Source organism: Leiobunum rupestre, chromosome 3 (genome assembly GCF_980474605.1).
Source record: "Leiobunum rupestre chromosome 3, qqLeiRupe1.1.hap1, whole genome shotgun sequence".
In the NCBI taxonomy this organism is placed as follows: Eukaryota; Metazoa; Arthropoda; class Arachnida; order Opiliones; family Sclerosomatidae; genus Leiobunum; species Leiobunum rupestre.
The window spans coordinates 10,865,034-11,009,212 of NC_143386.1; the positions used below are offsets into that span (position 1 = coordinate 10,865,034).

General features: G+C 35.9%; 6 protein-coding genes and 2 long non-coding RNA genes across 21 annotated transcripts; 3 read left to right on the top strand and 5 right to left on the bottom strand.

Annotated features, from left to right (window-relative positions):
• Positions 1–298: 298 nt before the first annotated feature.
• On the bottom strand, positions 299–5,723 carry LOC149949470 (SPRY domain-containing protein 7). Its single transcript, XM_090169235.1, has 5 exons — positions 5,391–5,723; positions 4,343–4,459; positions 2,574–2,734; positions 2,043–2,154; positions 299–935 (listed from the first exon to the last, which is right to left on the bottom strand). Exons 1-5 carry the CDS (start codon positions 5,497–5,499, stop codon positions 838–840), a joined length of 597 nt encoding a protein of 198 aa, XP_090025361.1. The 5' UTR covers positions 5,500–5,723; the 3' UTR covers positions 299–837.
• A 3,452-nt stretch (positions 5,724–9,175) lies between these two features.
• On the bottom strand, positions 9,176–63,850 carry l(3)07882 (Nucleolar protein 14 homolog l(3)07882). Of its 3 annotated transcripts, none has more exons than XM_090167818.1 (3): positions 63,811–63,850; positions 16,626–16,676; positions 9,176–11,701 (listed from the first exon to the last, which is right to left on the bottom strand). In XM_090167818.1, the coding sequence occupies exon 3, from the start codon at positions 11,656–11,658 to the stop codon at positions 9,220–9,222; it is 2,439 nt and encodes an 812-aa protein (XP_090023944.1). In that variant the 5' UTR covers positions 11,659–11,701; positions 16,626–16,676; positions 63,811–63,850; the 3' UTR covers positions 9,176–9,219. The 3 variants fall into 3 exon arrangements, with proteins under 3 accessions (XP_090023944.1, XP_090023945.1, XP_090023946.1); XM_090167819.1 differs by having other exon boundaries at positions 16,618–16,676; XM_090167820.1 differs by lacking the exon at positions 63,811–63,850 and adding an exon at positions 12,526–12,591 and having other exon boundaries at positions 16,626–16,853.
• LOC149949472 (uncharacterized) lies at positions 26,628–28,582 on the bottom strand. Of its 3 annotated transcripts, none has more exons than XR_016479814.1 (4): positions 28,387–28,582; positions 27,691–28,327; positions 27,437–27,600; positions 26,628–27,356 (listed from the first exon to the last, which is right to left on the bottom strand). It is a non-coding gene; the product is annotated as an uncharacterized LOC149949472 (long non-coding RNA). The 3 variants fall into 3 exon arrangements; XR_016479815.1 differs by having other exon boundaries at positions 27,437–27,721; positions 27,846–28,327; positions 28,387–28,581; XR_016479813.1 differs by having other exon boundaries at positions 27,437–28,327.
• On the bottom strand, positions 29,029–37,599 carry LOC149949473 (uncharacterized). Of its 4 annotated transcripts, none has more exons than XM_090167810.1 (3): positions 36,555–37,599; positions 31,497–31,638; positions 29,029–31,410 (listed from the first exon to the last, which is right to left on the bottom strand). In XM_090167810.1, exons 1-2 carry the CDS (start codon positions 37,523–37,525, stop codon positions 31,509–31,511), a joined length of 1,101 nt encoding a protein of 366 aa, XP_090023936.1. In that variant the 5' UTR covers positions 37,526–37,599; the 3' UTR covers positions 29,029–31,410; positions 31,497–31,508. The 4 variants fall into 4 exon arrangements, with proteins under 4 accessions (XP_090023936.1, XP_090023937.1, XP_090023935.1 ...); XM_090167811.1 differs by having other exon boundaries at positions 31,493–31,638; XM_090167809.1 differs by having other exon boundaries at positions 29,029–31,638.
• LOC149949474 (uncharacterized) lies at positions 43,128–51,698 on the top strand. 4 transcript variants are annotated; one of them, XM_090167815.1, is made up of 3 exons: positions 43,128–44,172; positions 49,089–49,234; positions 49,317–51,698. In XM_090167815.1, the coding sequence occupies exons 1-2, from the start codon at positions 43,202–43,204 to the stop codon at positions 49,216–49,218; spliced, it is 1,101 nt and encodes a 366-aa protein (XP_090023941.1). In that variant the 5' UTR covers positions 43,128–43,201; the 3' UTR covers positions 49,219–49,234; positions 49,317–51,698. The 4 variants fall into 4 exon arrangements, with proteins under 4 accessions (XP_090023941.1, XP_090023940.1, XP_090023939.1 ...); XM_090167814.1 differs by having other exon boundaries at positions 49,089–49,230; XM_090167813.1 differs by having other exon boundaries at positions 49,089–51,698.
• Positions 52,145–54,099, top strand: LOC149949475 (uncharacterized). 3 transcript variants are annotated; one of them, XR_016479817.1, is made up of 4 exons: positions 52,145–52,340; positions 52,400–53,036; positions 53,127–53,290; positions 53,371–54,099. It is a non-coding gene; the product is annotated as an uncharacterized LOC149949475 (long non-coding RNA). The 3 variants fall into 3 exon arrangements; XR_016479818.1 differs by having other exon boundaries at positions 52,146–52,340; positions 52,400–52,881; positions 53,006–53,290; XR_016479816.1 differs by having other exon boundaries at positions 52,400–53,290.
• A 7,407-nt stretch (positions 63,851–71,257) lies between the features above and the next one.
• LOC149949476 (uncharacterized) lies at positions 71,258–93,332 on the top strand. 2 transcript variants are annotated; one of them, XM_090167821.1, is made up of 16 exons: positions 71,258–71,652; positions 74,732–74,840; positions 84,579–84,898; positions 84,959–85,033; positions 85,442–85,854; positions 86,626–87,464; positions 88,206–88,419; positions 88,478–88,571; positions 88,820–89,034; positions 89,094–89,419; positions 89,509–89,824; positions 90,508–90,759; positions 90,843–91,084; positions 91,168–91,284; positions 91,773–92,119; positions 92,946–93,332. In XM_090167821.1, the coding sequence occupies exons 2-16, from the start codon at positions 74,743–74,745 to the stop codon at positions 93,239–93,241; spliced, it is 4,164 nt and encodes a 1,387-aa protein (XP_090023947.1). In that variant the 5' UTR covers positions 71,258–71,652; positions 74,732–74,742; the 3' UTR covers positions 93,242–93,332. The 2 variants fall into 2 exon arrangements, with proteins under 2 accessions (XP_090023947.1, XP_090023948.1); XM_090167822.1 differs by having other exon boundaries at positions 85,442–85,845.
• Positions 93,333–97,485: 4,153 nt separating this feature from the next.
• P58IPK (dnaJ homolog subfamily C member P58IPK) lies at positions 97,486–104,360 on the bottom strand. Its single transcript, XM_090167823.1, has 11 exons — positions 104,209–104,360; positions 103,333–103,624; positions 101,701–101,825; positions 100,518–100,592; positions 99,974–100,117; positions 99,715–99,896; positions 98,977–99,202; positions 98,790–98,907; positions 98,591–98,723; positions 98,380–98,525; positions 97,486–97,873 (listed from the first exon to the last, which is right to left on the bottom strand). Exons 2-11 carry the CDS (start codon positions 103,616–103,618, stop codon positions 97,734–97,736), a joined length of 1,575 nt encoding a protein of 524 aa, XP_090023949.1. The 5' UTR covers positions 103,619–103,624; positions 104,209–104,360; the 3' UTR covers positions 97,486–97,733.
• Positions 104,361–144,179: the final 39,819 nt, after the last annotated feature.

Genomic DNA, 144,179 nt, shown 5'->3' on the forward strand with positions numbered 1-144,179 from the left:
TCTGATTGAGGTCTTGTAACCAAGTGCTTACCCACTTCCAGCAAGAAAATAGGGCTCCATCATTTCCTGTAGGGCAATATCTATAGTTTGTTACCACGATAATTAAAGAGATAATTTTTTTAGAACTCCGGCAGGAATTGGATAAATGCTACTGAGTTGTTTCAAATATACGGTACAATGCCTATAATATCTTTGACCCCTAAGGCATCTTTATCCTGTTTTATGAAAGGTAGAGCTCCAAGAAAAGCACGACATTCAACGAGTTGCAGAATTTTTTTGATTTGGCTTTAAAATTTTATAAATTTTTTTTAGTTTACAGAAATTGCTTCAGTACTAGAATATTTCATTTAAATTTCAGATAATTTAAATATTTAATTAAAATCATTTCTATTTAACTATGGTAATAAAAGGTGGTTGGAATTATAAAATAAATAGAATACATAGAAGTAAAATTCTCTAAGACTAACGTTGATTCAACAAACACTGGTAACTCATTGAGCTAGCACATATTGGTAACTGACAGTCTCCCAACTTTGAGATTGATCACTGATATATGCAGACACCATGGAACTCATTTTTGTTAGTTTTATTTTGTTTTTCATTACATTTTTTAAAATTTATCAATTTTTATTTTTCCTCATTCATTAGGTAATAATGTTGCAGTATCTTATTCAATTGGAAATTGGTTGGTAAGATAGATCTTAAATCTTACGTCAGTAGCAGCAGAGGAAGATAGTTAACAGCAGGTTAATGAACCTTATTTGTACTGGTACATATCAGTTAAATCTGAAGGCCATAGCCAAATGCATAACTGGAAAGTTCTTTTCCAGCAAATTTCTACAACAATGACTGCTCCAACATTATGCGATCATATCCATTTGGAGGTTGTTGTTGAAATGTTGTAAAGGCTGCATCAAGTATTGCTCCATCATCAACTGCAAAAGATTGTAACGCAATTTGGTTTGTTATTAAAATGTATTGGCAAGAGATCTAAAACTAGCAGGATTTCTTCAAAGATGACATTTTAAAAAGGTTAATGGTTTTTTATCTTCGTGGATCTGTTAAGTTCGATTGGGCAATTATTATATTGCTTCTTAAGTTTGAAACTTCTTAAGCAGGTAAAAATTAAAAAATGCTCTGTCGACTTTAAAATAAGCTAGTAAACTTTATTCACGAAGAACTGATCCTGTACAACATTAAAAATAAAGATTTTGGCAGCAAAGCCAGTGCAAACCATCTGTCAGATTTAGTTTGGGTTGGGAAATAAAATTCCCAAAAAAAAATATTTTTTAAAAGGGAAAATAAATTATATTTTAAGGATATTAAGACTACTTAAATATTTTTAACTTCAAAACATTTTATTAAATATCTAACGGGGATACTCAGACATTGAATAACAGCAACTACTGAAAAGAGTGCGACAATTTTTTTGGCATTCTCTTTTTATTTCTAATAATAGGATTAAACCCGACTCTAAAATTGACCACCAAGACCACTGTAAAAATCCGGAGATCACCGACTTTCAGTGTCTCATACAATCCCTAAATTGTATAGAAGTTTAAAATGAGGCCAATTTTAGAACATAATTATCTTTTGATACTTTGATTTTTGAGTTAATAGTTTCAAAAAGATCTATCAATAACATTTGGAAGATTTCTTAAGCTATAATAGGAATCCATAATTCTGATACAAAGGTTTTTTGAACGAGTAGAGATTTGTACAGCTGTTGGCTGTAACCAATAAAAAATAAATGTAAGCTCGGAAAATGAATGTTAAGAAACCCTAATTAGTTTTTCACCAAATTGAATAAATTAAAATTTTTCTGCAAAAAATTGGTCATTAGGTTAAATAAGGTACATAACCTACCAGTTTTAGCCAAACTTAACTCATTCTGAGAGACTCAGAAGCCGTATAAGTCTCAAAAGGTCTGCACGATGGCACAGAAAATTCCATGTTGCATTAGGTATTCTTGCGTATGGAAGTTTCAAGTTCAAAATAAAACTTAATTTCTATACTCTAACAAATGGGTCTAGGAAACTTACCATATAAAACAGGATATAGATCTCCACCTTTACACGTGACATTTGTGATTGGACACTGAAGATCTTTTCCATTAAGGTAAAATTTTAGTTCAACATGGTCAAATGTGACGCCCTAAAGAAAAAGCAAAGTTTTATTAGTATAGAATTACTGCAGAAGAGAAATAATTCAAACAGTAGTGTCATTTTCTGTGATTAAAGAATTTACTCTCCACAAAAAAAGTAAATAATTTTATATTTTCTTTCATAGAACTTTTTTTTTATATAAGTAAATCCTATCCGAATTTTTTAAAATTCTGAAAATCTAATTTTTTCTCCAAACTGGCATTGGCAACACACAGATGGCGATACCAATTAAAACAACGAAACAATAGCCAAGGTTTTAAATAAAAAAGTTTTGAAGAATAGTGAAAAGGATATCTGAATAAAAAGCTTTTATTATTAATTATTATTATTAATTATTTATCAATCTTATGAATAAATTTGTCCATCTAAATTTTTCAATTAAAACTATACCATCTTTTGTATACTTACTATAACATCTCCTTCTTGGGGCATATCATTAATCTTGTGCACAACTTCATCTTTATGAACTAAAGTTCCATCACTCCTTAACACCCAAGATTCGGAATCACGACCCAAAGGTGCTCTATCCAAGTCAACTTTCAACGTGGCCAGGCCCAAACCCCAAATTCCTAAAATTACAATTTTTTACACAATGTAATATTTCATGCTGAATCATACCATGATATGGATACTTATTGTAACATTGGCATTCCTTGTAATTTGTAAATAGTACGAATACAGAAACCAACCATTAGTGACATCACTAGGCCTTATTTGGGAAATTAAAATAAGTTACCCATTAATTCCGAAGCTTTAAGACCCCATCTACCTTTGCCAACCTTTGACTTTTCTTTTGAATAATTCATTATCCATTTCTCGAAAACATTCGAAAGCTAGTGGGCATTAAGAAAAATAAGCAAATGAAATTTGATGAACAATATCACTTTTTTAAATTTTAAAATTCCCCTTAATGTTTACAAAGAACGCATATGTGCCAAAGGTACTTCATACTAAAATATTTAGAAGCAGGCAACCGAAACAAATACTACTTTGCTAGGCCTTCCCTCTATAGGTTTACACTAAATTGTGTATTATCCTCCCACAAAAGGCTTATAAATTAGGAGGTTCCTCGCAGAAAGCGGCAGTCTCAGTTGCGAGTAAAGTGGGATCTTAAGAACTTAAAAGCATTGAGTAAAAATAAATCAATGTTCTATTATTAATGGTTAATTTGAGTTTGTTTTTCTTAAATATGACCAGACCACCTGTTTAAAGGGCAACACAAGTGGTCATGCAGGGGGGGGGGGGGAACTATGTTTTCTTCAACAAGCCGTAAGTAGGTTTTCCAAGGATGATTTTATACAGCGCGAAAGCCTTATTCTCCTTGGTGTAGCCAAGTGGCGCAATTTCGCTCTCATCACGAATTTTTCGATTTTCTTCGCTGAGTTAGCTCGCAATCAACGAACCCAAGAATTTAGGCCTAGCTTAATTTACTTACTATGGAGAAAAGAACTGGGTTAGTTTCCGAGAGTTGGACTTTGATATTTTCGATTTAACAATGTTTTGGAATAAAATTATTTGTGAATTGAATATTTTTAATAATGGAAGTTGAAACATTAGGCCTTGGACGCGGTAAATCTCTGCCGCTAGCCTCACATTGGATTAAGAAAATTCAACACCACACACACTCCTATATCGTATCTCCCTTAACAATTTCCCTATCATTATACCCCGACAGAATATTTTTTTTTTATTACATTTATTTTGTAGAAGTTTAGGATACGATTTTTCGGTACGCACGGAGACTTCACTTTCCTCGGCCATTTTCGCGACTAAAGAATGCATGGATTTTGCGTAAAAACAGCGAGAGGCGCATTTATACAAAATAAATTCGGCAAATATGGTTCTGCTTTTTTTACAGAGGGAAAGGCTATGGCAGATGGCGCATGCGCAGTCGTTCTTTTTATCTATAAGATAATTTACCCCCTGCATGGTCACTTGCGTTGCCCTTTAAAGGTATTAAAAGTCACTTGATGACTTGGGCCTGAGGTGGTGCCTTGGGTATTAGCCTAGCTGATTATTATTATCATTTTGGTGCCCCTCTGTGGAACAGCTTAATTATATGTTAATTAGGGGTTAGAATTATTTAATGCCTTCAGATTATGAAGGTGATTACTCACTATTTGAATATTTCATAAAATCTATAACTCTTAAGAACTAAGTGTTCCACTTTGGCTTACCTGTTTGTTGAACTTTAACCTCGAAGTAAGCTTTATTTTGAACAATTGGAGCACTAGCTAATGCAGCACCTGTTCCGCATATCCTGTGACCACTTTTAACAATAACAACATCTTGCCCTATGAAATCAAAATAATATGTAAGCACATAGAACCAACTATAAAACTTTTAAGAATAATAATTAATAAAGTGTTTACTACAGGGAAACATGATAAGAATAATCTTAAAGGGCCAATCAAAGTGGCCAGAAATTGTTGGGAAGTTATATAAAATCCTGTTCCAGACTTCTACCCCCTCTGTACCACTTCTAATTTCCTCCGCTTCTGACAATAAAAGGTTGTGACACATTTTCAATAACACCACCCCAAACATAATAAATCTTGTATTTTTTACAATGCCAATTAGTGAACCCCCAAAACAATTTATCTAAAAAATATAGGTTTAATTAAAAAAAGTTAAACATTTGAAGCCCTATCCACTCTTAAATTAAAATAATTTTTTTTTTAAATTATGTATGTTTAAAGCTGACAATGAGTATTTATAATTACTTCTGTCATTTGTATAGAGGATCTCTAGTTTTGTAGTTAAACTAGAGGCAAAAATGTCAGCTTACAGCCCTCAGATAAATAACCATAACTTCTATAAAAATGTCTACCATTTCACCTTTTATGACTTCTAGTAAATGAATTAGGGACACAACATGTCTTCAGATATACGACAATATTACTTTTATAGAAGCTCATCAAATAGGATACAATGCACTAAGATAAATATTAAAACTAATAAGTTAATTCTTTTGGTATGCTAAATCTGAATATTATCTAATATGAAAAACAATAAAGGAGATTGTCATGGAGATTTTCCGTCTCAATTGCAGCTACTAGCATAAGGTACTACTGTGTTGCTTTTGCAAAGACCTAAATGTGTTTTCACATGAATTGTCAATCAGTACCTCACTCAATCAGGTTATTTTTTGAAGAACGACAATTTCTTATCACAGGCACTTTCCGAAATAATAAATACACCTACATAAGGGATTTCAATTCTTACCCATATGGCGTGTGTCCAAAACTATTGCAGGTTGATCTTTCAGATTAGTATATCCAACACCAAAACCCCTAATTTCAAAGCACCTTCTGAAGCAGCCCATACAAGTCATTATGTGGTATAAAATGATCAAATTCAAAAATTACTTTTGTAATTACTAATAAGGCTTATGGCACAAACAGATGGGCCCAAGTATATTTTTTAATATTAGAAAAATACGCATAACATTGGGTCAACTAAAGACTTCATAATAAGGAAACACATACAATTTCACAATTGAAAGAAATTTACGACGTAGCCTACTCAAAAATTACACGATGCATAACCCTACAAACATAAACAGATTAACTAACTGACTGACTGACTGACTGCTTAATGTTCTGCAAACTTCTTCTTAACTTCTTAAGAGTGGTCATTGTCAGATAATGACTGGTATCCTGTCTTGGAAATAAGCTTTTTTGAAAAAAATATAAACTGATCATATTTTTTTTTACTTAGCTACATGAGTTTAAAAAAGTCTCAACTTGAAAAATAAAATTTAAAAAATCAACCTTTTTACAAATCAGGAATACTCAGGGGCGGCGAAGGAAAATATTTTGTGGGGTTACAAAAGAAAAAACCCGAAGGAACCCGAAAAAATAATTTTTTCTTTTTAAGCTTTAGCTAAACCAAAAACACCAGAGAATTTTTTCATTGTTTTTAAAAAATTTTATGCATATTTGCTAGTCATTTTCAGTAAAACCAAGTAGAGTTGGGAAAACAGCACGTCTAATAGACGCTTCAATAAAACCACTTCAAAGAAATCGCCAAGAAGATATATTTCTGAGAGACAGGACCTGCATGTTACCCTGGACTTATTAATTAGTCCTAGATGTTACTGGTTATATATTGCTTGTTGAAATAATGGAAACTTTTTATCTGCAAACAGAAATTCGTGTTTTTGCTAAGTCTTAAGGCTTCCTGGTTAAAAGTAGAGCTCGACGTTTGGATAAAAATTAACCACTTATTTTATTTTTATCCATAACCTACAATTATCCGAAAATATAAATTATTTTTTGCATGTTAAATCGTGGTTTATCCATGGAAAATATCATATGTAACATAATCACTCATAAGTATGCCATAAACGTATTTTCGTTAATGAAACCTTGTTCACGGAATATGACGTAAATTACGTCACTTACAATTCCGTGACGAAATACGCGTCATCAACTTTACTGATTGGAAACGGAAGTTAGTGAGTGATAATTCCTCGCGCGTCTTTGCCAGTGGCGGCCTAAGGGGGGGCGGTCCGCCCAGGGTACCAGGGCAGCAGGGGGTGCCATCGGAGAAGCTCGAGGGGGGGGGGTGCAAATCAGAACGATTAAACTTGAAGAAGACGTGAAAACTTCTGCACGGTCCTGGGGGGTGTCACAAAACACTGCCGCCGCCCCGGGGACCCAGCCTTCTTAAGCCGCCACTGGGCTTTGCCCATGTCAAGTTAAGCTCGTGCCTCGCGATCAAATGATTTCATTTCCATGGTAACCTTTTCAATAGCGCAAGGATTATAAGCATTTTTGCATTTTTGGGTCCGCTTAATGTATGTTCCGCGTGAAAAAGGTCTCATTGAATTTTTTTAATGGAAATGTTATACAGAGGCATACTTATGAGTAATTATGTTACGATTAATCGAAATTTTGTCAGTTAATTTATCTGTAACGCAGAGTTCTGGTTAAAAGGAAACACTTGTTGTATACTGTACAGGTGAAAAGTTTCCATTATTTCAACAAGCAGTATATAATCAGTACCATGCAAGTCCGGTCTCTCGGAAATATTACTTCTTGGCGATTTCCTTAAAGATGTTTTATTGAAGCGGCTATAGATACAATACAATATGTTAAAATATAGTTTTTCTCATAGGGAAATACTTTTAATTTTGAAATTCCCGCCAAACTATCTAAATACGTATAATAACTTTTTATCGTCGATACCATAATTTCCGTTTTAAAATCTGACGGCGCTGGGTCCAAGACCATCAGAAATAATGACGTCAAACGCCGCTGACTTGCATGGATAGAATTTACGTACAATTTGGGGCAGAGGGGTTTAAAATATATACGTTGTCCTTTCATTAAAATCTAAATTGTTAATTTTTAATTTAACTATGGATAGGTAAAGGCTAAAGCGACATAAGACCCAAAAGTGTGTCAGACGGTTTATTTTTTAATGAGAGCTGGTCGCGAAGTAAAAGGAGGGAGCGAGAGAGGGCGTCAAAAACTCTATCTAAACTGAAAACGCTATTATCATGAAGGTATTCATTTCAACCATGAATATCGAATTACGTTATATCATAAATACATGTATTTCTGGTTATATCATACTCCTTTCTACAATCTGGGGCTAAGATGGACAGTGCATTTCTGTGTTTTACGTAATCAACTTAAGCCAATCAGGAGACAGGCGGTTGTAGATCTACAAAACGATTTGCGCGATTTAACCAAGGATACATTATCCTTGATTAAACCGGCAAAGAAAATGACTGGTGATTCTTAGAAAAAATATTTCTACTTTAACAAAATGACTTGATAATCATATGCAAATTAATTTATTATTAATACTCTTACCTATTTTTATTCAATCAAAAAGATGTATTAAAATTTTAGAAACTAAATTTCACGCTAAGCCTTGGCACTGAAAGCTAGTTTCAAAATGTTGCCCTTTGGTACAATTTTCGAACAGCGGCACGTGACCAAGGTCATAGCCGCGTTCAGTAACAGCAAACGGTTGGACCGTTGAATGTGCATTCCCTACTGTACGACGTTTTTCACTTCCGGGATTGACGTCACAGCACGTGGGAAGGCTAGTTGCAGACGACACGACAGACGATATTTTATAAAATTTACAACAATCGTAAAAAAGCGTTCAACAGACGTGGCGTCACGATTGCAAACGGAGATCAACGGTTAATTAAAGGGGCTCCAAAGCTCGGTGGCAAAAAAAAAAAGAAAATTGAGCATGCTTTTCCTTCCCCCCAACCCCTTACTCGGCCTTGGCAAAGGCGGGCAGAGTCAACCGTAAATTTCGCACTTTACTGACTTTACACACATTTTGCCACCGAACTTTGGAGCCCCTTTAACAATTTCCCCTCCGTTGAGCGTCACTGAACGCGGCCCTAACCACTCCCATCTTAGGGACTGAGACTAGACTACTTACATTGTTAGTGCAGTTCGTTAATCATGGTTGAAATTAATACATTTACGCAGGAATCCATACCTCTACTAGGAATGCTTATCGCGGCAGACTTTCGTCTCGATGTGGCTGACGGTTTTTTTGACGTCAACTCATGGATTAATTAACTAAGGGATGTTCCACGGGCTCAAAAATATCAAAGTTGCCTGTTCCGAACGCCACCTATCAGCGAAGTGCCAATAGTGGAAATTTAATTTTTACCGAAACAAACACACGCGGACGGGCGGTTTTTCAAACATGTTCTACGCGGGAAAAAATCATTAATTGTATCCGGTTGTATCGGTAAACTGGTGATTTGCGCATGCGCGGCTAAAATGATTTCGGAACAGTGGCTAACGCTCGATTTGGCGAGTTTTCTACGGCGGTGGAACATCCCTTAGTTAATTAATCCATGGTTAACTTAACAAACAGCGTGACAGGGGAGCGCGCGCAGAGGGCATTTTTTCTCTCGTAGGAGGGGCCAAAGCCGTCAGAGTGATCTTACCATACGAAACGGCAGGATAAGCATTCCAAGTAGAGATATGGATTTCTGAGTAATGCTTTAACCCCAAGAAAACAAATCATAAAATAATGTATTTTATTATTTCAATTATAATTTTACATTTTATTTTATCTTTTTATATTTTTTAAATTCGCCTTCTTGGGAGGCCAGATCATGATACAACCTCCTCAACTTCAGTTTTCTATCGGAATCTTTGGCGAGTTGCTCATTCAGTTTCGTTGTGGCGATGAATTGGTTGTCCCGCCGGACTTCTCGCATGGCTCCTTTCATTTCCTTCTTATATTTGTGTACGAGTTTCTGTTGCTCCAGTTTCTTCTTGTTTCCGTGATGTTGTTTCTTGCCGTCGAAGTTATCTTGAATCTTAGGTTCGAACAACTTCAGTGTCGGTGGTCTACGGTTCTCCTTTACCAAGAAGGACTTTGAATTTGCTCTACTTAAAGCACTCTTCAATGAATCTACCTTCGAAACTAATGCAGAATTGAAGTTACTAGTTTGAAGACCGGATAAGGTAGTTTTGGGATTATAAAATATCTCCAAGAAAGAGGGAACATTTTGGTAGAGGACGGAAAACTTTTCTAGTAAGGAGAGAACAGCGGATATTAATTGTCCTAGAAGATTGTCAGACACGCTGACGCCGGCTGATTGAACCAATTTAATCGATAATTTTACATGTTCCCTAAATTCTGGTAACTTTGAATTTAAACTAAGTTTCGGTGTGGTTTCACTCCCATGATTAGATATAAGTGTCAGAATATAGTTAAGAAAATTAATTGCTTCCGGTACTAAACGCTTCGAATTAGCAACGAATTCGTAATACAGCGAAGAAACGAACAAACCACGAATCAAGTCATTGTAAGTAACTACTTTACAATATGTCAAAATTTCACCCATGAACACTGCCGTTGGGGTGACTATTGGATGATGAAAATCGGATGTCGGATATAAAACTGATACAAGTTTAAGAAAAATCAACGTGCTTAAGTCGGGAAAAGGTTTCTGCTTGCTTTTCGTACTCGATAAAAACTCTTCCCGCTTCTCTGTAATTACGGCTAACAACAGCTTCGACGTGGAACGAGGGTCAAAATCGAGTAACGTTTTAAAATGAACTATTAAATGGTCCAGCAACGTAAAATCGGTGTTTTCGGAGGAACATATTTCATCAATGTATTGTAAGATTATCGTTAAGAAGTTCTCCATTTTATCTTTATTTTCCGAACCCAAGCTAGGATGATTACATTTGATAATTCGTTCCACGATGACATTGATTTCAAGCGCGGTATGACCGGACACCAACTCAAAGAAGTCCTGGAAAGAAGGTGGGCATTCCAGGATGAAAGGAATTGAATCGATTTTAGCGATAGACTTTCCATTAGCCGAAGATTTCGTTTTAATAACTTTAGTTATTCCTTGATTGTCAGCAGTTTCATTGTCGGACAAGATGTCTGCGTAGCTGTCTTCACTTTCATCACCAGAACTCTCCTCTTCAGACTCCCCAACGTCATTAGAGTTATCAGCGTCATTTTGCTCATCGTCACTACCGTGATCAACGGATGGTTCTTGGAGACGTTTTTTGCGAGGAATTTCGTGTTCCGAGTCTTCTCGTTCGTGCACATCAATTAGCGTATCGTAATCATCATCCAGTCCATCCGCCGATAAGTGTTTTCTGTTCCATTGTACCAATTCCCCTTCCGTATTGCCGTTCATCCTCCTAATTCTGTCCATTTCAAGTCGTTCCAATTTCTGTTTTTCATCGAAGGCGATTTCTTCAGCCGTTTTTAATTTGTCCGTAGCCTTCCCTTTAGATTCAAATTTAAGCTCCTGAACTTTAATATCGTAATCGTCTCTAGTTTCTTTGTGGACAGTCTCATCCATTTTCGCTTGCTTCAAATTAAGCATTAGCTTCTGCACGTCCTTCCATTCTCCATCCAATTTATCCGTCAAGTCCAGATTAGTCTCTTTTTCTCTCTGACGTTCTTGCTTCCTCATAATTCGGTCGGCGATTATTTCCTCCATGATGGCTTTGTGAGATTTCTCGGATTCCTCCGAATCCTTCTTCGTGAGAAACCCGCCAAAGTGAGCCTTCTTAACAACGTCGCCCGTCAGCCTCTCCTCGTCGTCGGACTCGCTAGATGGCTCGTCAAATTTATCCATGTCGCCGATACTTCTGCCCAAATGGGTCAATTCCTCTTCGTCGTTCAGGTTGTACATGGTCGACTTGTTTTTTTTGCGTTCGGCCGCGAATCTTAACACCGCTTTATCTTCGGGGTTCAAGTCCGCGTCGTGTTCACCGAATCTACGGTCCACGTAGCTATTGTTCTTCGCGTTCGTCTTGAATTCGTTCAATAAGGTGTCGTTCCTTTTCTTAAGAGCTTTGCTGCGCGATATTCCCGGCATTCCGCGGTCATTTTTCGTTTTGCGACCGAGTACATTGTATTTTTGTTTATTAATTCGGATTTCGAACGGGTTGATCTCCTTCTTGGCGTTCGCGATTTGTTGTTTTTTCTTGTTAACCACCTTGTTTCTCTTCTTATTTTTGGCCATCTTCTGTTAGTGACGTTTGCAATCGTCAGTGACAATGACCGATCTAAGATAAAAAACAAAATTATCAAACAGATGTAACGATTTGAGAGTATGGCTTCGTTCAGTAACTCTAAAAAAGCTAAGCTCTGAGCTCAACAGTCAGCAGTTTTTTACGGAACGGATTTTTTGACTTCCGGTTTTGACGTCACGTTGCCCGTCCGTTGAGCAACGAAGCCATCGGCTGTAAGAGCAGGTTTTTCCGTAGCTCAACGGTCACGTGACGTCGCAGCACGGAGTAAGGCTAGCTGCAGACGCCGCAACAGACGATATTTTACAAACTTTACAACAAGCGTAAAAAGCGTTCAACAAGATCCTACGTCACGTTAGCAACGGTTTCAACGAAAATAATTTTTCGGATACTTTGTTGCAAAAAAATTCAACTTTGCCTTATAATTAAAATCGTCTTCATGGTAGCAAATGTTCATAAACCTTCTGCAGTTCTTATACTTATGTATTTTAAAAATACATCATGTGTTCTCCTAACCTGAATTTAAAGGTGATGTTTCTCTGTATACCAAGTTACTTTGTGTAAATTTTCGTATAATTTGGAGCAAACCCTTTCCGTTAATTAAATGTTTATTTCCATTCCCGTAATGAGCTCCTATAATAGAGTCTTATACAAAAGTTCAAAAATGTCAAATTTCAAAAATTGCGTTACGATAGTAATAATCTCTAAGACGATACATTAAAGTTTGATGCAGTTTCGAGTGAACCCTTTTTGTAAATTCAACGATAAGAACAACCCCTAATGAGGTTCTATAAAAATTCGTTATGGTAGAAATTATTATTTCTCCAACACCAAATATAAAGTGCTAAAATTAAAGTTACATTTTAGTTCAAGGTGGACCTTTTTGTAAATTTCACGTTGAGTGTCACCTCCCACCTGAGCAGATACTGCAAGAGATTTCAAATTATGATTCAGCAGACGTTTTTAGCTAGTTCTCCTATTTTTCATATCTAAATAAATATTTCCAATAACGATATTAAAAAAAATTAAAATAAGTACCCAAAATTAAGCCAAAAGTGGTCAATTTAAAAAAATTACAACTTTTAAAATTTTTCACATGTATCCGTGGTTCTGTGGTAGAACGCTCACCTGCCGTGCAGGAGGGTTCAGGTTCGAATCCCGCCCGGTACTAACGCAAATTGAAAAATATTTATACTACACCCAATGACAAAAAGAGGGTTCTTTTGGAAAAACCTTTTCCCTAATTTTAAGAAACTGCGTACGCAGCGATTAAACTTTGCCCCGAAAATGCGTACGCGTTCGAAGCCCAGACAGACAGACCCACAGCGCTCGAGCGAAGTGAGTGCGTGGCGCCGTTAGGCGCCAATAACGGGAACGCTTGATATTCGTCGTCGTGTGTTCTGAGGCAGTTCCGTTTTAGACGGCGTTTTCGCACGTATGACAGTTTATTTTTCATACTAATACGTTCCTTCATTAGTTCTACTGAACTCGAAAAAAATTCGGATTTATAGTACAATACCCTTGCTTTATGTACATTTTAAATATCTCCGACACGGCCAACTTTGATCACGCGCTGTTCGCGCTACAGCGGCCAACCAAGGATCCTATATGTTAGAAGGATAGGTAGCCCACCGGCCAGCCCGTGTTTTCAAAACACCGGCAGCGCCGTCAATATTAAGAGAGCCTCTAAACGTGGGACGTCTTATTTCTATTCCCTCAAGGACAAATTTTGGCGGCGCTTCCTCCATGTTTTGTCCTTGACGCTCTATCGCGCATGACCCACCGACGGCGCTATTTTTCGTCCCTCGCCTCATATCCTTCTAACATATAGGATCCTTGGGCCAACACATTCGTCGAAATTCCGCGAGCAAGGGTTTTCCCCCTATAAACTGTACTATAATGTGTAGGAGGTCAGCGCCACGCTCGGTTGTTATATTGGCTTCAATATAAAAGCTATTCTGAAAATAATAATCCGCTAGGGGCGCTGACGTCATACACATCTTCTGCTCTTAGGTTAACACAGAAACGTCAACGAATGAGATGGCCGATGCGCGACAGGGTGGGAAATAAGGATTTTTTTGAAAGTGGACAAGTGAGCAGTGACCCCTCTGACCTAGAATAAATTAACTGGACCATGACCAGTGCACGTCGTCTGCTACATTAGAATAGCGTGTTTTAACTTTTAACAATTTTTAATAGGGTTAATTCTAGGGCTGTGCAAGTACTCGAACATCATCGATTACTCGGCATTTTTTGAAATCGAGTACTCGAACTGGACCTCGAATAAGTAATTGGAAAACACTTGCCGATTATCGAGTACCAAGAAATTGAATAGTTGGGTACCAGATTACTCGAATAAGCTGCTGTAAGTTCAAAGACGGGTGTTTGCAACTTTTTGGGGTGGAAATAATAAACGGTACCCAAAAGACGTACAAACAACAAATGCTTTGAATGACCTTTGGGATGGATCACGGTTTTTAATACGTAGTTTTTTTTTCTTCATGAATTCCGATTTCGGCCGGCGTTAGAACTTAGGAGTCTTAACTTCCTAAGCAATATATGGACAGATGGTACATCAATAATTTAAAAAATGTATATGGTATTGTTATTTTACTATTAATTACTATAATTAGGCTAGTAGTTTAGTATACTAGTCTTTTTATATAATACTAGTCACTATAATGTTACTAAAGTTCTGGAAACTGTGGTTCATTTAAATTTAAGGAATATTTTTCAGCATTGAAAGCTAGTTAATACTCATTTTAAATTTAATTTCCTAATTACTCGAATAAAACCAGCTCCTAATCAAGTATACTCGATAACCCTACTCGTTAAAAATTTTACTCGAAGTTTTTTCTGAATTACTTGACTCGAATGACAAAGTTTGCCCTTAATCAAGTACTCGATACTCGACTCGACTTCAATTTTACTTGACTCGAATTTTCGATACCCGACACGATTGCCTAAAACCATTACTCGCGCAGCCCTAGTGAATTCGAATTTTAGTGTACAAACATGCCACAGCCGCCGTTACACAGACCTTCAAATCCAAAGACTTATAATATAATCATTTAAAAAAATTAAAACACCTCGAATTAATTAGGTGGTCCAGTGGACCACTAACCACCCTCCGATTTAATTAATAAACTGGTCCGTGCAATTTTTAAACTGGTCATTTGCCCACTGCCACCGCCTTATTTCCCACGCTGATGAGCGAGACATCAAAGTTGGCTGTGTCTCCGTAAATACATATTTCCGCCAGAAAAAATTGGCCCCATTCAATTTCTTATTATACAAGGAATTAAAATAATAAAAAATATTTAAAAAATACGTGTGTCTGTGTACCCTATTTTTGCGCTAGTTTTAAAGGAAGGTGCGTTAAAACTGAGATTACGCAGTAGTGATTGCTCATATGATAAATTACAGTATTGTCACTTGATGACTTAGGCCTAAGGTGGTGCCTTGGGTATTAGCCTAGCTGATTATTATTATTATTATTACAGGACCTTTATCGAAGGGAATTGTCTGTCTCTATAACTTTTTATTACAGAGGTCTAATTCAATATGAACGTAGATATTAGAAAAAAAAAACATTTTAAAGAGGCCTTTTTCAAGGCATAAAATTGTTGTATACAACCAGAACTTTCGACACATTTTGTAATAAGACTAAATAAAGATGGATGCAAAACTTCAGCCCCGTTGCAATTTTTCTTAAGTTTTAGCCAAATTTTCATGACTAGTAGCCCAACGTTTGTATACGTTTAGTCTCATTACAAGTTAACTCTATAATTTCAAACTTAATTTATGTGGCCTAACTTTTATTATTATAAGTATATACAAAAAAAGCTTAATTATGCTTTGGTCTCAATTTTACATAAGGGGTCTGAATGATCACTATTTTAATGTTTTCACTTTCATCCCTGATACCCATTTACACGTATTTTGCCACTATGATAGAAGGTAAGAAGTTAAAACTGAACTTGTATTCTATTTCTAAATTATATTAAATTTAATTATAACTACTCAAAGTGATGGTTGGACTGGCCCATACAGCGAGGCGGTGATCCCCACCTGCACCCCTGCCTCAATAAGCAGTTTGGGGAACCCTATGGCACTCACAGCGCTTTAATTATGGAGTCAATTACACAATTTGATAAGTAAGAAACCACATGAAAAGCCCACATTTTTCTAACCTTCCTTTTTATTGGTCAGCGGAAGTACTGCAATTGTGTGGTACTAACTCTCAGTTTTATTTCCCGTTTTTCTAAAAGTAGTGATGAGATAAATTAATACCATACCATCGATGTAAGTAAGGGCAAAAAAGAAGAGGCTATAAAATACCAGATTTATCATCTTGTAGAGGTTAACGGTAATAGTTAGTCTAGAGAGCCGTTGGCTCGCGTGGCATGAAGGGCTGGCCACCACCCTCCTACACACTGTAACCCGGCCACCTGATTTAAAAGGCATTATAAGTCGCTAGATGACTTGGGCGTAAGGTGGTGCCATGGGTATTAGCTGATTATTATTATTATGTTGGTTTCTTACTAAATTTCCACCACTGTCATCTGATATCCCTTTAAAATAAAGGAACTGGTTAGCTTGATGCACCCCTGGGGTCGGTGATCTTTTAATGAGTGTTGAAATAGTCCTTTTGAAAGAAACAAGACTAAATTTAATGGACTACTTCCGTACGGTAGGAGCTAGAATTCTGCACTCATTCGTCTTTAAGTTTCACAATTAAATTGTTCAAATTCATAAAAGTTAATAGTGGGCAAGACCATAAACTGAGTATACTCTTTAGATTATTCACTCTAGGAACAAAGTCGGTGATAATATTCAGTCTACAGAAAAATTTGCGAAAGCATTAAATCATGGAATATGTTCCCTAATTTCCATATCACTTATAAAATTTAAGAAATTAGCAATAAACAAAATTAAATAACAAAACATACAACGCTACCTAGATTCTTCCAAAACACGTGCTTCTTAAAGATCTTAAGGCAACAGAGTACTGACTTTTTTTAGGCCGAGTCTAGATTCACACCCCGTGAACGTAGCCAACTTTCTGCGTCCACACCCCGTGAGCGTAGTCAATTTGCTGCATCCACACCCCGTGGATCTAGCTCGTATGCTACGTTCACAGTCCCAACCACGTGACCTTGCATTGACCAATGAAATAACTTCTTTCAATTCTAATTGTTTGGCCGTTTCTTTAAAAATATTTTTCCACGTTTCTGTCTTCTCTTGGAGAGTGTCTACATCCACACCCCGTGGATCTAGCCAAAATTGCTACTCTCACACCCCGTGAACGTAGCACGGCGGGCTGCTTACACGGGGTGTGAACGTAGAACGATGCTGCAGCGACATCCCGTGGATATAGCTGAAGTTCTACGTCCACCCAAACGTTACCTGCTATAACTACCAAAGGCTAGAGTACCATCGTATTTCATTGCTTTTAGTGTCAGGTGGTAACACATTTAGTGTTTTCTATAATAAAAAATAATCAACTGTAATAAAATACATTTTTAAAAGGGAATCATTTAAACATTAACTAATTTCAATACATTTTTAAAAGGGAATCATTTAAACATTAACTAATTTCAATACATTTTTAAAAGGGAATCATTTAAACATATTAACTAATTTCAATATGAAAATTTATAACGTATGCCTACATAACAAAATAGTAATCCAAACTTAGTTCGTTTTCCTAATATAATATAATTAGTTATGCCATTTCTAATTAATTATAACGTATGCCTACATAACAAAATAGTAATCCAAACTTAGTTCGTTTTCCTTAATTAGTTAAAAACTAAAATAAGCAACTGTAATAAAAATACATTTTTAAAAGGGAATCATTTAAATACTTATTTTATAACATATTAACTAATTTCAATATGAAAATTTATAACGTATGCCTACATAACAAAATTATATAGTTGAAAATCAAATAAACAACATAACTTTCACACCCCGTGAACGTAGACAAATTGCTACGTCCACACCCCGTGAAACTCCGAAATTCGGTTTTTAATGCGTGAATTTTGCCATTTAATTTGCAATTAACTGATAATTTTTGGCAATACGAAGGAACAATAAGTATCTTCCTTAATTTTAATTTCGTATTTAATGCATTTTAAGGGTTTTTAGAATTAAATTGCGGGTTGCAGTAAACGTAAAAGGGAAATTAATAACTTCACACCCCGTGAACGTAGACAAATTGCTACGTCCACACCCCGTGAAACTCCGAAATTCGGTTTTTAATGCGTGAATTTTGCCATTTAATTTGCAATTAACTGATAATTTTTGGCAATACGAAGGAACAATAAGTATCTTCCTTAATTTTAATTTCGTATTTAATGCATTTAAAGGGTTTTTGGAATTAAATTGCGCGTTGCAGTAACCGTAAAAGGGAAATTAATAACTTCACACCCCGTGAACGTAGACAAATTGCTACGTCCACACCCCGTGAAACTCCGAAATTCGGTTTTTAATGCGTGAATTTTGCCATTTAATTTGCAATTAACTGATAATTTTTGGCAATACGAAGGAACAATAAGTATCTTCCTTAATTTTAATTTCGTATTTAATGCATTTAAAGGGTTTTTGGAATTAAATTGCGCGTTGCAGTAACCGTAAAAGGGAAATTAATAACTTCACACCCCGTGAACGTAGACAAATTGCTACGTCCACACCCCGTGAAACTCCGAAATTCGGTTTTTATTGCGTGAATTTTGCCATTTAATTTGCAATTAACTGATAATTTTTGGCAATACGAAGGAACAATAAGTATCTTCCTTAATTTTAATTTCGTATTTAATGCATTTAAAGGGTTTTTGGAATTAAATTGCGCGTTGCAGTAACCGTAAAAGGGAAATTAATAACTTCACACCCCGTGAACGTAGACAAATTGCTACGTCCACACCCCGTGAAACTCCGAAATTCGGTTTTTAATGCGTGAATTTTGACATTTAATTTGCCATTAACGGATAATGTTTGGCATCACGAAATTCCAGCAACTTATGAATTACTTCTCACGATTTTTGTATGTCCATTGGATATCATAAATAAAAATCGATTTGGATGTGTTTTTTATATATGAATGGGATATTATATGAATATCCATGTATTCTGGGGTCCCTCGGACATATTTGGATATCATTAGAACATCTGAAGGGGATTAGTGTTTGCTGGGTAATTATAGTTTTTTTTACATTTCTTTTATAATTTAATTTTATATATTTAATACATTTCATAACTGTTTGTATAAACCATCACTCATTGGTTGCCTGCAAAGCTCTTACGAAATAAATATTATTATTTCCCTTGGTATATAATGCTTCCGTATTCTTCAGAATATCTTAACTTTAACTACCGAAAGGCGACTAAACAGAACTAAATATAAAACAAATTACTGCTAGCTTATAAACAAGTTATTTCAAATTCCCGCCTAATAATTCAAAATTGTAGATTTCTCTAAATGTGAATTAAAGCCTCAATTAACTTAGCTTAGCATTCATAAACGAAATTTTGAGGCGCGTTAATGAAGTAGTTAAATTTATATACAAAGAAAAGCATTTAATCGTCAAATTAAGTTTAGGCGCGATTTTAAAATTTGAAATGTCGGCGGGAAATTTGAATTCGGGAAAATGTATGTGTTTAAAAACTATGATTAACGACTTAAATTGGCTTAATTTTTCGATATATTATCTAAATTAAACTCAAACTGGGATTAGTATCGATAAAAAACCGAAGATATTTAAATAAAAATAGTCTAAGCCCGAACTCGTATTTTTAACTTTTAACAACAAACATAACAGGATTAGAGGTTTTACAAATAAATATGTTCGATCCTCAAATATTTTCATTCTTCGCGTTTTAGAATTTTTACTTATTTTTTTAAATTTCGGTTATAGTTTCATCTCAAACAAGTAGACTAGACTGATTTATTTAGTTTTACATTCAATATTATTAATTTTAAAGCGGTTTAACCATTAGAATTCAAAATTCCCGCCAAATTTTCAAAATTTTCGTTTCGCGGGTTAGCTTAAATCTGCAATTAATAGAGTCTTAGGATCTCTAATTACCATAGTTAGTTGGGTTAGTTGGATAAAATTTCTATCGTTTCCGTAAATCGTGAAATTTCACCCTTTTCGACGGTAATAAATTTCTCTGGAAAATTTACTATTCCTTTAGATTCCAGCACTAAATAATATTAACTAAATAGTTTAGAGGCTAAACACGTACTTTGAGCGAAATTTCGCGTTTTATGAAAACGATAGAGAGGCTTCAAACTAGCCCAATTAATTTACAATTGAAGAAGTAACTATTTATAGTTGTTATATTATATTGGTAAATATAAATAATTGAAAACTAATGAACTTATTAAGTTAATATATATATAACGCGTCAAGTATAATGACTACATGCACAGGGCCCCCAGAGGTCCTATATTTCCTATAAAATCCTATATTTTCAAAAATGTCCTATAACATCCTATATTTTTAGCAAAATCCCTAAAAAGTCCTATAAAATCCTATAATTTTGATATTTTGCCCATTTCAAATCCAACCACTCAGTTAAATGGCTAGATAAATTCCTATACAAAGTCACTCTAGTCTATACTTTTGTTATTGTTAACATGGTTAGCTACTAGTATATATTTGTGATGAAATGGTTCAATAGTTTCTATTTTTCAAGTGAAAATCAAAGATTTATTTCACTAAATATAGATTTTGTTTTTTAAATTCATAAAGTTAGTAAGTGAAATAACATATTTAGTCCTATAAAATCCTATAATTTGAAAAAATAGTCCTATATTTTTATAAATATAATCCTATAAAAAATTTTAATATTTGAGTGGGGGCCCTGCATGCATGCTACACGCGATTTATAGGTAATTGAAATTCGGTAAACAACAAAGTTTAATTATTACTGATTGCAAAAATAGATGCTGATTCAATGAGCTTGGTATGCATTGGAAACTGCGTGAACGTATCATTACAGCCAATTGTAATTGATGAATTAAATATTTCGGTATTATTGTAATCATTACTAATGATATGAAACGTAATCATTTTCCAAGATTAATTTTACACAATTCTTAATAAATTTAATAATCATTTTGGTTATAATTCCTTGATATTTTATAATTATAATTAAAAAATAAATTATTTCTTTAGCAATACAAATTAATAATTTATAGATGAGCTGAAATAGCCGCAGTGGTATCTATCGTTTTCCTAAAACGCGAAATTTCGCTCAAAGTACGTGTATGCCAACTTCTCCTCGAGCAGCGAAATGCGGCAAAAGTGACACTTTTACAGGGGTTCTATAGCGAAGGCACTACTAAGCTAAACACTGGTGGTAAGCTTCACTCGACACGCTTATCCAATGCGTGAAGAACGAAATTACAGGCGTTTGTCCAATTTTTAAATGCTATTTTCTAGCAGATTAATTTTTTGTTTCTACTTCTTTAGCCTCTAAACTATTTAGTTAATATTATTTAGTGCTGGAATCTAAAGGAATAGTAAATTTTTCCACAGAAATTTATTACCGTCGAAAAGGGTGAAATTTCACGATTTACGGAAACGATAGAAATTTTATCCAACTAACCCAATTAACTATGGTAATTAGAGATCCTAAGACTCTATTAATTGCAGATTTAAGCTAACCCGCGAAACGAAAATTTTGAAAATTTGACGGGAATTTTGAATTCTAATGGTTAAACCGCTTTAAAATTAATAATATTGAATGTAAAACTAAATAAATCACGTCTAGTCTACTGGTTTGAGATGAAACTATAACCGAAATCTAAAAAAACTAAGTAAAAATTCTAAAACGCGAAGAATGAAAATATTTGAGGATCGAACATTTTTAATTGTAAAACCTCTAATCCTGTTATGTTTGTTGTTAAAAGTTCAAAATACGAGTTCGGGCTTAGACTATTTTTATTTAAATATCTTCGGTTTTTTATCGATACTAATCCCAGTTTGAGTTTAATTTAGATAATATATCGAAAAATTAAGCCAATTTAAGTCGTTAATCATAGTTTTTAAACACATACATTTTCCCGAATTCAAATTTCCCGCCGACATTTCAAATTTTAAAATCGCTCCTAAACTTAATTTGACGATTAAATGCTTTTCTTTGTATATAAATTTAACTACTTCATTAACGCGCCTCAAAATTTCGTTTATGAATGCTAAGCTAAGTTAATTGAGGCTTTAATTAACATTTAGAGAAATCAACAATTTTGAATTATTAGGCGGGAATTTGAAATAACTTGTTTATAAGCTAGCAGTAATTTGTTTTATATTTAGTTCTGTTTAGTCGCCTTTCGGTAGTTAAAGTTAAGATATTCTGAAGAATACGGAAGCATTATAAACAAAAATAAACAGTAATATTATAAATGAGGATTAATTACAAATTTTAGAGATCCTTAAGCTTAAATTTAAATTATTTCATCAGGAAGAGCATACCATCGGGAAAATAATAATAAGTGTTTCTTCAAACATCATGTATATTTACATGAGCAATATGTAGTCCTTTCGGTTTTGTTCATCAACACGAACAAGCTGCTACAGTACCAGTCTTCAATATATTGAAAAACATCGATGTTTTGCCTTTATATAGGAACAAGTACTACCAGCAACTTTGACCCATATTGGGAGTAATTTCATCCATGGAAAATTCCAAGCCCTTCGTTATATATCACGGGTTAAACAAACCAAAGTTCTCTGATTTGTATTTGTCGTCATTTGTAACAGAGGCTAACGTTCTGATAGATAGTGGACTTATAATAGACGTTGTGCAAAAATGAAATGAAATATTTGGGTTTATTTGCGATACCCTGGCAAGGGCATTTATTTGTAAAGTGAAAGGCCATAATGGGTACTTTGGTTGCGACAAATGCATCCTGGCAGGGTTAAGACGTAGAAAATGGCACTGCTTCCCTTCAGTTGAATTTGAGTTACGAACTTACCTTAATTTTAGAAATAAATTTCAAGAAGGACAGCACCACGGATCTAGTATTTTGGAAAAACTAACTAACATTGAAAAAAAGGCCAACACCCGCTCCATATTGGTGCATGCTAAAACCAATTTAAATTATTTAACCTTAAGTGTAAATGTACGTATAACCGAACCTTTTGATGTTGCTGAAGCTTTTATATAACCATCCGCACGAATTAAGTAAAAATAGATGCTGCAATCTCATCAAATATGGAGTTTGTATCAATCAACGAATATCCTGTTCACCATGTTCAGTTTGACCAACGTAAACTTAATGACGACGAACCACCACCTAGAGAAATTATTTGTTGTCATTTAAATGGAAAAGAATTTTCTTTTGAAGTTGATTCTGGCTCTGAGGAGAAATACATTCGTATTCCAAACACGACAGGTATTGAGCCATTCTCAAAGACGTTAAGGTCAGTTACTGGGGAGTTTCTGGATGTATTAGGAAAAAGCACGGTCTATGTTGAATACGACAATAAAGAAGAAACATTACCACTTTTGGTTATACGCCACAATCAGGAAAATCTTTACGGAAGGACATGGTTATATTCCAAACTCGATGTGATACCATCTGTATTAAGAAAACACGAGCGTATTAACGTAGTAACAGCTCCACAACAACGTTTCTTAGTAGATATTCTTCACAAACAAACAGAATTATTCTCTGAAGTGTTAGGAGAACTAAAGGGTGTCGAAGTATGATTTTTGTTAAAAAAAGGATCTTATGCCAAAATTTTGTCACGCCAGGCCAATTTCGTATGAAGGAAGTTGTGGAAACAGAAATACGATGATTGGGATCTTTAGGTATCATCATCAAAAGTGTTTCACATTCAGCATTCGCTGCCGTTGCCAATAAGGGAGGAGGCTTCAAGTCCATTACCAGCAGAGTACGTGTTTATGGTGGAGTCTATCGACAATACGCACATACAACTTTTGGGAGAATCTACAAAAGATGATACCACATTGCAGCTGCATGACAGAAGGATGGCCTAGGAAATTCATGAATAGTAATCTTAAATTAATCCCATATCATTGCAGGCGTACTGATCTTTTCAACATCAACGAAATTAATTGTGATGGGAAACCAGGTAGTAATTCCTGACAAACATCGAAAAGAATTTATACAGGAATTACACAGCTCACATCAGGGTATAGTAGCCATGAAAGAGGTGGCTCGGTTAAAAGTATGGTGGCCAAACATAGATATTGACCTTGAAACAACTACAAAAGAATGTAAAGTATGCCAACATGTGCTTCAATGCCACCAGCAAGATACAAGGCTTGGCCGGAAGCAGAAGTTCCATGGCAGCGGGTGCATTGCGGGACCTATAGAAAATAGGTATCTATTGATTACAGTTGATTCAAATTCCAAATGGATGGAAGTTGACATAACCAGATCAACATCATCAAGCGCAGTGATTCATGTAATCACGTATTTTTATTGTTACTAATTTAATAAAGCTTCCCTTTATGATTGTAGTGCGAGTTAAATTAATTAAGACATTACACAATCCTATGGAAAGAAGCCAAATTAGTCCCTATCTTTAAGTCAATCTGGGAAAGATGAAAATCCCAACTCATATATATAGAGCTATCTCTATTCTACAATACTTATCAAAAATTCCTGAAAAAATAGCGAACGACCAACTGTTAACCTGTGATACAAAATGATATGCTTCATATGGTAATCAATCTGGTTTTATCCCTATGCTATCAACTATTTCATGTATAACCTAATTTATACGAGAACTTACAAAAAGAGTTAGATAGGAATAAATTTGTTAGTATTGTTTTTCTGGACTTATCAAAAGCTTTTGATTGTGTAAATCACAAGAAGTTTTTAAGTTTAATTAATTAATGTAATGTGTCTCCTGACGTCTCAAAATGGCTCAAATCATATTTATCAAATAGAAAGCAGGCTGTCAGTATAAACGGAATTAAATCTAATAAGATTATTATAATCTCAGGTGTCCGACAGGGAAGAATTCTTGGCCTCTTACTTTTTAATATCTATACTAAATCCTGTATAAATGTTTAAAATCCTCAACATCTTTCGAGTATGCGGATGATAATTCACTACTCGCCTCTGACGAGTTAGTTGATACTGCTCTATTGAAACTACAAGATGATTTTAAGTCTCTTGGTAAAGAACTCGATCAACTGAGTTTAAACCTAAGCTTAACAAAGACTGTATTAATTTTATTTTCTCCCTTAAAAAATACTGAAAAATTAAAAAGCATAACCCAGTTGATAAAATTAAATACTTATATATTTGGATGAAAATATGACTTGGAAACCCCATGTAGAATATACTATCGCGAAATTAAACCCAAGAAATCTGGTGCTTATACCAACTACTACACAACCTTAAACTCGAGTCAGCTATTCAAGTATATAATGTGATAATTCAACCAGTTTTTGACTATGGGTCAATCTTTTATAACATGTGTACGAATAGCCACTTAAAAAAACTTCAAACCAGTGTACCAAAATAATTCAACATAAAAGTAAATATGACTCTGCAACAACATCAATTAATGAATTGGGTTGGCTAACATTAAAACACCGTTACGACCTTAATTTACTTATAAGTATAAGGTTGACAATATTATTTTTCCAGACAATATTTTAGCTATCTTTAATGACGCTTGTTCACATATTTAGGAAAACAAATATGGAATAAATTACCAACCAAACTAAAAATTATTACTAGTCTGAACTATTGAAACTGAAATAACTAAATATGTAAAAAGTACTTGATTGCCCATTTCAGGTAATTTATATAGTAATTTAATGTGTACGGGACCTCATTGTAAAATAGTTTTAAACTGAACTGAGATTTCCTTTTTGCCAAGGCAAATAAAGACATTATTATTATTATTTCGTAAGAGCTTTGCAGGCAACCAATAAGTCATAGTTTATACAAACAGTTATGAAATGTATTAAATATGTAAAATTAAATTATAAAATAAACGTAAAAAATAAAAACTATAATACTAATCCCCTTCAGATGTTCTAATAATATCCAAATATGTCCAAGGGACCCCAGAATATATGGATATTCAAAGAATATCCCGAACATATCTAAAAAACACTTCCAAATCCATTTTTATTTATGATATCATAAGGTCCTTATGATAGACTTATGATGATATCCAAAAATCGTGAGAAGTAATTCATTAGCTGCTGGAATTTAATCTGCTAAGTAGGCAATAAATTAAATTTACACTTGACTATAAACCTGATGAAGGTTACCAGCAGTCTGCCGTGAATGATGTAAAGAAAACAATATCAGAAAAAATGTATGATTTAAGGCCTTTAAAAAAAGTTTTAAAAGAAAAAAAATAAATACATGACTTTATAAATTTTAAATACAATTCATTTACAGGAACTAAGCAAAATGCACGTTCAAACATGAATTTCTGGTATTAATGAATTGGTAGGGATAGTTAGAGGATATTGTAAGGATAGGGGAAAGTAAGATAAAACCTTTAAGAGCGTGTACCAGTGAATATAATACCATTAGAGGTAGTCAATATAAAAAAAAAAAACATATGGCACCATGTGGGAAAAAACTACTGTTATTTTTGTAAGGGGGATCCAATATAATTTAGTGATAGGCTGGGAACCGTGTAAATACCTTAAAGAATAAGTGACTCAGGAATGTCATCAAGAGGTGTAATGTCTCCAGTTAAAATGGCATTCCACAACTGACGATTATCTATTGACATGTGTTTCCCCACCAATGTAATTGTAAAAGTAGCGTATTACAGTTTTTAGGAAAAATTGAGGATCTCTGCAGATCCGCATAAAAAATAAACCAATTTGAAATCCTCAAAAAGTATATTACTAAATATTTTTACTTTAAACTTAATAAATAAAGACCAATTTGAAGTAAAGCATAGGGTTCATAATAAAACATAAGATTTAACCAGAGAGATTAAGATTTATTCATTGGTATAAGGTATATTTACAACTGTGCCAAATATATATATAAACAATTGTAAAAAACTAGTCCAAGTTTTTTATTATACCATACACATTTATTTTTTGGGATTTTAATTCCTTATCCAATAGTAGAAAGTTGTTGGTTGCAATCTCAGTGTCTGGAAATTCATCATGGGGAAAAAACTTGGACATCACCTGCTTGAACACCTCAGAAGTTGTGCAGATACCGTATGGCCAAATGGGGTAGTAAAAGTACATAAGTATGAGCTAGCATTGGTTATAAGTCATTCTACTTGCCAGAAGGCGTTTTTGGCCGAGGGGTAAGACAGTCTCAGATAATCTGTACACTGAGTTCGTGCATTTAACACTGTTAGAGGTACATATTTTCAAGAGTTCGCGAGTTCCATTTAGCACTGTCAAAGGTACGGCAGTGTACACCGAGTTCGCAGAGTGTCTTACCCCTCGTTTTTGGTATCCAAGACAGAAAAAAATTACCTTCCATGTAAATGTGTGAAGATCAGTTGGGCAGTGTTGATTAGCCAGGTATGTTGTCTTATGGCCGGATTCAATTTTTGTCGATCAAGGCCAATGCCTATGCCTCCCTTCGGATGTACCCAGTCGGTTGGGCCTTGCACTGAGGTAATTATGCCTTCGGTGAACATCCTTTGAAGTTCATTGTACACCAGTTGTTGTTAAGTGTATGGGAGTTTATGAGGTGTGGCTACAAAAGGTAGTATTGCATTAGATATTAGTTCAATGTTATATCTTACTGGGAGTTTTCCGATTCGATCAAAAACTTACGGGTATAATTGGTGTATAATTTCCGTTAGGTCTTCCTGCATTGATGCGTCTTTGGTAATTGTTTCATGTAGATGGAGGGATATACAGTCGTAATAGTGATTTCTTTATCAGCTGTACTAGTTTGAGAATTTCCCAGTGATATGGCACCCAGTATCAGGGTCATACTGCTTGTAGTAACATAAAAGTATTAAACACTTAGTTTTCGCAAAGGAGGCACACTGAATCTCTGCTGCACATAGTATTGGAACACTGACCGGTAAATGCTATAATTCTGCATGTTGGCTGCTTAAGAGTTGGTTTGACAGTGATGTAATTTATTATTTTACCTTTTATTCTAGTTACTTAATTTAACTGTGCTTGATAGCTTAAATACATTATACTTTAATAATAACATAGATTATTCTTTTACCTTCTCTTCTGGTTACAATTACATGTCTGTTCTTTTTTCATACTTCTTTCGCCCCATCTGGTGGCTTAATATACAACAGCCGGGTAAAGCAACATAGGGATGAGAGTTAAATTGTTAACTTGTGAGCCTGAATCCAATTTAAATGAAATTTTCTCGTTATAAATATAAATTGGTTCATAACACTCATCAGAGATGACTAAAGATGCATTTCCTGGTAATTTGTGTGGAGAGCCATTATAGTATGCAGTGATAGGTCTGAGTATTCTATATCCTGTACTACAGAAGGGGTTTCCCAAAAATTAGAGTACCCATATCGGTGATCCTAGTTGTAGGGTGGAGGTTGGCAAAGGTTGTTCCACATCCAGGTTGGTGACAGACAAACGGTGTTCCGTATCCTCTGCGGTATATGTGGAAAAATAAGTTCAGTATCATACTTCAAATAATGCGATGATAATTCTTCGGCATTCCTTCAGTCTGAAGAGCTGCAAGAAATTGTGATGAATTAGATCGACACAGGCTTGCCCAGTGCCCTCGTTTTTACCGTTGTGACAGATGGAATCCGTGGCTGGGCATCTAGTCTGGCGAAAGTGCAGCAGTCCAGTTTGGGCAATGGTTGTGACGATTAGCTGGAGGGAGATATCTTGAAGGTCTTGATGGAGGAATGGTCTTCGTGAGTGTTGAAAACCGTGTCTAGTTCTGTAAGGATGGCACTATCCTCGCCCAGAGACAGAAGCTGGACCACACAGATGAACATTAGCTGGAGCTTGAGGGGTGTATTGTTGTCAAATGTGGTGTCCTCGGTTTAAAGCATTGACAGTGTCTGGAATAGAACTATGTGAAATAAAGTTATCTTAATTGTGTACGAGATCAGCGTGTGCAATAGCCGTTTCATCCTGTTAGCACATAGTTATTGCTTGAGCAAGGGCTAAATTCTGCTTGGCCCAAAGAGTTTTCCAAAGTTCAGAATGGTTAATGCCTGCAAGGATTTGGTAACGTACTAGTGAATCAAACAGTTGGGCGAAACCACAGTTCTTTGCTTGAGAATGTATATCAGCCAGGAAATCCCCAAATGGTTGGTGTTCAATTTGCTTTGTATGAAAAAATTTATATCGATAGTTATCAGCGTTGTTATATGGAGCATAATGGTAATCAAATAATAATAATAATAATAATAATAATAATATTAATAATAATAATGTCTTTATTTTGGATATCCCCTTCAGCGAACTGATTTCCAAGGGGGTCCAGAGCTATTTTACATTTACATTTATACATAAATAAAAAAAAATATTATTAAATTAAATGTTTTACAAAGTATACACACATTCAATTTGTGATAGTTGCGTTAATTCTTTTTTTAAACAAATTAGTTCCCTTGATCTCTTGTATAAATGAAGGAAGCTTTTTCCATAGTGTTATGCCTCTGCTCTTGAGGGAAATATTACGAAGTTTCGTATCTAGTTCTTCAACATAAAAAAATTACGCTGGCTACCGCTGGTTTTGTGATGATGAATTGAATTTGGTTTGTGAAAAAGTTCAGAAATATAGTCTGGGACCAGATCATTAAATATTAGGTACATAAAGACCGTAAGATGTAGATACCTTTGCTGATCAAGAGGAAGAATTGATAATTGGTTTCAGGCCGTAGTAGTGGAAGATCGTCGAGGCTAACCGTTAATAATTTTACATATATTATTTTGTTGTATTTGTAGTTTTTCTAGTTTATTTGATGAGGCAGAACCATACAGCACATCACCATAGTCATAAATTGGTTGTATAATAGAATTAAATAGCATTTTTAACGTTGCTACATCACGGCTTGGTCGTAAAGATCGAATAATCCAAGACCTTTTATTTACTTTTTCATAAGTATTAATTATGTGTTGACCCCAAGTTAAATGTTCATCAAATTCTAAGCCGAGGTATTTAAATGTTGTCACCCTTTTTAGTGTAGAATTAGGGAGAGTCAGAAAACCGTCCAAGTCAAAAGAATTTTTCTTATGAAAGAGCATAAAGAATGATTTGGTAGAATTAAGTACTCGTTTTCTCTGGAACGGGTTTTCCTGTAGCTTAAGAAAATTATCATCGAGATTGTTAATTAAAAGTTGAGGGTCCGGGTAGAGGCACTAAGAGTCTGATCATCGGCGTAGAGTAGTAAGGTGCAATCCTGGGATATGGCCAAATGTAACCCATTAATATATATCGAGAAAAGTATTGGTCCCAGATACTTCCCTGAGGGACCCCATGGTTAATTGGAAGAAAAGTGGACGAGTGTTCTCCTATAGGTCTACTCTTTGCATTCTGCCCTTTAAGTATGATTCAATCCAGTTTAGCGATTCCTCAGAGAAACCAAGGTTTTTTAGTTCCGAAAGAAGTATTATGTGATTAACTGTATCGAAAGCCTTGAGGGGATAACGCTTGGGCGATAATTATCTGGATCCATAGAATCTCCTCCCTTATGAAGTGGAATCACCCGTCCAAGCTTCCATTCCTCAGGGTAGCTTGAGGTTTTAAAAGAATTGTTTATTATAGAAAGAAGAAAAGGGGCTAATATCGGACCCATTGCCTTCAATAATCTTGGGGGAATCAAATCACGACCAGTTGCTTTATTAGGGGCGATACGCTTCAGTAGTTTAATCACTGTCTGCATGTCAATTTCATTAAAGGTAAATGTTACATTGTTGCTTAGAATTGTGGTTGGGATACTTGTAGTAATTGTCAAGACTTGGTTTAACAGACATCTTTCCGCAACCGTAGTAAAATGTAAGAGGAGAGTATTTGTTATTTGTACGGGTGAAGTGTATAAGTTGCCACTTTGGTCCTTGATTTCAGTTTTGTTACTCTTTGATCTAGGCTTGGTGTGCCGATTCAAGATTTTCCAAGTTTTAGCATTATTTCCTTTGCTTTTATTAATTTCATTTTTAAAATATGATTTTTTAGCAGAACGTAGTTGGTTAGTCACTTGGTTTCGAAAGATTTTATAAAGATCATTATGTTGATTATTATCATTAGGATTTCTTCTGTGGCCATGGTGATTTCTTAGGTGCATTAGTTGCTTTATTTCGTCGTTGATCCACGGTGGGAGACCGACGTGCACCCGAATAGATCTTTGTGGAGCGCAAATATCTAAGGTGTCAGTTACTGCGGATTGAAGATTCCAACAGAGAGATTTAGATTTATCTTTGTTTTTTAGTTGACTTTGTAAGGTGACAACAAAGTTTTCAGGATTTATCAGCGATAAGTGCCGGGTCTTGACAAATTTAGTTGGTTGTTTAGATAGGGTAATTTTTCGAACGCAGTATACAGGTAAATGATCAGAGGCGCAGAAAGGAAGCACGCCACTATCAATGATTCGAGACGGGTGACTTATATAAATATGGTCGATTAATGTTCCGGATATTGGTCGTGTAACTTCTTTAATTACTTGTTTTAAAGTTGCAGTGGCTACTTAATTGGAGAACTTTAGTGTTGTTGGACTTAGATCGCGGTCTAAGGTCGCAATTGAAGTCTCCCAACAGGACAATTTCACCAGGAGCATTAGTTAAAAATGCAGCGTAGTTATCGTCTAAAGTAACAGGTTGCGGGTTGGTTAGATTGCCATAAGCCGTACGGCCAGCTGGGGCCAACAATATATAAAAATGTGCTACTTGCGTTCCTGGATCCTTAGTAGATAACCTTGAAACAGTCGCTTGTAGTCTTCCCATGCTGCTGCTGGATTCTTTGTCCCCAGGTTGAAGTATTCTGGGCCTCAGAATGTAGCAGACATAGCCATGTCAAAAGGCGGAGCTCCACGCTTGGTCAAGGTACAGAAAATGGAAAATGTTATTTGAGTGGAAAGTTTGGGAATTACTTCTGACAACATGAAGTTAAGTATAGGGTTCCTAATAAAAGATAGGATTTAATCTAGGAGCAGATCGCCAAGCTTTAGAGTGGCCTAGTAATCATGATTAAATCATTTCAATCACGATTTTATCTTTTCAATCTCGATTTCATATTCTAATTTTTAATATCAATGAACTTAATGAAATACCCCGTAAAATACTAAGACAAGTGTTTTTCTAAGGGTTTAATAATAATTTTTCAGGTAAATATCGAGTAAATATACAATTTTTATCACAGCAAGACCCTAAATACATGTATCAATTATTGTATATAGATTTTAAATCGAAATTTAATCATTCCAATCGATATATAATCATTCTAATCGAGATTTAATTTTAATATATATATAAATATAATTATTTTAATATACTGTTAGAGTATTAATTTTTTACTTCGCAGTTGTTTGTAAACTTTTATACAAATACTTTAATTCAATATTAGGTATAGTTTTTAAATAAAACATCGTTATTAATTTCATTAAGTGCCATTAGCCACTCACAATAGAGTAATGTCAACTTAACTGAAAAAAGAATAAAAAATTTTCCCTGTACTCTATAGTGAGTGTTACCACTCTTCGCCACGGGGAGGCTGCACTTGGGAGAGCATAATACGAAGATTAATTAATCTCAAATCCTACTTTTTAAGTGAAGTAAAAACTGGGGTAAAAATAATCTCCTTTTATAATAAATTTAAGCAACTAAATAAATAAGCATTGAAATATAAAACCATTCCCAATGGATATAGAACTAAATTTACTGTACATAATCAAAATCATTGGCTAACTGTCACCAGAGTTACGAAAACCTAGCTCTAACATTTAAGATTAATTTGACCGTGATACACTTTAGGCTAATTATTTGCGACATATCACACTACAAAAATACTGGGTATCTTTCTTATCATATAAATGCATATCTTTACGTTTAACTCCAGTGCATTTAAGATGAAACCATTTTTTACACTTATTACATTCTACTAGTTTTTCCAGATATTCATAATGTTTGACAGTTGATTTAACTGATGGAATAAAAATTTGTCTACAATTATCAGTACAATAAAGCTCATATACGATGGGGTTAATCAATTGATTTTTACGTGGCCTAGTGTTTTTAATAATTTCTTCGGGTTTCTTTACTAACCTTCCTTCTAATAGACAATCTTTAACGAAAGCTCTTATGTCTTTTGGCTCAATAAATTTTGAGGACTTAGGGTCCAAACCAGCTGCTAAGCAATAAGCAAATGCCAATGAAAATGGGCCACAACCAGTGGCGTAGATAAGGCCCCCGCAGACCCCGCAGTGCGGGGGGGCCCCGGAGCTTTAGGGGCCCCCTAATTTCATATCAAAGTATATACTAGATACCGGATAAAATTCCGAATATAGTTTTGCGTGGGGGCCTCGCAGGTCTTAGCTACGCCACTGGCCACAACTATGTCCATCAGATTGACGATCAACTTGGACCACTTCCATAGATAAAGTTTCCTTTGGGCATTTTAAAATATTACATATTTGTTGCAAAAACTCGATTGGAAATATACTAGGTAATGAATTGTAAATCTTTATCTCCCCAATATCACACCCTATGGTGGAAACAGTTAGCCAATGTTGTTTTGAGCCACAATGTAAAACTTGGATCATATCCTTAGGAACAGTTTCGAAGCTTAAACCAAAACCATTCATAGTATCCTGAAAACAATTTTTGTCTGGGTAAGCTTCCTTTAATAATAAACTAAATGCATAAATAATCCTATTAGTATACCACTGTGTTTCACTATGTAATATTTCTATATCCTCTACCGTAAACTGAACTCCTTTTACAATTAAACTATCTATGTTGGTTTCACTGTCATCTAATAATCTAGGTTTCTTACCAATAGATCTGCTTATAGTTGAAACTGCCCGACGTTTATTTACATTAATTATTTCCTGAATAGGCTTTGGTTTAGCTGTATTTCTGCTTCTGGTCGAACCTTTTTTTGGTCTCCCCCTGGGGTTTTGAACTATAGGTATTTTTAATTAATCTCTCTTGGATTGTAAGTGTGCGGCATTTGCTAAACCCAGAGGACAGTCTTAAGACTGTCCTCTGGGATTATAAAATCTGATTGTGAAACTTCATTCCTCTGACTTTCTACTACTATGTTACCAATTGTCTGTTGGGTTTCTAAACGGTTATCTACCATATTGTGGGGTTCTAAAATGTTATCTACCATATTGTGGGGTTCTAAAAGGTTATCTACCATATTGTGGGGTTCTAAAAGGTTATCTACCATATTGTGGGGTTCTAAAAGGTTATCTACCATATTGTGGGGTTCTAAAAGGTTATCTACCATATTGTGGGGTTCTAAAAGGTTATTAACTGTAGATAGGGTTTCTAAAAGGTTATCAACTGTAGATAGGGTTTCTAAAAGGTTATCAACTGTAGATAGGGTCTCTAATTCAACTGTAGTTTGGGGTTATCAAGTGTATAGTTATCTAGTCTATGCTGTTTTTCTTATGTACTACCTATTGCTTGTCCTGTTCCATAGTCAATTGAACTATATTCCTCGAGTAAATAACTATCTACATTCCAAACTACATGGTTGTCAAAACCCCCCTGATAGCATTCATCGTGCTCTATTACAGAATTCTCTTCGCTCTCTAAATCCTTACCCTCCTCATCACAATCACTCCCACCATTATCTAAAGCTAGGTATGGTATGTCCTTATTTAGTTCTAAAGCTGTTTTAAGTTTCAAAAGTAGATCGAAAGTTTCAGAGTATTGTTTCATACCAGATCGAGAAGCTAAATTATGTATTTCATTAATAATAGGTTTTAATTTACTGAATTTTTCATTTTGTCCAAGTACTATATTCTTTCTAATTTTAGCAGGTTTCTTTGAAACGGAATAGATTGGGAAACTACTGTTATTTAATGCACTGCTAGTATTACTGTTATTGTTTTGCCATCTCTTACCAATGAGGTTTTCAGTAAACTCGGCCATTCCTAAATGTTTCCGAGCAAAAAATATATGCCTACATGGTAGCTGATTTTGATTATTAAATGAGCATGAGCATTCGTCTATCTGATTGGTCAATGTATATTCAACCCCCTTTTTACTTTTAACTGTAATTGGTTCATTGTTTTCGTGTAATGTGTAAGAATCAGCTGAATTTCCTGACTCTAACTGTTTAAAAACCATTCGCGCAACTTCAGCTGAACAGCATGCCGCAATTTGTTTGTGAACAGTACTCTGTATATACCTAACATCTATAAATTTCTTAGTCTCCCTATAATTTTGATAACTTATGTCATCCTCAATGGCTTTGGTAAATTTAATTAAATCTTTAACTGTCTGTTCTAGCTTATTAGTGGACTTAAGAATTAGTTTTAATTTTTGATTATGACTCTCTAACCTATTATTAGTGTTATTACCCAAGTTTGGTTTGTCTTGACGAAATGCGTGAGCCCAATTTTCCTTGCAACTATCCCAATTCCTTAAAAAATATGAAAAAAAATCTTCGCTGGCAATCTCTTTTAAGCTACTTTTATGTTTGTCATAATTTTCTTTTTCACGTGCCATTAACGTACCCTCAAGATGTGTGATTAAGTTTTTCCTATCTTTATGATTACCTTGACTAACCCTTTCCTTAAAGACCTTTTTGAAATGCCAAGAACAAAGATTAATTGTGGCTGCAGGAAAATGTTCTAAAACTACAGCTTTTTCTATTTGACATTTATCTAAAACTACTATTTTCGTGCCTGTTGCAGTAAATGGGTTATTTTTCACAAAAATTGATATACATTCCCCAATAAACTCTGTATTTTCCTGCCTAACAAAAAAATAGGCGACTGGCCTGCCTTTTGTAGATTGATCTTCACATAGTAAGACATACAGGGGATATCCTTCTACATTAACTTTATACGTGCCATCCATAAATAGAATATCATGAGACTGTTCACACAAATCGCGCATGCTTTTAGTCTGAATTATTAAACTTCTAAAATTCCCATCATCGTCCATATTTACTTCCCTCAAATCATTTTCTCCCAAGTCTTTCCCAAGTATGTCTATTAATATTTGGCCCTTACTTCTACCATTATTTTCTATGTTAGTTTTTAACTGTTTATGATTATAAATATCTTTCCTAAGTATATGTTTTCCACTATCTTTATTTAAACGCTCTTGAATAACTCTAACGGGAACCTTTGATTCTAACATATCATTTACTTTTTCTACTTCCTCTGCATTTAATTTTCTTTGCTTAGGGTTAAACTTAAACGATGTTTCATCTACAACGTGATTATGTTCTAAGCAAGCTGTATTAATGTAATATTTTTTATCTGCTCTGTGAGAAATGTTTATTTTCATAGGACAACCAGTGGAATTAAAGGTTTGATGCGGTCTAACACCGGTACTTTTACTAACAAGATTCTTCTCATCTCTCCAGTTGACGCATTTATAAGTTACTTTATCACACTCTCCCCCTTTCATAGTACTACGTACTTTTGATATTGAATGATAATTCTTTTTAGCCCACTCATCTAGCACAGTTTTAAGGCTATCTATTGTTTCAAAACAGGCACCCCTATATATAACCGAATCTTCAACACCACCTCCCCCATATAATGTAAAATTATTCTCTAAACTACAAGATCTCACTGTTTCACTAACTATGCAATCTGACGAAAACACTGGATAAGCTAAACTATCTGATGGAAACATAAAGCAACCCCGGCACTGAGAATAGAAGTAATAACAAATTACTGGCAGAAGAAAACCCACAACCGAAAGGTAGCTGAAAGAGATTAAAACCAAAAATATTAGTAAACCCAAAAGTGTAAGTACTTGCCAAAAAGAAGCAAAATCCAATCCGCAGGAAGGCGTTGATGCAGGGACTGTCCCACTGGCAGGCAACGGCTGAGGAGGTGCTGTGGCAGCGACTGTCCCTCTCTGAGAACCACTGGCAGGCACCGAACGGGGAGGTGCTGTGGCAGCGACTAACCTACTACAGGGACCACTGGCAGGCAACGAAAGAGAAGGTGCTGTTAAAGGGACTGACCTTTTACAGAGACCGCTGGAAGGCAACAGACGAGGAGGTGCTGTGGCAGCGACTATCCCTCTCTGAGAACCACTGGCAGGCAACGACCGAGGAGGTGCTGTGGCAGCGACTAACCTTCTACGGGGACCACTGGCAGGCAAAGAACGAGGAGGTGCTGTTGCAGGGACTGTCCCTCTCTGAGAACCACTGGCAGGCAACGAACGAGGAGGTACTGTTGCCGACACTTGACCTTGAGGAGAAAGTGCTAAAAGAGGAAAAAAACGGGAGCCATAAGGGCTCGCTAGGGGAAGAGAACTGGACACACCACGGGGCTTGGACGAACGAACAGGTACAACTGACCAAGAGTCAGCGTACTTAGGAGAGAACTGACACGGAGGCTTAGGTTTAGGAGCAAGGGATACAGAAGCAGATGCTACCCGCTTAGAACGAGTAGACCTACTTGGGGGAGACGACACAAGACGTGGAAAGGGAGACAAAATTGACATGGGCAGGGGCCCATGCCAAGGAGAACAAGCAACGCCAGGAACGACCAGAGACTCCGCAACGCCAGGAACGACCAGAGACTCCGCAACGCCAGGAACGACCAGAGACTCCGCAACGCTACAAGAAATACATGACTCGGCAATAGCCGGTACAGGATTACGTAGAATGGGTCCAAGGATGGCAGGTCCCATGTACCTAAAGGTAATATTAAGCCGTGGAAGCTCAACATTCTCCCTACGCACACAGTGCTGCCAAGCTTGTTGGCATGTTCCCTCCATTACCAGGAGAGAACCCGCATTCAGCAATACATTGACACCAGAAGCACTTTTACCAATAGAACGTAGTTGAAAGGTTCTACTTACCTCAAAGGAGAGTGATGCAATGGTACTGTGGACACCACGCTCGTCGTCTGAATGCCATCCTACCGAGTCACCTCCATTCCTGTAGAGGTTGATGACAGCAGCATTGAATGAGACGCCAAGGCATTTTTCAACCAGAACCTTAAGGGAAAGCAATCCTTCTGGCCAAGAGTTATCAGCTTCATGATGAACCTTCCCATACCCATAGGGAAAGGAACCCCTATAGGCAACTCGACGAGGAACAGGCAAATGCAGCGAAAAATCTGCATTGAATTCTATAGACAACAGTCTAAAAAAAGAAGAAGCTTCATTAGTCTCCATGAAATCAGGGTCCCATAGGACTGATGCTGGGGACATTCCTTTGGGAACGACCAAGGAAGTCCTACCAGGAACCAGCCCCCTGGGAGCAAGATGAGGACCAAGACAAAAAGCAGGCATATCTAATAAAAGCTAACTCCTACGCTCAAAATCCCAAACTAAACTCCTACGCTCAAAATCCCAAACTAAACTCCTACGCTCAAAATCCCAAACTAAACTCCTACGCTCAAAATCCCAAACTAAACTCCTACGCTCAAAATCCCAAACTAAACTCCTACGCTCAAAATCCCAAACTACACTCCTACACTCAAAATCCCAAACTACACTCCTACGCTCAAAATCCCAAACTACACTCCTACGCTCAAAATCCCAAACTACACTCCTACGCTCAAAATCCCAAACTACACTCCTACGCTCAAAATCACTAACTACACTCCTACGCTCAAAATCACTAACTACACTCCTACGCTCAAAATCACTAACTACACTCCTACGCTCAAAATCACTAACTAAACTTCTACACTACTATAAACGCAGTGCAAAAAAGCTCCAAAAACGCAGTGCAAAAAAGCACCAAAAAACTCCTTAGGCCAAAGTTGGAATAAATCTGAAAGATAAAAATTTGAATCATTAGAAACTACAGATGTTACAAGAATTATTTATTAAATAAAAGTTTTCAAAAACATAAATTTTAGGAAATTACTTAAGTTTTATAAGAAATGGTATTAAGCAATACGTTTTAAAACCAGTAAAAAATTATATATAGACAATATTTTAACTATAAATGAAGGAAGCATGAAATACTCTTTCGAAAATCGCGAAAATGAAGTAGAGTTACCGAGTTTTGGAACTACGGTAACGACTGGTCGTTAATGAGACCGATTTCAATGTTTTAAAAGGCAGAGTAACTAACCTAACTAGCCAAATCAGTTGAAAATTGGCTTAACAATCACGAAAGAAGGAAAACAAAACTGTTAAGGGGAAGAATGCTATTAAAACGGAGCGATTTACAAGAGGATTTAAAACGACCAAGTTGTTCGGTTCAAGGAAGAAAAAATTGCGGAGTGAAAATTAGCCTAAGTTGTAACTAGGAGTAGTAAACACAACACCCCTACCACTGTTTACTACTCCTAGGTTGTAAAGGGGACGGATATATTTGTTGTAAAACGTAGTACGTAAAGGACCTAGGGAGAGTAAATTATAATTAAATGCCGTTTTAATTTGACTACACGTGTCATGGGTGAAAGTGAACATTTGTCGTTCGAATAACGGGTTTCATTTGGTATTGTAGCGAGTTTATACGGATTTAAAAGGAATAAATAACATCCAAGTTAAAAATCACAATTCTGATTACGCAATAAAACATTCGAGAGTAAATTATAATTAAATGGCCGAATTAAAAGTTGAAGGGTTGAATTTATTAATTTTAAAACAAAAGAGATTAAAGGGTGTAAAAGGGCATATAGTATTATATAGAATTATAATTAAATACCCTAGTTTTAATTCGAATACACGTGGCGTGGGTTCCGCGCAAAGTAAACATTTGAATAAGCCGTTAGAAGAACGAGTTTTTAGCTTTGATACCGTAGCGAATTTAATGGATTTAAAGTACCGTAAATTAGAATTTAAATTTCTTTGTTTCGATTCAACTACACTGCGCCTCCTTACGCGATTGGTTAGACTTATTAATAATTATTAATCATGTAAAAGGGCATAGGCATAATAAAGGATGTAATTAGTAAATCAGAATTAAACGTCCTTTGTTTAATTCGAATACACGTGGCGTGGGTTCTGCGGAAATTAATAGTTTGGATTTATTCATTTTAAAACTACAAGGAGTTTTAAATATAAATAATTAAGGATGTAAAATGGCATAGACATAATAAAGGATGAAATTAGTAAATTATAATTAAACGTCTTTTGTTTAATTCGAATATATTACACGTGGCGTGAGTTCCGCGGAAATTAATCGTTTGGATTTATTCATTTTAAAACTACAAGGAGTTTTAAATATAAATAATTAAGGATGTAAAAAGGCATAGACATAATAAAGGATGAATTTAGTAAATTATAATTAAACGTCCTTTGTTTAATTCGAATATATTACACGTGGCGTGAGTTCCGCGGAAATTAATCGTTTGGATTTAATTATTTTTAACTCCTTGTGAGTTAAAATAATACCTACATTATACAACCTAAGCTTACAGGCTATTTTAAAGTACTTATAAAAATTTAAAAGGGAATGGTATTAAAATATACATAGTTAAAAAAACCATTGTTAGAGAAGATTAAAAAATATACGTCTAACTTACTCAAATTCGGTCAAGAGAAGACAGAAACGTGGAAAAATATTTTTAAAGAAACGGCCAAACAATTAGAATTGAAAGAAGTTATTTCATTGGTCAATGCAAGGTCACGTGGTTGGGACTGTGAACGTAGCATACGAGCTAGATCCACGGGGTGTGGATGCAGCAAATTGACTACGCTCACGGGGTGTGGACGCAGAAAGTTGGCTACGTTCACGGGGTGTGAATCTAGACTCGGCCCTTCTCTTGACCGAATTTGAGTAAGTTAGACGTATATTTTTTAATCTTCTCTAACAATGGTTTTTTTAACTATGTATATTTTAATACCATTCCCTTTTAAATTTTTATAAGTACTTTAAAATAGCCTGTAAGCTTAGGTTGTATAATGTAGGTATTATTTTAACTCACAAGGAGTTAAAAATAATTAAATCCAAACGATTAATTTCCGCGGAACTCACGCCACGTGTAATATATTCGAATTAAACAAAGGACGTTTAATTATAATTTACTAAATTCATCCTTTATTATGTCTATGCCTTTTTACATCCTTAATTATTTATATTTAAAACTCCTTGTAGTTTTAAAATGAATAAATCCAAACGATTAATTTCCGCGGAACTCACGCCACGTGTAATATATTCGAATTAAACAAAAGACGTTTAATTATAATTTACTAATTTCATCCTTTATTATGTCTATGCCATTTTACATCCTTAATTATTTATATTTAAAACTCCTTGTAGTTTTAAAATGAATAAATCCAAACTATTAATTTCCGCAGAACCCACGCCACGTGTATTCGAATTAAACAAAGGACGTTTAATTCTGATTTACTAATTACATCCTTTATTATGCCTATGCCCTTTTACATGATTAATAATTATTAATAAGTCTAACCAATCGCGTAAGGAGGCGCAGTGTAGTTGAATCGAAACAAAGAAATTTAAATTCTAATTTACGGTACTTTAAATCCATTAAATTCGCTACGGTATCAAAGCTAAAAACTCGTTCTTCTAACGGCTTATTCAAATGTTTACTTTGCGCGGAACCCACGCCACGTGTATTCGAATTAAAACTAGGGTATTTAATTATAATTCTATATAATACTATATGCCCTTTTACACCCTTTAATCTCTTTTGTTTTAAAATTAATAAATTCAACCCTTCAACTTTTAATTCGGCCATTTAATTATAATTTACTCTCGAATGTTTTATTGCGTAATCAGAATTGTGATTTTTAACTTGGATGTTATTTATTCCTTTTAAATCCGTATAAACTCGCTACAATACCAAATGAAACCCGTTATTCGAACGACAAATGTTCACTTTCACCCATGACACGTGTAGTCAAATTAAAACGGCATTTAATTATAATTTACTCTCCCTAGGTCCTTTACGTACTACGTTTTACAACAAATATATCCGTCCCCTTTACAACCTAGGAGTAGTAAACAGTGGTAGGGGTGTTGTGTTTACTACTCCTAGTTACAACTTAGGCTAATTTTCACTCCGCAATTTTTTCTTCCTTGAACCGAACAACTTGGTCGTTTTAAATCCTCTTGTAAATCGCTCCGTTTTAATAGCATTCTTCCCCTTAACAGTTTTGTTTTCCTTCTTTCGTGATTGTTAAGCCAATTTTCAACTGATTTGGCTAGTTAGGTTAGTTACTCTGCCTTTTAAAACATTGAAATCGGTCTCATTAACGACCAGTCGTTACCGTAGTTCCAAAACTCGGTAACTCTACTTCATTTTCGCGATTTTCGAAAGAGTATTTCATGCTTCCTTCATTTATAGTTAAAATATTGTCTATATATAATTTTTTACTGGTTTTAAAACGTATTGCTTAATACCATTTCTTATAAAACTTAAGTAATTTCCTAAAATTTATGTTTTTGAAAACTTTTATTTAATAAATAATTCTTGTAACATCTGTAGTTTCTAATGATTCAAATTTTTATCTTTCAGATTTATTCCAACTTTGGCCTAAGGAGTTTTTTGGTGCTTTTTTGCACTGCGTTTTTGGAGCTTTTTTGCACTGCGTTTATAGTAGTGTAGAAGTTTAGTTAGTGATTTTGAGCGTAGGAGTGTAGTTAGTGATTTTGAGCGTAGGAGTGTAGTTAGTGATTTTGAGCGTAGGAGTGTAGTTAGTGATTTTGAGCGTAGGAGTGTAGTTTGGGATTTTGAGCGTAGGAGTGTAGTTTGGGATTTTGAGCGTAGGAGTGTAGTTTGGGATTTTGAGCGTAGGAGTGTAGTTTGGGATTTTGAGTGTAGGAGTGTAGTTTGGGATTTTGAGCGTAGGAGTTTAGTTTGGGATTTTGAGCGTAGGAGTTTAGTTTGGGATTTTGAGCGTAGGAGTTTAGTTTGGGATTTTGAGCGTAGGAGTTTAGTTTGGGATTTTGAGCGTAGGAGTTTAGTTTGGGATTTTGAGCGTAGGAGTTAGCTTTTATTAGATATGCCTGCTTTTTGTCTTGGTCCTCATCTTGCTCCCAGGGGGCTGGTTCCTGGTAGGACTTCCTTGGTCGTTCCCAAAGGAATGTCCCCAGCATCAGTCCTATGGGACCCTGATTTCATGGAGACTAATGAAGCTTCTTCTTTTTTTAGACTGTTGTCTATAGAATTCAATGCAGATTTTTCGCTGCATTTGCCTGTTCCTCGTCGAGTTGCCTATAGGGGTTCCTTTCCCTATGGGTATGGGAAGGTTCATCATGAAGCTGATAACTCTTGGCCAGAAGGATTGCTTTCCCTTAAGGTTCTGGTTGAAAAATGCCTTGGCGTCTCATTCAATGCTGCTGTCATCAACCTCTACAGGAATGGAGGTGACTCGGTAGGATGGCATTCAGACGACGAGCGTGGTGTCCACAGTACCATTGCATCACTCTCCTTTGAGGTAAGTAGAACCTTTCAACTACGTTCTATTGGTAAAAGTGCTTCTGGTGTCAATGTATTGCTGAATGCGGGTTCTCTCCTGGTAATGGAGGGAACATGCCAACAAGCTTGGCAGCACTGTGTGCGTAGGGAGAATGTTGAGCTTCCACGGCTTAATATTACCTTTAGGTACATGGGACCTGCCATCCTTGGACCCATTCTACGTAATCCTGTACCGGCTATTGCCGAGTCATGTATTTCTTGTAGCGTTGCGGAGTCTCTGGTCGTTCCTGGCGTTGCGGAGTCTCTGGTCGTTCCTGGCGTTGCGGAGTCTCTGGTCGTTCCTGGCGTTGCTTGTTCTCCTTGGCATGGGCCCCTGCCCATGTCAATTTTGTCTCCCTTTCCACGTCTTGTGTCGTCTCCCCCAAGTAGGTCTACTCGTTCTAAGCGGGTAGCATCTGCTTCTGTATCCCTTGCTCCTAAACCTAAGCCTCCGTGTCAGTTCTCTCCTAAGTACGCTGACTCTTGGTCAGTTGTACCTGTTCGTTCGTCCAAGCCCCGTGGTGTGTCCAGTTCTCTTCCCCTAGCGAGCCCTTATGGCTCCCGTTTTTTTCCTCTTTTAGCACTTTCTCCTCAAGGTCAAGTGTCGGCAACAGTACCTCCTCGTTCGTTGCCTGCCAGTGGTTCTCAGAGAGGGACAGTCCCTGCAACAGCACCTCCTCGTTCTTTGCCTGCCAGTGGTCCCCGTAGAAGGTTAGTCGCTGCCACAGCACCTCCTCGGTCGTTGCCTGCCAGTGGTTCTCAGAGAGGGATAGTCGCTGCCACAGCACCTCCTCGTCTGTTGCCTTCCAGCGGTCTCTGTAAAAGGTCAGTCCCTTTAACAGCACCTTCTCTTTCGTTGCCTGCCAGTGGTCCCTGTAGTAGGTTAGTCGCTGCCACAGCACCTCCCCGTTCGGTGCCTGCCAGTGGTTCTCAGAGAGGGACAGTCGCTGCCACAGCACCTCCTCAGCCGTTGCCTGCCAGTGGGACAGTCCCTGCATCAACGCCTTCCTGCGGATTGGATTTTGCTTCTTTTTGGCAAGTACTTACACTTTTGGGTTTACTAATATTTTTGGTTTTAATCTCTTTCAGCTACCTTTCGGTTGTGGGTTTTCTTCTGCCAGTAATTTGTTATTACTTCTATTCTCAGTGCCGGGGTTGCTTTATGTTTCCATCAGATAGTTTAGCTTATCCAGTGTTTTCGTCAGATTGCATAGTTAGTGAAACAGTGAGATCTTGTAGTTTAGAGAATAATTTTACATTATATGGGGGAGGTGGTGTTGAAGATTCGGTTATATATAGGGGTGCCTGTTTTGAAACAATAGATAGCCTTAAAACTGTGCTAGATGAGTGGGCTAAAAAGAATTATCATTCAATATCAAAAGTACGTAGTACTATGAAAGGGGGAGAGTGTGATAAAGTAACTTATAAATGCGTCAACTGGAGAGATGAGAAGAATCTTGTTAGTAAAAGTACCGGTGTTAGACCGCATCAAACCTTTAATTCCACTGGTTGTCCTATGAAAATAAACATTTCTCACAGAGCAGATAAAAAATATTACATTAATACAGCTTGCTTAGAACATAATCACGTTGTAGATGAAACATCGTTTAAGTTTAACCCTAAGCAAAGAAAATTAAATGCAGAGGAAGTAGAAAAAGTAAATGATATGTTAGAATCAAAGGTTCCCGTTAGAGTTATTCAAGAGCGTTTAAATAAAGATAGTGGAAAACATATACTTAGGAAAGATATTTATAATCATAAACAGTTAAAAACTAACATAGAAAATAATGGTAGAAGTAAGGGCCAAATATTAATAGACATACTTGGGAAAGACTTGGGAGAAAATGATTTGAGGGAAGTAAATATGGACGATGATGGGAATTTTAGAAGTTTAATAATTCAGACTAAAAGCATGCGCGATTTGTGTGAACAGTCTCATGATATTCTATTTATGGATGGCACGTATAAAGTTAATGTAGAAGGATATCCCCTGTATGTCTTACTATGTGAAGATCAATCTACAAAAGGCAGGCCAGTCGCCTATTTTTTTGTTAGGCAGGAAAATACAGAGTTTATTGGGGAATGTATATCAATTTTTGTGAAAAATAACCCATTTACTGCAACAGGCACGAAAATAGTAGTTTTAGATAAATGTCAAATAGAAAAAGCTGTAGTTTTAGAACATTTTCCTGCAGCCACAATTAATCTTTGTTCTTGGCATTTCAAAAAGGTCTTTAAGGAAAGGGTTAGTCAAGGTAATCATAAAGATAGGAAAAACTTAATCACACATCTTGAGGGTACGTTAATGGCACGTGAAAAAGAAAATTATGACAAACATAAAAGTAGCTTAAAAGAGATTGCCAGCGAAGATTTTTTTTCATATTTTTTAAGGAATTGGGATAGTTGCAAGGAAAATTGGGCTCACGCATTTCGTCAAGACAAACCAAACTTGGGTAATAACACTAATAATAGGTTAGAGAGTCATAATCAAAAATTAAAACTAATTCTTAAGTCCACTAATAAGCTAGAACAGACAGTTAAAGATTTAATTAAATTTACCAAAGCCATTGAGGATGACATAAGTTATCAAAATTATAGGGAGACTAAGAAATTTATAGATGTTAGGTATATACAGAGTACTGTTCACAAACAAATTGCGGCATGCTGTTCAGCTGAAGTTGCGCGAATGGTTTTTAAACAGTTAGAGTCAGGAAATTCAGCTGATTCTTACACATTACACGAAAACAATGAACCAATTACAGTTAAAAGTAAAAAGGGGGTTGAATATACATTGACCAATCAGATAGACGAATGCTCATGCTCATTTAATAATCAAAATCAGCTACCATGTAGGCATATATTTTTTGCTCGGAAACATTTAGGAATGGCCGAGTTTACTGAAAACCTCATTGGTAAGAGATGGCAAAACAATAACAGTAATACTAGCAGTGCATTAAATAACAGTAGTTTCCCAATCTATTCCGTTTCAAAGAAACCTGCTAAAATTAGAAAGAATATAGTACTTGGACAAAATGAAAAATTCAGTAAATTAAAACCTATTATTAATGAAATACATAATTTAGCTTCTCGATCTGGTATGAAACAATACTCTGAAACTTTCGATCTACTTTTGAAACTTAAAACAGCTTTAGAACTAAATAAGGACATACCATACCTAGCTTTAGATAATGGTGGGAGTGATTGTGATGAGGAGGGTAAGGATTTAGAGAGCGAAGAGAATTCTGTAATAGAGCACGATGAATGCTATCAGGGGGGTTTTGACAACCATGTAGTTTGGAATGTAGATAGTTATTTACTCGAGGAATATAGTTCAATTGACTATGGAACAGGACAAGCAATAGGTAGTACATAAGAAAAACAGCATAGACTAGATAACTATACACTTGATAACCCCAAACTACAGTTGAATTAGAGACCCTATCTACAGTTGATAACCTTTTAGAAACCCTATCTACAGTTGATAACCTTTTAGAAACCCTATCTACAGTTAATAACCTTTTAGAACCCCACAATATGGTAGATAACCTTTTAGAACCCCACAATATGGTAGATAACCTTTTAGAACCCCACAATATGGTAGATAACCTTTTAGAACCCCACAATATGGTAGATAACCTTTTAGAACCCCACAATATGGTAGATAACATTTTAGAACCCCACAATATGGTAGATAACCGTTTAGAAACCCAACAGACAATTGGTAACATAGTAGTAGAAAGTCAGAGGAATGAAGTTTCACAATCAGATTTTATAATCCCAGAGGACAGTCTTAAGACTGTCCTCTGGGTTTAGCAAATGCCGCACACTTACAATCCAAGAGAGATTAATTAAAAATACCTATAGTTCAAAACCCCAGGGGGAGACCAAAAAAAGGTTCGACCAGAAGCAGAAATACAGCTAAACCAAAGCCTATTCAGGAAATAATTAATGTAAATAAACGTCGGGCAGTTTCAACTATAAGCAGATCTATTGGTAAGAAACCTAGATTATTAGATGACAGTGAAACCAACATAGATAGTTTAATTGTAAAAGGAGTTCAGTTTACGGTAGAGGATATAGAAATATTACATAGTGAAACACAGTGGTATACTAATAGGATTATTTATGCATTTAGTTTATTATTAAAGGAAGCTTACCCAGACAAAAATTGTTTTCAGGATACTATGAATGGTTTTGGTTTAAGCTTCGAAACTGTTCCTAAGGATATGATCCAAGTTTTACATTGTGGCTCAAAACAACATTGGCTAACTGTTTCCACCATAGGGTGTGATATTGGGGAGATAAAGATTTACAATTCATTACCTAGTATATTTCCAATCGAGTTTTTGCAACAAATATGTAATATTTTAAAATGCCCAAAGGAAACTTTATCTATGGAAGTGGTCCAAGTTGATCGTCAATCTGATGGACATAGTTGTGGCCAGTGGCGTAGCTAAGACCTGCGAGGCCCCCACGCAAAACTATATTCGGAATTTTATCCGGTATCTAGTATATACTTTGATATGAAATTAGGGGGCCCCTAAAGCTCCGGGGCCCCCCCGCACTGCGGGGTCTGCGGGGGCCTTATCTACGCCACTGGTTGTGGCCCATTTTCATTGGCATTTGCTTATTGCTTAGCAGCTGGTTTGGACCCTAAGTCCTCAAAATTTATTGAGCCAAAAGACATAAGAGCTTTCGTTAAAGATTGTCTATTAGAAGGAAGGTTAGTAAAGAAACCCGAAGAAATTATTAAAAACACTAGGCCACGTAAAAATCAATTGATTAACCCCATCGTATATGAGCTTTATTGTACTGATAATTGTAGACAAATTTTTATTCCATCAGTTAAATCAACTGTCAAACATTATGAATATCTGGAAAAACTAGTAGAATGTAATAAGTGTAAAAAATGGTTTCATCTTAAATGCACTGGAGTTAAACGTAAAGATATGCATTTATATGATAAGAAAGATACCCAGTATTTTTGTAGTGTGATATGTCGCAAATAATTAGCCTAAAGTGTATCACGGTCAAATTAATCTTAAATGTTAGAGCTAGGTTTTCGTAACTCTGGTGACAGTTAGCCAATGATTTTGATTATGTACAGTAAATTTAGTTCTATATCCATTGGGAATGGTTTTATATTTCAATGCTTATTTATTTAGTTGCTTAAATTTATTATAAAAGGAGATTATTTTTACCCCAGTTTTTACTTCACTTAAAAAGTAGGATTTGAGATTAATTAATCTTCGTATTATGCTCTCCCAAGTGCAGCCTCCCCGTGGCGAAGAGTGGTAACACTCACTATAGAGTACAGGGAAAATTTTTTATTCTTTTTTCAGTTAAGTTGACATTACTCTATTGTGAGTGGCTAATGGCACTTAATGAAATTAATAACGATGTTTTATTTAAAAACTATACCTAATATTGAATTAAAGTATTTGTATAAAAGTTTACAAACAACTGCGAAGTAAAAAATTAATACTCTAACAGTATATTAAAATAATTATATTTATATATATATTAAAATTAAATCTCGATTAGAATGATTATATATCGATTGGAATGATTAAATTTCGATTTAAAATCTATATACAATAATTGATACATGTATTTAGGGTCTTGCTGTGATAAAAATTGTATATTTACTCGATATTTACCTGAAAAATTATTATTAAACCCTTAGAAAAACACTTGTCTTAGTATTTTACGGGGTATTTCATTAAGTTCATTGATATTAAAAATTAGAATATGAAATCGAGATTGAAAAGATAAAATCGTGATTGAAATGATTTAATCATGATTACTAGGCCACTCTAAAGCTTGGCGATCTGCTCCTAGATTAAATCCTATCTTTTATTAGGAACCCTATACTTAACTTCATGTTGTCAGAAGTAATTCCCAAACTTTCCACTCAAATAACATTTTCCATTTTCTGTACCTTGACCAAGCGTGGAGCTCCGCCTTTTGACATGGCTATGTCTGCTACATTCTGAGGCCCAGAATACTTCAACCTGGGGACAAAGAATCCAGCAGCAGCATGGGAAGACTACAAGCGACTGTTTCAAGGTTATCTACTAAGGATCCAGGAACGCAAGTAGCACATTTTTATATATTGTTGGCCCCAGCTGGCCGTACGGCTTATGGCAATCTAACCAACCCGCAACCTGTTACTTTAGACGATAACTACGCTGCATTTTTAACTAATGCTCCTGGTGAAATTGTCCTGTTGGGAGACTTCAATTGCGACCTTAGACCGCGATCTAAGTCCAACAACACTAAAGTTCTCCAATTAAGTAGCCACTGCAACTTTAAAACAAGTAATTAAAGAAGTTACACGACCAATATCCGGAACATTAATCGACCATATTTATATAAGTCACCCGTCTCGAATCATTGATAGTGGCGTGCTTCCTTTCTGCGCCTCTGATCATTTACCTGTATACTGCGTTCGAAAAATTACCCTATCTAAACAACCAACTAAATTTGTCAAGACCCGGCACTTATCGCTGATAAATCCTGAAAACTTTGTTGTCACCTTACAAAGTCAACTAAAAAACAAAGATAAATCTAAATCTCTCTGTTGGAATCTTCAATCCGCAGTAACTGACACCTTAGATATTTGCGCTCCACAAAGATCTATTCGGGTGCACGTCGGTCTCCCACCGTGGATCAACGACGAAATAAAGCAACTAATGCACCTAAGAAATCACCATGGCCACAGAAGAAATCCTAATGATAATAATCAACATAATGATCTTTATAAAATCTTTCGAAACCAAGTGACTAACCAACTACGTTCTGCTAAAAAATCATATTTTAAAAATGAAATTAATAAAAGCAAAGGAAATAATGCTAAAACTTGGAAAATCTTGAATCGGCACACCAAGCCTAGATCAAAGAGTAACAAAACTGAAATCAAGGACCAAAGTGGCAACTTATACACTTCACCCGTACAAATAACAAATACTCTCCTCTTACATTTTACTACGGTTGCGGAAAGATGTCTGTTAAACCAAGTCTTGACAATTACTACAAGTATCCCAACCACAATTCTAAGCAACAATGTAACATTTACCTTTAATGAAATTGACATGCAGACAGTGATTAAACTACTGAAGCGTATCGCCCCTAATAAAGCAACTGGTCGTGATTTGATTCCCCCAAGATTATTGAAGGCAATGGGTCCGATATTAGCCCCTTTTCTTCTTTCTATAATAAACAATTCTTTTAAAACCTCAAGCTACCCTGAGGAATGGAAGCTTGGACGGGTGATTCCACTTCATAAGGGAGGAGATTCTATGGATCCAGATAATTATCGCCCAAGCGTTATCCCCTCAAGGCTTTCGATACAGTTAATCACATAATACTTCTTTCGGAACTAAAAAACCTTGGTTTCTCTGAGGAATCGCTAAACTGGATTGAATCATACTTAAAGGGCAGAATGCAAAGAGTAGACCTATAGGAGAACACTCGTCCACTTTTCTTCCAATTAACCATGGGGTCCCTCAGGGAAGTATCTGGGACCAATACTTTTCTCGATATATATTAATGGGTTACATTTGGCCATATCCCAGGATTGCACCTTACTACTCTACGCCGATGATCAGACTCTTAGTGCCTCTACCCGGACCCTCAACTTTTAATTAACAATCTCGATGATAATTTTCTTAAGCTACAGGAAAACCCGTTCCAGAGAAAACGAGTACTTAATTCTACCAAATCATTCTTTATGCTCTTTCATAAGAAAAATTCTTTTGACTTGGACGGTTTTCTGACTCTCCCTAATTCTACACTAAAAAGGGTGACAACATTTAAATACCTCGGCTTAGAATTTGATGAACATTTAACTTGGGGTCAACACATAATTAATACTTATGAAAAAGTAAATAAAAGGTCTTGGATTATTCGATCTTTACGACCAAGCCGTGATGTAGCAACGTTAAAAATGCTATTTAATTCTATTATACAACCAATTTATGACTATGGTGATGTGCTGTATGGTTCTGCCTCATCAAATAAACTAGAAAAACTACAAATACAACAAAATAATATATGTAAAATTATTAACGGTTAGCCTCGACGATCTTCCACTACTACGGCCTGAAACCAATTATCAATTCTTCCTCTTGATCAGCAAAGGTATCTACATCTTACGGTCTTTATGTACCTAATATTTAATGATCTGGTCCCAGACTATATTTCTGAACTTTTTCACAAACCAAATTCAATTCATCATCACAAAACCAGCGGTAGCCAGCGTAATTTTTTTATGTTGAAGAACTAGATACGAAACTTCGTAATATTTCCCTCAAGAGCAGAGGCATAACACTATGGAAAAAGCTTCCTTCATTTATACAAGAGATCAAGGGAACTAATTTGTTTAAAAAAAGAATTAACGCAACTATCACAAATTGAATGTGTGTATACTTTGTAAAACATTTAATTTAATAATATTTTTTTTTATTTATGTATAAATGTAAATGTAAAATAGCTCTGGACCCCCTTGGAAATCAGTTCGCTGAAGGGGATATCCAAAATAAAGACATTATTATTATTAATATTATTATTATTATTATTATTATTATTATTTGATTACCATTATGCTCCATATAACAACGCTGATAACTATCGATATAAATTTTTTCATACAAAGCAAATTGAACACCAACCATTTGGGGATTTCCTGGCTGATATACATTCTCAAGCAAAGAACTGTGGTTTCGCCCAACTGTTTGATTCACTAGTACGTTACCAAATCCTTGCAGGCATTAACCATTCTGAACTTTGGAAAACTCTTTGGGCCAAGCAGAATTTAGCCCTTGCTCAAGCAATAACTATGTGCTAACAGGATGAAACGGCTATTGCACACGCTGATCTCGTACACAATTAAGATAACTTTATTTCACATAGTTCTATTCCAGACACTGTCAATGCTTTAAACCGAGGACACCACATTTGACAACAATACACCCCTCAAGCTCCAGCTAATGTTCATCTGTGTGGTCCAGCTTCTGTCTCTGGGCGAGGATAGTGCCATCCTTACAGAACTAGACACGGTTTTCAACACTCACGAAGACCATTCCTCCATCAAGACCTTCAAGATATCTCCCTCCAGCTAATCGTCACAACCATTGCCCAAACTGGACTGCTGCACTTTCGCCAGACTAGATGCCCAGCCACGGATTCCATCTGTCACAACGGTAAAAACGAGGGCACTGGGCAAGCCTGTGTCGATCTAATTCATCACAATTTCTTGCAGCTCTTCAGACTGAAGGAATGCCGAAGAATTATCATCGCATTATTTGAAGTATGATACTGAACTTATTTTTCCACATATACCGCAGAGGATACGGAACACCGTTTGTCTGTCACCAACCTGGATGTGGAACAACCTTTGCCAACCTCCACCCTACAACTAGGATCACCGATATGGGTACTCTAATTTTTGGGAAACCCCTTCTGTAGTACAGGATATAGAATACTCAGACCTATCACTGCATACTATAATGGCTCTCCACACAAATTACCAGGAAATGCATCTTTAGTCATCTCTGATGAGTGTTATGAACCAATTTATATTTATAACGAGAAAATTTCATTTAAATTGGATTCAGGCTCACAAGTTAACAATTTAACTCTCATCCCTATGTTGCTTTACCCGGCTGTTGTATATTAAGCCACCAGATGGGGCGAAAGAAGTATGAAAAAAGAACAGACATGTAATTGTAACCAGAAGAGAAGGTAAAAGAATAATCTATGTTATTATTAAAGTATAATGTATTTAAGCTATCAAGCACAGTTAAATTAAGTAACTAGAATAAAAGGTAAAATAATAAATTACATCACTGTCAAACCAACTCTTAAGCAGCCAACATGCAGAATTATAGCATTTACCGGTCAGTGTTCCAATACTATGTGCAGCAGAGATTCAGTGTGCCTCCTTTGCGAAAACTAAGTGTTTAATACTTTTATGTTACTACAAGCAGTATGACCCTGATACTGGGTGCCATATCACTGGGAAATTCTCAAACTAGTACAGCTGATAAAGAAATCACTATTACGACTGTATATCCCTCCATCTACATGAAACAATTACCAAAGACGCATCAATGCAGGAAGACCTAACGGAAATTATACACCAATTATACCCGTAAGTTTTTGATCGAATCGGAAAACTCCCAGTAAGATATAACATTGAACTAATATCTAATGCAATACTACCTTTTGTAGCCACACCTCATAAACTCCCATACACTTAACAACAACTGGTGTACAATGAACTTCAAAGGATGTTCACCGAAGGCATAATTACCTCAGTGCAAGGCCCAACCGACTGGGTACATCCGAAGGGAGGCATAGGCATTGGCCTTGATCGACAAAAATTGAATCCGGCCATAAGACAACATACCTGGCTAATCAACACTGCCCAACTGATCTTCACACATTTACATGGAAGGTAATTTTTTTCTGTCTTGGATACCAAAAACGAGGGGTAAGACACTCTGCGAACTCGGTGTACACTGCCGTACCTTTGACAGTGCTAAATGGAACTCGCGAACTCTTGAAAATATGTACCTCTAACAGTGTTAAATGCACGAACTCAGTGTACAGATTATCTGAGACTGTCTTACCCCTCGGCCAAAAACGCCTTCTGGCAAGTAGAATGACTTATAACCAATGCTAGCTCATACTTATGTACTTTTACTACCCCATTTGGCCATACGGTATCTGCACAACTTCTGAGGTGTTCAAGCAGGTGATGTCCAAGTTTTTTCCCCATGATGAATTTCCAGACACTGAGATTGCAACCAACAACTTTCTACTATTGGATAAGGAATTAAAATCCCAAAAAATAAATGTGTATGGTATAATAAAAAACTTGGACTAGTTTTTTACAATTGTTTATATATATATTTGGCACAGTTGTAAATATACCTTATACCAATGAATAAATCTTAATCTCTCTGGTTAAATCTTATGTTTTATTATGAACCCTATGCTTTACTTCAAATTGGTCTTTATTTATTAAGTTTAAAGTAAAAATATTTAGTAATATACTTTTTGAGGATTTCAAATTGGTTTATTTTTTATGCGGATCTGCAGAGATCCTCAATTTTTCCTAAAAACTGTAATACGCTACTTTTACAATTACATTGGTGGGGAAACACATGTCAATAGATAATCGTCAGTTGTGGAATGCCATTTTAACTGGAGACATTACACCTCTTGATGACATTCCTGAGTCACTTATTCTTTAAGGTATTTACACGGTTCCCAGCCTATCACTAAATTATATTGGATCCCCCTTACAAAAATAACAGTAGTTTTTTCCCACATGGTGCCATATGTTTTTTTTTTTTATATTGACTACCTCTAATGGTATTATATTCACTGGTACACGCTCTTAAAGGTTTTATCTTACTTTCCCCTATCCTTACAATATCCTCTAACTATCCCTACCAATTCATTAATACCAGAAATTCATGTTTGAACGTGCATTTTGCTTAGTTCCTGTAAATGAATTGTATTTAAAATTTATAAAGTCATGTATTTATTTTTTTTCTTTTAAAACTTTTTTTAAAGGCCTTAAATCATACATTTTTTCTGATATTGTTTTCTTTACATCATTCACGGCAGACTGCTGGTAACCTTCATCAGGTTTATAGTCAAGTGTAAATTTAATTTATTGCCTACTTAGCAGATTAAATTCCAGCAGCTAATGAATTACTTCTCACGATTTTTGGATATCATCATAAGTCTATCATAAGGACCTTATGATATCATAAATAAAAATGGATTTGGAAGTGTTTTTTAGATATGTTCGGGATATTCTTTGAATATCCATATATTCTGGGGTCCCTTGGACATATTTGGATATTATTAGAACATCTGAAGGGGATTAGTATTATAGTTTTTATTTTTTACGTTTATTTTATAATTTAATTTTACATATTTAATACATTTCATAACTGTTTGTATAAACTATGACTTATTGGTTGCCTGCAAAGCTCTTACGAAATAATAATAATAATGTCTTTATTTGCCTTGGCAAAAAGGAAATCTCAGTTCAGTTTAAAACTATTTTACAATGAGGTCCCGTACACATTAAATTACTATATAAATTACCTGAAATGGGCAATCAAGTACTTTTTACATATTTAGTTATTTCAGTTTCAATAGTTCAGACTAGTAATAATTTTTAGTTTGGTTGGTAATTTATTCCATATTTGTTTTCCTAAATATGTGAACAAGCGTCATTAAAGATAGCTAAAATATTGTCTGGAAAAATAATATTGTCAACCTTATACTTATAAGTAAATTAAGGTCGTAACGGTGTTTTAATGTTAGCCAACCCAATTCATTAATTGATGTTGTTGCAGAGTCATATTTACTTTTATGTTGAATTATTTTGGTACACTGGTTTGAAGTTTTTTTAAGTGGCTATTCGTACACATGTTATAAAAGATTGACCCATAGTCAAAAACTGGTTGAATTATCACATTATATACTTGAATAGCTGACTCGAGTTTAAGGTTGTGTAGTAGTTGGTATAAGCACCAGATTTCTTGGGTTTAATTTCGCGATAGTATATTCTACATGGGGTTTCCAAGTCATATTTTCATCCAAATATATAAGTATTTAATTTTATCAACTGGGTTATGCTTTTTAATTTTTCAGTATTTTTTAAGGGAGAAAATAAAATTAATACAGTCTTTGTTAAGCTTAGGTTTAAACTCAGTTGATCGAGTTCTTTACCAAGAGACTTAAAATCATCTTGTAGTTTCAATAGAGCAGTATCAACTAACTCGTCAGAGGCGAGTAGTGAATTATCATCCGCATACTCGAAAGATGTTGAGGATTTTAAACATTTATACAGGATTTAGTATAGATATTAAAAAGTAAGAGGCCAAGAATTCTTCCCTGTCGGACACCTGAGATTATAATAATCTTATTAGATTTAATTCCGTTTATACTGACAGCCTGCTTTCTATTTGATAAATATGATTTGAGCCATTTTGAGACGTCAGGAGACACATTACATTAATTAATTAAACTTAAAAACTTCTTGTGATTTACACAATCAAAAGCTTTTGATAAGTCCAGAAAAACAATACTAACAAATTTATTCCTATCTAACTCTTTTTGTAAGTTCTCGTATAAATTAGGTTATACATGAAATAGTTGATAGCATAGGGATAAAACCAGATTGATTACCATATGAAGCATATCATTTTGTATCACAGGTTAACAGTTGGTCGTTCGCTATTTTTTCAGGAATTTTTGATAAGTATTGTAGAATAGAGATAGCTCTATATATATGAGTTGGGATTTTCATCTTTCCCAGATTGACTTAAAGATAGGGACTAATTTGGCTTCTTTCCATAGGATTGTGTAATGTCTTAATTAATTTAACTCGCACTACAATCATAAAGGGAAGCTTTATTAAATTAGTAACAATAAAAATACGTGATTACATGAATCACTGCGCTTGATGATGTTGATCTGGTTATGTCAACTTCCATCCATTTGGAATTTGAATCAACTGTAATCAATAGATACCTATTTTCTATAGGTCCCGCAATGCACCCGCTGCCATGGAACTTCTGCTTCCGGCCAAGCCTTGTATCTTGCTGGTGGCATTGAAGCACATGTTGGCATACTTTACATTCTTTTGTAGTTGTTTCAAGGTCAATATCTATGTTTGGCCACCATACTTTTAACCGAGCCACCTCTTTCATGGCTACTATACCCTGATGTGAGCTGTGTAATTCCTGTATAAATTCTTTTCGATGTTTGTCAGGAATTACTACCTGGTTTCCCATCACAATTAATTTCGTTGATGTTGAAAAGATCAGTACGCCTGCAATGATATGGGATTAATTTAAGATTACTATTCATGAATTTCCTAGGCCATCCTTCTGTCATGCAGCTGCAATGTGGTATCATCTTTTGTAGATTCTCCCAAAAGTTGTATGTGCGTATTGTCGATAGACTCCACCATAAACACGTACTCTGCTGGTAATGGACTTGAAGCCTCCTCCCTTATTGGCAACGGCAGCGAATGCTGAATGTGAAACACTTTTGATGATGATACCTAAAGATCCCAATCATCGTATTTCTGTTTCCACAACTTCCTTCATACGAAATTGGCCTGGCGTGACAAAATTTTGGCATAAGATCCTTTTTTTAACAAAAATCATACTTCGACACCCTTTAGTTCTCCTAACACTTCAGAGAATAATTCTGTTTGTTTGTGAAGAATATCTACTAAGAAACGTTGTTGTGGAGCTGTTACTACGTTAATACGCTCGTGTTTTCTTAATACAGATGGTATCACATCGAGTTTGGAATATAACCATGTCCTTCCGTAAAGATTTTCCTGATTGTGGCGTATAACCAAAAGTGGTAATGTTTCTTCTTTATTGTCGTATTCAACATAGACCGTGCTTTTTCCTAATACATCCAGAAACTCCCCAGTAACTGACCTTAACGTCTTTGAGAATGGCTCAATACCTGTCGTGTTTGGAATACGAATGTATTTCTCCTCAGAGCCAGAATCAACTTCAAAAGAAAATTCTTTTCCATTTAAATGACAACAAATAATTTCTCTAGGTGGTGGTTCGTCGTCATTAAGTTTACGTTGGTCAAACTGAACATGGTGAACAGGATATTCGTTGATTGATACAAACTCCATATTTGATGAGATTGCAGCATCTATTTTTACTTAATTCGTGCGGATGGTTATATAAAAGCTTCAGCAACATCAAAAGGTTCGGTTATACGTACATTTACACTTAAGGTTAAATAATTTAAATTGGTTTTAGCATGCACCAATATGGAGCGGGTGTTGGCCTTTTTTTCAATGTTAGTTAGTTTTTCCAAAATACTAGATCCGTGGTGCTGTCCTTCTTGAAATTTATTTCTAAAATTAAGGTAAGTTCGTAACTCAAATTCAACTGAAGGGAAGCAGTGCCATTTTCTACGTCTTAACCCTGCCAGGATGCATTTGTCGCAACCAAAGTACCCATTATGGCCTTTCACTTTACAAATAAATGCCCTTGCCAGGGTATCGCAAATAAACCCAAATATTTCATTTCATTTTTGCACAACGTCTATTATAAGTCCACTATCTATCAGAACGTTAGCCTCTGTTACAAATGACGACAAATACAAATCAGAGAACTTTGGTTTGTTTAACCCGTGATATATAACGAAGGGCTTGGAATTTTCCATGGATGAAATTACTCCCAATATGGGTCAAAGTTGCTGGTAGTACTTGTTCCTATATAAAGGCAAAACATCGATGTTTTTCAATATATTGAAGACTGGTACTGTAGCAGCTTGTTCGTGTTGATGAACAAAACCGAAAGGACTACATATTGCTCATGTAAATATACATGATGTTTGAAGAAACACTTATTATTATTTTCCCGATGGTATGCTCTTCCTGATGAAATAATTTAAATTTAAGCTTAAGGATCTCTAAAATTTGTAATTAATCCTCATTTATAATATTACTGTTTATTTTTGTTTATAATGCTTCCGTATTCTTCAGAATATCTTAACTTTAACTACCGAAAGGCGACTAAACAGAACTAAATATAAAACAAATTACTGCTAGCTTATAAACAAGTTATTTCAAATTCCCGCCTAATAATTCAAAATTGTTGATTTCTCTAAATGTTAATTAAAGCCTCAATTAACTTAGCTTAGCATTCATAAACGAAATTTTGAGGCGCGTTAATGAAGTAGTTAAATTTATATACAAAGAAAAGCATTTAATCGTCAAATTAAGTTTAGGAGCGATTTTAAAATTTGAAATGTCGGCGGGAAATTTGAATTCGGGAAAATGTATGTGTTTAAAAACTATGATTAACGACTTAAATTGGCTTAATTTTTCGATATATTATCTAAATTAAACTCAAACTGGGATTAGTATCGATAAAAAACCGAAGATATTTAAATAAAAATAGTCTAAGCCCGAACTCGTATTTTGAACTTTTAACAACAAACATAACAGGATTAGAGGTTTTACAATTAAAAATGTTCGATCCTCAAATATTTTCATTCTTCGCGTTTTAGAATTTTTACTTAGTTTTTTTAGATTTCGGTTATAGTTTCATCTCAAACCAGTAGACTAGACGTGATTTATTTAGTTTTACATTCAATATTATTAATTTTAAAGCGGTTTAACCATTAGAATTCAAAATTCCCGTCAAATTTTCAAAATTTTCGTTTCGCGGGTTAGCTTAAATCTGCAATTAATAGAGTCTTAGGATCTCTAATTACCATAGTTAATTGGGTTAGTTGGATAAAATTTCTATCGTTTCCGTAAATCGTGAAATTTCACCCTTTTCGACGGTAATAAATTTCTGTGGAAAAATTTACTATTCCTTTAGATTCCAGCACTAAATAATATTAACTAAATAGTTTAGAGGCTAAAGAAGTAGAAACAAAAAATTAATCTGCTAGAAAATAGCATTTAAAAATTGGACAAACGCCTGTAATTTCGTTCTTCACGCATTGGATAAGCGTGTCGAGTGAAGCTTACCACCAGTGTTTAGCTTAGTAGTGCCTTCGCTATAGAACCCCTGTAAAAGTGTCACTTTTGCCGCATTTCGCTGCTCGAGGAGAAGTTGGCATACACGTACTTTGAGCGAAATTTCGCGTTTTAGGAAAACGATAGATACCACTGCGGCTATTTCAGCTCATCTATAAATTATTAATTTGTATTGCTAAAGAAATAATTTATTTTTTAATTATAATTATAAAATATCAAGGAATTATAACCAAAATGATTATTAAATTTATTAAGAATTGTGTAAAATTAATCTTGGAAAATGATTACGTTTCATATCATTAGTAATGATTACAATAATACCGAAATATTTAATTCATCAATTACAATTGGCTGTAATGATACGTTCACGCAGTTTCCAATGCATACCAAGCTCATTGAATCAGCATCTATTTTTGCAATCAGTAATAATTAAACTTTGTTGTTTACCGAATTTCAATTACCTATAAATCGCGTGTAGCATGCATGCAGGGCCCCCACTCAAATATTAAAATTTTTTATAGGATTATATTTATAAAAATATAGGACTATTTTTTCAAATTATAGGATTTTATAGGACTAAATATGTTATTTCACTTACTAACTTTATGAATTTAAAAAACAAAATCTATATTTAGTGAAATAAATCTTTGATTTTCACTTGAAAAATAGAAACTATTGAACCATTTCATCACAAATATATACTAGTAGCTAACCATGTTAACAATAACAAAAGTATAGACTAGAGTGACTTTGTATAGGAATTTATCTAGCCATTTAACTGAGTGGTTGGATTTGAAATGGGCAAAATATCAAAATTATAGGATTTTATAGGACTTTTTAGGGATTTTGCTAAAAATATAGGATGTTATAGGACATTTTTGAAAATATAGGATTTTATAGGAAATATAGGACCTCTGGGGGCCCTGTGCATGTAGTCATTATACTTGACGCGTTATATATATATTAACTTAATAAGTTCATTAGTTTTCAATTATTTATATTTACCAATATAATATAACAACTATAAATAGTTACTTCTTCAATTGTAAATTAATTGGGCTAGTTTGAAGCCTCTCTATCGTTTTCATAAAACGCGAAATTTCGCTCAAAGTACGTGTTTAGCCTCTAAACTATTTAGTTAATATTATTTAGTGCTGGAATCTAAAGGAATAGTAAATTTTCCAGAGAAATTTATTACCGTCGAAAAGGGTGAAATTTCACGATTTACGGAAACGATAGAAATTTTATCCAACTAACCCAACTAACTATGGTAATTAGAGATCCTAAGACTCTATTAATTGCAGATTTAAGCTAACCCGCGAAACGAAAATTTTGAAAATTTGGCGGGAATTTTGAATTCTAATGGTTAAACCGCTTTAAAATTAATAATATTGAATGTAAAACTAAATAAATCAGTCTAGTCTACTTGTTTGAGATGAAACTATAACCGAAATTTAAAAAAATAAGTAAAAATTCTAAAACGCGAAGAATGAAAATATTTGAGGATCGAACATATTTATTTGTAAAACCTCTAATCCTGTTATGTTTGTTGTTAAAAGTTAAAAATACGAGTTCGGGCTTAGACTATTTTTATTTAAATATCTTCGGTTTTTTATCGATACTAATCCCAGTTTGAGTTTAATTTAGATAATATATCGAAAAATTAAGCCAATTTAAGTCGTTAATCATAGTTTTTAAACACATACATTTTCCCGAATTCAAATTTCCCGCCGACATTTCAAATTTTAAAATCGCGCCTAAACTTAATTTGACGATTAAATGCTTTTCTTTGTATATAAATTTAACTACTTCATTAACGCGCCTCAAAATTTCGTTTATGAATGCTAAGCTAAGTTAATTGAGGCTTTAATTCACATTTAGAGAAATCTACAATTTTGAATTATTAGGCGGGAATTTGAAATAACTTGTTTATAAGCTAGCAGTAATTTGTTTTATATTTAGTTCTGTTTAGTCGCCTTTCGGTAGTTAAAGTTAAGATATTCTGAAGAATACGGAAGCATTATATACCAAGGGAAATAATAATATTTATTTCGTAAGAGCTTTGCAGGCAACCAATGAGTGATGGTTTATACAAACAGTTATGAAATGTATTAAATATATAAAATTAAATTATAAAAGAAATGTAAAAAAAACTATAATTACCCAGCAAACACTAATCCCCTTCAGATGTTCTAATGATATCCAAATATGTCCGAGGGACCCCAGAATACATGGATATTCATATAATATCCCATTCATATATAAAAAACACATCCAAATCGATTTTTATTTATGATATCCAATGGACATACAAAAATCGTGAGAAGTAATTCATAAGTTGCTGGAATTTCGTGATGCCAAACATTATCCGTTAATGGCAAATTAAATGTCAAAATTCACGCATTAAAAACCGAATTTCGGAGTTTCACGGGGTGTGGACGTAGCAATTTGTCTACGTTCACGGGGTGTGAAGTTATTAATTTCCCTTTTACGGTTACTGCAACGCGCAATTTAATTCCAAAAACCCTTTAAATGCATTAAATACGAAATTAAAATTAAGGAAGATACTTATTGTTCCTTCGTATTGCCAAAAATTATCAGTTAATTGCAAATTAAATGGCAAAATTCACGCAATAAAAACCGAATTTCGGAGTTTCACGGGGTGTGGACGTAGCAATTTGTCTACGTTCACGGGGTGTGAAGTTATTAATTTCCCTTTTACGGTTACTGCAACGCGCAATTTAATTCCAAAAACCCTTTAAATGCATTAAATACGAAATTAAAATTAAGGAAGATACTTATTGTTCCTTCGTATTGCCAAAAATTATCAGTTAATTGCAAATTAAATGGCAAAATTCACGCATTAAAAACCGAATTTCGGAGTTTCACGGGGTGTGGACGTAGCAATTTGTCTACGTTCACGGGGTGTGAAGTTATTAATTTCCCTTTTACGGTTACTGCAACGCGCAATTTAATTCCAAAAACCCTTTAAATGCATTAAATACGAAATTAAAATTAAGGAAGATACTTATTGTTCCTTCGTATTGCCAAAAATTATCAGTTAATTGCAAATTAAATGGCAAAATTCACGCATTAAAAACCGAATTTCGGAGTTTCACGGGGTGTGGACGTAGCAATTTGTCTACGTTCACGGGGTGTGAAGTTATTAATTTCCCTTTTACGTTTACTGCAACCCGCAATTTAATTCTAAAAACCCTTAAAATGCATTAAATACGAAATTAAAATTAAGGAAGATACTTATTGTTCCTTCGTATTGCCAAAAATTATCAGTTAATTGCAAATTAAATGGCAAAATTCACGCATTAAAAACCGAATTTCGGAGTTTCACGGGGTGTGGACGTAGCAATTTGTCTACGTTCACGGGGTGTGAAAGTTATGTTGTTTATTTGATTTTCAACTATATAATTTTGTTATGTAGGCATACGTTATAAATTTTCATATTGAAATTAGTTAATATGTTATAAAATAAGTATTTAAATGATTCCCTTTTAAAAATGTATTTTTATTACAGTTGCTTATTTTAGTTTTTAACTAATTAAGGAAAACGAACTAAGTTTGGATTACTATTTTGTTATGTAGGCATACGTTATAATTAATTAGAAATGGCATAACTAATTATATTATATTAGGAAAACGAACTAAGTTTGGATTACTATTTTGTTATGTAGGCATACGTTATAAATTTTCATATTGAAATTAGTTAATATGTTTAAATGATTCCCTTTTAAAAATGTATTGAAATTAGTTAATGTTTAAATGATTCCCTTTTAAAAATGTATTGAAATTAGTTAATGTTTAAATGATTCCCTTTTAAAAATGTATTTTATTACAGTTGATTATTTTTTATTATAGAAAACACTAAATGTGTTACCACCTGACACTAAAAGCAATGAAATACGATGGTACTCTAGCCTTTGGTAGTTATAGCAGGTAACGTTTGGGTGGACGTAGAACTTCAGCTATATCCACGGGATGTCGCTGCAGCATCGTTCTACGTTCACACCCCGTGTAAGCAGCCCGCCGTGCTACGTTCACGGGGTGTGAGAGTAGCAATTTTGGCTAGATCCACGGGGTGTGGATGTAGACACTCTCCTTTTTTTATTTGTTTGAGAAAACTTATGGTGCCAGCCATAGAGATAGAAAAGAAATAGAGGGATGATTACCGCGTTAAGGCACCCCTGTTTTTGACCGGGAAAATTCATCCTCCCCCGCGCATGTATGAAAGCGGAGATGGGCAGAATTTGCAACGCCATCTATCCTTCCTTTGTTGGATTTTCTAAAAGGAATAATGTATTTCATTTCACCGCGCGTCGATGGCGCCACGTAAACTGCCCATCTCATGGCTTCCTACATTGGCGAAAAGAGGGTCGGCACTCGCGGTCCACTTCGCCAGATACAATAGGGCCTCTATTTCTTTTCTATCTCTATGGTGCCAACAAAGAAAGGCTACTGACTAAAAAAGTAACGGATTAGACTGTTACAGTGCTACCAGTTTTAAGAGTCTAGTATCCAAAGTGTCAGAAATTACCCTAAGACGGCTCAGTAATTGAAGTGGTCCATGGATTGATCTCAAAATAAATTACGAATTCATAATTATCATAAACAGTATTCGCGACCGAAACGAGGTGGCGTAACGGCACTAGCTTCTCCCAGGTAGCGCGGCCATGCACGGCTAGCGCCTATGATCTAGCGTCTGATACAGACTAATTAAAAGGTCGTAATAACGTTTTTCTTAATAATGATGACCCCCTCTATAATTTGAATAATTATAATACTGGTATTATCTAAGATCGCGTGAAAAGCTGATTTCATTTTGATTTGAAACTCCAGCCATAAAGCAGACGCTAATAGTTTTTCTTCATCGTTATTCGTAAATTTGACTTGATTAATAATGATACTTACAGACTCTAAACGCGCCTTCCCAATCGACCACCATTACCTTACAGTCTACGGGGAGGGTGATGAAAAAACCGGTTTTGGGGGGATGAAATTTCTGCGATAGAGGGCTGGCTCGTTGGTTGTCTGTACGATAATGGCGGCGCCATAGAAACCTCATAGGTAACTAGAAATCTAGAATGCTGCCGTGTAACTGGCAAATGGACCAAACGCCGTGGCAGACGATAGCCAAATCTCAGCCAATCAGAGGTCAAAGAGTGGTTCTGCCTAGAGTTTAACGTCACCAGAGATAATGACATAACTTTTTTAATTATTTTTAATATTTTATTTAGAAAAATGACTTCGCGGTGTTTTATTCCGTCGTGTAAAAATCGTCGATATTCCGGTCGCGAAAATATGTAATTTTCTGGTATTAAACATTAGGCATCGGCTAAGAAACGGCGGGAAATTTAGATGTTTAGGCTTAACGTTTATGAAGCGCACCTGCATATGAAACGGAGCTATCTTCTTCCAAATAGGTTTACAGATTCCTTATTACAAATATATTTAAGAAAACAAATATTAAATTTAATACTTTTACGATTATATTTAAGTTATTACCCGCAAGCTGTTACGATCTCAAAATCGAAAAAAACCCAGCGAAATCCTACAGGAATTTCCCAAGCTTGGCTGTCGATTGCATCGTCTGCAATTGACTCCCGCGAGAGTAGCGGAAACACTCTACGGCCTCTCATTGGCTGAAGGTTCAAAACGAACTGGCAGCAAGCTCGGCCGTAGGCGGCAGCATTCTAGTTACCTATGAGATTTCTATGGGCGGCGCCCAGTAAACGTTTCTAAAAGAGTGTATAATTTTATATAATTTTTGAATCGTTTCCTTATATTTTGACAAGTTTATTTAAGAAAAAATGTTCTTACGACCAGGGCCGTGCAGAGGTATCCTGGGGTGGGCCTGGGGACAAGCTTACTCGCGGGCCCCTTCGATTTGCACCCCCCCCCTTGAGCTTCTCCGATGGGCCCTTTTCGCCCGGGCCCCGGGGAATTTCCCCCCCCCCCCTGCACGGCCCTGCTTACGACTCTTTTATATGTCTGTAGCAGACGCTACCTAGACTCGTTTCGGTCGCGAATAAGAAACAATAATACATAATGATGTTACCATTAGTCTATAATATTGTTCTAATATATATATAAAATAAATTTTGGGTCTAAATTCTAAAAGTACGATATATCGTACTTTTAGAATTTAGACCCAAAATTTATATTGGATGGCTTTGTTGAAATCATGAAATCATGTACGAGCCAAAACAGTTATCATTAGTCGGTGGTGTCATCTACCGCAAGTTAGCGATGAGAATAATTTAAATAGTGGCGCTATCTACCAATAGCGTAAAACGAGTATAAGCAGACAACATTTAAAAAATATAAGTTCTTTGAAAAATAGGTGACGCTACCGACTTATGATAATTGATTAGGTTCGTATTTGATTTCATGAAATCAACCACAGAAGATATAAATTGTGGCTCTAGAAGTACTATATTCCCAACTCAATGGATGGAGGAGGTTCATACATAGAAACTCATAGGTAACTAGAATGCTGCCGCCTACGGCCGAGCTTGACGCCAGTTCGCCTTGAACCTTCAGCCAATGAGAGGCCGTAGAGTGGTTCCGCCAAGGAGGATAATAATCCTCCTTGGATCCGCTACTATAGCGGGAGATGGGTTACGTCATTCTCTCTGGTGACATTAAATTCTTGGCAGTTGGCAGAACCACTCTTTGAGCTCTGATTGGCTGAGATCTGGCTATCGTCTGCCACGGCGCTTGGCCCATTTTCCAGTTACACGGCAGCATTCTAGTCAGGGCATGAAATAAGCACAGGACACTGGACATTGTCCGATAACTTTTCAAAATCTTAGGGGGGTCATTGGACATTTGTCCGATAACTTTTTAATAAACTGGGAATGTTCTTTTCTACAAAACAAAAATATTAACAATTATTTTACAAAAAATATGAGGAAGTACAGAGTTACTGAAACTGATACTTGATAGTCTATTCTGTAACTGTGACTCTGTGCTGTGGCTGTGCTAAAGAGATAGGGTATTGGCAGCCCGGCGATCCGGGGACCGGGGAAGCTGTGTTGGAGCCTCAAGTGCAGAAGCAGAAATAGGCTTCAGTATTATGAATAATATAAAAACCAAAAAACGCGCTAGTATAACTAATGAACATTTAAGTCAATGTATGACTATTATTTTGCATGGTCCTTCCATGACAGATTTTCAGTTAGAAAAATCTATTACAAAGAAAAAGGAAGAAGACTTGCCTGTAAAAATTAGTTCCTATAGTTATCAAAACTAACTTTGGATAGATCTTATTTTAAATAAATATTGAACTGGTTTTTGAAGTGTTTTCACTCTTTTGTTTAAGGGGGGGGGGGTCATTGGACAATGTCCGATAACATTTTTGAAATGATGGGGGGGGGGGGGTGTCACTGGACAAATGTCCGATAACTTTAATTACTTATTTCCTGCCTGTTCATATCTCTGAAACTGCCGGATCCATAGACATAGGAACTATACTTATACCTAGACGGAGTATTGCAGATTCTGAAGGCACTAGCTTTTTGTGCCCGGTTTTCAGTCCCACGCGCGTCTCATGTGTGATATGGACAAAATTCCGTGGCGCCACCAAATCGTTTGGTGGAGAATGGAGAAACTATAAAAAGCGGAAAATTCTAATGCTGGACGCAAAAACGTATTTGCTTACCGAGACTTGTAAAAATGGTTTAATTTTCGAAAATAAAGTTAGTTTTTGGTAAAATACAACGCGAAATAAAATATTTTACGTAAATTTAAACTTCAAACAATTGAAAATGGTACAAAATTGTGTGGCTACCAATCGTCAAAGTCGGTCACCAAAGGAAAAAATACCATTTCACAAGTATTTCTTGTTTTTATCATAACAATTTCAGGTCTTTGTTTAAAACCTTGTATTGTCCATTTTTCACAATAAAGATTACCTCAATCTAACTTAAACTTGTGCTCAAAATATCTTAAGGCAATAAATCGATGGAACTTAGTACCCGGAAAGTATCACTTTGTTTGTGGAAAACACTTTAAAGAATCAGATTATCATATTGGCAAAAACGCGAAAGATCTCACGCGGAAAATTCTTAAGGAAGACTCAATTCCTTCGGTTTTTGCGAGGGGAAAAACTGATCTAACATTCACCTTAAAAAGTTATCAAGAAATTGAACAACATTTAATGTAAATATTTAGAAATTCGAATGGGCATATATTGCCATTATTATTATTATTATTATTGATGAAGGGGTGAAGGGCTTTGGAAATGCCCGTTCGCGCACGTCGACCAGAGGTCCATTGTGCAAAACCCGAACCTTAAGACTTAAAAAGTCCAATATCCGACACAAAACGGAGAATCCTCTTGGCCGGCATATTATAGAAATCAGAAGTTTCCAGTTGATGCATACCAAGATGCTCGAATCTTTGGGCCGCGTAGTAATCGCACCTACAAAGCACATGAGAGGCGGTTTCCTCCTCAGCCTGACATGCCCTACAGATTGGATCATCACTGATTCCAATCAGGTGAAGATGTCTGTTAAGGAGACAGTGACCTGTTAGTAGGCCAATGACCAACCTGATATTAGATTTGGAAAGCGAGAGCAGCTCCTTAGCTCTCTGCCTAGAGGGGCCCGAGATAAACTCTTTAGCCTGCCTTTGGCCATCCATCTCAAGCCAAAGCTTGAGTTGACGGTCAGTCATGGAGTTAGAGATAAGGCCGCGAACTATGCTAGAGGGGATAGGAACGGCAGGTTCAGGACCAAAGAACCCAGCCTCTGCCCCCTTCTTGGCTAAGACATCGGCCTTCTCATTACCATAGTACCCCCGATGGCCAGGAACCCAATAGAGCTGAACTTTATTATTGGTGCCTAGCTCCGAGAGGAGGTTCAAACAGCTGTAAACCAGTTTTGAATAGACCTGAAACTGGTTGAGAGCCTTGAGGGCTGCTTGACTATCCGAATAAATTTGGATAACCTTGCCATGAAGCTTCTTCTTAAGACAAAAATCAACACAGAAGCAGATAGCGGATATATTGCCATCCTTCAGAGGTATCAAGAATATGAAGGATTAACGTTGGCTAACAAATTATCAAAATTTCATATACAGTTTAAAACTCAAAAAAATGAAAGTCAACTTGGCCGCACAAACAGTTAGCAGTTCTGTGGCAAAAAGCATAGAATTTTTGAAAGAGGCTGGTGATCCAGTGTTTCAAGGAAGCGGGCCAACATCTAAATTTATATCAAAAATTGATCGGTATCTACAAAAAAACAATTTTTAAGCAACTTTTCTCCACAATTTTGACACCGTATCTTACCTCACTGTCCCTTGCAGTTTGTTTGAGGTATTGAACTCTCGAAATCCATGGGCTAAAGGTTACAAGGCACCAATTCGGCTTTCCAACCTTGAAATAACCAAATGTTACATAATGAAGACTAAAGAACTTCTATTCAATTTAACAGACCTGGAAGGCAACTTGATTTTTTAAAGCCAAAGAAAGACAGCCATTATTGGTTTTGGTGTCACAATTCACAGTGTTTTGGACATTGGAGAGAAGTACATTGTTCCCCCTGATGGACCACTGAAGTATATTTTTTAAAATACCAGATTTTGCAAACAATTGTTTATTTTTTAAGGTACCTTTTAACTTAAAAACTTTCGCAGGACCATTTAGAGTTATATTTTAAGTTTTTAACACAATTCGTCAGCGAGGAGGTTGGAACAACAATCCTACTTGTAGAAACTTCACTGCTGCATACAAAAACACGTTGGTTACTAAAATTGAAAATCAAAAAAGTGGCCACTTAATTGCTTTGGACAACACTCACGTTCCAAATTTGTGCATGGTGCCAGTTCTAGAGGAAGAAATGGATGACTTTATTATGTTTCTTACTGATGAAACATCAACATCCAACATCTTACGAGAAAACATAATCCGTTATATGGCTGGTTTTGTTGTAAAGAAATTACAAAAAGAATTAAAATCCGAAACATGTTTACACGCTTTAGACGAAAGGCATTCCTCACTATCAAGTCATAGCTATGTAAAGGGGGATCCAACCAAACTTCTTCTCCTTTTAAAGGACAATGGTGGATTATGTCATCCGACAGCTAGTGTTCTCAAGATTTGTAGCTTGACCGAGAAGGCAGTGAGATACTTTGGATCAATTCAAACTGTGGCTAAAAACATTGACTTAAAAATAGAATGTTTGGTTCTGCGCCAGTTAGTAACGGACAATATTTTTCCAACTCTTACTGAACACATGTTTGATGACGAACTTGGATCACAACACCACGTTAATGTTTTGATGAAAAAGATTATCGAAATGTACGTTAACATAAGGCTGAGGAAAATAAGCAGAGACATAAACAATCAAATGAAGAAAGAAGCTATTCGAAAAAGACTCACCAAGCTAATACTTTTTCAAGGGCAATAAGAGTTCTTTAATCCTTTATCAGTGTGTACAATTATACCTCCCTTTTACATAATTTGATTGCAATGTCAATAGCCAAATACTCAGACACTGTTTATTTTTATTCCTATTATCATGTATTTCTGCTATTATTTATATTAATATTGAAACTAATATATTCATAAGTATTACATTAACAGATAAATATCATTAATATTTACTCACATTTCATTATATAATTTGGAAATTTATTGGTACATTCCTCCATACTTCCTTTGTTTACATCTTACAGCTGACTTACTTTTTTTAGTATAGTCAAGGCTATAGCCTAGGTATAGTTAGCCGCGCGTAGACGCCGTAGGCGGCGCCACGTAATTTTGTCCATATCACGCATAAGAAAGCGCCATTGCTCAAAACCGGCCTCAATTTCGTAGATCCAGCAGTTTGTCTAGGTATAAGTATAGTTCCTATGTCTATGGCCGGATCTCTTTATCGAGGGCTCCTGGGCTCAGGACGAGATCGAGAATCATCTTTCGTTAGTTTGTTCACGGCCAACTTGGATTTCTCGCGCATCTCTCGCTCTACAGCGGCCATCTCATTCGTTGACGTCATAGAAATCTCATAGGTAACTAGAATGCTGCCGTGAAACTGGCAAATGGGCCAAACGCCGTGGCAGACGATAGCCAGATCTCAGCCAATCAGAGCTCAAAGAGTGGTTCTGCCAAGAATTTAATGTCACCAGAGAGAATGACGTCATCTATCTCCCGCTATAGTAGTGGATCCAAGGAGGATTATTATCCTCCTTGGCGGAACCACTCTACGGCCTCTCATTGGCTGAAGGTTCAAGGCGAACTGGCGTCAAGCTCGGCCGTAGGCGGCAGCATTCTAGTTACCTATGAGATTTCTATGGTTGACGTTCCTGTGTTAACCTATGAGCAAAAGATGTGTATGACGTCAGCGCCCCTAGCGGATTATTATTTTTATTATAGTTTTTACATTGGGGACAATATAACCACCGAACGTGGCGCTGAACTCCTACACATTATAGTACAGTTTATAGGGGGAAAATCCTTGCTCGCGGAATTTCGACGAATGTGTTGGCCGTAGTAGCGCGAACAGCACGTGATCAAAGTTGGCCGTGGTTTGTTCAAAGGGTGAATGTTCCTCTTCGACGAAGTCCTGACAATGTCACGGACTCAGTGATGACTTATTATAAATATTTAATATTTATTTATTAACTGATACTAGATTTATTTCTTATATATTTTTATTTGGAATACGTGGTGATTAGTTAAAGTACGAAAGTTTTATCGGAGTGTAAACCTATAATTTCCTTAAATACGTTTATAATCATAGGCCTTGGTTTGACAATATTATTGAAGTTCTGAACTTTTTCACTCATTTGAGAAGTTATAATCTTAAACTGAACATTTCAACTTCAATAGTTGTGTTTCTTCCGTGGTAGAATAGTTAATATTTCTATAAATTAATTGACACGAAATGAAGAGCAGAATATTGTTTGAAAGCACTAAGCTGATTGCTACCTAAGTAGTAAGTTTTTATTAATCCTTTATTCATTTCACTAATATTAAAATAGATCAGACGATATAAAACTTGCAGCTAATATTCCAATTGTTTTATTAGTATGGTATTGCAATTGTATTTGTTTGGGTAGAATACAATTTACAAAGTAGTATGATGTAGATCTAATCGCCTATGCAAAGGTAAAAGTAATTATAGGCATTTTGGTCTTAGAATATTTCCCAAAATTTAAGTAATTTTTAGTAAAAATTGTTATTTCATAGAAGAAATAAAAATCTTATTTTAGTACTTTAATATCAAAATATAACTTGTTTTTTTTTAACCTGTCTCAAGCCTTAATTTTCCTCTTTTTGTAATTCATAATTAGTTTAGTTTATTAATAGCAACTTGTTGGTAAATATCAACTAGATTGTAATAATTTGAAATTCTTTAATTCTAACTGGCCCCTTAGAATGGTCAACTTTAATTGTGTGTTTATTCTATTTTTAGGAAGGGGAAAAACAAACTCTAAAATTAAAGTTTTAAATGGATAGTGGTTCAAAAAATATTCATATAGAGTAGTGTCAGTGCTACCTCACCAAACGTCACCCATGCTTTTTCCTATAGATAAAAAAATGCGCCTAAAATGGCGGCCATGTCCAAAGCTACGAGGTGATACTACTCTATTAGGCAAAACAAACTAGATCGGGAAGTAGCACCAGTCTGAAATTGATTTTTATTTGTTAAAGTGAAAAATGGCTTTTCTTTAATAAATTTGACAATAATCTTACAAAGAAATTAGGTTAGATATTTGAAAACACACTAATTTAACACCACTATTGAAGTATGAAGACATTATTTCACTTTTGCAATTTTTCTCTGAGTTTGTTATGTAGAAGAAATTATAAAATTATGTGATTTCTTAACTCCCAAACAAAACCTAAGTTTTTAACATCAAAGGGTGTTTTACTCTATTTTAAATTTGCTGAATTGTTTAGTGGTGAGGAGGGAAATAATTAAAACTTTACTTTTTAAATGAAAAATCTGCTTTAACATAAATAACAATGAGCTTAACAATGTCTCTTTTGCGTAGTATAAAGTTATATAATCAGAATCATTATAGTGATTAATAATTTCATATGTAGCATAATATCTTGTGAGTATGCTATTAAGATATGCTTAAATGAAATAAGAAACCTAGTTGATGGGATATGATGTAAACTACAAATGCTTTGATAATCTTGTGCGTTGATCACGAGATTGTGTTTTAAGGTATGGGAATATTTAAGGGTTTTGACTTTTTCTTTGTTAAAGAAAATGATAAAATAACATACATTAGTATTTTCAGCCTATTGCCTTGGGATAGCCAACCCATGGGCTAAATTAATTATTATGCAGAAATTACTATAAAAATGGTAAAAATTCCATTTCAAGTCATTAATTTTATAAATGGTATTAGATTATGCATACATGCTTACCTCTGACAAAATTTGTTTCTACTTGTACTCAGTACTCTAGCATTATATGTTGAAATTGATTCAGGGGTGTATATTTTAGAAATGCTAAAATTCCGTGCCATGGTTAGTTTACAAATTTAAAATATTAATGAATCATGGATTTTTTTTTTTTTAATAGTGGTCCTTCCTCAGCCAAATCCTGAATATTTTCATTTTTTTACATATTAAAACTTATACCCCTTTGATTTCTTTTTGTTTTTTGTTTAAATTTTAACTTAAACCACCCCAGCCAAATACATTTATCATTCTGTAGTCTAAATTCAAACCTCTATCCATAATACATACAGTTTCTTAAAAACACCTTCTATACCATACGGTCTCTTCCAATTAATTTCGTGTTCATTCTCCTTTATATGCACCAATTTTTGTTCATTTTGGCGTGTTTTTACTTTTCAGTTTGGTTGTCCTACATATTTCTTATCACATTTAAATTTTATTTCAGAAACTACCCTTCTTTTATTTAATTAATCTATCTTTAGGTCTAATTTTTTAATTAATTCAGATTTTAATGTATTTGTGGTAATGTAATGATAATATTATGTGCTAAATGTACGTACGCAAGGACCTTTTTGAATTTCCAATCCTCCCACACTAAAAAAATTAAAATGGGTATATTAAAATCAAAAATAAAATAGAACGGTTATCGGATGTTCCATTAATAGATAAAATTATTTTGAAGAACAGTTTGTAAATAGTGGATACCCTAAACATCTAGTTACTCAAATTTTTAATAACCAAGAAATAAATAATATTAAAAAGGAAAAACCCAAACATTTAAAAAAGGTAATGAAAATAACTGTTTGGCAGTACATATAAAGGAGGAGAATGAACAAATGGGTTTTGCTCTGAGTTATTTGGTTTCTCCTTTCCTTTAAAACTTGTTGAGGTTTTAACTGATCCAGCTGACAAGGGGCAAACTGAATAGGTTAAAAATAAAAGGATGTTATAAATAAAGACTTACAAGAATGTTTAACTTTACCAGAGTGGAGAGAGCCATGTTTGTTTGCAAAAGATCAGGCGCTTCTTAAACTTGTTGCTGCGAATACAGCCAACTGCAAACTAATTCACCAAATGGTTAAGTGCTACCATAGAATAGTCTAGCTAGCCACTCCAGAACAAACTTCACTACATAAACATCCATCCAAAAACTCCACCACCTTCTGGTGTGACTAGAGTTTATGTAATCTAAAAAAAATTATCCTTAGACTAATTAAACTATTGGAGATTATAGCATGACTCTCTGCCCCACTGGCGCCATCTATTTAGAAAGAACTAAACTAAATAAAAATAATAGTAATAATATAGGTGTAGGAGTGTCAGGTGTGTCCAGTGGCGTAGACAAGGGGGTTTCCGGGTCCAGACCCCTCTTCGGCCTACTTTTGACTGTACTAAATTTCCACCTCCCTCTGGACCCCCTCTTAACATTCACACATCTTGACCCCCCTTAGAAAATCTGTTGCAAGATTAGTTTTGCCAAAAATGACATCTATCGTACCATCCCGGTACCGTACTAGAGCTCTCCACTTGTTTTAGTTTCCCATTGATACTAGTTCTAATTAATATGCTTAATATTAAAGCTTAGATTTTTATAGGCCAGCTTTATATGGATTTATTTTCTGATGCCCAAGAACTTGCATTGTTGGATAATATTACTGATCATAAAGATACTGCATCTGATAAATCTTCACCTCCAGGGAATATGTGAGTATTTCTTTAGTTTCTAGTGGAATAACGTACTTGAACTATTAGTTAAAACACTTTATGGTCCCCTTTCGTTAGTCTTATGTTATCCAATTGGCCCTTAATTCACTTCCTTTGGCTTAGCTGAATAATTATAACTGCTATATTGAACTTGAATGTATTACATAATGTATGAACTTTCATATTAATAATATGATCTTTCATATTAATTTTTTATCAAAGAATTCCAAATTTCAGCCATTAAGTTAGACAGATAGCTGTAGGTGTGATTGGCATAAAAAACCAGTTGTAGCACATGTTATCAAACAATTTTTTTATTTTGATCATACTCCGTTCAAGAATATGTGACACTTTTTGATATTAACGGAGATTGGTTCGGTAATACGAAGCAGCTCCTAGAAAACTGCGCAACTGTTTTAAAGTTTTAGGGGGGAGTTTTTCTCTAATTGCCGCGGTTTTAGCGGGATCAACAGAGACGCCATTTTCATTAACCACATGTCCTAATATGAGGGCCTCTTTCTGACAAAAATTAGTTTTGCTGGCTTTAATAGTTAAGCCTGCGTTACTCATGGAGGTAAAAACCCGTCGAAGGGTGGCCATGTGCCCATCAAAAGTAGGTGAAATAATGATTATGTCATCGAGATAGGCAAAAACACCTTCTCGACGCAAGGGGGAGAGCAGCTGGTCAACCATTCGCTGGAATGTTGCTGGGGCTGAAGTAAGACCAAACATGAGCACCTTAGGGCGAAATAGGCCGCGGTGGGTGACGAAGGAGGCTTTATCACGACTCTGTTCATCCAGCGGTATTTGCCAATAGCCGCTTTTCATGTCCAGGGTGGTGATATATTGAGGATTGTAAGATCTATCTATATTGAATTGGCAAGACAGTTTGTTATTTATAAATCTCTATTTAATTATAGTTAAATCTAATATACAAAAATAGGTATGGTCTCTACTGACCTTAAAAACACAAAAAAGAGAAAGTGAAAGTAAAAACAAAAAAAAAGTATAAGCAGACGACAGATAAATATAGTTTCAGTTTAGAACAGGGCTAGACATAAGTACTTTTCCTATGCAAAGTAATAACTATTTCTAACAAACTCCCCCTTACTTTGACATAGGTAAAATTAATATACAAATATACATATATATCAACTTATTCCCCCTTTTTTTTTTTTTATTTTGTTAACTTTAACATCATACAAAATTCACTATGTTTTCTCTTAGGAAGAATTTTAGTAAAAATATCTGCCATATTTTCATTGGTATTTACATAACTAAGTTTGAATAAGTTGTTGTCAATACACTCTCGTACATAGTGATATTTCATCTGAATATGCCGCGATCTATTATTTTCTATCTTATTTTCAGAAAATTGTATTGCCGCTTGGTTATCACAATAAACAATCGGCTGTCCAAAAGTTTCTTCTAATTTGGCTAATTCTAACAGTTCTTTAACAATACTAGTTAACCATGCAATCTCTTTTGATGATTCTGCTAAGGCAATGTACTCAGATTCCATTGATGATAGGGCAATGTTCTGCTGTTTCACACTTCTCCAGCTTATTGGACTGTCACAGATATTAATCACAAAACCGCTAGTAGATTTTCTATCGTCTAAATCCGATCCCCATGATGCATCGGTAAACACACTGAGATCAACTTTGCTGAATCCATGATAATGAAGACCGTAATGGCTGGTCTGACACACGTACTCCAACACTTGTAATAAGTAATTCCAATGTTTCTGACCAGGATTTGACGAATAACGTGCTAAACTTGCTACTACAAATGCTATATCTGGTCTAGTACGCTGCGATAAATACAATAAACTACCAATGAGTTGTCTGTATGGGTAATTATTATTCGGTTCTGGTGTACAGTCTCTATTTGACAATGATATCCCAACGGGTAATGGTGTCTCCCTTTTCTTCTCAGTTTTGATCTTGAATGTTTCCTGTAATTTCTTCACGTAGCTATTTTGATGAATATATACTTGTCCTTTTGAGGGAAATTCAAATTCAATCCCCAAAAAGTAACTTAATTCTCCTAAATCAGTCATTTCGAATGTTGCTTGTAGTTGTGTCTTTAATTTCTTCATAACGTGTGTATTTGATGCAAGTACAATTATGTCATCAACATACACTATCAATAGTCCAGTCAATCCAAATCTGTAGATACAGTTGCATCCAAAAAGTCTTTTATATCCAAGCTGAAGTAACTGATTATCTAATTCAGAATACCACTGCTTTCCACTCTGCTTTAATCCGTAAAGAGCCTTCTTTAGCTTCCACACATAATCTTCTTTTCCCTTTTGAATATATCCAGCTGGCTGTCTTAAATAAAGTTCTTCTTCTAATGATCCATATAAATATGCACACTTCACGTCCATGTGGGAGTGTAGCCATCCGAGACATGCAATAAATATCATTATACATGCTCTGATCAGGGTAAAATTTACGACTGGAGAATAAGTCTGATTAAAGTCTCTTTCAGGAACTTGAGAAAAACCTTGGGCAACTAGTCTGGCTTTGTATCTATTGATTTCTCCGTTAGAATTCTTCTTAAGATCGTACACCCATTTTGCTCCAATTATCTTCTTATTAATTGGTTTTGGAACAATCTCAAACACTTCTCTATCTTGAATGATATTAATCTCTGTTGTCATGGCTTCTTGCCATTTTTCACTATTTGGACTTCCAATTGCTTCGTCGTATGTTGAAGGTATTACTACACATCGGGCTTCAACATTTCCAGTAGATTTGAAAGTAAATTCTTTGGGGTTGTATTGTTCTCCTCTATCTGCTAAGTATCGCTTCATTTCAGGTTCTGATCTGATTTTCTGATTTGTAATGTTATCATAGTGATAAACGTCAATTCGATCACCCTTTTTTCTGAGTATTTCTTCTCGTCTCCAACGGGGTATTATGGGTTGTGGAGGTGGTGGCTCTGGTTGTGCTCCTACTTCATCTCCTTCATCAGTATTCTCATCGTCCGATGAGTTGTCCGACTCTTGCGATTTATCATCATCTGACGATTCGTCTTCATTATCTTCTGACCATATTTGCTTCACTGGCTCATATGTTTCTTCTCTGGTTTCTTTAAGTATTTTAATACCTAACTTGCTCTCGTCGAAAGAAACATGTTTGGTTTCTAGAACTTTTCCTTCTGCTGGAAACCATATGCGATATCCTTTAGTATTCATAGCATAGCCTACCATGATACCAATCTTCGCTCTCTTCTCAAATTTATTACGGTGAGGTTGTGGTACAAATGCGTAAGCTACGCATCCATATCGCTTAAGATGTCGTAATGAAGGTGACGTGTTTCTCCATCTCCCTTCTGGTGTGATATTTGGTAGTTTCGAATGAGGTAATCTGTTTGATAAATACACTACTGTATATAATACTTCTCCCCACATATAATGCGGTAGTCTTGCATCTTCAAGCATTGCTCTAATTCCTTCTAATACTGTTCGATTATATCGCTCTGCAATGCCGTTCATTTGAGGACTATATGTGTTCGTCCTTTGACACACAACTCCGTCCTTTTTACAACCTTCCTTGAAATAATTTGCACAGTATTCTAAGCCATTATCTGTGCGTATTTTCTTGAGTTTCAAACCAGTTTGTCTTTCTGACATAGCCTTATATTCTTTATATTTATCATATGCTTCGCTTTTATTCTTCATAATATAAACTATTGCCTTTCTAGTATAATCGTCTATGAAACTGATAAAATATCGTGACCCACCTTGAGATATAACAGGTGAAGGTCCCCAAACGTCACTGTGGACAAGTTCTAATGGTTGTTTTGTAGATATATCAGGTATAGATTTTGAGGCGGCCTTTGTTGCTTTTGCTACTTTACATGGTATGCAGTGGTCAATTTCTCCTTTAAATTCTGGTAATCCGTGAGCCATATCTTTTCTCTGCAATTCCTTCATCCGTTTGATTGAAGGATGTCCTAATCTTTGGTGCCATCTTGCTGTATCAATTGTTAGACTCGTGTTACATCCACCCTTCACTGAGAGTTCCTTCCTGGGTTCTTCTCTACTTGGAATGTATGCATCAACAACATAAAGATTGTTTCCGGTTAAGGTGGAAGATAAAACCAACGTCTTGTTCACACCGTATACTTTAATCGAGCCATTAACTATTATAATCTTACATCCTTTATTATCAAATCTTCTGGCTGATAATAAATTTCTATTATACTGCGGAACATAGAATACATCTGTCAAATGAATGAGATTATCTCCATAAGGTGTTTTTACCACCATATTTACGACCCCAGTTCCAAAAGCTTTTGCTTCACCTTGAGCAATATCAATGGGTACTTCTATTTCCTGATATTCAACGAACCAGTCTCTTCTATGACAAAAATGGTGTGTAGCACCACAATCAAAAATCCAAGAATCTTTATCCGATGTTGAAATCATTGTAGTAGCTAAATATGCATTTCCATATGAATTTCCATTATCCCAATCGCTGCTACTGCTTGCATAACTGTTTCTAGTTTGATTAGCTGACCTTTGATTGCTCGGATAATTTGATCTATTTCCTTTCTGATTTACAGTGCGGCCTCCAGTTTGAATATTTGCATGACAATTTCTTGCTATATGACCAGTTTTTCCACATCTATAGCATTCAAAACTTTGACTAGTATTCTGATTCCCTTGATAGCCTTTGAAATTTCCACGCTTTTGTTGTGCACCTCTATTTTTCTGTTGATTATTCTGATTGGGTTGAATGGACATAAGTCCAGTCTTCATATCTGTTCTTTCTTCCTCTTGGTGTACTAGTTTCTGTCTTTCATATTCGGCTATAAGGAGGTTTTTGACTTTATCTGGAGTAAACTCTTCATCATTGAGTTGATAAGCTCTTTGAATCGTGTTCTCATATTGGGCGGGTAATTTACAAATCATCTGGTATGCTATTTCGTCTGGAGCTAAAATACGTCCTGCTAATTCCAATTGTTCCGCTGCAGCACTGATTCTCCCAAGATATCCTGACATGCTTTCAGGTACATTATATTTCAGACTCAGAAAATTCAATCGTAATGAAGCTATTCGTGCTCGTGACTTTGGTTCATAAAGGTCTTTAAGTGCGTTCCATACTTCTACGGCTGTTTCATATTGTGATACTAAATTCTTATGCTGGTCATCTACTGCCAGAGCTAATTTTGATAGAGCTTTTTGTTTTCTGGTTTCATATCTCTCTTTTACTTTAGAATCTGCTTCTTCATTTGGTTCTTCATCTGTTTCATCTATGATCCCCCATAGCCCAAAATCTAGCAGAGCCATTTTCATATTAAACTTCCAGTTTACATAATTCTCATCATTTAATTTATTAAATGAAAATGATGTTCCAAGGGATGTCAAGGAATTATTCTGTTTTTCCATTTTTAACTTTAATCTGTTTTGTTCATTTCCATTCTGCACTTTCACTAAGCTAAGCCTAACTCAAACACTGCCAATTCACAAATAAATCTTTTCTATTTTATTTATTCCATATTAACCACGCTTTCTGCTACCAATTGTAAGATCTATCTATATTGAATTGGCAAGACAGTTTGTTATTTATAAATCTCTATTTAATTATAGTTAAATCTAATATACAAAAATAGGTATGGTCTCTACTGACCTTAAAAACACAAAAAAGAGAAAGTGAAAGTAAAAACAAAAAAAAAGTATAAGCAGACGACAGATAAATATAGTTTCAGTTTAGAACAGGGCTAGACATAAGTACTTTTCCTATGCAAAGTAATAACTATTTCTAACAAGGATTTTTCAACGCATCCAGAATATCGTCGATGCGAGGAAGAGGGTAGGAATCTTTACGAGTTAATTTGTTAAGTTCCGAATAGTCAATACAAAGGTGAAAACCGCCACCTTTTTTAGTAACTAGTACGCAAGGGGAACACCATGGAGAGTTTCTTGGTTCAATTAGGTCGTCTTCCAACATCTGGTCTATAATATTGTCGATTTGTTCGCGCTTATAGGGAGAGTAACGTTACGGGGCGCAAGAAATGGGGGTGGCATCGCCTGTATTAATAAAATGGGTAGCAGCGTTAGTGATGCCGGGGGTTTTCGCAAACAGGTGTTTAAATTCGTATACCAGGGGATCGAGAACACACGCGCGTTCGTCAGGGGATACCTTGGCTAAGAAAAGCGCTTTCTTGAGATCATCCTCGTTGATTTCACAATCGAGCGCGGCTGAAGCGATAATAATAGGAGAGAGATCATTCACAAAATTACGAAGGAAAAAATATTTTTCCGAAGGGGAACTACGCCACGTATAACTCATGTCTGAGCAATTTAAAATAAGACCCATGGATTGTAAGATATCCATACCCAAAATACACGGAAAAATTAAGTTCTTAACGAAATGAACCGTATTAAGTGACTCCTTCCCAGGGAGACTAAATCTTAGCTTCCCCACAACCAGTTGAAGTTACCCTGGTTTTATTGCCTAATTTTATACCTAATTTTACTCGTTTACTTTTATTATGAATATTATTTAAGACAACATTTCGAAATTTATCATTGACTAGGGTATAGGAGGAACCGGGGTCTATAAGGGCAAGGCAAGGTTTAGAATCATTTAGAGAAATTTTTAATTTGGCCAAAGAAGGCAATTTAGAATTTTGAATATTTCCACTTATAGACCCTACGCTACAAACTGGCGCATTTAGTTTCGGGGAGGACGGTAAATTCCGTTGGGAGGATGAACGCTCGGAATCATTGGGGAGGGAGTACCTCCCACAGCCCCGTTTCCCGAAGGCTGAGGATGAGCGTGCGTAGCTGGAACTGGAGTACGGTCCTGGCGAGGGACGTTTAATAGGGGGCATTGAGGGCGGATATGATTGGGTTCATTACAGTGGTGACAAACAATACCACCAGCACGGGGACGACTAAAATTAGTGGTAGCGCGACCTTGAAAACTATTACTATTCGCAGTAGAAATAGAGGGGAGTTGATAGGACCCACGATTTTGAAAAGTACGACTAGGACCGCGATACTGAGAATTATCAGCGGTTTGGCGCAGAGGGTGGGACTGAAGGGTGGGGCAATGGCTTAGGTAATGGCCCCGATCGCCACATCGCAAACAAACGATATTGCCATAGGTAGATTGGTCATTTACTTTAGGAGCGTGAGATTTGACAGCGTCGTCGCCTCTTCGGGAGACTTTGGCCTGTTCCACTAAATCAGCGGTGGCGACCAAGTCGCGAACCGTATGAAACTGAGCCGTAGCTAAAGCCACTCGAATTTCAGAGGTCAAATTCCTACGTATGCAACGAATCTGGGGGTCTACGGGCATTGGGGTAGATAATTTCCGAATGACTGAAATCATTCCCTCGACGTATTTCGCAACCGCCTCGCCTGGTTTTTAAAATTGGTTATCCAATTTATCTAAAAGACGGTCGTCGGAATTTAGAGCTTGAAACTCCGCTTTTAAGGCGGCGGAAAAATCCGCGAAGCTGGCAAAATCGGGTTGAGAGCAAAACCACTCAAGGGCTGCACCCGTTACCATAGTTGGCACCCAATGTTTTAAAAAATAGGGTTCAGGACAATTACGCGAGATTAAAATTTGGCGCGCTTGGAGGAGGAATTATTTCGCATTGCTATCGGTAAAACTGCCCGAAAAGCTCGGAAGAGTTACCGGGGGGGCCCATGCAGCCGGCGTATTGACAGCGGGGGTCATAGGATTATTTTGGTTCCGTTGCTGCTGTAGCAAGGCAGTGAGTTGGGTTACTTGAGCCTGAAGGGCCGCGATCGCCGCCGCATTGGCGTCAGTGACGGGGTCACTTACCGGCATATTGGCGGACAATGGGGGGGCGGTAATAGGCTGAGAACTACACTGGATAACAAAATGAGTGTCGTAGCACTCCTGACAACTATACAATTTTCCCAAATCAGGGGCACAACCACGTGTATGTAAGATTCTAAACTCACTCATGAACCAACAAAAGCCGTATAAGACCCCAAAAAAAAACTACTCCAAAAACAGATAATTAAAAAAAGGTAAAATACAGGGGACGATGTAACCAACCTTCCAAAAACATTAAACACTCCTAACATGTACGAAAATACCTAAAACCGCAAAAAAAAATATGAAACTGTTAAACACCGAACCCCAACAAATTACGGCTACCAAATTGAACAATTCCAATAAACACACTAGCGTTCTAACACAATTTTAAAAGTACTGGCCAAAGGAAAAGGCATTGAAATCCAAAAATAGAAAATACCAGGGTTTGAAACATTTAAAACAGAGTTCAAATCACGGAAACGGGCCCCCAAAATGTGACACTTTTTGATATTAACGGAGATTGGTTCAGTAATTCGTTGTCTAGGGGTACTTTAGTTACGTAAAGTGTCAACATTAATTACACTACATAAATAAGAAGTCGTAATGTAGGCACTAAAAATCATTTAATTATGCATTGAAAGAGTTATATATGGAATAATGGACATACGTAAGATAATACAACAATGGAATTTGGCTCTGGTCTCCCCACCATATATTAAGTGCACTTATGAGTTAAAATTGGTTTCTTACGAGTACGTTGAAGAAGGCCATAGGAACGAGAGTCTTGACGGATTCCGCTGGTTTAGACGCTAAAGACCCGATGAACGCGGGTCAACGCTGGCGTGGGTCCGTACCGAACATTTTTTTTCGGCGGATCTTGAAAACAAGAAAACACATCGCGCACAAGCGGCACAACTCCTTCAGCGGCGAACCGGGCTGGCGAGAGAGTTAGGGTTTCATCATGTGGCGCATCGTCAGAAAAGAGAGAGAGCGTTTTGAGTCTGTGTCCCTTTTTATACCCCGTGGTCAGCCGATCTACGGGGTCGATTTAGTCGTTCCAAGTATGGAAAGTTTTTCTTGTATAAAATCGTTCGATTGGGAAAACCCGATGGGTAAGACCAGAGCAACGTTTTAGTCCTATTGTAGGAGCCAGAGCCATGAAAATTATCTTACCTAGGGGAACATTCATAAAAGGAGAAATACTCGATATATATTATAGTGTTTGTTATGGGATATCGGCTTAGAATACCTTTATCGCTATAAATCTCACTGAAAATTATACAAACAAAATTAGATAAATAACTGGAAAATCAGAGGTATGAAATTTATTTCAAGTGACTACCCCTCCTCCAGCCCAGCTAAAGGGGTCACATACCAAACCACCTGATTTTATGAGCTCTTATATGTTATTTTGTGTAAAGATTTGAGAAAGATTGAGTCTGTCAAAAATTGGATTTCAAAAGTTCCACCACTTGGTAACTGAAAGGACCATTCATGTAAGAATGAAGCCTTAACTAGTTAGTAATTTCAAATGTCACCTTTTAATTGAACATTACATTTTTAGTAATATTCAGAAGTAAATCACATGAAGTTTCATGTTACAGAACATAAAAAAATTTTTATTTGTATGAAATTTAATTTAAGTGTCAATAATTATGAATGCCAATAATTTAAGTTCTGTAAGTTTTGAGTAATATTTTTAATTTATTAGTGTTCAATTAACCTTTTCATAGAAATTTAAAAAGCTGGGTTATCTGATCATTATGGACAGAAAAAAACCAATTACACTAAGAAGAATCAGTTATTTATAGTAATAATGGCTATCTCGCGGGCTGTAATCAAAATATTTTTCCCACACTCGGTCTAGCTTCTTCCTTTGCTTTTTAAAGATTTATTCCTCATTTGATTTCCGTTACATTTATAGAATCACTACATCATCCTACTCAGTAGTTACCCAGACTACAATGCCGGAAATTAATACTAGCCGTGGACATCTTTTGCATACTCAGCATCAAAATAATAGGCGTGCTTCTGTGACGTCATTAGTTGCGAGTTCTGGACTTGGTTCATCAGCCGGGCAGTTGGGAGATTTAAACAGCATAGGAATTCCAAACACTTGGACAGACGAAGAGCCTGTAGTTTTTCCATCTTCAGTTACTGGGCCGAGCGTTTTGGACAACTGCATTCTACAAGATCCACCATGCTTTTGGGAGATGTCTGATTTAGACTCTCAAAGTGAAGCTGGTAAGAATATCATAATATTTAAGTTAATCTATTACTTGATTAAATAAAATCATTTTACAGTTCACAATAACAGCCCCCTTCATGGAACACTTTTCACTGGCGATACTGAGTCTGCAAGATTGGATGACCATTGCAGTAAGTTATATGGACCAAGACATTAGAGGCTCTTTTATACCAATTCTGGGCTCTAGTCTCCGTGTGATTATGGGCAAAATTTGCATCCCACTCAAGATCTATACCAAGACCTTTTTTTAACCCCAAAATGGGGCCCTAGTGCACCTAGCTGTAAAATCATGCATAAATGAAGTTGATTTTAGTTGTTTTAAGTCCTGATTCTTCCCTGAGATAAAACTACTAGAGCTAAATTGCGTTGTAAATATCTTTTAAAATTTACAAACTTCATCTTCACTACTATAGTATTTTAAATAATTGAAATGGTTTTAACATATTTTGGTGGTCTAGATATAGTAAAAAACCATGTGTAACAGACTTCTCCAATATTTCACTTTAAAATTTGAGTAATGGTGCGTTATTATCTTCCAGATAAATCTGGTGTTTGTGGTTTACGCAACCTCGGAAATACTTGCTTTATGAATTCTGGTCTGCAGTGCCTTTTAAACAATTCAAAAATTGTTCGCTTTTTCTTGGAATCTTATGATCTTGATGATAATTCTAAAGAAAGCTTAACAGGGAGATTTGCTCAGTTAGTTTCGAAAGTTTGGAGTGGGCAACATGCATTCATTAAGCCTGTTGATTTCAAGGAAGCGCTAGGGCGCTGTCATCCCCAATTTCGTGACTACCGTCAACATGATTGCCAAGAGTTCTTAGCCTTACTTCTCGACACTTTACACGAGCAACTAAATATTGGAAATGAGACTAAAAGCTTGCAGGATGTGGGTAAAGACGTTGGCACGGATTTGTCATCTCAAATGGATGCTGATGATATAGTAATACCAGTAAGAATCTTCATTTGGATATTTTTATGTATTTCTTTCTATTGTTGTGGAATGTCGATTATCTCTTTTGAAATTAGTAGGTGATATACGCAACACTCTTCTTCCAAAAATTGCAATTAAACTTGTAAAATCATTTTCAATATGTGTTTCTATGAAATACAGGAGGTCACGCGTAAATATCTTTTCAATGTCGCTCAAGCTTGTGACGTGAAGAAAAATATTTTATACTTTAAATTTTTTGTTGTTTTATTTTATGGAAACACCTATTGAAGAATACTAAATTTATTTTTAATAAAATTTATGGTGATGTTGGTGTGAAAAAAGTATGGGAATTAGTGATGTGCTAGGACAAGTGACAATCGAACAAAATACATAATAGGTTATGGTCTATTTTCGGTAGTTCTAAATTGATCTTTCCTGTAGAATTCAATTTCCACTAAAGCATTTTGTAGAATTCTAAAACATTATTCAAAAATGCTCTGACACTAGTTTTATAAAAAGATAATTTATTTTAAATTTGCATTGAAACTTAACGTTCTCTACCCAGGATTGTTACTTTTAATAATGTAATTTACAATTAATAATGTTAGGTTTTGTTTATAGTAAATATTCCTAAGCAATTTTAGCACTCTGGTAGTATAAATTATTTCCATACAACCTTTTTCACCTAAAAAAATCATTGTATTGGTAGTGTACAATAAGAAATGTGGTATTGCCATTTTGTATTTGTTTGGTTCTAATCTAGGATATAACTTCGTTTTTTTCCTGTAGGATGCAGATGTCGATTCAAAATGCTCACATGTTGCCAGCAAAACAGGAAAAATATTTCCTTTAGCTGCTGAAGTGAAAGATAGCTGTAGTTTAACGAGTGGTCATGCGACTTCTGATAATAGTACATCCACATCACCCCGAAGTACTGATTCCTTTGGATCCTGGGATACTAATCCATCCTTTCGTATGTATCCAGTGCCTGAGGATGTCAAGCCATTTCAAGATGTTACTGTTTCAAATCCTAGCCTGTCATTAATGACACAGTTAAATGCTTCAGTTAAAACGGTTAAAGTACAAAGTACTCTGAACCCAAATGTTATTAAAAAGTCAACAGCTGAATTATGTTTTTCTAAAAATGATATTAAAAATAGTGATCTGGATAACCAATGTAATAGCAACCTAATCTCCATAGAATCGCTCAGGAGAACATCTGGTGTTCCTAATAGCGAATCTTTTGTCAAAAAACCAGAAAAAAACGAGTTAGCAGTTTGTTTAATTAACAGTGGAATAGTGCTGCGCAAGATACCAACTATGGAAGATTTTGCCAAAGAAACCAAAACTCTGAATACGAATGTACTGGTATCAGAGGAAATAAACAATGCTTTAAAATTTGATAGTGAGAAATTTCCCAAAAAGGATCCACCATTTCGACCAAGAGAAACATTGGATAATTTACATGTGGGCACTGTGGGATTAGAATCTGATGAAGCTAGCTGCTCTTTGGTGTCAAATGCCTCCTTCAAATTGGGGAGTAGTGCGTTAAAAAGAGTAAAAGACACTAACATACAACAAGAAGAAGCTTCGAAAGAACTTAATAATTCAGATAATGTTCCTAAAAGGTAAGGGCTGTATCCCAATAAAAGATAAGGCATATAAAGACATCAAAATATTATATTTCCTAACTTAGACTTGCCCCTTGTTGAATTTGTGAAATGATTAAAATGCATACTATAATTTTAAGTCAGACTTGGCTAGGCCATAACTATTGAGTTATTTATTTTTGCATCACTTGTATAGTAATAGCAGAGCAAGGCCCATGCAAGCCAACGGACCCTTTTGAAATATGTTCTTCAGATTTTTAGATTTGTAATGTTTTCATTAACTCAGTGGTACCACTTGCAAGGAGGCAACCCGAGGTGTAACCCACCGATTTTGCTCAAACTCTGTGAATTAGTAGACCTTAACGTAACTTCAAAATTCCCAAAGGGAAAACTTACGCTGGGCTTTCGTTTTGCCATGGCAACTGAAAAGGTTTTTGACAACACCAAATCCAAATTTCTCTGAGATTTAACATGGGAAAATCACATATTTATCCTTACCTCTACTTGGGATGCTTATCCTGCCATATCGCGTATGGTGAGATCACACTGACAGAGTTGGCCCCGGCTACGAGAGAAAAATCCCCTCTGCGCGCCTCCCTCTCACTTAGTTTTTTGTTAAGTTAACATAGTGACGTAAATCTGCTGCGATAAGCATTCCCAGTAGAGGTATGTATTCCTTATGATAGAAGGGGCACAAAAAACTAGTAGACCTGCGTTACGCCACTGTTTTGTATTTAATCATTTTTTTATATTTCTCAGAATGAAAATTGAGACAGGTGGTTTAATTCAAAATGATGTTAAGTCTGAAGGAGGCGGTTTGTGTAAAAAGAAAGTTGAAAGAGATGATGCTGAAGAGGTGGATGTGATAAAATCTAATGAGGATAATATCGCAGCTGACTGTGAATGGGCTAGTTACAGGTCTAAGAACCAGTCTGTTGTAGTGGATACTTTTCAGGGACAGTTTAGGAGCACGGTGAGGAATTTACTTATCTATTTGAAAAACAATAGTTTTCTTTGGATTTAAATTGCAGGTAATTTGCTCTGAATGTGGTTATGTCTCTGTTACATTTGAGCCATTCATGTACTTGGCTGTTCCTTTACCACATGCTCTTGAGCGACAGATTAGTGAGTATCTGTATATTTGTTAAATAGACATAATCAAATGTATAATTGCTTTATTTTTAGTTTTGTTTTTAAATATTGTTAGTATAAGATTGAAGAGATTAAATTTTCTAGAAATTACCCACTTGGAGTGCTATAATATTTGCTTTAAAATAATAAAACTGGCAGCCTCTTAATACATTTTATATGGTTGTTATTTCAATGGTGATAATTTAAGATGACGTTAATTTAATTGTTAACTTTCTTTTCAGCCATCACTTTTGTACCTCTAGAATCTAGATGTTTGGTCCGTTATCTAGTAACTGTACATAAGAATGATAAGTTGTACAAAGTTAAAGAAGCACTTATGGCAGTGTTGGCAACATCAAAAGCTAAGAGTAATGAAGCTTCCAAAACTAACTGTACTATTCTACCTCAAGAGTTAGTACTAACAGAAGTGTTTGATAATCACATCTCAAAGATTTTGGTAAGTTTGGGTTTTTAATTTAAAAGATGTGCATTGGTATTGTTTAATTTTTTTCATAGGAGGACAATATCTTAGTTCGACACATAAATGACAGTAATCGTGAGGTTTATGCCTTTGAAATATCAAATACTCCAAAAATAGCCTTGTCCACAAATTCTGGTTATTTTAATGAAAGTGGTAAAGGTGATCTATCTTTACTGAACAATCAACATACTGATGTTCAAAATGAGAGCTCCAGTATTATCCCTCACTCTTTGGTTCTCAGTGATAGTGGCCTTCAGTTTAATTGCTTATCAGCTACAGAAACACTTGACTCATCTGCTGTAGCTCCGTCTCTTTCGTCCTTTGCTCTTGTTCAAGAAGGATCTAAACTCGGTGATGGAAAGTATGTTTCAAATATTTACAAACCATGTACCAATTTCATAATGTAAACTTTTTTATACTAATATAATACTTAAATCTTTCTCTTAAAAGAACTCATAAGTTTATGCCAGAAATAGATCTTAGTAAGGTGTCAGATATCCCTTCTACATCTGGAATCTCTGGAAATGCCTTTCCATTGCCGTCCATGCCTTCTGCTTCCTCCACTTTCCTTGGTTGTGCTGAATCTGATGATTTGTCACCAAAAGTGGAAGGACCAAAATGGGAATCTTGGCATACATGTGCAATTTGTCTTGAAGATATACCTGATGAACAATTGAAAACACATCCTCCATGTCAATGTATTTTGTGTCACAACTGCATTACTATGTCTTGTCGTCATTATGGAACCACTTCTCTTCTATGTCCAGTAAGTAATCACATGATTTCCAAATGAATTATGGTATTCCGAAAATCCTTAGATCCTTGCAGAAGATAATTGGGGTGAAGTAGGGTACACAGACACACAAGGTTTTCGACCATCGTGATAGCAAGAATGGGGTTGAGGTGGTGCTGCGCACCCCCAGCGCTCGAGCGAAGTGAGTGGGTGGCGCCGCCAGGCGCCAATAAGGGTAACACTTGATATTCGTCGCGCATTCATGCCATTTAAGGCCTTTGGGCACATGTTAAAGAGCAATTCCCTCGGCCGGCAGGAGGAAGCGCTTTATTCCGGGTTATTTGGCAACAGCTATGTTCAAGAGTAGGGCAAAAAATCAAGGAAAAAACCTCTTTTTGGCTTTTTTAGAAGCTGCTGCAACTTTGCATTCCAGAACGCCGTAAGCACACAAAGAGGCGTATGACCGTTTATTTTTCATATTAATACGTTCCTTCATTAGTTCTACTGCACTCAAAAAACCCCTAATATTTCGGATTTATTGTAAAATACCCTTGCTTTATGTACATTTTCAATGTTAAATATCTCCATAAATACATATTTCCGACAAAAAATTAGTGCCATTCAATTTCTTATCATGCAAGGAATTAAAATAAAAAAAAAATAAAAAAATAAGTGTACCCTATTTTTGCCAATAATTGTATAATTTTTTTAAATAGGTATGTAGCGTACCTGTAAAACCAGATGAAGAGTTTGTTCCATTTTTGAATATGGAAGATTATAAAACAAAAGTGAGATTGATAGCTATTCCCATAGTGTTTCGTACTCTTGAGCTTGGCCAGATGAAACTGATTGGACATCCTGGCTTATTACGCCTGCCTGATAATGTCTCTGCTGGATTTCTTTATGAGAATGTAGATAAATGTGTTCCTTATCCATCGCCGTACTCTCTTCACTTTGTTGATGGTCAGGTTGGTGATGACTCTTTTTATGCTATTAAGGATTTTAGTCGGAAGTTATGTTTTCCATCAATTGAACCCCAATTTATTTTTAGGGTAAGAACTGTTCCCGTTGTGTTTATACCAGCAAATGTAATGGTTGTGAAGTAGCTCGTGTTGGTGATATAACACTACTTCCTGGAGACAATCTTGCAGTAACTTTTGAACCTCTTTCAATGGACTACCCCGTGGAAGATTCTACCAATATATTTGTTGAAGATGATTATTCGATGAGTCTTAAACGTCTTGAAACTGAGACACTTACATTGTATGATTGTCTTAAGGCCTTTAGTGAAAGGTAATTTCTATAATTTTATCTCAGTTTATGGCAATGATAGTAAATTTATAAATATTAAGTTTCTAATTTATTATTTTTTATAGTGAAACATTGGATGAACAAAATCCTTGGTACTGTCCAATGTGCCGAAGAAATCGTCAAGCGATAAAATCCTTGTCCGTTTGGAGGTGTCCTGACACATTAATGGTTTACTTAAAAAGGTAATTATTAATTTTATTGAAAAACAACATACCACAATTTCAAGTGCAGCTTTTTAAAAGTATTTATTTAGTTTATGGAATGTGTTCTAAAACAGGTTTAACATTGCCAAAAATTTAATATTTTAATGTGTTTAAGATGGATTTTAGTAAATTTCCTGTATAATTTAATGAAAACCAATATTTAAACTGAAAATCTTGCGGGTAAATTTGTTTCTTTAACCATTTTATGAATTTATTAGCTGGTCAATTTTAAGTCTTGAACTGCCCAAAAGGTTAAAATTAAATACCCATTCAATTAAAATTTTTACTACTACTGAAATGATATTACTTGTCTATTTTTACAAGTAATGCTCTATTTCTCAAAAACGTGTTGAATTCTTTCATTTCGAATTTTATCTATTCATACTCTTGGCTTAGGAAAATGCTTAATTTAAAACTTTTTTTTGTTTTGACTTTCGATCACTGTTTCGTGACTATTTTCATTTCAGATTTATGTTTCATGAATTCTCAAGTACTAAAGTTGATGACAAGGTTTTATTTCCCTTGGAAGGGTTAGATTTGTCACCCTTTGTTACTGGATTATCAAAAAGCAAAAGCAACTTGAATAACAAGGGTCCTGATGTTGGTGCATTAAGTTCTGACTATAGTGATTGTCAATATGATTTGCAAGCTTGTGTATGCCATTTTGGAGGTGTCAGCTCTGGTCATTATACAGCATATTCAAAGCATTGTGTTACTGGAGAATGGCATTACTACAATGATGATGCTACTAGAGAACAAAAACCACAAGATGATGATCATGTACATGCCTATATTCTCTTTTACCAAAGACCAGGTATTTATATATTAGGGGTACAAAGTCCCATGTTCAATAACCTAAATGTTTTTTTTTTAATTTTGGCATTCAAATCTCTTAAATTGAATGATAGCAGGTGTTACAATAAAGAAAAATGGACTTCTTGTTGATATGTTCTGGAAATTATTAACTATTAGTTAAATTAAGTCTAAATTTCAGGAGGAAAAAGAGGATATTCCAGGAATAGAATAAAAAAACTTTTGTATGAACTCTAATTAGTTTTTAATTGCATTGAAACTGTTAAACTGGTTAAAAAACAAGTGTTATTATAATCTAAAGTGAACTTATTTTAACTCTATGCTTCCATTAGCTCTGCCACTAAAGGGCTTATGATTTTATCCAAAGACGATAGTAGAGCTAAGTACATTGTAAATTTACAATGCGCAGGAATCCAATATGCCTATTGGTTGCCTATTGGTTTTCTATAAATATATTTCAGTTTTCCCAAATGTGGTTGGTCTTTTTCATCTTTTTGTTGTTGTTTAATGTTGTCTTTATATAGACTAATGGTGGTTCTCATTTTCTTGCATTTATTATAATTTCCCACATATGTTACCAATTAACTTTATAACACTAAAATTTATGGGTTGGTCAATGGGTTCTTTAAATTGACAACTCATTTGATCTGGGATTTTCATCCAAAACTATGTAGTTGTTGAAAGTAGGTTTATGTACCCTCAAACAAATAGTTTGAATGTAATGGAGTGCCAAACATTAAAAAAAAAGAAATTGCAAAAATATTCAAAAGAAATTTTCATATTTTCTTACTGATGAGTAACTAATTCTTGGAATTTTTATTATTTAGGTACTGGTACATGTTCAATTCCATTTATTGCTGAAAGCAGTATAAAAACTGAACCAAGTAGCGTAAAAGCAAATGAAACTAAGATTAACCCTCAATCAGAAACTACAAAGTCTGAGGGAATTCAATCTGGAAAACCTGCAGACTTGTCCCCGGATGATGGGTCATGTAGCTCATTGTGCCTGAAACCAGATACAATAACTCACATTTTGAAGCAGTTGGAAGATTGTGGTGAGTCTGAGGATCCAGATCAACAATTTTCAGAAGCTGTTTCAAGCAAAAAGCAATCAAATATATGAAATATTATTGGTGAAATGTATAAAAATTTGTAAAAGGTATTGTTTAGGTGGGATTTTGGGGGAGTATTAAATTAAAGTTTTCTTACATATCTTTTGTGAAGAAGAATATTAAATTTTGTCTTGTCACTGCCACTTTTTTTAGGCATTAATAAAGTGCTCTTGTACAGTCCTCTTGGTATTAGTTGTTTCATCTACTTCTATCCCTAAATAATTGTATCCATATACAATGTAAAGTTATTATAATTTTTGTTCCTTCCTTTACCAGCTTTTATTTTTCTCTGCCTTTAGCCTAAGAAATGGTTTTGATATTAATAGAACAAAGGGCGTATAAATTATTTACAAAATTTGGGGGTAGTTATTGTGTTACACAATCTTAACTTCAGCCAACTAGATTTGACATAAATGTTATAGATGCTAGGTTTGCTTTATTTCTGGCATTGCTTTAAGCACGAAATATTAAGGACGTTATAAAGAGTAGATTGCATGTCTGGACTATGTATTAATACTTCATAGCAAATTGTTTTATTGAAGTGCCTATTGCAATTTGTTAGTATTTGGTGCATGGTTTAATCAAGGCTACTAAGGGCCACACCGGCGTTTCAAAAAATTCGGCCCAGATTTACCACGAGGTAGCAGATACGATCAATCTTATTCTGGAAACAAGAGCATGAAACTGGTTAAATTCAAACGGCTGTGTGTCCCTTTAATATCTAAAAAGGCTAGAGCTCAAGTGAATATGAGTAATATAAATTTGTGTGCCTCTTAATTGCGTATGCAGCTAAATATATAATACAATGGCAGGCGTTAGCACCATCTCTTATTATTTTTAATTAATTTGCATTTTAATATTTGTAACCATCTTTTTCAGATTTAATATTGTTATATTTTAGATTGTATTTCAACAGCTTTATGTAATTTTGCTTTTTTTGGCGGATAATGTAGCACTTGACGCGTAGATTACGAAACTTTTTTGGGCCGCAAATGATTATTTTTTTAATTAACTTAATTTCTAAAAAGTAGTAATTTTAGGGGATTACCGTTTTTTGGGTTTTTTTTGGCGGAGAATGTAGCACTTGACGCGTAGATTACGAAACTTTTTTGGGCCGCAAATGATTATTTTTTTAATTAACTTAATTTCTAAAAAGTAGTAATTTTAGGGGATTACCGTTTTTTGGGGTTTTTTTGGAGGAGAATGTAGCGCTTGACGCGTAGATTACGAAGTTTTTTTAATTAACTTAATTTTAAAAAAGTAGTCATTTTAGGGGATAAGTAAAGTTTTTCTAAAAAATAGTTCCGTCGTGTATCCGTCGAAACCACTTTTTGGACACGCCCCAGCCCCATTACAAGCATTGACGGTAATCGTACCTAGTTGCATCTTGGTTATCCAAGGTGGCATCTTAATTAGTGAAATCGTATCAACTTAAATAGTAACATCAATGAGAACAGGTTTGCTTCCAAAACACGTAAAAGACGTTACTAAATTCCCCGTATTGGCGCCTGACGGCGACGCGCACTCACTTCGCTCAAGCGCTGGTGCCGCGCGGCGCCTCCCCAACCCCATCCTAAAAAAAGCGATGGGACATCTATAACGCGACCTAGAGGACAGTACCAAGACTTACGCATCAAGTATATACTTTTAATATCAACCAGAAAAAAGCGTTTGTGGCCCAAAAGTACAAAAAACCTAGAAAATGAACAAAACCTGTAATTGATTTTATAAAGTACGGTAATATCACTTTGTGGCCCAAAAACACAAAAGACCTATAAAATGAACAAAAACTGTAATTGATTTTATAAAGTACGGGAATATCACGTGGAAATTATTAGGACACCGAAACTGTGGTGTCGGCGAATACACGACGGAAATAAGTACAACGAAACACGTGAAAATGCCCGAAAATGAGAAATTTTTAAAATTACTTTAAAAAATTAAATAATAATTTGCGGCCAAAATAAAAAATACCCTCGGCATCTACGTGACAAGGTCTATCAGGCGCAACCAAAATTAATATAAAATTCAATGAGGCCGCTGTAGTTCACTTCACCCTTTAATTCTATTACAGTTAGTTCAAATTTAAAAGTTTATGAAACATTTAATGTCGACTTGAAAACGTTTTAAAGTGTAATTACTAAAGTTTTTGACAAGTTTATTTGCTTATTTTCTCTAAATTTTGAGGCGAGGCATGTTGAAACATACAAAAGTTTCTGTTTTAATGTATATGCAATTGTCAAATGAATTAGAGGTGCAGTCAAAACCACTAAGTTGTTAATTTTTTAATTTTATCATGGATGAGTAGGAAACGCTCAAAAGCCCGGATTTATAACCTTTCTAAGTATTGATAAACCTTAATTTTATTGAAAACATTCTTAACACTCTTGTTCCTTGATGCTCTCTGCCCAATTGTCTCCAGTGTGACAATGACCAACGAAATGGAAGACGCCTCTCAATGTTAAGAAAATTGTTCATCTTAGAGCACCTTATGCGACTACATCTACTTTCTCTGGGATATACAAATCCCTGGGGTGTCAGAAATGACCTACTTGGGGGTTTAAATTACTTCTACTCTCTGTGGGAATCGCCATACAATCTCTGCAAAGGCTACTGATGTTCTAGGCACGCTTGGTACATGACTTTATGGCTGTTCTGTATTGATTAAGTCTGGCCTATTGCTCCATGGTTCACCTTATTGTGGAGCGCTTTCTGGTGCCGTCCATCATTCTGGGGTATAACTACTCTTTAGTTGGTACAACGCTGAGCTGCTAGTTTTGTGCACAAAATTCCCTTCTACCACTGCACCCAGAGTATTTCCAAGGAATTTAGCTTGCTTAAGTGGCCATTGCTAAAACTGCGTCAGAAGTCTGATCACACTTTCACATCTAGTTTACTCCTATATCCAGCCTCAAAGATCTTGAAGTTTCTCTTGTTTAATTGAAACCTCTCTCGTGCGCACTTGTTTCTTCCTTACAGCCAAACCAATTCTTGCCAATACTCATTCCTCCCTACAGATTATCAAGGCCTGGAATGCTATAAATATGGATCACAAAAAGGCTCGTCAGTTAAATTATTTCCTTTATAAATTTAACTCCATTTATATATTTTCATTCGCTTTCTTGTAATTAAGTAAAAACTATAATGAAAATAGTCATGGTACAGGAACAAAGCTTGCAAAACTGACAGGAAATTAATTTATTTAGGGAAACCATTAGGGCAATCCCTAACCCCTAAAAAATTCGAAACACAAGTGTTGCAAAGATATGAATTGAATAAACCATTGCTGAATGAAATAGGAAGAACCATCAATAGGCCATTACTTTCAGTCAGACGAATTCTTGGCCGCACATACTGACACCAAGCATGTGTTATGCGCCATTATTAAATGGAAGCCTGAAAGCTCCCTAATGTTTTGCTAGGAGTAACAAACACAGTACCCCACACAAGGAGAACACAGCTAGCCTTTAAACATGCTAATGCAGTGTTGTGTACAAATTTCATTAGATGAGCAGGTGCTAAAGCATAGACTAAGAAAGGTTTCACAAGGACATTTCGCGCGCGAATTTAGGACCATGTAAAGTCTCAGCACGGGAGGGCGCCACGTATATCAAAATGCTGGCGCGAACCAAATTCGAAGGACTCAAATATTATTCTTATTAGCACGTGTTTTAGAAATCAGATGTGATACACGTGAGGTACTATATGGGTTTGAAAATAATATTCACGTGATCACCACTTTCTTAAAAATCCGCTGGGCGCGCGACCGTTCGCACCATTAACGAAGTCGGGGGTCTCGCGCCGCCGGTTATACAGGAAAAAGCTAAGGGGGGTCACACGCGAAAGGTCCTTGTGAAACCTTTCTTAGTCTATGGCTAAAGCATATAAACAATGAAAACTTTACACAAGAAAATAGACAACTTTTGACGAGTTACGTTCTCCTTGTGTGGCGTGCTGTTTGTTGCTCCTAGATGTTTTGTAACGCCATTTTCAGCATAGGCAAGAGTAAAAACTTTCATTTAATAACAGCTTTGGAAAAGTGATGGAATCAAATTTGATAACCATGAGGAAAATAATTTTAATGTTTTAAAGAATTGTTACTAGGCCTAAACTGGAATTAGGGCCCTGTTTTACTTTCCTTCATCATTCTGCTTAAGACAACCCTGAGAGCAGTTAAATTATTTTTTTCTTTGAGTATATGGCCAAATACAGATCATATTGATATTGTATTTTTTAATAAATTACATACAATAACTCAGTAAAAACATTCTTGTAATATTTTAATTTTCTATACAATCAAGGATTCAATCCCACACAATGAATTGGCGTATGAAGTGTTGCTTGGCACAAAGTCTTTGCTTGATAGCCAGGCAAATGTTTTTAATCAAAGGAAATCCGATAAATTCCTTTTTTTTAGAAGTTCAAACATCGCAAAAACCATTTTCATTGAGAGTTCATGTTTTTATATTACATACACACTTAAATAATAAAACTTTGAACTTTTCAATTGAAGTGAAATTTAAAGGTAAATGGACCACCATTGTCAAACGGATGGAAGCCATGAGCAAAAGGGTTGAAATTTTGACCAGCTTGTGACTCTGGATCAAGTGGATCTTCACCATTGTCAAATTGTTGTCGTTTTTCTAAACAAAAAGATGAATTCAATTTGAAGTTGATAAGTATTAGCCCTCAGTTTTCAAATTAACAACTAAAGTTCATATCAATTACCATATATTGTTAAGACAACAAAGATTAAAGACTTTGTAGTATATTAAAGAAATTTTTCACATAAAAGCCTCAAGACAATTTTTCCCACCCAATTAAACATCATTAAATCAGCTAATGAAAGAAATTCCTTTTAAAAGCCATGGGCTTTTACTCCATAAGTATTTGAAACCTTTGTTTTTCACTTATCTCATCACTCTTATATTTTCCATAACAATATCTCGCATAAAATCCTTTAAATTTATTTTTTTTACTTTCTATTTTTGAGTTTGATTGTGGTTGCCCCGATAATTTAAATATAACTTGGGTCTGAAATCCATTGTTGTCTGTCTTAGTCTTAAACTAATTTTATCTAAATAAATATCATCTCTACTAGTTTATACACTAACATTGCAGCTAAAAAAGGAATTAATTTTTCATCTACCTGGATCAGTCAGCACTTCTTTAGCAGCTGCAATGTCTATGAACTTTTTCTCAGCAGCTTTCTTTTCTTCACCACTAAAATTGTCAGGATGCCATTTTGCGGCAACTTTCCTGTAAGCTTTCATTATTTCCTTTTTACTTGCCGATCTAAAAAAAGATTTTAAAATTTGTAAGATGACAACACAAATGAGAATAGAAAATTAGAAGGTCACCTTGGTACACCCAATATTTGATAATAATTTCTTTTCTTTGACTGTTTTTGAAGTTTTTGTGATTTTTTTACTCCATCTCTTGCTCTTTGGGAGTGTTCGTCAATGTTTGCCGCTCTTTGAAAATCATCAAGTGCTGAAATTTAAAATAGTATTAGCTTAAAAAATACAAGAACAGTACCTGTGAGAAACTAAAACTAACCTTCGTCATATTGTTCCAAATTTAAATACGCCTCTGCTCTGTCGCATAAAACATTCACATCCTCCGGTTCATTTTTTAAAAATTCGGAACAAAAATTAATGGCTTCTGAACTACCAGCCTTAAGAAGAAGAGTGGAATATATTAAAAACTAATTTAAAGCGTTTAAATTGTTTTAAAACCAACTTACTTTACTTAAACAATGACAAATTCTTGCTTTTATATCTAAAGTTAACCGATGGGAGTCCTTGATTAAATTTAAAATGTGATGACCTTTTTCCGCACATTCATTGTACTGTGAATCACTTCGAAATTGTTGCATCGTTCTAATTCCAGCTGCAACTTTCTTTATATTTTTATAGTGGCTGAAACAGTTTTTGTGATCTGGATCGAGTTTTAAACACTCCCTAATTGAACTACGAAAAAAATTCCATTTGAGTAAATGATAAAGTTTTCTTGGTATGGGAGGGGGGGGGGCGAGTGAGAAACTGTGCAGTATGATGGTAAAATTGGTAATCCCAAAAGTAGAGGCTAAACACCTTTAACAGTTTAAGGAGAGTTGAAATGCTAACTTTCATTTCACTTTGCTTTAAATTACTTTTGCTACATTGACTTAACTCGGTTATTGCAGCACATTTTGAAATTTTAGCAAGTCATTTTAAAGCACAGCTATGTTGTACTTTCATTCGTATTTGCTTTACAGTGAAAAGCAGTAGCGTAGCCAGGATTTTGTATCGGGGGGGGGGGCACCCCATTGGTTAAAAGGCATACGATCAGAAATTGCAATTTTAGCATCTCTGCGGCCTTTGTGCAGATTGAAACTACAAGAATTTTCATCACCTTTTATCACTAGTTATTAGGTTATCTACCAAAAAACTGCCTCATTCTACACCTTTTCACCAAGGTTGTCTATAAATTTATGGCTTACTTTAATGATTCTTCAGCATCTCCAGCTTTATACAACAGTTTACTAAGCTTAAGCCACCCAGCTGTATTATCTGATGTTTGTTTTACTGTTGACCTTAAGTCTGCCACAGCTCCTCCCAAATCTCCAATTGCCTCTAGACTCTCCGCCCTCTTCTCTCTTAAAATTGGGCTCCAGGGACATTCCTACACAAAAAGTGTGTTATAAAAATGGTTACTAAACAGTTTAATAACACTAAATACCATATTAAGCAAAATCCTACCTGAATAATTTTGGAATATATTTCAATGGCAGCAACAAAATTTTTATCGTGATATAATATATCTGCCATCATTAAATCTTGCTTTAAAGGTTCTATTATACTGTAATGATGGTTTGCTTCTTCATTGTAAGGATCATACCTAAGCTGCAATTTAATTGTATAAATATTTGTAAAAATGTTTACAACTGCCATCACTAAGACTGTCTATCCCACCTTGGATTAATAAAGAAGCTCCTCGGAATATGCAATAATGCGCCAAACAAGCAGTGAACTTTGTGTTGGTGGTACAAAACTAATACTTAACAGTTGCGATTTTGATAACATCATAGCCAAAGGTCATATTCGGTATTCGCGGGGCAAGTGCTATAAATTTGTACCTCCTTTTCTCGCTTCAGCGCCTTTTAACGGGCAAACTGGAAAGTGTTGGGGAAAGTACGAGTGGCATATCCATGAAGTGAAGCTTCTTTATTACACCAAGATCCCACCAACACACAAGCATAAAAACCAATAACAATGTTTATTATTTAATTTAAAAAAAACTTACCACCCATTCAAAATCAATGTGTGCTTGATCAAGTTCACCTTGCTTAAGTAATATGTTTCCTCTTTGTAAACGAGCCTAAGCAAATGGTTTCATACATAACAATTAAAAACATTTACTTTAATGGCTTGTAGTTTCCTACAAGCAATGCAGTAGTAGAAAAACTTATTAAATGTGGTGTGGCAAACAGTCACACATCCCACAATACATTCCCATGGGAAACTCACTTAAATAAATCATTGAATTTTTTTAAATATTTCGATTAAGAACAGGAGTAATACACCCTTGGTTTAAATTAACTTAAATCTGTCACAATGAAAAGTTTGAGTACAATAGAAAAATATATAATTTTACAAAAACAAGTTCATTCTTTTAAATAGTACGGCTATCAAGGGACAGATATTAAAATTATTATGCTAGACTTACTTTACAAAGCAACCATCTCAATTAAATAAAAAAATTAATTATTTCTTTGAGTATTTATGTGGAATTTTCTTGGCTAATAAATCAAAATTAATAAAATGGGCCTTACCCCTTCAGATATTTATACAAATTTAAATCAATTAATTTTAATAAATTGGTCCAATATATAAAAATCTGTAAGTTGTAACCCTACTATTTTTGAAGCATAAAAGCAAGAGACATAGAAGAAGAGTCTGCCTCGACGCTGTGTCAGTGTGCCATGAAAATTTCCAACTTCTCCGTCATGTTCTTTCCCCCCTTGGGCATGATTACACTTGACGGGCGTAGCACTTTGAAAATGCGTTATTCGCGAGTTCGCCGGAATTCCTACTAGGGTTGCAAGTACAACTTAAAAAAAATGAATTAAATTTGAACCATATGATTGGCTCTCTGGTATTAGCGGTAAGAGGGAGATTGGCGAAGTTCGAAGTTTTTCAGGAAACCTATGGTAGAAACTAGGGGAGAGCTCTCGAGGCAGACTCTTTTACTTCCATGTCTCTAGATAAAAGTACATGGAATTTTTTAAAGTTCAAGTGTGACTAAATGTAGCAACAGTTCAAAATTTTCATTGGTCAAAAGTCCTCTCACAGCACTGATGTTTTCAAGCAATAGCTAAATTTTTGATATAATCTGCACTTAATATATTTGGGAACTTGTTGCCACATTTAGTAGCTACTTAAAAATCTACAGTTCTAATTCAAGTTTAAAGTAAAATAGAGCTTACTGCTATAAAGTCTGGTTTTAAATCCACTACTCTATCCAAGTCATTTAGAGCAGGTTTCGATCTCCCCAGTGCTAAATAGACTGTAGCTCTTTTAAATATTGTAAGGTAATTTTCGGGGTCTCGCTCTGAAAAAAATTTAGAACATAAATGAAGTATCATAATAACAATATTAAACTAATTCATACAAGGTGCTGCACACCCCTTTTAAAGGAGCTCCAAAGTTCGGAGGCAAAATGTGTGTAAAGTCAGTAATGTGAGAAATTTACGGTTGACTCTGCCCGCCTCTGCCAAGGCCGAGTGAGGGGTTGGGGGGAATGAAAAGCATGCTCAATTTTCTTTTTTTTTGCCACCGAGCTTTGGAGCCAGTTTAACATTGTGTACTTCCATAAAAGACATGTGAATACTTTGTGTTGGTTAGATAACATCTGTAAAACTGAAGCGAGCAACGAGAAAAAATGTAAATGTCAACCAAATGTACTTCTATTTGTATAGTAAACAATGATCTTCTGTTTTAAATTAAAATAGCTGCAGGCACATAAACGGGGGGGGGGGGGGGGGCGATAGGGGATGCTCAGCGATCCCAAATGAATACTTGAGCATCTCCAGCCCGACCAACCCAAAAAAATATATATTACCCAACTACCAACTAATATCATATAACATTGGTTACATGTTTTTTTAATCAAATATTCTGTTTTAACGAAGTCGAAATTAATAATTTAAAAAATAACAAAATAAAGCCAATTTTGGTATATTTACTAATTTTAAATTTCAGGAATGGGAGTTAAAAATTACGATTTTTTAGTATCAAGGCATTGGCGCCCCCCAAAAATTTTAAGTGCCCCAGAGTTTTGGCGGCTGGTTACGGGCCTGAATAGCTGCACAAGGCCAGGGGAAGGAAAATTTTAAGATAAGTAAAACTGCAAGTTTTTGTGGTAAATTCTTAATTTGTGTTATTTTATATATTACTGTACTCTCTTTTGATCACTTCTATGCTAAATAATAGCGTGTAGTTTACTCATTGGTCTTCTTGAAATACTAACATGTTATGCAGAACCTCAGTGTTGGATAGTTACAGAACACTATTTAATATAGTAGAGGGCATTTTCCTTCTAAAACTTCTCTCTAATTCCAATTTATGCCTTTTTTCTCTAATATATGGTGCCAACAAAGACAGTGACATTTTTTACAGGTAAGGAAAAGGTTAGTTGTCACTTGTCAGCTTTGATTTTAATGGTTTTGTGTCCGAATAATGGCTTCCAGATTTAGACCTCATTTTCATAAATTAGGTTAAACATAATAGTTTGCATCATTTTCCCTTGGAGTTGTTAGTACGTTATTTGAAAATTGATTACTACGTTATTGTTTCAATTTTTGGGAATTAAATATCTGGATTACATTATGACATCACTTGTACCTTTTTGTTGCTAATACTGACATCATCATAAGCCATGTTTTGTTGAATGGAAAAAATGGGGAAAGCACTGAACGGGTGGGTTAGTTAAGAAGTGAAAGTTACATATTTCGTTAAAAGGCATTTAAGCCAATTGGAATTGATTTTTGACAATGCCTCCCTTACAGCACCAAAATCAAAGGCACCATAACAAATATTTAAGTTTAACTGAGTATTACCAACTGCAGCATGATATTGGGAAAGAGCATCACTGTATTGTCCTCTCGCTAGAAATTCACGACCCAGCAGTAGGTGATTTTCAACTTCAGCAGCTTCTTCTGGGCTTATGGCTCGTACTCCAAGAAAATTATGGCTTAGTGTTCCAACAAAAATGAACACGCAGAGCCCCACAGAAGTAAAGATGTGAAATCCGCAGCTAGTCATTCCAACCATTAAATCAATATCAGGCAACCAAGAAAAAGGAGGAGGTGTAGAAAGCACAATGAGAGGTGACATCAAAGCCATATTACCCTGAAAAAATGGCAAGTGAACAAACATGCATATTTTTATTTTCGCAAAATACAAAAATTACTCATTTCTAAAGCACAGAAAAGTTACTTAGTTCTAGTTTCATATACAAGAGGATACATATCGAGTCTATCAGCATTCACTTATTACCCATGCCCATGGAAAAGATTGTGTTCTGGATTTATATCTTCATCTACCCAAATATTGCTTGATATCCAGAACCTTTGATATCATTATCTTTAGATACAAATGTAAACTATTAGTTCCGACTAACATGGATTGAGTTATTAAATCTTATGTTTTCCTAAGTTTTCCCCAGTGCAATTTACACTCACAAATCCCTCACTAATTACCAAAATTGCTATACGCCAGCTCAAAACAATAGGGCCCACAAAGAACGTCAAGATATGGTTGATTATAGACCAAGTCACCAAGGTCATCAAACTCTACTCTACTCTACTCTACTCACCACTGGCACTGGGGACCCATTGCATTTCCCAATGGGCCCTTAAATTTATACTGCATATATTAAAATATTCCGAAAGTCTACGATTTATTTTAAATTAATATGCATCATTGTTTCTTACCTTTCCAAAAATTACAAAATAATTTGTGCCATGAATGATTATGAAGTCAGTTTTTATTCAGCTCTTCAAACCCTCCACACAAAATACTGGAATATCACAGACGATCTTTACAACAAACGTCTGCTAAACTGAAGAGTTTTCGTGTGGAGTTCTCATTGGTTATCGTCATCATAACACTAGCAGCCTTGGAAATAACGGTGGTCAGGTGGTCAAAGACCAATTAATTAATTTCTCAGACCAGTTTATTTATTAAACATTTGGGGGGTCACTGGTCACCGTGTCCAGTTTATTAATTCGAAATAATAACAAAAAACAGAAGGTGACCAGTTTAATAATTCCAAATAATAGGAGATGACCTTTTAATTCAAGGTTTATGTCAATTTTGATTTCCCTATTCACTGGATTTCTATGTACAGTGACTCTGCTTACTACCGCCGCGTCCGCACGCCGAGGTTTTATGTAGAGTCCCTTCGCTCGCATCCCTCAAACGAGTGGAACTGTCTAACCCCCCTCCGGCCTCAAACCCTCAATCCTCTAGTCTCGCTTTCCCCCAAGTACGGTAGGCTACCCTGGTTACGCGGTAACGGACCGGGGACTTTGGAGTTACGGGGCCTTGAGAAAGAGAGATAATACGGTAAATTACGAGGGTCTTCTAGGCTATGGTAGAAGTGAGGGGCTAACCACTCTCAGAAAATCTGTACACCGGATTACGCTTAGATTAGCACTGCCAAAGGCAGGGACTTCAAAGATTACGCGTAATCCCATTAGTACAGTCAAAGGTACGGCTCTGTACACCGATTACGCGGAGTGATCAGCCCCTCGGGTAGAAGTCTTAGGTGAGATAGTACTATATTGTACTATTCTTGTGGTACTCATAAAATAAAGTTTACTATTTTGAATACGTGTAAAGATAATGTTACCAACATAAACTAACTTCTAAACATGTAATATAGGTTTTTTATGCTTATAAATGACATTAGAACATTTTATATGAGACCAATTAAATAATTCATAAGCTAGGGGGTCACTGGTCATAAGGACCAGTTTAATAATTTATATTCTAGGGGTAATTGGTCAGAAGGACCAATTTTTAAAAAAAACTTATTTCCAAGGCTGAACACTAGTGTCAAATTTCCTCATTGTAACAGCGTTGCCAGAAAATCAAATTATAGTAAATTATCGTTCACTTGAAAATTGGCGGTACATTTGAATTTTGACGGAACGGCTACAGTAGCGAACGGGTAAGGATTTCGGTTTCACCTATTATAACCATGGAGGAAGAAAGTACTTCTGGAGAGGTAAATACGATACCTCTAGCACAGGCCGATTGCTCGAAGTACGGCACGAAAACCCGCTAGAGGCGCCAGGCGTTACGCCTGGTTCGTAGGCTTTTAGCGCCTCCTATTTAAGGACAGCCATTACGTATTTTTTATAAAGTTATAGTTATTCCGTTCATTGATAGGTGGAGACACTCTACTAGGCACAAAGGCCAATTGAGCCAGTGTTCGCTAGCCTTCTTTTCCTATCCAGGATAGTAGTTTCTTCCTCCATGTTATAACCAGGCGACGGTTTACAGGCGACTTTTAACATTAAACTCGATGCCTTCACGCTATGGGAAAGTTAAGGGGAAAAAATAGACATTTAGGGTGCTGAGATGCAGTTTCATTAGTAATTTTTCCACGTGGGTACAGGTAACACGGATTGTTGTATAGTGCTAATTTTTTTAAAGGAACTGCGATTATAGTTTAAATTAATTTCCTGGCCATATTATTTTTATTAAATTTGAAAAGAAAGGTTATAAATAATTTTTCAAGAAAGTTGCTGATTTTCAATGTAGATAGGTTACACCAGGTGGCGATAGCGTCTAGGGTCAGAAAATTGGACGTTGTTGCTCCAGCCTCTTTTGCATTGACTTTGGTCCATGAAAAATGAAATAAAATGCCTCCATGCGATGTGTTAGCTCGAGTTTCTTAAGCGTTGGTTTTCTAGGATACTCCCTAAAATGCATAAGTGGCATAGTTGGCATAGTTCCGGCATAGGTCGATTTCCTATCGTAAACATTGCTACTATAGCAAGTAAACCAAGGAGCGGAATCACTATTTATAAGGCTTTGTTGGTTTGTATCAGGCATAGCTCTTTTTGCAGCTCTCTGGCATAGCTCCCTAAAATCAACCGACGCAACATCGGCTTGGGCATTGAACTTAGCGCGCGATTCCAAGGGGGGATCGAAGTATTCGCCGAGTAATGTCGCCTGACGGCGACGCGCACTCACCTCGCTCCAGCGCCGGGGGCGCACGGCGCACCCTAACCCCATACTAAAAAATGCTATGGGCCATCTATAACGCAACCTAGAGGACAGCACCAAGCCTTACGCACCAGGTAAAGTCGGGCGTGGAATGTATTCTATCCCTACGAATCTTGACAAAAAGAGCTATGCCTGATACAAAACAACAAGGCCTTATAAATAGTGATTCCGCTCCTTGGTTTACTTGCTATAGTAGCAACGTTTACGGTAGAAAATCGACCTATGCCGGAACTATGCCAACTATGCCACCTATGCATTTTAGGGAGTCGCGTTTTCGATAAAAGAAATGTGTCATAAAGAAGGCTGTCAGCCTGTCAGCGCGGTGAAGTGTCAGTGGTGTAGTGGTTATAGGCGTTAATATCCCTTAGCCATTGCGTCCTAACGAGGTGGATTCAAATTTAGAATTTGTTTCGGATGGATTTCATTTTGATAACGTTTGTGTTATAATTGAACCTTAATTTACTTACTTTATTATTTAAACTAAATATTAATATAGAAAAGATTTTGGATTTATTAAATATTCCCCCTGAGAATAACTTTGATCAATACCCCACTGGTGATTTCGGAAAATACTCGGAAAGACCTTTTCTCAGTTGACTGAAGCAAATTTTCGTCTTCGGAGGATATTAAATAAGGATATAAGCAGAGAGGGTAAAGTCGCTTCGCTACTGAGAGGCGTCTCTCGTTCAAAAATCAGTGTTTATTTTTTTCCGCGAAAATGCCCATAGGATCCCAACGTTTGATGGCGCTGCAAGAGTATGCGCCAGTCCTAGCGCGCGATTCAATATTCAGTTTAGGACGACGCAAAAATTGATTAGCTTGTAATTTAGATTTTTTAAGTAGTTTTTAAATGTTTTAAACATGCCTGGACCATTTTTTTACGCCGTAAATTGTTCTAATACGAAAAATAAGAATTATCGATTATCATTTTTCAAGTTTCCAAGGGAAAAAGAACGGTGAATACGCGTTTTTTACATAGGTTTATTCTTACTTTAACTTTCTTATTGAAATTTCAGTTCCCTATCATGGTTGAATAATGTAAAAAACGAGAAACTGACAAATAGAACAACGGAATACCTACACTTTAACCATAGGCTTTTCTCTAATCATTTCACTGACGATAGTCTTATGAATATTAAAACTAAAATTAGTCTAATACCATCAGCTGTGCCAACAATATTTTATGAACACTACTCATTTTCCAGTACAGTTAGTGAAGGTAAAGAAAAACATCTAAGGGATCCTAATGTGGTTTAAAAAATTTACTGACAATTAATATACTAAAATGTATATCATATCCATACGCGACATATGAACATGTTTTGGAAGAAAGCGCGTTGGTCACAAACGCATCACAACCAATTTCAGAGGAAAACACATTGAATGTTCTAGATGAACATAATTACACTTTGTCCAACAGTATTTCATGCGAAAATTCAGAAAATGGTAATTGAAATTTGAAACTGTCTATCTCAATAATAAATAATTTTAATAAATTACATTACTTTAGTTTGCTAATCACAATGGTAAAAGAACCTTAGATTTAAACACGCAATTTTCATCATCTTCTAAACACATTCGAACAGAGCATATGCAATTCAATCGAGAGTCCAAATCTATTTAAACAAAATGTCCTTAGCTATATATCAGGATATTTAATCCATAGCTGTTTTTCAAACCACCAATGCTCCTCTTGCCTCAGCCAACTCAAAAAGAACGATCCAATTATTGATCCAACAAATGTGCTCTCCTTATTCAAGTCTTTCAAAACAACAAAGCACTCTTCTTTTGGTAGCCTTATAGTACCTACTGACAATTTTTTAAAGTTTATTACAGAAACAAATGAGGTATTTGATACTAGCTTTAAACTACTATCTCTCATGACAAATGTCAAAGAGCGTATGGAAAGATTTATTACACGTCTAATTGACAAGACTTGGTTCAACATGTCCGACTGTATTTCAAAACATGATAAGTTTCTTCGTTGAGTTTTGCATACACAGTGCCCTGAAAAAACAAAATCTCGATCATGATTACAAAAAGTCACGGAAAAGACTGGACAAGAAATTGATGAAGATACAGCACTAAACACATACCTCATATTCGTCTTTTTTGAGCTACTTCGAAGCTTTATCTTATATATTTATTTCTTATTTATTTTCATCAAGTTATTTGATATTATTTCATTTCAAATATATTAATTTCTATTATTATTGTTATTAGGCCTTGGCTATTTATGTTTCCCATTAATTTAGGCTGTTAAAAAGAATTGACACTTCAATATTCAAATATAATAATATTTAAAAATGATTAGTTGTACTTACTTGCGTCATAAATTCACATGAAACAACCATTTCACATTTTATTTAAATTTCTTAGTAACAGAAATAAGAAAATAATTGGTGCCATATTCCGGATGTAACAAAAATCTTCTAAAAATATTTAACTAACGCAGGGCCGGCGCTAGGATTTTCGGGCCCCAGGTAATTTTTACTCCAAAATTTGGTTTTTTGGAAATAGTCAGAAAATTTAAGTTAGGCACCCGTTCCGGCGGGCCCCTTTCGGAGGCCCGGGCCCGGGGTACTTTTGCCCCGCTTACCCCCCCCCCCCCCCTAACGCCGGCCCTGAGCTAACGACACCCTGTAGTGGGATCCTGAACTTAATATGTAATTTCTTCTATTCGCGCGTGCGTCAAAAACTGGTAACGAAATTTTAACATTGCGGGAATAGGAAGAGACGCCTCTCAGTAGCGAAGCGACTTTACCCTCTCTGATATAAGGTTATCTAAAAATGAACAATACCTTTTTCACCTTCTTTAATTTGATTCGCCCAATTTATATTAGTATCGGTTGAACACTACAGAGTTAATAGAGCCGATGCTCAGGACTGTTGGAAAATTACTTTTAGGGTCGAACAAATATGGATGCGTGTATTATTTGAGATGGTTGTTTAAAGGATTCCAAAAAAAAATGTTGTAACAGTTATAGCCTAGCTTGTAATATTGTTTAACTCTCTAAAATCTTTCGATTTAAATTACGCGCCATATGTATGGCCAAGTAGCTAGATGGCGCTATTAACATAATCTGAACAATATATGTCACGTGAACTATAGTAGATCATAAATGTGTATATAAGCAAGTTACCCAAAAGGGAAGACTCACAATCATGTAAATAACTGTTTCAATAAAGTACTTTTAGTTGATAACCAAATAGTTGACTCTCTAGAACCCTACAACATGGTGTCAGAAGTTTTTACCCTACTGCCTCTGAATTACTTACCAAAACCCCGGATATCCAAGAAGCAATCTTCCTCCACTCGATTGGCGAAGATGCACCAAAGTCAGCTCAACCTGAATATCATGAGGGCTACTTCTTTGAACCAGGGCCATCGACCAGTAGTGTGGACTCCTTGGACTTCTCTCTAAACTCTTTAACGACCCTCGACAGTGTCACTGGTACGGCTAGGTACCCCTCCCTGGACGATGAATGGTATGAAAAAAGTTATATCGATAATACTCCTATATCGTTCAAGCTCGATACGGGCTCACAAGTAAATGTTTTGCCTCAACACATCTACGAGACCTTATTGGTTAAACCACCACTTGGTCCCCCTGCCCGCAAGATTGTGGCATATACCGGTCACTACGTTCCTATACTTGGTGTCGTACACTTGCATGGTAAATCCTTTGCTGCAACCACAAAGTTGGAATTCTACATCACTAAAGCCCAAACCACACCTATATTGGGCGCTCAAGCATCTGTTGATCTTGGATTAATTCTCAGGACACGGAGAGACAAACAACAACCACACCTCCAGACATCTGCACTGAGCCTCCAGTCTTCAGAAAACCCCGCGACCATAATACAACACTTCTCGGACATCTTCGATTGCGTCGGAAAACTACCTATCAAATATAATATAATTAAAACCAAACGTGATTCCGTATATTTCAGTTGCACACAAGCTTCCGCATGCTCTCCGTCAACCAGTATATGAAGAACTCCAACAGATGCTCGAGAATGGAATCATCGCTCCAGTTCATGGTCTGACGGTGAGGGTACATCCCATGGTTGTCGAAAGGAAGCCTGGTGGAGGTTTGCGAATTTGCCTGGATCCTCGAAAATAGAACCCGGCGATAAAACGGAAACATTTTCTATTACCAACTGCACAAGAGATATTCTCGAACTTACACGGTTGAAAAATCTTCTCTGTGCTAGATGCCAAGAGTGCCTTTTGGCAGGTGCAATTAACTGAGTCTAGTTCACTTCTGTGTACCTTTGCCACTCCCTTCGGGCCTTTCCGCTTCTGCCGTATGCCATATGGCATATGTTCGGCCTCAGAAGTTTTTCAGGAGGTGTTGCACCAGATCTTTCCCAGGGAACAATTTAGAGGTACCTACATCTCAACAGATGACTTCCTCTTCACAGCCATGGACATCCCGCAACACAATCACCTGCTTACTCTTGTCTTGCAAAGGGCTAAGGAAGCGAATCTAACGTTCAACAAGAAGAAGCTACAACTTGCTGACTCTACGATAAAATATCTGGGTCACATTATTTCCCCAGACCAAATATTAGCAATGGGCCCTGAGCGAATTAAGGCTATAACTGAGCTCCAACCGACACAGGACAGACGGGCTCTACAGCGTTTCCTTGGAATGATGAATTATGTCACGAAGTTCCTCCCTTCATATTCGGAGAAAGCTGCACCCTTAAGGGAATTACTTAAAAAGGGAACTGACTTCGTATGGACACCAAATGCTCAAGTAATATATGAGTCTCTAAAATCTTTAATATCCAAAGTTCCTGTTCTCACAATTTTCAATCCTGGGAAACAATGCACGATCACTGTTGATGCCAGTGCACATGGCGTTGGTGCGGCTCTCTTACAAAATGAACAACCTATAGAATACGCGTCGACGACTTTCAACCAGACTCAGAGGTGGTATGCCCAAATTGAACGTGAGTTACTTGGTATAGTTTACGCATACGAAAAGTTTCATTACTACATTGTAGGCATGCACATTAACATTGAAACTGACCATAAACCGTTAACCGCAATAGTTCACAAACCAATGCATCTACTTTCACCTCGTTTACAGAGAATGGTTATGCGTTTAATACGGTACCACTTTACTTTGAATTACATTCCAGGCACAAAATTGAAAATTGCGGATGCCCTTTCTAGAGCACCGATGTCTCACACAACTCTTAACACTTCAGAGATGGAGGGTCCATATGCTGCAGTCCATACCGTTACCTTGATCTCTGATAGGAAACGTAAAGCTCTCCAGGAAGCAATAAAGACTGATTCCACCTACCAAACACTACTGACTTACATTTACGAAGGTTGGACAACGTCCCAAAAACGCATTCCTGCCGATATCAAGCCATACTGGCCATACCAAGAGGAACTACATGAGGCAATGGCCTACTATACAGGGGAACTCAACTGATAATACCCCCAATCATGCGCACTGACGTGATGAGCCAGTTACATTCTGTTCACCAAGGCATTACTGCTTGCCTTGCGAAAGCTAAAATACACGTTTTCTGGCCCCAGATCACGATGGACATTACCAATTACATAAGGAGCTGTAAGATATGCAGATCTCGAGACCCACAGAACCTGAGGATGCCTTTTCACCCACATCAGGTTCCATCTCTTCCATGGGAGACTGTAGCCACAGACCTATTTCAGGTAGATCAGTCCAAAATGATAATCTTAGTTGATTACTTTTCTATGTTTATAGAGGCCCAGGAATTACGAAATACCACTGCTGAATCTGTCATAAATTTCTTAAAACCGCATTTTGCACGCTTTGGCCCTCCCCAACGTCTGGTGTCTGACAATGGCCCACCATTTAGCTCATTCAGGTTCAAAACATTTCTAGATTTATGGGGTGTACGCCACATCACTAGCAGTCCATACCACCCCCAGTCCAATGGTCTAGCTGAAAGGTCAATTCAAACCATTAAGAACCTTCTAGCAAAAGCAAAACAAGATGGACATGATCTTCACTACAGAACAACTCCGATTGGAAAACTTCCTGCTCCATCACAAATGCTAATGGGTCGCCGTCTAAGAACCCAACATACCACGACTCACGATGCACTGGTTCCTCAATTTCCGACCCACCAGATCCAACAAGCTTTACGACACCGGCAGCAACTTATGGTACAGTCACAGCAGGGACATCTGTATACGACCCCTACTGAATTTAAACCGGGGGAACCAGTCTACTACTATCATGGGCATCGTCGATGGAAACCTGGAACGATTATATCTCCGGCAGCTGACCCACATTCATACAACGTTGCTCTGCCTAAAGGTAACATCTTACGAAAAACAAGAATTCATTTAAAATAATATCCTACAGAACTGGCCACCTCCTTTCAAGAAACTTTGGATACAATACCTTTACCAAATCCTACTCGGTCCTCTGGATATTACGAGTGGCCCGACACAGAAAGAACATGGTTCCGCGTATCACCTACCTATGAAAGGGAGGGGAGGAGACAGGAAGAAAACATAGGAAATGAAGATCCATCACGACAACTACAACCTCAGACCGACAGCGCAGAGTTGGAACGACCCAAACAACTGGAGTCCCAGACAGACAAGGAGAAAGGTTCCTGTTGTGTTGGTCGGTGTTCTAGGATATATGACACGATTAAACAGAATCGACTAAGGTCGCAGCCGACAATAACCTCAAACATACAACAGCCACAGAATCAATTACACCAATCCACTTCTCCAAGGCCAGTTGTGATACATCTAAAGCCACAGTCTGGATGCTTAAACATCGTATCTCCAGCACGGGCCCAAGTTCCTCCATCACCATTTCCAACAAAGTGTCCTCCGTTTCCACGACAACTTCAAGCCCAGAGAACTGAAAATTTAACAGCGATCCAGAGCAAAAACATCGAAGAGGTTATTACGCGCTCGGGCCGTGTGATCAAGAAACCACGGCTATTTAACATTTGAGTTGCCTTCAGTTAGGTTCGAAAACAAAGTTGTAATATTGTTTAACTCTCTAAAATCTTTCGATTTAAATTACGCGCCATATGTATGGCCAAGTAGCTAGATGGCGCTATTAACGTAATCTAAACAATATATGTCACGTGAACTATACTAGATCATAAATGTGTATATAAGCAAGTGACCCAAAAGGCAAGACTCACAATCATGTAAATAACTGTTTCAATAAAGTACATTTATTTGATAACCAAATAGTTGACTCTCTAGAACCTTACAACAAAGCTAAGGGACTGGAGACTATTAAATCTGCTAGTGCTGCTTCAGGCGTCATGTCGTTTAAAATACATTTCAAAGCGAGATATTGCAGCTAGTAATAAAAGAATAGACGAATCGAATAAAATGTTGCGGATAAATCAACAACTAGAAATGTGGTACCGAAATTCCAATTTAAACAACACTGTTTATTTTGTGCAAAACCATGCAAATTAGTGAAAAAAAAAGGTCTAAAAACCCTCATGTACGACTTGTCGGAACAATTGAAATGAAAGATTCGAAATGAAAGAAGTGTCACGAGCGAGAGGACGGTACGGGATGCACGATTTTTAAAAACCTTGGGTACGGGAGGCGATATTCTTCGAGGAATCGGGTCATGCATCGATTTATGATCGATTTGGTTGCTAAAGAAGCACAATATCATACGACTTGTCATGCTGCGTTTACAAAAATACCGAAATCAAAATTGAAGCTTCAGAAGATTCCTTTAAAAACTTTGCCAATTTCTAGTGGATAACGATGAACACTGTCAGTATTCTCATAGAAATCGGATAACAAACTAGAACGCTTAATCGAATGGCTGACAAGGCACCGATTAGATTCTTAGCTAAAACGACAGTAACGCCATCTGCACTGCCTCTAGAGGCGCGCTCGCGCGTAACTTGAATAAAAGTTTTTCCCCGCCCCATTGAAATTAATGTAGTTGGCGATTATTAAACGGTAATTTACCTACCAAATGATATAAGAAATATTCCACTGACAATTTTTCCCGTTTATATGAACTTAAATGTAATAGAAAATCGTCTTGAAAAATCGTTTATCGCTTTATAACATTCAAAAATAATATTTTTCCCGCACCATGTAGATAACCGAACATCTGCTCGTCTAGGTAAAGTTTGTGTTGTCAACGCGCGTATTAGAAAGCAAAATGAGATTTTAGAAAGTAGGTTGTAATTCGGAACGATATTAATACTTTTCACGAATTTTGTCATCAGTGAATTATAAATATGACTTGAATAAAGTTTCTAGGTTTATTTAAAAGTTAGTTTCATCACTTTTCATCCATTGGTTCGTTCACAATGTATCTTTGAAGTAGACGAAAATTTTAAGGCGGTGAATCTTGCCTAGTCTTAAGCCTCGGTTTAATCTACTGCGTATTTTGAAACGGAAAAACCCGATTACTATCGTTAAATCTTGGTTAAATGATGGCGAACCAGCAATAGGCACAAGTAGGCACGTGCCTACGTTGAAAAAGTGTAGGCCTACTTGGGGGCCTCGAAATTTTTAAAAAAGGTGCCTATGATTGGGCCTCCAAAATCGAAATAAACTTTCGGTTCGTAAGATTTTTACATTTGGGCCTTCTAAAAATGCTTATTTAGAAAGCAGGTTTCTTTGCCAATTTCAAGAGGGTTAGAATGAATGAATTCCAGATTTTTCCCTTAAAAACTTGATCTTTTGAATCGACTGAAATACTTACTACATGCTAGGCAGAAAGGTGCACCTGACAACTGTTTGCCGTGGTGTCAGTGAGAAGCTACAACACACTGTGTTGAAGGATAAACCGGAATTTTTTGCCAAGATTCAACTTTAGAGAGATCCTGTTGTAACTCGGCGTTAGATGTGTTTGTACTAAGAATTTTGATAGGTTTTGTGTCATCTGCAAAGAGACTGGGGAAAGAATGGTCGACTGCTGAAGGTAAACTATTAATGTATATTGCAAATAAGAATGGTTAACATTAGGAGCGCACAGCTATGATGATAACACCACCAATACCATCCGAGTATGTCTTCGCAATTAGCCAACTCAATCAAGGACCTCTCGACTCGATACAAGTAGCTGAAGAAACAGCAAAAGACCATATTTTGAAGCAAATCTACAAATTTGTTCAACAAGGATGGCCAAACAAATTAGAAGAACATTTCAAGCCATACTGGAAGAGAAGATATGACTTGACTATTCATGATGGATTCTTATTAGCTACCGATCGGGTGGTCATACCGAAAACTTGCCAAGAAGTTATTCTGGATGAACTGCATAGTTCACACCAGGGAATGGTGCAAACAAAGCGATTAGCCAGGAACAAAGTTTGGTGGCCAGAATTGAACACCAACATTGAGGACAGAATTGGAGCATGTTCAAGTTGTCAGCAAAATCCAACCATGCCAAAGGCTGAATACTTGAAGTGGCCCGAGGAGATCCAACCGTGGACTCGTGTCCATATAGACTTTGCCGGACCGGTAAATGGGAAATATTTATTAATATTAGTGGACTCTACCTCGAAATGGATGGAAATCGGAGTCACTTCAACAACCAGTTCAGCCGTAGTCATCACATTCTTACGACAAAATTTGGTACGTTATGGAATTATGAAGACCCTGGTGAGTGATAATGCCACTTGTTTCACAAGTAACGAGTTCCAAATCTTCACGCAGAATAACGGCTTCAAGCATTTGACCATTGCACCGTATCACCCTGCTTCAAATGGTCAGGCTGAAAGGGTGGTGCGTACCGTGAAGACATCATTAAAAAAAATTGACGAAGGTTTAAAAAAATTCTCAAATGGATCTCTCGACGTAAGACTAGCAAGATTTCTCGTAAACTATCGCCGCACTCCGCAAATTAGTGGTAAATCTCCAGCGGAAATCATGTTTGGAAGAGAAATCCGCACCAAACTTGACATGGTCCATCCAACGAACTTTAAAGAGGAGAGAGGTAATGAGAATATCAACATCTATAAACCTATAATTGAAATGCTAGAAGTAAATAATAATAGCGATAAAACCATTAGTAAAAATTAGTGATGTTACCTATAAATTTCATCCTAATCAAAAAGTCTTTGTAAAAAACTATGGTAAGGGAGAAAATTGGATAGAGGGAACTGTAAAAAATCTATCGGAAATATGATGTATGGGATTGATATTGGGATAGGTATTATTAGAAAACATCAGAACCAATTGAGACTAAGGAGTGAGAAGTTATTAAAACCAACCGTGTCTGAGACATCAACAACTGGAGCCAGTAAAATGAATCCAAATCCAGATGCAGGGTACAGATCAGTATTACAACCACTGATCCAGAGTCATCAACAACCACCGATCCAGAGTCATCAACAACCACCGATCCAGAGTCAAAAGCAACCACCAATCCTGAGTCCTGACAATGAATCTCCAAGCTGGAGTAGCAAATCATCACCAAGTCGATCACCGAGTCGCAATCCTATCTTATTACCACGACAAGACTCGAGACCAGAGCAACAGCCTACCACAAGCATCTCTATTCCTAGTGTAGCCACATCATCAGAAGGAGCCCGATCAAGGATACTTATTAGACAAGATTTTGACAAAGAGCCTCAGTCGAGTAGACACAGACCACACGTACGAAGATTCAGTCGAAGACGTAAATCAATTAAAAGACTTAATTTACGAACTGAAATGTTTAATCGTTAATGTAGTTAAAATACACTATAATCAGTCTATTTAAAAAAGAGGTGATGTTATGAACTATAATAGCCAGGGGGCGCCACTGGGTGGGGAAGCTGAGGGAGCTCTAGTTTTATGACCACCTAAACAGTGGGCTACCGGCTGCCGACATGTTCGGTACTCTGACTTAAAACTTCATATGTAAAAATCATCATCATCATGGAAATAAATCTTATAGCTTCAATAGAGAGTGTTTAATTAACAAGAACAAACACATCAGATTGATTAAATCTAGATTAGATTTTTTGGTACATACAATACTAACGTAGATATTCGCGATAAACCATTACTGTGCACCGGTTTCCCCCATAACCATTGCTCGTAAAACAACTATTTCTAACAGTAACCTGTGAAAAGATATGTTTTTGTTTGAGTAATTACTCCTAAAATATTTAATTACGGAATTTTGAACCATTCTTCATTTTTTATTTAAAAAAACTTACTTTCTATGATTTGAAAGAGACGCGTTTCCTAGTGCGTTCTTAGCGATTGGAAATTATGGTAAAAAGAAAACTATTTCTAACACTAACCTGTGAAAAGATATGTTTTCTTTTGAGTATGTACTAGTGTTGTAAGTCGGAAAATTTTCCGGAAAATTACCGAGGCCTTTTTTCCGGAAAATTTTCCGTATTTTTCCGAAAAATATTAAAAACGTTTTCATTCCATGATTTGTCTAATATATTGTTTGCAAATTTAAATAAAGCGGCATTTTCAGCTCATTTTTTCTAATCTAAAAGTAAAACTAAACCTACAGACTAGTTTATACTGGTTGAAATGTAACACTATTAATGTTTTGCAGTATGGTTACTGATATTAGTCATTTTAAATCGATACAAAGTTTAAAACATTAAAAACCCTTGCAAAGTAATTTATGTTTAAATTTTTTATTTTTCCGATTTGCGTATTCAACTGAACGATCGCGCTTACCAACAGAACGCGTCGCCGCGGTGACTGATAAATTCATCTCAGATAAAGACTATAGATGGCAGACACGGGCTTACATTTTGGAGGATCGAATGGTACTTGTACCGTTGCGGTGGTATTTATTATCTGAAGTCTTTATCCTTTAATATGTGTGACGTAATCCATAAGGTCATAGATAAGTCTGCAAATTAACTGAAATCTTTGAAGCAACCCGCGGCTTGATTAAGGTACTTTAATATCGAATAAAGAATGTTGGTTTTTAGTGTTGTTTAAACTTAAAATTAGCTATTTTTTGGTTGGCAACTTGGCATATACCCATTTTACCAATTTCTTGCTTGGATTAATCACTTAGTTTCTAGCCTCCGACATTTGCCAAAATCCCGTACACATCGCAAAAAGTTGATTTTAGAAATCTTGAAATCAACGTCAAAATCTCAAAATCATCAAATCGTTTAGAATGATTTTGAAAATCGACACAAAAACTCGAAACCACGTTGAAAATTCAGAAATCGCTTTCAAAATCCCGAAATAACTCTGAAAATCGCTAAATACAACAACGGAAACGCGTCTCATTCCATTGAATATATTATCACCCCTTGTAATAAAAGTAGACCAATCTACTTTCTATCCTCTCTACCTTACGACCTTGAATTTTCGTTCCGTTTCGATCTCGATAGACTGACGGGTTTCTCTCAATTTAAACTTTACTCATTGGGTTGTTTTATGGCCACATATTTGTTTTCGTAAAACATACTAAAATAGAAATATCTAAACGTGTTTTACTCGTGTTTTTAGCTCGCGAATTTAACAATTGAATAAAGTTGGTTTTGCCTTCTTCGTTTTCACTAGGCGCAGGCCTATCATCAGGGCTAATCTCAATCAAAATGGCGAATAGCACTGTTTGTTACCTTTCTTTGAGTAGGTACATTTAATTCACCCTCCAGAAAAAAGCTTTTTAAGGGTGAAATTAAGAACCTTTAATGGTGCCTTTAGAGTAACGTTTTCATCATTAATTTTAAAGTTCATAAAAATCATGGCTATATATAACTTAAAAGTTACAATTTACAAATGTATAGTTTTGGCGACAAGATACTTCACGACTAAAATTAAATTAATAGAATTAAAATGTTAAAATTCCATTTGATAAATGGCGAGCTTTCGAACCGAGGTTCATTTTTAAGCAGTTGCTATATTACATTGAGTTTGTAATGTAACAACATGTTTTATTCGATATTAAAGTACCCTTAATCAAGCCGCGGGTTGCTTCAAAGATTTCAGCTAATTCTTAGACTTATCTATGACCTTATGGATTACGTCACACCTATTAAGGGTTAAAGACTTCAGATAATAAATACCACCGCAACGGTACAAGTACTATTCGATCCTAACCCTAAAATACATAGAAAACGTCGCGTAAAATACCTAGAGAGATTCGTAAAATACCTAGAGAGATTCGTAAAATATCCAGAGAGAACGTCGCGTAAAATACCTAGAATTAGGAGCTTCGTAAAATGTGTCTAGAAAACTGAAATGTGTCTAGAAAACTGAAATGTGTCTAGTAAACTGAAATGTGTCTAGAAAACTGAAATGTGTCTAGTAAACTGAAATGTGTCTAGAAAACTGAAATGTGTCTAGAAAACTGAAATGTGTCTAGTAAACTGAAATGTGTCTAGAAAACTGAAATGTGTCTAGTAAACTGAAATGTGTCTAGAAAACTGAAATGTGTCTAGAAAACTGAAATGTGTCTAGTAAACTGAAATGTGTCTAGAAAACTGAAATGTGTCTAGTAAACTGAAATGTGTCTAGAAAACTGAAATGTGTCTAGAAAACTGAAATGTGTCTAGAAAACTGAAATGTGTCAAGAAAACTGAAATGTGTCTAGAAAACTGAAATGTGTCTAGAAAACTGAAATGTGTCTAGAAAACTGAAATGTGTCTAGAAAACTGAAATGTGTCTAGAAAACTGAAATGTGTCTAGAAAACTGAAATGTGTCTAGAAAACTGAAATGTGTCTAGAAAACTGAAATGGGTCTAGAAAACTGAAATGGGTCTAGAAAACTGAAATGGGTGTAGAAAAATGAAATGGGTCTAGAAAACTGAAATGGGTCTAGAAAACTGAAATGGGTCTAGAAAACTGAAATGGGTGTAGAAAAATGAAATGGGTCTAGAAAACTGAAATGGGTCTAGAAAACTGAAATGGGTCTAGAAAACTGAAATGGGTGTAGAAAAATGAAATGGGTCTAGAAAACTGAAATGTGTCTAGAACGCTTGAAATATTCCTAGAAAACTAAAATATATCTAGAACTATCTTGTTTAGTTTTTTCCGGTTTGGCGCCCCTTAGTATCCCCAATTTTAAGTAGTCTATCTATCATAGAAAATATGGATCTAAAGAACTAATTTAAATTTAGTCAAAGTTAGGATTCTGTAGCTCATATAAGGAAGCTATTAAATTTTAATCATCTTTCATTGCTAATTCGAGAGTAGAATATAAAAATAACGCTTTCGTTCAATTTGTTTTCGATAATGCGTATTTTAATATAAAATAATTAGATGGACATGGAACATTCCACTCTATGGGCGGGATAGTTTGCGTAACACCGGAAAACTCCGCAAAAATTTCCCAACATATACCTACATGTAGACCCAAAAGCATTCTTGGTGCCGTTGATATTGGAAAATTTCGAAATATTCCCTTGACGTATTTTCAGAAAAAGAAAGAAAATACTATAGGTGAGCTAAAAGCGGAACAGTTTGATTATGGAGTAGAGGGTTCCGAGTTGTTAAAATGTATTAGTCTCTTAAACATCCTATGGCTTTCCGGTCGTTTCTACCAAATACTACGACCGTATACTGGAACGGTTATATGTCGGTTACTGTTTCTAACTACAATCATGTAAAAACCAAATTATGGCTGTTCCCTTTACAATCTTAGACCCTGGAAACCTAAGCACAATATACACGGCACTTCAATTTGCAAAAAAAATCTGAAAATCATAATCAGCAACACTGCGTAGTGACGTTTGACCAGTCTTTATTTTTGAAAGCCGTAGAGATGGTTGAATCGGTTAGTGTCAAAGATCCAGTTAGCAAAGTATCCATCCGTTTAGGCGGATTTCACACTTTGATGTCTTATTTAGGTTCCATCGGTTATATTATGAGTGGAAGCGGAATCGATGAACTTTGGGAGACAGTGTACGCTAAGAATTCTGTTAAATGGCCATGACTATACTAGCTCATTAAGGGCTCACCTTCTTACGCAACGAGCGATAACTTTGTTAAATATCAAGGAAATGGATACGAGTCAAGTTGATTTAAGTGAGATAGAGTTGATTTACAACTGAAGGTTAACCTAAAGGCTCCGGTAGTCCCTCAAAAATCCGCTAGGACTTCAAAAATCGTGAAATGGGAATACGTAGGCGTAGCTTATACGACGCGAGGAGAAACACTTTCGCCACCGCATTCCCAAAACCCCAGAGGGCCCAGACCCGTTTCTTAGCCTTATTCATTTAGTTTTAGTATAGTTTTATCATCTTGGCTGCTAACAATTACAAATCGTACCATCCAACAATTTTATAAGTAATTATTCCTTCATGAGTTTATAACGTGAGCAAACAATAGATAATATACCTAAAATTGCAGACTTATAAATAAATAACGATAAAATAAAAATAAAAACCAAGTCCACTGTATGTATAATAAAAACTAATTTTAATTACTAAAAATGACGACAAGTTTCGCCAACTCATTCGGGAGCTTCAGTTCAGTTCGGGAGCGGGAGTTAGACCTAATAGAGCCCCCGAATCGATTGGCGAAACTAGTCTGTAATTTTTAATAATTAAAATAGCGTTTTTATTATACTTAGTTTTTATTTTTATTAATTTTATTTTTTTGGCGAACATTAGAAAAAGCGCGATACATTCTTCATCCTGCAAATACCGATGGTATTTTACTAGTAGGACTGAAGTGTATTATAGAAGAATCAGAGCTCAGTATAACTTGATTATGATGATTATTATCAAAAATATTATTACTTATAATTATAATATTATATAATATTATAATTATCATACAAATTTAGAAATAGAACGTTGAAGATTCGATAATAGATGGAACTGATAACGTGGTAAATAATTCCGTCGCAAATGAATCGATAACTGATAATCTAAATGTATTGGAAAATTGAAATTGCAGTTTAACATTCAGATTCCTAAGGAACATAGTTGTAAGTCATATTTACTTGACAAGATTCAAAAGGAGAATATCGACTAGTCAATACGTTACCTAAATTACGGTGTCAACTGCATGTTTGATATTTTGCGCGAACGTTTACTTCTCTCACGTAGGACGTAGGAACGGTGCAAAATGCAGCTTCGCTAAATTCTGGGAAGGGCGTCAAATCGGTTCAAACAGGGGCGCCAAAACGCTAGATAAAAAACATTACAAGAACTAGCTTCTGAAGAGAGCGGCAATATTGTAAATATTGCATAATTGGTTATTAGTGTGGACAAAATTGCAGATTCCAAATATTATATCCAAATAGTTCATATAGGTCAATGAAATGAAAGCTCGCTACCTGAGAGCCAAGGTGAAGCAAATCTAAAACACCTTTTTGTATCTTTATATTTTTAATAAAAAAATTGATTTTTTTTCTCGGGCCTTTTTGTGAAAAAAAAGTTATATTTTATTTTACATTTAGCTTTATTACAATAGTAAACTAAAAGTGAAAATAAACAATAAGTTTTAAAAAGACATAGAAAAAATTAACTAATGTAAAGAAAAACACCCCAAGATTCTTGTTTCGAGTTCCATTCAAAAAAGTCAATAAATTTACTTCATCTTGGCTGGCTCGCGATACTTTTTTTATTTTTCGCAAAACCAAAGATGTTTACAAACCTTGGCCATGGCCGTCTCATTTGGGCAAGGGTGCATATTGTAGCCGACTGGGAATAGGGACGAATGAAATATTTAAAAGGTTATAATTAATATTTTTCTAGAAATAGCAAATAATAGTAATAATAATCAGTAAATAAAGAATATGGTTTTTCACTTGCACTATACTGGATATAAATGTAGCTAATTTCTAAACGTGTTGTATTATTAAATAAGAAAAAAAAAATATATATATATACGAAATTCTTTATTTAATGCTTTTAAACATTTCCAAAAATAATTTTTTTTTTCTTGGATGGAGCTGCCTGCTGGTTTTCTTGGCCGACGCTTATTTTTTTTTGGGCATTGACGCACCAAATGGTCAGTCGCCCCACATGTAAAACATCTCCGCAATGCTTTGTTTTTTTTTGGCCCCCACTGCTACCGCTCTGTATTCCTTGGCTGCTCCATCGGCGGGGGCACCGTCGGTGGTGGTGGCTCCATAGGCGGGGGCACCGTCAGTCAGTGTTGGGCACCGCTCATCTCATTGTGAGCGGATTTGTTATTATGAGCGAAAATGAGCGGTAAAATATCTTTTTAAAAGAGCGCAAAACAAAAATGAGAGGAGTGAAAATTTTACAGCTCAAAAAAGAGCGGAAAATTAGAGCGAAAATTTTACCGCTCAAAAAAGAGCGGAAAAAGAAGAGCGAAAATTTTGCCGCTCAAAAAAAGAGCGGAAAGAGAGGAGTGAAAAATTTTCCGCTTAAGCTTCTGTCTTCTGGGTGTCCGATTTCAAAATAATTAGCAATGGCGACGAGGGTTTTCAATACGTGAAAGTAGTACACGACAATCGCTACACTGCCGTCGGTGGTGATGGCGGCTCCCTCGGCGGGGGCACCGTCGGTGGTGGTGGTTTCATTGGCGGGGGCACCGTCGTTCGGAGTGGCTCCATCGGCGGGGACGAGAGCTGTAACTTTCCATTCGGCCGCGCTGGCCCAGCTTTCGTTGTCGGCCCTGGAGTCTCCTGGAGAAACGGCGATGATGGCCCAGTTGGAATTTGCTTTCTTCATCATCTTAGCATCTAATTCTATCAATTACAATTAGTTTCTGATGGCCAACTTGGCGCTCCGACGACGTTTTATACAACATTCACTTCCCCTTATGTTCGTTCTTATCCCCCCGCTCGCTATATTTTATCCAATTGCAAGAGTGACCACCTGTGCAACTGCCATCTTACCCCCCCCCCCCATTTGTAAAAACCCTATTTTTAGGCATACTGTCGGGATTGTATCCGCATTGTATTGTTATTGTAAAGCGCCCCTTATTTTACTTTGGAAATACCAGTGCCTCACTAAAGTTATTGGCAACGGCCCTTATATTCTCCTTATCTGCATGATACTGGGTAGTAGTTTTTCCCCTTTGTCGTCGACTTGGGGGCGCGGTGTATTTAGGGTATTATTGGTAATTAATTTATAATTTAAAAATTAACATTTTGAGAATTTGCTCAATATCAACAACGTATAGTAATTGCAATAAAAATAAAGCATATTGTTCTTTAAGTTTTTAATAAAGGTTTCAGATGAAACTTGCGCGTTTCTGAGAAATACCCTTCTGAAATGGCAGAAATCTGGTTTTTTCACTAGTTTTTCGTCTGTGCAGACAGTTTGAATATAGCTAAGAAGCTGAAAATTTCCAGTTAGACTATCCATTTCCGTTGGAAGTTCTTCGATATCCCTTCACGGAAGCTAGTTTCGCCGCCGTTTTTATGTTTTATAATATCGTATAGTGTACTGAACCAGTGGCGGCGCTAGGGGGTAGGCCAGGTAGGCCACTGCCTACCTTAAAATTTTGAGGGGCCCCAAAATCACCCTATAAGGGGCCTCAAATTGATCTAGAAAGGGTCTCAAAAGTGTCCCAAGAGATAAAATTATTTATAAATAACAATGAAACAATTGTTGATAATGTATTTAGAAATTTTTGGGGTATCTCCTAGTAAATAAAACCAGTCCTGTTATATTTGGACTCGTTTTATCGTTGTTAGAACTTTTTTGTTCGTCATGTGCATCACTACTTTATTTTATTGAAGCATTTCGTTGAGAAAAGGGTCGGGGCCCATTTATTTGGTTTGCCTACCCTCGCGAAAATTCCTGGCGCCGCCACTGTACTGAACAAGAATATGTAAAAATATTTCCACATTATCTTTCGTGGAATTTATTCCAAAATTCGGGCTCTCTGGAACACTGTGCATAGGCGCATTTAGAAACATTCCCAAAATAAACTAAACTAAAACGGCGATATAAAGTAAAATATAGCTCTCCCAAGAACCAGCAAAATAAAGTTATAAAATAGATTGAAACCCCAAAAGCGCATTTTCTACCGTCTACACCCTCTGTTGTGTAAATAAATATTTCTTACGAAGTTCAGAGAGATAGTAGGGGCGGCTTTTAATGACAAAAATAAGAGGGTTATTAATATCAAAATTAAAGTTATTCTATTTCCACACCACCCTTGAAGTAAGAATATGGCGCTTTGACTTTTATTTGTTTATAGATAGGAGGTTCGATTTCATTTCTTTTCTCTACGTCGACAGAAATATTTTCGACGAACTTGAGTGTAGCTTTATGATAGGCATCTTCGTCCATATCAGGTTGCTGGGCGTTCGGACCATAGTCCACAGATTCTTTTGGCGTTGAAGTTAATTTGTTATGTTTCCTTTGTTTCTTCACTTCGGGAATAGAAAGGAGTCTACGAGCCTTCATTCGGCTTCTGTCAATCCTCGAGGCGTACCGTTTCAAAACCATCGAGGGACTTTTTTTCAACACCTTTCTCCACGTAGACTCTTGCCATTTTGCGCCATACTGGTAGCTTAGGCCCAAGGGGTGATTATTCCTCGTTTCGGTTTGTCCGTCAGAAAATCGAGAGCTCCTCTAGTCGCGTGTGACGTAGTTGGATCTCTTCTTCGAAGCGCCTACGATCTAGACACAATAATGAGGCGGCTTACAATCTCAAAACCATGTATAAACTATGTCTGTCATTTTAAAAACTTCAATCGTTTCTATAAGAATTTAGGACTATAAAGGAACTTATGGTACACCGTTCAGGACAAAATTCAACCAAAAATATTTATATATTTTTTGTAAATATAAAGGTGTTTTTAAAATATAAAGGCGTTTTTAAAATATAAAGGCGTTTTTGAAATATAAATTACTTTTCAAAATATAAGGCGAATTCATCTAAGACATTCGAGGCCAGTTTAAGAAATGTACTACCTACCTGGAAGGTACAAACGCACTATAGTAACACATACCTCACAGGCAGTGGCGTAGACAAGGGGGATTTCCGTGTCACCGCCCCCATTAGGCCTACGTTTGACTGTACTAAATTGTCACCCCTCCTCGACCCCTTTGACGAATTTCTGATCAAGATAGTTTTTTTATGTTTATTTCCTGCAACTATGTATTAGGAGACAGCAAATAAACCAAAACTTTCTCTTACAATGCAGGAAAAATGGAGTACACCCTAAATCATTTCTCCTAAGCATACCAATGGAAAAAGGACAAAACCAGAGACCCTATATTTTAAAACACCTTTATATTTTAAAAACTGCTTTATATTTTAAAAACAGCTTTATATTTAAAAAAATACCCCCATATTTACAAAAAAATCTATTTTTTTATTGAGTTTTGTCCTGAACAGCGTGCCATAGGAACTCTTATTTATTTACATCTAAATAATCCAAAGTTATATTTTCATAAAAACACTTTAATATAGACTAAATCCAAAAATAGTTCTCAAGTACAGAAATATTTATCACACAGGCATGTAAAATGATAAAACAACTTTCAATTAAATTATTAATACTAGTTAAGTGACACCTTTCAATATATTAACGCTTTTAATATTTTATACATTCAGTAACTATATAACGTAATGTGATGCCTTTAGATACAGTTGTTAACAATAGCAGTAATTAATCAAATTATAGATTTTTTCTTTTAAGTATTTTAAAGTATATTAATTATACATATTCAAAATTTACATTAACAATCAACTAGAACTTTAATTACCAATTTTAAAATATAACACCTTAAATTTAAAATTTTAACATTAGCAGAAATCTATACATTCCTGTTACTTTAGTAAATTTTAAATTTGTACATATTTAAACTTTAAATAACACGCTACTAATACTTTATCACTTTCTTTATACTATATTTCATTTCTTGTTCTTTTTTGAAGGAATGGCAGTGGGTATTCAGAGCCTCTTTGTATTGGGTTCATCAATTCTACTCTCAGATCTCTTGGATAATCTTCTTCATAGAAATGTTCTGAGCAAATCCTTGCATATTTCACATTTATTTTGTCTTGGGAACGTCCGCAAGCGGTTATTCATTTTTGCCCTATAATTATTTGAGATGGGAATCCAGCACCGTAACCAGGATTGGATTTCAGGGTGGGCACGCAATGAAAAAAAAAAATAAAATTGTACATACGTACAACCATACGGTTCAGGGTGGGCACGGCCCGACCGCCCCCCCCCCTGGTTACGGCCCTGTGGGAATCGATGGTATGACAAATTCTTCTTTCGGGTGCCAATAAAGGAAATATTGCACCCGAGAACCGAACATTTTAATCCGTGCATTACTGTATTATGTTGAGTTCATGACAACTTGACAAGCCTTTATTAACAAAATTCAAAATAACCGCCTTTAAAAAATTAAAAGTTAAGCCTCGGCTATAAAATTAATGGTTTAAAATAGTCAAAAATACTATTATTATATAACTATACCATTTAACACTAGTAAAAATGTAATACTATAATGGACCTAATTTATGGGTAAACGATTAATGCTTACCTGAATTTTAATCCACAAAGGAATTTTATAAAAAGGCAGACGCGGCCTGCCAGCCGAAGAGGAATGTTTACAGTCAGCTCTCCCGCTCGGCTGTCTTCGCACCTCGGAGTTTCTGAGGTACGCGACGCCTGTTTATTTTCGTTGTAGATCGTTCGCTGGGATCCAGTTACGTCACACACCGGGAAAACACCGTGTTTTCCCCCCGTTTTCTTCTCAGCAGATATCTCTATTCCCGACCCCGCGTTATACGCTAACCTTATAATACACAGTATTTTTACCAACCTTGGCTTAGGCCCGCGCCATTGACCCTAACGTTGTAGGATCCTCGGCGAGACCTGCAAAACTGCTTGTGGCCAACGAATTTGGAAACAATATTCATATAAGTCTCCGCGCCATTGCTGGTCTCGTCAGTTAGGAGCTTTCCAGCCTTTTTTACCAAATTGCCAACGGCCGATTGAATTTTTAAAATTAAACTCGCTGGTAGGTCTTTGAACTGGTTGACGCTTGTGGCCTTTTTACCGTCTTTAGCGGGGCTGCAGAAGTATTCTTTGCATTTGGAGTGATCTCCGTAAACATGGTGAGGCCCTTTTCTGAGGTCGTAAACCAAATCTTGCTCAGATTGGTTATTTACCGAATTATATCTAATAGCTGCGCGGGCGCAAATGGATAAACGTTTAATTCGGGCTTTACTCAAATGCTTAGCCATCTGAGCTCCCTCCTTGTTTATGCCGTGTAGAGTGACTCCGTACCGTCGGATAGCGTGATTGGCGCACTCAATTTTTTTAACTTGATGTCCATAGGGTATCTTTTCTCTAATTTTAAAAAGGGTACTAGAGTCGCCGTCACCTACCAGTTCGATGAACCTGAGATTATGCAGTTCGACGCTTTTACAAAAGCCTTCTACTATAATGTCCGCTTCCATCGCACACGACGATCCATTCCAATTACGGAAACATTCGTGCTGTATTTCAACGCCTTTTTTCTCGGCCATGAAACAAATACTGCAATATTTGTTTCTGACTCCGAGAAAAAGCAATTTCTTGGTTTCGGCTCCTATTATCGCGGCAACTCCCGAGTTCGCCAAGTACCTCCCGTTATATGCCCGCTGAACCCAGCCTCCGTCCGCGATAACTTTGATCCGCGCCGCGGAATCGGCGTCTACGTGACATTTACCGCGAGCTATCTCGTATTCCAAAACACCAGCGGCTAAAATTTCCGCGTTAAGATGTTCAGCCCAGTCCCAAGGAAAGAAAACGGATGAGTTTGTGAAATTACTTTGATCACAATCACTGATATCCCGTAATTCATTTTCGCTAAATAAATGAAATTGTAACAGCTAATATTGTTTGCCATTTTGTATATCAGTTACACTATGCTCCAGTGACGTAGACAAGGGGGAGTTCCCCCTTAGACCTACCTTTGGCTGATTTTTACCCCCTTCTCACGACCCCCTCTTAACATTCACCTACTTCGCCCCCCTCCTTTGACGAATTTCTGGCTACGCCACTGGTATGCTCTCTATTAAATTATAGTATGTTTAAATAATAGTTTGAATAAAGGACAGATTAAATATATAAAAGTTTAGTTAAACTATAATATAAAAATACTAGTTATAACCTATCAAAACCAGGTTTTATCAAACTATATATAGTATATAAAAACTACAGATAAAATGAACTTATAGGTATAATCAACCTGTTTTATCAAACTATATATAGTATATAAAAACTACCGATAAAATGAACTTATAGGTATAATCAACCTGTTTTATTACGTCGTATTTTATATATTTTAAAGCTAAGGCTGCTTGGTTTTTGTTAGTGAAATTTCGAAATTTTCTGTTTGGCAGGCGAAATGGAAAACGTTGAAATTACACTTTCTATTTCGCGTTTTTTTTTAAATTTCCGTTAGTAAAAGTTATATTCTTTGTAAGAGAAATGTTTCAGTGGGGACGGAAGACTATGGACTACAGAGCGTTTCATCAAATATAACTTTGACAACAAAGTAAGCTTGGCAAAGCGAGGGGGAGTCCCAACTTTTCCATCGATTTTGCAAAAACTAAAGAAATCAAACTATGCAAAACGTTGATATATTTATAAAAGCTACGTATCTAAGATATCAAAAAAATATTCGTACCTTTCCTACTTGGTTTTCAAGTTTCGAATACGTAGGAAAGCTCATGGAAGGCACATTTAGCACGGATAACACTTCATCCTGCTGGGCGTGACCCGCTCCAATTGATGTCAAGGCCCACGCTCCGACGTAGTTCACGCTTTTATCATTTTCAGTTTCTTTGTTTGTTGAAATTTTTTTGGTGGCTGAACACGAATTGCATTGAAAAAAGAGATGGCTCTGGAGTCCAAGAACCAATTCTTTTTCAAACTGAAAATCGCCTTGTTTTTTGCATTCGTATCGATGCTTCTCTGATGCGCTAATCTCCTCTAAAAAAAACCAATATCAACAATTCTGCGCCCTTCAAGCTTTTTCATATTTGGAGATGAAAACCCATATCCCATTTGTTCCGATGACAAATTGAATGATAGAAGTTCCGGTCGCTCCGGGAACCCTTCAGCTATCCTACATGGTAAATATCATTATAATATGCAAAAACAAAATACCAGATAATTATACTATCGTGAAAGTAAGATGGGGAATACTTACGTCTGAAAACTTTCATCCGCAGACCTTTTATCGGCATGATGCACTATATAACCAAATCCTTCCGGAGATGATTGAGAAATCGGTAAAGGAGGGCGCGCTAACGGCGAAAAATTGGCCAAATCCGTTGATGAACTACCTAATTCGGACGACGAATTTGCCCGCGATGACTCTTTTTCGCTACAACGCTTGCGTAAATGAATCCCTCGGTTGTTCACCTTTTTCTTATAATATTTTTGAGATTTCGGTGCCATCTCTTTACAAACTTAATTTCAAAGTAAATGTAGTGTGGACAATTTTGTCGGGCTGAATCGATAAAAATTGTAAATTTTTAAACTGCTATAACACACGTCTTAGACTTTCACTTACAAGAAATCTAAAGTGACACAACCCTCGCTGCCTCGCACAAACCGGACAGAGGTCAAAACTATTTTTGGGAAACCCTTCGCTCCCTCCCCAAATTTGAGCCTCAACGTCGACTTTGGAACATTTCGCGCGAAGGCCGGCGTATTCTTCTATTTGGACAATAGAACAATACGCCGCTCTTATCCCTTGACAGTGAAGGGTTGGGAAAGCTCTTTTATCTAAATTTTTTAAATAAGTATTTACCGCCATCTATCGGAGAAATGGTGAACTAAGACTATAAACAAAATGCATAGTGGAAGCTACAGCTTTTAGCGTTTTAAAGATTACGACTTCACTTTTGATGTTAAAAATTTAAAAATCATGGTTGAAACAGCCAAGTTATTCATTTACGCCGAAAGATGTGGACTATGGGCTCTACACTTTTACTGTTACAACAAAATGCTACCATTTTTCTTCGCTAGTGGGCACCTTAATTACGCAAAATCGTCTTTGTTGTACTTAAATCAAATGAAATGAATTAGTATGGATAATAATAATAATAATTGTAAATATCATTCTGGAAACAATAATTATTGCGCTTTGTTAAATTAAAAAAAATTATTAAAATATTCGGGTGAAGTTAACTACAGCAACCTCATCTTGTTTTATAATTATATAAACGATAGAGTTTGTCACGTAGATAGCGTGGGTATTTTTTAATGCCGCAAATGATTATTTAATTTTTTATTTTAATTTAAAAATTTTGCATTTTTGTTGTTTTTTCAGATTTATTGTTATTATTTTCGTCGTGTGTTAGCCGACACCACGTGTTTTTCAGCCCTAATAATTTCCACGTGGTATTCTGGTAGTTTGTAAAAAAAACTACTCTCCACGTGGTATTCCGGTTACATAAATTACAAGTTTTCTAAATTTGGGAATTATCTAGCTGTGCTGCCTTTTTTGGCCGCAACCGTTTATTTCATTTTTTTATTTCATTTTATTATTTTTGCTTATTTGGGCGTTTTCACGATTTTTTTTTACTTTCGTCGTGTGTTCGCCGACACTTGCAGTTTCGGTAGCCGTGTTGTTCACTACAAATAATTACCACGTGATATTGCGCTACGTTCTGGCATGGACTAATTAACAACAGGGACGGTCCAGATCTATAACATTTCCCTATAAAGACCCAAAAAAAAAGTGTTAACGCGTTCAGCAGCGTTGCCAGGCAAATATTTTTTATCCTGGTGATTCAAACGTCATAAACAGGAAACAGATTTTTAACGGTTTTAGCGGTTGGGATTTGAATTTTCAGATTGTTGTTTACAAAGGAAACCCCAAACGTCTCTCATAACGTTAAATAACTATAATTATAGTTATTATTTTAGTATAATTGGTATAGTTAAATGATATTTTTCCACCTCCGATTCTAAGATAGATTCGAAATTATCTCGGAAATTATTCATCATCAAAAAAAGGTAAACAACTATTAAGCCTTGGTACAATCATTTATATTTATGAATAATATTATATTATGATGATAATAATTACCGAAACAAATTTGGGAATTGCTTTCAGACGGTAAGCAGAATATTTTACTATATGTACTATCGGAAAAGCTCGACATTCTAAATTTTTACGACGATTAATTTAAAAGACTAATATATTAGCACCGCATGGTAATCTCATGGTTCAACTTTTAAATTCCAAAGGCCCAAGCATTCCAAGGAAGCTTCTTTCCCTATTTTCTCCCCCCCCCCCCCCCGGTTATTTGAATCACCAGCCTATACAAGCATTTCCTTTTATGCCCGCGAGTACCGCTAGAGTGCGTCGATGCTTGTTCTTTTTACCTTTTTCCCGGGCCGGACCGTCCCTGTTGTTAATTAGTCCATGGTTCTGGTTGTTATTTGCGTTGTTGATTCGAATAATCTCAACGTGATATTTCTAGCTGTGCTGCCTTTTATTGGCCGCAACCCCTTATTTTATTTTTTTATTTTATTATTTTCCCTTTTTTGGGCCTTTTCACGATTTGTTCATTTTTCGGCATATTAAAGGCTTTTTTTTTAAATATTTGAGCTCAGTTTAATCCAACAATTACTATAATTATTCCAGTCGCGTACCCCACTTTGCCCTTGGCCGTGCGATATACGGGCAAATTTTTCACACGCCCGACAATACTTGGAAGGGTATGCCTAGCTCAAGGGGAGCGCATTCGCGTATATGCCCGGCGTTCCTTTTGAGAAAACTCGCTAGCTCTCTTTCTACCGCGCGAGTGACGTAGCTGGTTGACGGTTTTCCCGTAGACACGGAGAGTAGGGTGTCTTATAAGTACCGTGTAGTTTGTCTGTCATGGGTAAAAAATCTTGGCAAAAATGTGGTGAAATTGCATAATCTTGGGAGAATGTGAAAGAATATAAATACGTTGAAATTATTTTTGAGATTTTCAATTATTAAGGTCGGACGTGGTCAGAAGAAAGAACTATATTTTTTAATAAAACTTTTATTAAAATAAAAAATAGGAACATTTTAATATTGAAAAGGCACATTTTGAAATTCATTAAAAAAAACAACATTTTGTTCCGTTTAAATCTGTTAACTGAACAAAAAGGCAGCTTATTTTTAAAACTAACTACTTAATTTTTTAGTTTTTCCTGTCTTGGGCCTTAATATTTAATTCTAGTTCTCATTTTTAAATAACAAAAAACAATCTCTCTTGGATATTTGGAAAATAATGGCATAAGTTCATTAGTTAGGTTATAGATAAAAATTTAAATCTTAATTTACTTTCCAATTTTACCTTAAAATTATAACTTTTACAATTTAACTATTAATTTAAAATAATATTAGGCCTAGGCCCTATGCTAAGGCTTATGGAATCGAACTTATTAAATAAGCTTATAAAAGTTCTGGGTTTAATGTCAACTAATACTGGAAGTTATTATAATTTAGAGAATATAATACTTACTTAAAATTGAAGCGAAAACGACCACACGTATTTATTTTCTATACCGCATTTTTTCTGGTTTCTTTTATTAGGAATTCGACTGATTTCTCTAGTCTCTCTCTCTTCGCGCTCTTCTACCCTCCCCGCGGCTTGTTTCTGGTTTCCTGTCAACCAGCGACGTCACTGAAGGTGGGCTGGTAGTTGCCTAGCCTCCCAACGTACCCGCTGAAGCGCTTCTCTACAGACCCCGTCGAAAGAGCTAACCTTATCATACGCAGTATTTTACCAACCTTGTGCCTAGCTACTGTCCTCTAGGTCGCGTTATAGAAGGCCCATCGCGTTTTTTAGTATGGGGCTGGGGCGGTGCCGCGCCCCCAGCACGAGAGCGTAGCGAACGTGCGGCGCCGTTAGCCGCCAATACTTATACTATGACGAAAAACTGTTCTTTAGCAATTTTTTAAAACAGCCTGGTGTCGGCGAACACACGGCAAAAATAATAACCAAATCAAAATTTTAAAATACACAAAGAAGTTCAATTAATTAAATTAAATTAATAAATAAAATAACCATTTGTGGACAAAATAAAAAATACCCACGCTATCTACGTGACAAGGTCTATCGCACGACAAAATAATAACAACAAAAAACGTGAAAATTACATAAAAAGTTAAAATTTTTAAATTAAAATAAAAAATAAATAATCATTTGCGCCAAAAATATCGTATCCGCCTAAAAAAATTATAAAACGAGATGAGGTTGCTGTAGTTACCTTTTGCCAAATATTCAAATGAAAAATAAACAAATTTTATGCATAAACTCTAATCATTTTATTGAATACTTTTTATACATAAACAAATTTTATACATAATCCAATTTTATACATAAACAAATTTTATTCATAATCCAATTTTATACATAATCCAATTTTATACATAAACCCCAATCATTTTATTGAAAACCTTTTATACATAAACCCCAATCATTTTATTGAAAACCTTTTATACATAAACTCCAATCATTTTATTGAATAATTTTATACATAAACTCCAATCATTTTATTGAATACTTTTTTACATAAACTCCAATCATTTTATTGAATACATTGTTTGCACCGAAGGGAGGGCCTGTGGTCTCCAAGGAAACTGGGAGGGCGATCAAAAATTCAAACCATTTCGCGCGTAGCTACTAAATAGGTAGCCATTTTGTTGGTAATCTCGTCAAAGCTACAAAACGTATTAGATTTATGCTTTAAAATTTTAAATGGGCCCTAAACAAAGCTTGATAAGATTCTAAGGCCGGGTTATTTAAATAAAATATCAAATTACGACAGAAATATCTACGAAAAGAAGTTGACAAAGCTTATCAAAGTTAGGCCTTTGCGGTCATCCTTTTTACAATTACCTTCGCTATCGAATAAAATAAACAATTTTCGCTCTCCCTTGGTAATTGAACTACTCGAACAATTTTTAACCAGGCAGATAACCATTTTTAACGTGAAACTAATTTCTTAATCATTTGAAAATAATTAAAATCCGCAAACAGACGATTGAAACTGTTAACCCTCCCGTTTTACTAAGAAATCTACACCGGCAAAATGGCGGCATAGTACCGTTCATTCTTGCTCAAACTAAATATTTATTCTTGGTTCTTATATCTATACTTGGAACTGCGTCATTGATGACGTAGGGATGCAAACTATGTATACTTTTTATACATAAACTCCAATAATTTTATTGAAAACTTTCAGGAATCCATAACGCTACTTGGAATGAGTATCTCCCCATATCCCCTGTGGTATTTTGTGGCGGAACATTGTGGGAGGGGCTAAAAACGCTTACACCGCCTTAAATGACGTCAAATTCAGTGACAAACAAAGGCTTATTAGCTCCGCCTACTATGTTCCGCCACAACATCGGGGAATCGAAGCCGTTATTCATTCCAAGTAGCGTTATGGATTCCTGATCCTTTTTATACATAAACTCCAATCATTTATTGAATACTTTTTATACATAAACTCTTTAATCATTTTATGGTTCACATTTTTATCTTTCTTAAACCTAGACACAATGTTATACATTTCTATTCCTTTACACCTGTTTACAGCAAAATAGCATTTTATTGTATACTTTTTATACATTAACTCCAATCATTTTTATGAATATTTTTTATACATAAACTCTTTAATCATTTTATCGTTCACATTTTTATCTTTCTTAAACCTAGACACAATGTTATACATTTCTATTCCTTTTCAGATGTTTATAGCAAAATAGATACAGAATTCTCCACAAGTGTTACTAGAATTACTCTGTAATTGATTAGAATTAAAAGTAACAGTTTTACTGTTTCGTTCAATAAAGTCATTAAATTTAAAATAATCTGGCGGGTTTCCAGAGGAATCCATGAATTCATTATTTCTATTTATTGAAGAATGTTATATTATAAACAGTTACACATAAATATAATAAATTTGTTTACCTATGTTTAGAAAAATATATTAGAGCCCAGTGTAATCCAGGACCATCACTAGTATCAGTGTTCACGATAAATAGAGAAGGGAATGTTTTAACATATTTAGGTAGTTTATCAGTCGCGAACACACCTCGGAATATACTTTTAGTATTTAAATCTTTTTCAAGAATTTTGGTTATTTGTAGCGAATTCATTAATTACTGTAATTGAAAATCACGGTTCGATTCTTATCAATTTCAACCATACTTTGAAATTCAGCATAAATTATAACGGAAACCGTCTCCGGTAACGGTTTTGCAAATCTTAATTCTAATCTCAGGTTACTGTTTTTCACAAGATGCAGGTGATTGGCATTGTTATTAAGATCAGAGGTCAAATTGTACGCTAATTAACATTTTCCGTTTGGGTAATCTTCCCGACTTATCTGGTTCCCTTCATCCACTGATTAGTTTGAATGAAAAGATTACAATACGCTTGCATATATCGCTTTTCCTCAAAGTTTAAAGATAACGCTTTATGCGGGGCACTGCTGCCCTTAATGTACAATCCAATGCTCGATAATTCAAAATGTTGAAATGTTCAAATCCCCTAGAAACACTTTTTGTTCCACAAACCCGATAAAAACTTTCTTAGTTGCTTGTCCAGTAAATAAATGGTCTTGTACACTAGCCATGAGTCCAGCAGATATAGAAAATGAGGTGCACAGCGAACGAGTTATAGGATCTGTCGCAGTTCCATATTGTAATGCCTTGGCTTGAGCGAGCGATAGTTCTGGTATAACTTTAACTTTCCTCAGATAAAGTGAAGCTGATAAAATTTTTATCGAATTTAAATTTCAAATCAACCATATTTAATAAGAAACGTGGTTGTTGACATAAATCAGTATGGACTACACCTAACAGGTCAATCGCCCCCTTTTTGCGCTAAACTCCCTCGTTTAGAGAAACCAGAAAAGTGAACTTGTTAAATAACTTTTTTTCGCGGAATCTCCGAACGTTAATAGAGTTTGTATCATACTGTTATAAGCGTAATTTTGACTGGAAGGTGTTACTGATCTGTCATTAAGAAATACGTGAACGTCGCTAAAAAGCGAATGAAGAAACCAATTCTTGGGGGCGATATTGTCGGCTGGAGTTCCGGCGGCCCCACCCGCAACACCTGGAACCGCGGGTTGCGGTAGTTACCTTAACTCGAACGTGCAACAAAGTTTGTGAAAGGTCGATATACGTTTCAGAGTTACCGTTGATAGAAAATGTAATTGATGCATTATCAACTATATTTGATATTGGATTATATTCAACCCATTCACCACCAATAATCGAAGATTGTGTCATAGGCACTTGAAACAAATCTAGCTCGGAATTTATACATTCAACTGAGTGTGGGTGCAAAAGGGGCATTATGAGAATATATCGGAACGTTTAGGGAACCGTCCTTTCACTATCCCACCTGCTGTTGAAATGCCGCTTTTCGACTGAGTTCGTTTCCATTTATTTCCGGAACCTGTCATTCTTTTAATATGATCCGTAGTTGAAGATGTTAGTCTCATGGCTTCATCAGCTGCTGAAGCTAAAGTTTCCTTTCCGGCGTTAATAGAATGCGATTTAAGCGCAGTTTTAATTGGGACTCCGCTAACAACATCAGTAGCTACTTTCGCTCCCGTACTTAAAAGTTTTTTCCCCAAGTATGAAGCGCCTTTTAATAATAATAATAATAATAATAATAATCAGCTAGGCTAATACCCAAGGCACCACCTTAGGCCTAAGTCATCAAGCGACTTTTGAAGCCTTTAATTCAGGTGGCCGGGTTACAATGCGTAGGAGGGTGGTGGCAAGCCCTGCATGCCACACGATCGAGCCAACAGCTCCCTACACTAACTATTACCGTTAACCTTGACAAGTTTTTATGTAAAGGTACCGCGAATCTAAACGCTGAAGATAATATATTTCCTAGACCATGTCCTCTTTGCACAGCTAAACTTCTATATACAGGTATTCCACCGAAACCAACCTGGTTTAAATAGTAACTTTCATAATCAGTTTTGGAAGGTGAATATTCAGATCTCATGATGTTAACTGTTCGCTCTCTTAAGCTAGAATGAGGGTGTGTTTTAAATGATAAAGAGGTTTATAGTGAAGTCCACATATTACGGGGTCTAAAATGTAATACAACGTGAGCTTTTCCACAATGAAACTGTATTGGTTCACCTAAATCATCTGTAATATTAATCTCTATAGTCTTAATATTGTTACACACGACTAGTAGGTAATGAGGTTGTGAAAATATTTTTGTAGCCGTTTTCCCGTTAGACCCAGCTTTCCCTTCGACGCTTATGATTCTTAATAGAGGTGCTAAACTATCTCCGACCACGCTATTTTCAACCAGATCAGAATAAACGAATAAGGAATGTAATCCAGCGTCCATATCAACTGGGTAGGGGTATATCATTGAATTTAAAATGGTGAAATCATTATCTCTTCTATCCTTAAAACCTAGTAAAATCTATAGATCGGAATCAATTATAGCTCTGATATTCGGTTGCAATTTAACTTTAATTTGATTAGAATAATTTAAATAAGCGAATGTAACTTTATCGTCTTGGTTGTGGACGATCGAGAGGGTTATCGGACATTTTATCATATTCGAGAGGGTCTTTAAAACCCAATAGATTAGGTTTTCGAACGTTATGTCAAGTCCGAGGGTATCTTATTTCCGCTAACCCCACTTCGTACGGTCCCTCAAATCTTAACGGTTCAGCTAAATACGTTCGAAATTTACCAACGCTATTATCTTTGTAATATAATGACGAGGAATCTGAAGGTAGTAGACACAGGTAGGCAAACTAATACAAAAGCTGTTGAGGCTACGTGATTTTTTATCCTTTGATATATAAATTTCCATCCTAAGTTAAAGAGTGGATGCCGCCCACCATCGGGAGACCGGGTGGGCAAACTAATATAAAAGCTGTTGAGCCCACGGTATTTCCTATTGTTTGATATATAATTTACCATCCTATGTTAAAGAGTGGGCACCGCCCACCCTCAGGATACGTGGGTGGGCAAACCAATACCAAAGCTGTTGAGGCCATGTGATTTCCTATCATTTGATATATAATTTACCATCCTATGTTAAAGAGTGGCCACCGCCCACCCTCAGGATACCCGGGTGGGCAAACCAATACAAAAGCTGTTGAGGCCATGTGATTTACTATCGTTTGATAAATAATTTACCATCCTATGTTAAAGAGTGGCCACCGCCCACCCTCAGGATACCCGGGTGGGCAAACCAATACAAAAGCTGTTGAGGCCATGTGATTTCCTATCGTTTGATAAATAATTTACCATCCTATGTTAAAGAGTGGCCACCGCCCACCCTCAGGATACCCGGGTGGGCAAACCAATACAAAAGCTGTTCAGGCCATGTGATTTTATATTATATCGGTGATTAAATTGGTATTTTCTTAGAGCAGATATTTAATATGGATTATTATTATTATTTATGTACTAAGAATATGGCAAGACGGAGATTCTGTCTCCATGGTCGCATACTTTGCAGCTTAAGGGCTTGTTGCAAAAGCCCTACCCAAAGTGCTAACCCATTGAATTGAATATGTGTGATTCTATCAAAGCAGACTTTTGCAACACGCCCTAAGTTCGACTGCTTTGGATTTTTGGTCTCACTCTTTCAAGTAGACGCGAGCGTAGACGATTCCAATCTTTTACTTTTATTGTTCTATCGAATGCGACCAACTTTTTTTCCTTCTTTCTAATTCACTCTGCACTTCTTTGAATTCTTTTCGGTTGACGACCTTTTTCCAAAACTTTACGTATCGCTTCTAAAATCGTTACACCTTTCTTATTTTTAACTGCTACCGCCATAGCGTGTTTGCTAAATATGTCGATGATACATAATACGTAGCGGAATCCTGAATTATATTTAGACAGCTTCTTAAAATCTGGCAAGTCTGCTTGCCACTGTTCGTCAATTCCATAAACAATAGTTAGATTTCGTTTGAATCGTCTTCTAGCAGGTTTATGCAATGTATATGTATCCTGATTTTTTAGAAATTATTTTACTTTTTTCAATGAAACCTTTAAACCTTTATGTAGAGCTGAATTATAGAGCGCTAGAACTCCGGCGAATTACCCCGGGTCTGCGGGATTAGTATAGATTTTCTCGAGTTCTTTCTCCATATCGGGTAATATTTTGATGTAATGGCCTGTAACGCCAAAAAAGGAAATTAAATTTCGGTTATTTTGAAAATGATTTAGTTGAATAAGCTAAAAACCCTAAAGACACCTTCCATTGTAAGCTAATAATATAAAATGAGAACAAATTTATCAGGTTAATATATTTTATTTAGTATGTATCCAGGGTCTTAGAGGACTAGGTGAAGATGAAGATAACGTCGAACTACTTGGCGGTGTATGAAATACAGCGAATGTTTTTAACAGTGCCAAACTTACAGGATTTTTAATTAAACGTTTTGAAATATTTGACTTGTGAATACCCTCGTAAAACTCTGTAACTCCTATAGGATCGATTGCCGTTCCAGGTGTTTTTATCACAGCATCATACAAGAGATCGATTATATTAGATACTCCAATCATGCCTGTCCTCGAATAGAAAGCTCTCCTGAGTTAGCCCATCTAATATATCTCGGATCTTCCGTAGTCGCTCGGTATAGTGCAATTGCATCGCTAACATAAGTTGCAGGTAGAGAATAAGATATTTGAGCGAAAAAGGTTTTAGGCCATAAAGAGTTTTTAATAATAAATCCGGATGATCTAGATCGATTTCATTTCATCATCGAGTGTTTTCTCTTTTTGAGAAATAGGTGTTTCCACAGTTTTGGGTGGTGTAGTGTTTTTTAATCTCTCCAATACATCTTCAGCTACTAGAAGCATTTTTCGAGCCATTATCGATTTATAGCTCGACTTATTGCACTTCCCGCGACTGAGCTAACGATAGATAACAGTGGTGCTAATAAAAATGGTAGAAAACCGCCCTTTTGAACCAGAATCTTTCGTCGTTTTGATATAACGTTCTCCTTTGACACGTTTCGTATAACTGCGCTATGTTTCTTTAGCCGCTTACGATGACGTTCTGACAGTTCAATTGTTCCGTGTAATATGTTTATACAACATTCGACGAGGGCCAATATAGCTTCCTTACTGGCGTACTTAATGGTTTGGATTGCAGGATGTTAGGAAACGTAGAAAGTCTTTGTTTTCCCTTACTGGTTTTGAGACATCCATTTAGATATTTTCTTAACCTTTCTTAAAACGTAATGAACAGTCTTGGAATATCTTCTAGTTATGATTATTTAGTGCAACCGATATCTTCGATGTTAGTAACTGAAACTCTTAGGAGTGTTGATAACTTTCTATAATACACTTCATTTGGGGATAAAGACCGCAGCTTCTTCACCAGGTATTAAACTCGTTCGTAGTAAATACTGATCTGTGGTGTGAGGTTTCAAGTCGACGTGGCTTGTTGGAACGCGTCTATAACATATTTACTATTGGTTGGGGATATTTGTCTTGCCAGATGATAAATTGTTGATTTGTCACGCGGTAATTTAAAAATAAACAGATAATGTGCATTAAATTTAAAGTTCTTATTTCTTTTCCCGGGTAATAAAGGTTTTGCATTAGAATTAGCACGGAGGTGTTTCTATGTTGAGATCCGCGAATAAGTAAATTAGTTACGTCTTTATTATTAGATATCTCACATAATAAATCGTCTAAAATAACTAAAAACCAAATTTGAGAATTAAATATATTAACGTCGAGTAACCCTTCATGAAATTCAACTGAAGGTGTATGTTCTAATATTGATTGAAAAGGTTTTGGCTGATACTCGGCATAACACCATATTATCCTCTCCGAAGGAGGTGATATGCAGGTCTTCTTATGTTGAATCAACCTAGGAGGATGAATGTTAACTGGAGGGGAATTATGGGGGAGATACGCGCAGCAGCGCATGGACATTGGACATAATACTCTAGAGGCAACTAGCGGATTAAATTGGAAGCTCTGAATAGATTTTCAGTAGATTTCGTCTGCCAGTTTCTAAACACATGTTAAGCCTATATGAAAACGATTGAGTGTTGTACCTCCCTGAACTGAATGTTTTTCATGGTTTAGTAAAAATGGGTGATGAAAGAGTTAAAACGCTTAACAATTTAGAAAATGAATGTTTTAAGAAAATAAAGCGGCCTGCCAATTTAGCTAAAATTTATTACTTTTTAAAAGAACACAGCTATAGTGTTTTGTCGAAGCCCTTGAAGCCCATTGAGGATGGAAAGGAAAAAGGTATATATTCTGTTTTTCTTTATTTTAAATAAGCTTTAACAGAAATGTTTTGAAAATTAGAATTTCAGCCTAACAAAACTAAGAAAGGTCGTAATGATGATGATGATAAAAGTATGACTAAGCCAAAAAAAGCAAGTAAAAGTGTAGTGAGCCCTTCGTTTTTTTCTGATTACAGTTCTGAAAAATTCATCAAAAGCACCGCAAATGAAATGGCAACTGTAATAACTACAAGTTTGTCTCCTCAATATAAGGTACACATTTCCGTAACACTATCAACTGTCTGCAGTCAATTAATTGTTCATGCATATTTAAATTTCAGACTTGCTTAAATGAAGTGAAAAACCATCCAGAAAAAATTCGTTTATCCGAAAATGTGTCTGACACCCTGAAAATGTTTTCCAACAATAGTATTAAGAACAGATCTGATTTCACTATACACATTCATAAGCTGATGACAAACGACGAGTTTGTAAATGAATTTGGAAAATGTTTCGAGATGAAAGTAATGAATCTACTCATTTACTAATATATTCAGATTTATTTTAACAATTATTTTTCATTGTTCAGGAATATCATCTATTAGAAGAACCTGAAAAATACCAGTTATCCCAATGCTTCTTGAGAAGATTCTTTGGCAAAATTGCACTACAGCGGCCTCATGTAATTTCGTGTTTTTTTTTGGTGGAGAATGTAGCACTTGACGCGTAGATTACGAAACTAATTTTTTTTGGGGCCGCAAATGATAATTAAATTAATTAACTTAATGTTAAAAATGTACTAATTTTAGGGAATTACCGTGTTTTTGTATTTTTGGGTGGCGGAGAATGTAGCAGTTGACGCGTAGATTACGAAACTAATTTTTTTGGGCCGCAAATGATAATTAAATTAATTAACTTAATGTTAAAAATGTACTAATTTTAGGGAATTACCGTGGTTTTGTATTTTTGGGTGGCGGAGAATGTAGCACTTGACGCGTAGATTACGAAACAATTTTTTTGGGCCGCAAATGATAATTAAATTAATTAACTTAATGTTAAAAGTTAGTAGAGTGGAAACCTAAACAAACAGTAACAAGCCGTGGTGTAGGCGACAACCCGACGAAGATAATTACTTCCAAAACACGTAAAAGACGTTACTAAACTCCCCGTATTGGCGCCTGACGGCGCCGCGCACTCGCTTCGCTCAAGCGCTGGGGGCGCGCAGCGCCTCCCCAACCCCATACTAAAAAAAGCGATGGGCCATCTATAACGCGACCTAGAGGACAGTACCAAGCCTTACGCATCAAATATATACTTTTAATCTCAACCAGAAACAAAGTGGCCCAATAATAGAAAACACCGAGAAAATGAACAAAAACTGTAAAAGATTTGATAAAGTACGGGAATATCACTTTGTGGCCCAAAAATACAAAACGCCGAGAAAATGAACAAAAACTGTAACTGATTTAATACAAAAAGGGAATATCACGTGGAATTCATTAGGACAAAGAAACTGTGTTCCCGGCGAACACACGACGGAAATAAGTACAACAAAACACGTGCAAATGCCC

Excerpts from the sequence above, each read along its gene's own strand:
- LOC149949473 (XM_090167810.1), bottom strand. The coding sequence starts at position 37,525 with ATGGAGGGAACATGCCAACAAGCTTGGCAGCACTGTGTGCGTAGGGAG. Across the intron at positions 31,639-36,554 it reads TTGGATTTTGCTTCTTTTTG|CGTGGAGCTCCGCCTTTTGA; the intron begins GCAAGTACTTAC and ends ACCTTGACCAAG.
- P58IPK (XM_090167823.1), bottom strand. The coding sequence starts at position 103,618 with ATGGCTTTGATGTCACCTCTCATTGTGCTTTCTACACCTCCTCCTTTT. Across the intron at positions 101,826-103,332 it reads CCAATATCATGCTGCAGTTG|AGCGAGACCCCGAAAATTAC; the intron begins GTAATACTCAGT and ends AATTTTTTTCAG. Across the intron at positions 100,593-101,700 it reads TAAAACCAGACTTTATAGCA|GCTCGTTTACAAAGAGGAAA; the intron begins GTAAGCTCTATT and ends CCATTTGCTTAG.
- LOC149949474 (XM_090167813.1), top strand. The coding sequence starts at position 43,202 with ATGGAGGGAACATGCCAACAAGCTTGGCAGCACTGTGTGCGTAGGGAG. Across the intron at positions 44,173-49,088 it reads TTGGATTTTGCTTCTTTTTG|CGTGGAGCTCCGCCTTTTGA; the intron begins GCAAGTACTTAC and ends ACCTTGACCAAG.
- LOC149949476 (XM_090167821.1), top strand. The coding sequence starts at position 74,743 with ATGGATTTATTTTCTGATGCCCAAGAACTTGCATTGTTGGATAATATT. Across the intron at positions 88,420-88,477 it reads AGGGACAGTTTAGGAGCACG|GTAATTTGCTCTGAATGTGG; the intron begins GTGAGGAATTTA and ends TTTAAATTGCAG. Across the intron at positions 89,035-89,093 it reads ATCACATCTCAAAGATTTTG|GAGGACAATATCTTAGTTCG; the intron begins GTAAGTTTGGGT and ends TTTTTTTCATAG.
- LOC149949470 (XM_090169235.1), bottom strand. The coding sequence starts at position 5,499 with ATGACTTGTATGGGCTGCTTCAGAAGGTGCTTTGAAATTAGGGGTTTT. Across the intron at positions 2,155-2,573 it reads CCCAAGAAGGAGATGTTATA|GGCGTCACATTTGACCATGT; the intron begins GTAAGTATACAA and ends CTTTTTCTTTAG. Across the intron at positions 936-2,042 it reads TCTATATCCTGTTTTATATG|TTGATGATGGAGCAATACTT; the intron begins GTAAGTTTCCTA and ends AATCTTTTGCAG.